The sequence below is a fragment of the Heteronotia binoei genome, chromosome 19 (assembly GCF_032191835.1).
Source record: "Heteronotia binoei isolate CCM8104 ecotype False Entrance Well chromosome 19, APGP_CSIRO_Hbin_v1, whole genome shotgun sequence".
NCBI classification, from domain to species: domain Eukaryota; kingdom Metazoa; phylum Chordata; class Lepidosauria; order Squamata; family Gekkonidae; genus Heteronotia; species Heteronotia binoei.
The window spans coordinates 34,033,903-34,175,248 of NC_083241.1; the positions used below are offsets into that span (position 1 = coordinate 34,033,903).

At 48.1% G+C, this 141,346-nt stretch overlaps 4 protein-coding genes across 5 annotated transcripts in view; 2 read left to right on the forward strand and 2 right to left on the reverse strand.

Annotated features, from left to right (window-relative positions):
- Window positions 1–5,918: 5,918 nt before the first annotated feature.
- On the reverse strand, window positions 5,919–67,658 carry LOC132587670 (zinc finger protein 135-like). Its single transcript, XM_060259987.1, has 13 exons — window positions 67,568–67,658; window positions 67,297–67,402; window positions 64,571–64,622; window positions 63,283–63,397; window positions 61,604–61,680; window positions 61,270–61,396; window positions 39,362–39,438; window positions 39,028–39,154; window positions 14,761–14,837; window positions 14,427–14,553; window positions 13,565–13,684; window positions 8,955–9,077; window positions 5,919–8,580 (listed from the first exon to the last, which is right to left on the reverse strand). Exons 1-13 carry the CDS (start codon window positions 67,656–67,658, stop codon window positions 7,013–7,015), a joined length of 2,787 nt encoding a protein of 928 aa, XP_060115970.1. The 3' UTR covers window positions 5,919–7,012.
- An 11,052-nt stretch (window positions 67,659–78,710) lies between these two features.
- FAM219B (family with sequence similarity 219 member B) lies at window positions 78,711–93,639 on the forward strand. The gene is made up of 6 exons (XM_060259889.1): window positions 78,711–78,851; window positions 83,942–84,032; window positions 84,422–84,512; window positions 86,945–87,022; window positions 88,631–88,679; window positions 90,650–93,639. Exons 1-6 carry the CDS (start codon window positions 78,780–78,782, stop codon window positions 90,803–90,805), a joined length of 537 nt encoding a protein of 178 aa, XP_060115872.1. The 5' UTR covers window positions 78,711–78,779; the 3' UTR covers window positions 90,806–93,639.
- Window positions 93,640–101,357: 7,718 nt separating this feature from the next.
- Window positions 101,358–119,724, reverse strand: MPI (mannose phosphate isomerase). The gene is made up of 9 exons (XM_060259826.1): window positions 119,478–119,724; window positions 118,461–118,612; window positions 114,468–114,595; window positions 110,382–110,582; window positions 108,201–108,342; window positions 106,785–106,967; window positions 105,639–105,812; window positions 104,111–104,319; window positions 101,358–101,599 (listed from the first exon to the last, which is right to left on the reverse strand). The coding sequence occupies exons 2-9, from the start codon at window positions 118,498–118,500 to the stop codon at window positions 101,381–101,383; spliced, it is 1,296 nt and encodes a 431-aa protein (XP_060115809.1). The 5' UTR covers window positions 118,501–118,612; window positions 119,478–119,724; the 3' UTR covers window positions 101,358–101,380.
- Window positions 119,725–119,750: 26 nt separating this feature from the next.
- The window catches only part of SCAMP2 (secretory carrier membrane protein 2), a 33,649-nt gene continuing 12,053 nt past the window's right edge, over window positions 119,751–141,346 (forward strand). Inside the window, exons 1-6 of one of the 2 annotated variants that reach the window (XM_060259827.1) lie at window positions 119,751–119,909; window positions 131,844–131,924; window positions 132,941–133,030; window positions 135,607–135,723; window positions 137,673–137,790; window positions 138,677–138,805. In XM_060259827.1, the coding sequence (XP_060115810.1) occupies window positions 119,853–119,909; window positions 131,844–131,924; window positions 132,941–133,030; window positions 135,607–135,723; window positions 137,673–137,790; window positions 138,677–138,805 (592 nt within the window). In that variant the 5' untranslated portion in view covers window positions 119,751–119,852. The remainder of the gene's footprint in view (window positions 119,910–131,843; window positions 131,925–132,940; window positions 133,031–135,606; window positions 135,724–137,672; window positions 137,791–138,676; window positions 138,806–141,346) is intronic. The other variant, XM_060259828.1, reaches the window with a different exon arrangement.

Consider the following 141,346-nt stretch of genomic DNA (forward strand, 5'->3'; position numbering starts at 1 on the left):
TAGCTGCCACCACCTCCTGTGGCAGTGAATTCCACATGTTAATCACCCTTTGGGTGAAGAAGTACCTCCTTTTATCCGTTCTAACCCGACTGCTCAGCAATTTCATTGAATGCCCACGAGTTCTTGTATTGTGAGAAAGGGAGAAAAGGACTTCTTTCTCTACCTTCTCCATCCCATGCATTATCTTGTAAACCTCTATCATGTCACCCCACAGTCGACGTTTCTCCAAGATAAAGAGCCCCAAGTGTTTTAACCTTTCTTCATAGGGAAAGTGTTCAAAACCTTTAATCATTCTAGTTGCCCTTTTCTGCACTTTTTCCAATGCTATAATATCCTTTTTGAGGTGCGGTGACCAGAATTGCACACAGTATTCCAAATGAGACTGCACCATTGATTTATACAGGGGCATTATGATACTGGCTAATTTGTTTTCAATTCCCTTCCTAATAATTCCCAGCATGGAATTTGGGCACAAGTAGATTTTTCTTGAAAAGAGGTGGAAATGAAGCTTCGGAGCTCAAATCTGATACTGCTGAGGGAATGATGCTTCATATTGCAGTAAGAGAGAAACAAATGCTAAGAGTAAAAGACTATTTGACTTTTGCAGTGGTATGATGAAGAGCTACTTCTAGAATATCCATATGACAAATCTTTATTTTGGTTAACAACAAAGCACCATTCTTTAAAACTCAGATTTCATGTTTTTTTTCTTTTTTCTGTGCACTGGCAAAACACAACATTGTAGGTTCTTTTAGAGTGCAGGAACCTGAGCCACCATCAACACTTGACTGTAGAGTAGGGTTGCCAATCCCCAGGTGGGGGCGGGGGATCCCCCAGTTTGGAGGCCTTCTCCCCGCTTCAGGGCCGTCAGAAAGCGGGGGAAGGGGAGGGAAATTTCTTCTGAGAACTGTATTATTCCCTAGGGAGAGTTATTCCCATAGAAAATCATGGAGAATTGATCCGTGGGTATCTGGGGCTCTGGGGGGCCCCTGTTTTTTGGGATAGAGGCATCAAATTTTCAGTATAGCATCTAGTGCCTCTCCCCAAAATACACCCCAAGTTTCAAAAAGATTGGACAAGGGGGTCCAATTCTATGAGCCCCAAAAGAAGGTGCCCCTATTCTTCATCATTTCCTATGGAAGGAATTGAAAAGGTGTGCCGTCCCTTTAAATGTGATGGCCAGAACTCCCTTTGGAGTTCAATTATGCTTGTCACAGCCTTGATCTTGGCTCCACCCCAATGTCTCCTGGCTCCACCCCCAAAGTCCCCAGATATTTCTTGAATTGGACTTGGCAACCCTAAGTCCAACCCTCTGTGTCACACAGTGGTCAAGAAAACCAGGTGCCATCAGGAGGTCCATCACTGGGACCAGGAAGAAGATGATTATGATGATATTGGATTTATATCCCACCCTCCACTCAGACTCTCAGAGCGGCTCACAATCTCCTTTACCTTCCTCCCCCACAACAGACACCCTGTGAGGTGGGTGGAGCTGGAGAGGGCTCTCACAGCAGCTGCCCTTTCAAGGACAACCTCTGCCAGAGCTATGGCTGACCCAAGGCCATGCCAGCAGCTGCAAGTGGAGGAGTGGGGAATCAAACCCGGTTCTCCCAGATAAGAGTCAGCGCACTTAACCAGTACACCGGGCTGGCTCTCTCTAAACTTCTAGGACACTAGAAGCTGTCAGGTGTGAGTCATTTCTTGGGTTCATGAATTTCTATAGAACATTTATAAGCAACTTTGCAGAAGTGGCCCTTCCCTTAACAGACCTCCGGACCAAGGGAAGGGTCCAGAAGTGAAGAAATCAGGGGTCCACCTAGAATGGTCCCCAAAGTGTCAGGCTACGTTTGATAACCCAAAAACTCTCTTCACCTCAGAATGCATCCTTATTCACCCAGGTGAAAATAAGAAATTTGTGGCGCAATGTGACGGAAGCGATGTGGTCAGGGCGGGCAATCTGTTACAAGAGGGGGAGGATGGTGTCAGAACTGGAACGAACTTCAGACGATTCCAATACTTGTTACAAAGTTAGGATCTTTATTGAAGAACTACAGTGCTAGAGCAACGAGATAACAGTAATGCCGAGTCCTGGCAGTTGGTTACATTTTATGCCATCAGTAAAGTACAGTAAAGCTATCATTCACATGGGTTACAGACAAGTGTCTCTCTTCCCAGGCTTCGTTATCAGAAGGGAGGATGCTTCCCTGTGGTGAAGGCCAAACGGCCTGTCTTCAAAAGGGCACCTGTGGATGTTGAACAGAGACTATCTGTCGCCCTTCTTGCGGCCCTAAATATTTGGAATAGCTAGGAGGGCAGGGTTAATTGCTCGGGCTATGGACTCTGTGTTAGTGTTAAGTTACAGCATGGAGTCGGTTTGGCCAAGGCAGATAGAGGAAAAGTTACAAGTTCTGACAGATGGCAAGTTACATCCCTGTGCTTACGTGTCAAAAAAAGTTCAATGCTACCGAGAGAAATTGGTCAGCTGGAGATAAAGAGGCCTCCACCATTAAACTGGCCCTAGAGACATGGCTGAAAAATATATGCATACCGGGTCAAAAAATTATATGCTGCCTTCATCGATTTGAAGGGTGCTTTTGATTCAATAGATAGAGCCCAACTATGGATCAAGCTAGGTTACCTGGGAATGGACCCTCGTTTGCGGTTTCTCTTGAGGAAACTTCATTCTAATACCTTTTGCCAAGTGAAATTTTCTTCTAGCGGTGACTTGACTAGTAAAATCCCAGTGTTAAAGGGGGTAAAACAAGGTTGTGTGCTGGCCCCACATCTTTTTAATTTATTTTTAACTGACCTGGCACAATTTTTGACCCCTATCAATGGTCATCTGCCTAAACTTGCAGGCCGAGCGGTCCCCTTATTACTTTATGCCGATGACACTACCATCCTCTCTTGTACAAGAGTGGGCCTGCAAAGGTATTTGAACGCCTTTTATGACTACTGTAATTGTAATTCACTTACTATCAATTATACCAAATCTAAAGTAGTTGTCTTTTCAAATTGTTGGGGCCCACAGAGATGGTTTATTGGCAATTCAACAATCGAGCAAACAAAAATTTTTAAATACTTGGGGATCACTTTTAACCACAAGTTAAGCTGGGTTTCACATCGTAACAACACCATCAACTTGGCTAAGTGTTCAGCTGCTCAAATTAAACAGTTTTTCTTTGCAAGGGGCAACCAATTAGTTCCAGCAGCTATTAAAGTATTCAAAGCCAAAACGCTTGCCCAAATCCTCTATGGTATCCCTATATGGATCTCAGCTTTTACCAGGAAAGTGGAGGGCATTCAAGCCTCATTCTTTAGACAAATTCTTGGTTTGCCAAAATGTGTGTCCTACTTTGCTCTCTGCTCTGAAGTGGGTCAGTCTTTGGTGGAGACAAAAGCCTGGATTGCAGTGTTTAAATTCTGGCTCAAAATTCATTTTAGAACAGATCCCAACAGCCTTCTTGATTGTATGAAAAGAGACCCATATATTTCGTCCTGGACAGCAGTGCTTCTGTCTAAACTCAATCAATTGGGGTTAGAGGTAGATGATTTTTCTACCTCTGAAGAGTCATATATCTTCAGATGTATTAAACTGAGACTGTGGGAATTGGAGGAAACGAAATTACGGCCAACTCTCCCTTATACTTGCTCTCCAGCTTCCTTAGGTCTTTATGCTTTTTGTGGCAAAATGCCCAATTATCTATCAGACCTAACCACTCCAAGTCATCGCAGGGCATTTATGTTGGCCAGACTAAACGCGTTTCCCTCCAAAGTTTTACAAGGGAGATATCAGCGAGTCCCTTTAGCCGACAGACTTTGCTCCTGTGGAGCAAATACCCCTGACTCAATCCAGCATATATTGCTTGATTGTTCTTTTTACCATAACCTCCGTAAAGATTTATTTGGCAAGCTTTCTTTTTCTCCAGATTTGTCTATTCTGCCACCCTGTTATTATTTATTGAGTGATACTGAGGGGGTGGTTAGTGAGGCTGTGGCAAAATTTCTGGCTGACATCCTTAAATTTAATTCTGACCATGTTTGAATGTATCTGTAAGCTCGGTTTTATTTTGATTTTATCTCCAATGTTTAAATTTTTATATTCTGTGTATTTTTATCTGAATCTATTATGCCATTAAAGGTTTGGTATGAATAGAAAAAAGAACCTGACATTAGGCAATGTAAATAAATCAAGTCCCATGCAGTTTTCTGTCTCTGCCCAAGTGGTCCACCATACAGAGACCCCAGGTTTTGAAAAACTTCGTTTCAATCATTCTTCCACAGGGGTGTGGGCTTCAAAAAACTCAATCCAGACATCTAAATATTTTTCATTCAACAAAGAATAGATCTTCTGATTCAAACGTGTAATTCTCTTCCAAGAGTTATATTTCTGTGTCGACTGATGTAATAACGTCAAATTTAATCAATTATTCTTATTGGAATCAAGCCAACCTCCCTTGTAACCTCCTTCAAACGCCTAGAGACATGGTGCCAGTTTTTAGAAGGTGCCGGGGTTCTGTTTGAAATTTGGACCAAATCACAAAAATTTGGAGGCAGTGGCTACTCGCAAACGGTCCACCAAACAAGTCCGATGGGCGGGGCTCTTTCACTTCATCCTCCTGCACATCCCTGGGAAACAAAACTTTCTTGTTGATGCCCCGTGGCACCTCCCCCAACATGAAAGCAAAAGGGAGGTCATTATTGACTCCCTCTTCACCCCTAACCAATTGGGAGCAATGGTGGCCGCTCGACGTCAGGCTCAGGAGGGCCCTCCCACTCCGCCTCTAGGGACGGACTTCCAATCCGCCCTCTGGGAGGAGCTAACACATCAACTGCCCAAGGGGGAGAATCTAGTTCAGGGGTGGCCACACACTTAAGGTAAGAGCCACATAGAATAAATGCCAGATGTTTGAGCCGCAAGACATGAACATCAGATGTTTGAGAGCCCTGAGGGAGGGAGGGAGGCAAATAGATGGTGGGAGGGAGAGGTGGAAAGAAAGCAACGTTAACTTTAAATGCATTCTCTAAGCTGCCAGCTAGCTTGGCTTGGAGAAGGGATTTAAAGAGACCAATGCCTTCTCCAAGCTGGCCAATGCGTCAGTGGGGGCTTTGAGAGCCACAGTTTGGCCTCCCCTGACCTAGTATGTCAGGAGGATGGGCTCTGGTACCGAGATGCCAAGTTATATATTCCCCCGCCTCTCTGCAAGATTGTGCTCGAGAGCACTCATGATGTTAATTTGAGGGGGGGGGGTGGAATTCAGTTTTGTAACGGCACCATGTTTTATACAAGGACAATTTTGGCGGCCAGGATTACACCGTGGTGTTTCTCGATATGTGATGAGCTACCCACTTGCATCACGGTGAAAAAAACAAACAAATGATAAAAAGCATGGAAAACTCTGGGCCTTTGAACCAGGTGATAAGGTCTACATTTCCACTGAGAACTTGCCCAACAGTCAGCCTTCCAAGAAACTGGGACTGAAATATTTGGGACCTTTCTCCGTAAAGCAAGTTATCAATAATGTGACTGTTGAGCTTCAATTGCCTAAAGCTCTAAAACATATTCGCCCCTGTTTTCATCGCAGCCTACTGAAACGCGATCCTGGGCCTGCACAGTGGAGGCCCCCAGCAGCGACACCTCCCCCAACCATAATTCGGGGTCAGATACAGTAAGAAACCTCAAGGGTAATATGCAATTAAAAGGTCAAACATTAAAAACAATGCAGGGCTTTTTTGAGCAGGAATGCAGTTCCAGTGGCTTGGCCTAATGAGGTGTGGCCTAATATGCAAATGAGCTCCTGCCAGGCCTTTTCTACAAAAAAGCCCTTGGTGAAACAATGGTGATATCAGGAGGTGTGGCCTAATATGCAAACAAGTTCCTGCCGGACTTTTTCTACAAGAAAAGTTCTGAAACAATGTATAATAAATCATAAGCAAACATACATGTATTTATTATAGAAAGTTAAAACCATCATTCAGCCATCATTAGCCTCTGTGCTTTGTACAATCATAAAACCACAATGGGAGCCCACTTCGCTTAACTTGACCTGACACGTTTCGACCTAGACGGGTCTTCTTCAGAGGTCAGAAAACGGAGTACACATATTGGCTCCTAATACAGAATACAACAAAACAATAGAACAATGCTGGACCACAAGGAAATGTAATAACGTGACAAAGGCGTAAAGATATTCTTGAGGCCTCTTATTCTATAGCCTTATATAGTATAACTGACTTAAGTTTCTCTGCCTGGTCTCTGAGACAGTCAAGGTCAGTCGACTGTCTTTTGATGATTATGTCTCCACCTGCAAACAGGGATGTGGGAACCGAACTTTGGCGGGAGGGTCAGTTTGCTTGGTGCCTTTGTGTTTCAAAAATATAACAGATCTTGTGGGTTATATTAGTAGGGCAATAGGCCCACCATAATAAGTTTTCGCAAGAACCATCTTGCCCTATGGAAGTCAGTGTTTCAATAAAGTCATTTATTACCAATGACCTGTGTTGTTAGCTGAACTGCTGGGGACTCGACAGAAGCCCTCCCCATTGGTTAGCTGATTAGCTTCCCAACCTCCACCTTTACCGCCTTGCTGCCAGAATACTTTCCTTGCCCTATGCTCCAGAGTGCCTGATGGAAGAATAAATCTTTGCTAGGTCTGCTGTGGATGGGCTTTTTTTGCATTGTCTTTTAACTGTTTTCTATGTCCTTCTAAATATATTTTTATTTATTATAACTGTATAGCTTATAGAACATAACCCAGATAAGCCTTAGTTATGTTGCCATGCTCTCAGGCCACTATCTTTACACCCTCTGTGGGTGGTCAGATGTTGCTGAAGTGTGTCACTCGACCTGAATCTTTTCTAACACTCTTGAGAATTCAAAGGTTTCTCCCCAGTGTGGGTTCTCAGATGCACTTGAAGTTGGCCATTCTGACCAAATCTCTTCCCACACACTGAGCATACAAAAGGTTTCTCCCCTGTGTGAGTTCTCTGATGCTTTTGAAGGATCCCCCTCTCACTGAATCTCTTTCCACAATCTGAGCATTCGAAAGGTTTCTCTCGTGTGGGTTCTCTGATGCACTTGAAGAGTCCACCTCTCACTGAATTTCTTTCCACACTCTGAGCATTCAAAAGGTTTTTCCCCTGTGTGAATTCTTTGATGCTTTTGAAGATTACCAGTCCGACTGAATCTCTTTCCACACTCTGAGCATTCAAAAGGTTTCTCCCCTGTGTGGGTTCTCTGATGCACTTGAAGGTGGGAATTCTGACCAAATCTCCTTCCACACACTGAGCATGCAAAAGGTTTCTCCCCTGTGTGCCTTCTCTGATGCTTTTGAAGATATCCCCCCTCACTGAATCTCTTTCCACAATCTGAGCATTCAAAAGGTTTCTCCCCTGTGTGGATTCTGAGATGCACTTGAAGAGTACCACTCAGACTGAATCTCTTCCCACACTCTAAGCATTCAAAAGGTTTCTCCCCTGTGTGCATTCTCTGATGCTTTTGAAGGATCCCCTTCTCACTGAATCTCTTTCCACAATCTGAGCATTCAAAAGGTTTCTCCCCAGTGTGGATTCTGTGATGCCTTTGAAGAACCCCCCTCTCACTGAATCTCTTTCCACACTCTGAGCATTCAAATGGTTTCTCCCCAGTGTGGTTTCTCTGATGCTTTTGAAGAGTCCCCCTCTCACTAAATCCCTTTCCACACTCTGAACATTCAAAAGGTTTCTCCCCAGTGTGGGTTCTCTGATGCACTTGAAGGTGGGGATTCTGACCAAATCTCTTTCCACAATCTGAGCATTCAAAAGGTTTCTCCCCGGTGTGGATTCTGTAATGCTTTTGAAGAACCCCCCTATCACTGAATCTCTTTCCACACTCCGAGCATTCAAAAGGTTTCTCCCCTGTGTGAATTCTCTGATGCCGACGAAGAGTCCCCATCTCACTAAATCCCTTTCCACACTCTGAACATTCAAAAGGTTTCTCCCCAGTGTGGGTTCTCTGATGCACTTGAAGGTGGACCTTCTGACCAAATCTCTTTCCACAATCTGAGCATTCAAAAGGTTTCTCCCCTGTGTGAGTTCTCTGATGCTTGTGAAGAGCCCCCCTCTCACTGAATTTCTTTCCGCACACTGAGCATACAAAAAGTTTCTCCCCTGTGTGCATTCTCTGATGCTTTTGAAGAACCCCCCTCTCACTGAATCTCATTCCACATTCTGAGCGTTCAAAAGGTTTCTCCCCAGTGTGGCTTCTCTGATGCTTTTGAAGAGTGCCACTCTGACCGCATTTGTCTTCACCCTCTGAGCATTCAAAGGGTTTCTCCCCTCTGTGCATTTTTTTGTGTACGAGGAGCTGTGATCTATTTCTAAAATATTTTCCACACAGAATGGATCTATTCAGCATCATTTTCATGAACTTTGGAAAATGTTCAGCACACTTTCTTCCATCTTGCTTCGCAACAATACAGTCGCTTTTCTTTCTCTTTGGTCTTCCTCGATTCCTGACATTTTCTTCCAGGTCTTCATGTTTAACTGTCTTCGGCAATTGCTGCTGAAATTCCTCACCCTCCGCATTCCTCTGATCATCCTCTGCTGGAATAAAGAGAGAGATCCTGTTAGCACCTGGGAGGGGTGGTGAGGTCCAAAGCCATCTATGGGACTGCAGTAGGAAAGGACTCACAACCCTCTGGAATCATACAGCTTGGCTGATCTTAACCTCCCCTCCACCTTTACCCACAATATCTAGTATTTAAGGATACTTCTGCCCCCCCCCCAATCAACAGATGATATCTTGCTGGGAATTTCTGAGCTTCCTGATTTCAGGCCCCCAGAAGGCCTCCCTCCCTCCTTACCCAGGGAGCAGTTTGATTGTTCCAAATGAAATATTGCTAAAATGTCGATCAGAAACCCCCCCATGACTGTTCCTTGCCTGTTCCCTTGATATAACTGTGAAGGATACTCACGCTCAGCCATCTCTTTTGGGAGGGAAATATGTTCTTGGGATCCTCTTGATGAACTCTCCAGCCATTCTTCGGATTCAAGGCTGTTGTCTGTCTCCGCCATAGTCTCTCTAACACTTCTGGATTCTTTCAGAGAGAGAGATAGAGAAAGTATTTAGTTATTTATGGTATGGCAGTGTGTAGTGTAGCCAGGAGATCCTAAGACTGTCTGGCAGCCAGTCGTTCCAGCTGTTTACCATTATAGAGCACGAGGTAGCAAGCTAGACAAGATCAGGCTATCCTGGGCTAACCAGCTTAGAGCAGAGAGAAAGTGACCATTCTGATACGGGGAAGAAAAGAAATTGAACTGTAAAAATTCTTCTGAAAGGACGGAACCATATTCAACATCCAACCCCACAATCCCAACCAGTATAAGGGGAATGGATCTGTGAAGCAAAACACCTGAGTTACCACAAGGGTTAACATGAGTATTAAGTGGCCCAGTCCATCTTGCACGTGTTCATGATTAGAGTGCCCCTGCAGCCAACGCCCTTATGTTTTTCAAGGCCAGACTCCAGAAAATGGTAATTGGTTAATTGTGGGAACATTTATCCAGCTGTGTAACTAGGAGAGAGGGGAGATTATTAGGGTGCTGACGCCCTCTGGAAAATTCCATCAAGGAGAACTCTTGTTCGACTCATTAGGACCACTTGACCCTAAAGACGTAGAAAATATAAGACAGGTATAGAACAGATGGAAGCTAAACTAATTTAATGCTCGTGCCATGCTCATAAAACTTGATGTTTTTTTGCTTTATGTAGAGTAACTTAAGGTACAAGTTGGAATACTTAGTCTGCAACAAGAGGTGCCTGTCAAGCATGGTAAAATTCCATTGATAATTGATTGTTTTAGAGTCCTCCATAACACTGGTCTGTGAAATATCTTGGAGGACAAAGGTCTGTTAGCTCTGTTATTCTTTCCCCCTCCCCCTTCCTGCTTTATTGCTTGCAAAGTAGAAGTAAAGAGAAACAAAACTAACTTGAGAAGAAGTAATCAGCATCTTCCCATACATTCCTGGTAGGGAGAGCGACACATCTGGGTAAAGCAAGGACAGAGTCCTGATAACGCTATGAGAATGTAGACATTAATGATAGTTTATGTGTGAGAGCTCTCCCTCGCCCCCACCTTTCGCAATCCTTTTGAAGTAAGCCTTAAAAGTATTGTATCAATGTATTTGCAGCATCACTCTCAAGAATCTGTTACACTGAAAGAATCGGTTTATCAATAAACGTAGTTTTGTATCAACTTCGACTCCTCATTGAAACCGCATGCTTGACAGGTGCCACCTGAAACCAAGTATTTCATGTATGCGATAGAACTGCTAGCTTTTCTTGTTTTTCTGTTGCTGAGATGCAGAAACGATGCTGTTCAGTGAAGTATTATTGTGAAATATTTTAAAGGGCTTTTCCTTTACTTGTGTGCAGTCTCCTCAGAAACACACTGAACTGGGTGCTGCTCAGGTATAAAGAGTGCTGACCCAGGAGGACCCAGGCTTTGGTTCTTGATAGATTCATTTCCAAATCACAGGCAGAGCAGAGGCTTGTAATCTTGGTTGGTCTCTCCCTTACCTGCCTCCGTGTCATGACCCTGGTATTTCTTGGAGGGCTTCCATTCAAATACTAGCCAGAGCCAGTCCTGCCTAGCTTCTGGGAAATTATGAGATCAGACCAGCCCGGGCTATTGATCCACCTCCAGATAATAGCTGATCCAAGGATTCCAAACCAACTGCAGTTTCTGAATTGATTTTGAGGGAAGGCCAACAGACAGTGCATTGCAGTAGTCTAGCCTAGATAGTAAAGAGTCCTGTAGCTGCACAGGGGTAGCCAACGGTAGCTCTCCAGATGGTTTTTGCCTACAACTCCCATCACCCCCAGCCAGCATGGCCAATGGCTGGGGCTGATGGGAGTTGTAGGCAAAAAGCATCTGGAGCATTACCGTTGGCCACCCCTGCTGTAGCACATTTAAGACTAACAAAATTTATTGTAGCATATGCTTTCAAGAAACATAGCTCTCTTCATCAGATGCATAGAGGGGACATAGAAACTGCCCAGAGTTATATAAGAGCTAAGGAGAGGAAGGAGCAGGTGCAGGTAGTGAATGCCATGTAAATGCAAAGCCATTGCAAAAGTCATGAAAAAGGTAGGAGGCACAATCCAGGCTGGGTGTGATCACTCTCCTTAGCTCCTATAGATCCCTGACCACTTTCTACATACTCTCCATGCATCTGATGAAGAGAGCTGTGTTTCTCGAAAGCTTAGTCTTAAAGGTGCTACTGGACTTTTGTACTATTGTGTAGACACAAGCTTTTTACAAGTGTTTACATAGTGTTAGTGCTTTAAATGGTCTGTTACAGTCTTTTATATGGTCTGTTACAGGTGTGAAATAAGAGCAAAAGCTCTATTCATTGGCTAAACAGTTAACATGGTTTCTCTTTGTGTGAGTTCTTACATGCTGTATAAGATTCCCATACTGAGTGAAGCTCCACACTGAGCATTCAAAAGGATTTCCCTCTGTGTGGGTTCTCTGTTGATGCTGAACACTGCTACTGTTACACAATGCGTTTTCACACTCTGAGCACTCAAAATGTTTCTTCCATGGGGGTTTTCAACCATCCTGCTGAAGAAAGCAACCCAAACTGAATCTCTTTCCATACTCTGAGCATTCAAAAGAGATTCCCTCTGTGGGTTCTCTGATGCCATTGAAGATCACCCTTGCTACTGAATCTCTTCCTGCACTCTGAGCATTCAAAAGGTTTCTCTGTGTGAGCTCTCTGATGGCGGTGAAGTGTGCCACTCTATATGAATCTCTTTTCACACTCTGAGCATTCAAAAGGTTTCTCCCCTGTGTGGCTTCTCTAATGATGTTGAAGATTGCCAAACTGACTGAAACTCTTTCCACACTCTAAGCATTTGAAAGGTTTCTTCCCTTATGTGTGTTCTTCGGTGTATTTTCAGTGAGTCTTTCTGACTGAATTTCTTTTCACACTGTGAGCATTCAAAACAATTCTCCCCTGAGTGGGTTCTGTGGTGCACTTGAAACTTGCCGCTCTGATTGAATCTCTCTCCAAATTCTGAGCATTCAAAAGGTTTCTCCCCTGTGTGAGATCCCTGATGTTGTTTAAGAGTGCCACTCTGATTCAATCTCTTCCCACACTCTGAACATTCAAAAGATTTCTCCCCTGTGTGGATTTTCAGATGCCTTTGAAGAGTCACACTGTGACCGTATCTCTTACCACACTCTGAGCATTCAAAAGGTTTCTCCCCTGTGTGGGTTCTTTCATGCAGTTGCAAATTCCCCCTCATACTGAATTTTTTCCCACATTCTGAGCATTCAAAACGTTTCTCCCCTGTGTGTGTTCTTTGGTGCAGTTGAAGAGTGCCACTCTGAATTTCTTCCCACACTCTGAGCACTCAAAAAGTTTCTCCCTTCTATGTATTCTTTGGTGCACAAGTAGCTGTGATCTATTTCTAAAATTCTTTCCACAATGAATGGATGTATTTGACTTAATTATCCTGTGCTTTAGAGAATGTACATTATGCTTTCTTGTGTCTCGCTTCTCAACCATACGGCTGCCTTTCTTTCTCTTAGGTCTGCCTTGATTCCTGACATTTTCTCTGTTCTTCATTTTTAACTCTGTCTGGCATTTGCTGATGAAGTTCCTCATTCTCTTTATTCCTCTGATCCTCCTCTGCTGGAATAGAGAGATCCTGTTAGCACCTGGGAGGGCTGGTAAGGTCCAAAAACATCTATGCGACTGCAGTAAAAAAAGGATTAATGTCCCTCTGGCCTCGTCCAGCTTGGTTGATCTTAACCCTTCTCCACCTTTCCCCAAAATATCTATCCTTTAAGGTTATCTCACTCTCTCAAGAGCCACAGTTTAGCTCTTCCCCTGAAAGAGTTTCTCCAGATTTTAAGTCCCCAGAAGGTCTTCCTCTCTCCATGCCAGGCCCGGCGCTAGGGTTTCTGGCGCTCCATGCCACACCCTATGCCAGCGCACCTTCTGGTTTTTTTGCATGCGTGAAACATGCGGGGCTCAATGACATCACCATGACTTCACCGGGCCGCATGTGCTTCGCATGAACACTGTCTGACTTTTTTTTTCCAATGCAGAGGAAAGGAGAAATAAGGCAACACAAGGTGGGGGGAGAGGAGGGGGTGGATAGAGAGGGAGGCAAGCAGCAAAACCGTCCTACTCACCTCTCTCAGCAGCAGTCCCTTCCTGGCTCCTTCTGAAGAGGGATAGGCTGAGCCACATTTGGGAGGAGTGGAGGCCCCCCCCAAGAGCAGCCAAAAATCCTGCTGCTGCCCAGCAATGGACGGGCTGAGCCGTGTTCGGGAGGGGCAGATTCCAGGGCCCTGGAGGTCACCTCCCTCCCCCGCAAGAGTGGCCGAAAGTCTTGCCACTGCTCAGCAACAGATGGCCGCCTACTTCACTGACTCCCACGAGCTGGCTCTGCTCCATACTCCGCAATCCATATGATGGTAGCAAACTAAATATTGCTTGGAAGTGAATCAGACATCCCCCATGACTATTCCATGTCTCTTCCCTTCACAGGACCATGAAGGATACTCACTGTCAGCCAGCTCCTCTGGGAAGGAAATTTGCTCTTGGGATCCTCTTGAGAAACTCTCCAGTTTTTCTTTGGATGCAAAGCCATTGTCTTTCTCCACCATAGTCTCTCTTATACTTCTGGCTTCATTTGCAAAGAGAGCTAGAGAAAGATAAGATAAAGTATTTATCAATCATATGGCAGTGTGTAGCATAGCCAAGAGATCATATATGTGTGTGTGTTTGTGTGTGTGTGTATATAAAGGTAAAGGTAGTTCCCTGTGCAAGCACCAGTCGTTTCCGACTCTGGCGTGACGTTGCTTTCACAACGTTTTCGTGGCAGACTTTTTACGGGATGGTTAGCCATTGCCTTCTTCAGTCATCTACACTTTACCCCCAGCAAGCTGGGTACTCATTTGACTGACCTTGGAAGGTTGGAAGGCTGAGTCAACCTAAGCCGGCTACCTGAACCAGCTTCCGCTGGGATCGAACTCAGGTCATGAGCAGAGAGTTCAGACCACAGTACTGCAGCTTTACCTTCACTGGCTTGAGCGATGGCCACGACACTGGCCTCAGTTGCCCCTGGGTGAGTACACACACAAGAAGCTGCCTGATACAGAATCAGACGCTTGGTCCGTCATAGTCAGCACTGTCTACTCAGAACAGCAGCAGCTCTCCAAGGTTTTAGGCAGAGATCTTCACATCACCTACGTGACCCTTTTAATCTGAGATGCTGTGGACTGACCTGGGGAGCTTCTGCATGCCAAAGCCTCCCACCCCAGTAGTGGGACAGTCCTCAAAATGGTGAATTGCTATTCAGTATTTTGATTCATGCCTCATCACCATGGCAGCAACTCACATCTTGGGCACCTATAAAAGATCCTTACCCAGAAAGGCCACATGGCCGTAGTTCTCCAGCATGACTTCCCTGTACAGAGCTCTTTGTCCCAGATCCAGCAGGGCCCATTCTGCCTCCGTGAAATAGACGGACACCTCCTCAAAGGAAAAGGGACACTGAAAGAAAAAGCAGATTCCCTCCTCAGAGATTAGGCCAGGCAGAGATTGCACCCTGGAAGGGTGTATTCTGGGAAGGCTTGATATGGGTAAAGGGAAAAGTGTTCAGAAGATCTCTTGTCCAGACACCTTGTAGAAACTGCAGGAGCAAAAGCCCTCCTAAGAAAGGAGGAGGGACCCAGGTTGTCCCCTGCTCATCTCTCCTACCTGGACTGGAGGGGCAGCAGCTGCTTCCACACCTCTGAAAAGATGACAGCTCAACAGCATCTCTTCACTGCCTGTGACTGAGACAAAGGAGGACAGAAAAGTGCCTGGTTGTTTGTTCCCTGCTTCACACACCACCTTCCCAGGATTGTAAAACTTTCCCGTGTGTACACTCAACAATTTTTTTAAACACTTTAAAACAAATTCTGGGAGAGGCAGAAGAGAAGCACCAGGTACCTAGGAGTCTCAGCGATTTAAAATGCTGCCAACATATTTCAGCCTTCTGTGAGACCTGCGTGTGGTCTGTTGGGAGGGAAAGAGGGAGGTGGAAATTCTGTTAAATGCCATGTCTCCATCCCATTCTGCCCAGACTTGAACACATCTGGAGACACGACAGTGATACGAATTAGTTTTCAGAGTTTCTCATGGCATGCTAACTCAACCACTTTAGGTTTACAGTCAGAGACAACATCAACTTGACACCACGTCTGCCCCAAGCCCCTCTCCAAACTCCTTGGCGATGCTTCCTACTAAAATTCCCTCTAAGCTAAGTTAGCGTGAGCTAGTTCACAGGTATTTTTTAGCCTCCAGCTCACACAATTTTCTCTCAGCGCAGGAAAAATGGCCCCAGAGCAAAGTAATTTATGCAGTAGCTCGTAACGTTAATGTCAGTAGATCACAAAGTAGATTTTTTTGCTCACAAGACTCCACAGCTTTGAGGGAGTGTCGCTTGCTACAACAGCATCCTGTTTCCCACGGCACCTTGCCAGATGTCCCTGTAAGTAATAACACAGAAGTCAACCTTTTCCATTATTACTGGGCCCTAGAAACTGGTTTTCAGAGATCTGCTGCCCCAGAAGGTGGAGGCTCTCTTTATTCACTCAGTTGAATAGCTCTGCTGAGGTTTGTCTACCATTTCTCTTCTGAGCCACAGGACTGGATTTACATGTTTTTTGAGGGAGGGGGGAATTAAAAAAATGACGCCCCCTTATGGGCCATTCTATCTTATCTGGGAGAACCGGGTTTGATTCCCCACTCCTCCACTTGCACCTGCTGAAATGGCCTTGGGTCCGCCATAGCTCTGGCAGAGTTGTCCTCGAAAGGGCAGCTGCCGTAATTCTCTCAGCCCCACCCACCACACAGGGTGTTTGTTGTGGGAGAGGAAGATAAAGGAGATTGTGAGCCGCTCTGAGACTCTGAGTGGAGGGCGGAATATAAATCCAATGTCGTCTTCTTCTTATGGCCCCATAGAATACAATTAACTCCATACCCTATTTGGCGCCCCCCCTGCATCGGCGCCTGGGGCAACACCCCCCTCTCCCCCCCCCCCCCAGATCCAGCCCTGCTGAGCCACCTTGAGTTCTTCTTACAGAAGGAAAGTTAAATATGGATATTTAAATTAAGGGGAGGAATGGCCCACAATGAATTTGTCTGATCTCCTTTTAGAGGTTCGAGTGCTATGAATTAACTCTTGTGTTGCGTGAAGAAGGATTTATCATTTTTCCCCCAGATCTCAACTCTCTACCCATCAAATTCACAGGGGGCCCGGTCACATCCAGGTACTTACCATAGGAAAGGACAACTTGGGGACGCTCCATGGCTTGTGCCCTTTGCCCTTCCTTGGAAGGAACTCCTTCCGCTTCAGAGATTGTAGCTTCTATCTTCATGGTCTCAGCACCTGAAACAGCAACAAGGGAGAGGGGTAAGAGGAGAGGGCATGGAAGAGAGCAAGTCCTGCCCCACTCCCAGATTCTGTATCCTTCTTTCAGTAGACCTGATGCGTTAACTGGAAGAATAAGAAGTTCTCTAGTATCAGAGGCTGCTGAAAGGGGCTGTTTCTTACACATCCAAGAGGAAAAGACCAACTTTTTGTTTGTTTGCAAATTAAGACCACAGGAACAGAATATCCGTTTTGTTCATTTGACTTTTCTTGAGCTGAAGGAAATTGATGATAGCACACACACACCTCTCACCAAGCTCTGCTTCCAGAGGGGTGCAAAACTGGTTCCTAAGACCGTTGTCAACCTCCAGGTGGGGCCTGAAGTTCTCCCGGAATCACAACCCCCCCCCCACACACACCCCCGCTGCAGACAGAGATCAGCTCCCCAGGAGAAAATGGCTGTACGGGGCAGGAGGGGGGGGATTCTTTCTCCTATCTGAGCTTCTCCCGTCCCCGAACTGGGACTTACCCAGAATTCACTCCCCCCCCCCCCGCCCTAAAAAAAAAATTCAGGAATTTGCCATCCGGGAGTTGCTAACCCGATGCAAACCACGGCAGAGAAGGATCTCAGCCTCCCACCCACGAAAGATCTCAAAGCTTATCATGCAAGCCCATACTTCCAAGTCCACCTTTCACGGATGCGGATGCAGGGCTTTTCCCAGCTGTTGCACATCTGCAGCCCTTCCCGCTCTCTGCCCCCAGGCAGAAGCAACTTCCCCCCTCCAAAAAACAAAGGAGCCTCTCCTCTTCTCCCCACCCCCCTTGCTCGGCCTCTCTAGCAAAGGGCTCTGTGGCTTTAACCCTTAAAGGTAAAGGTAGTGCAAGCACCAGTCGTTTCCGACTCTGGGGTGACGTTGCTTTCACAACGTTTTCACGGCAGACCTTTGACGGGGTGGTTTGCCATTGCCTTCCCCAGCCATCTACGCTTTCCCCCCAGCGAGCTGCGGACTCATTTGACCGACCTCGGAAGGATGGAAGGCTGAGTCAACCTGGAGCCGGCTACCTGAACCAGCTTCTGCTGGGATCGAACTCAGGTCGTGAGCAGAGGGCTCCGACTGCAGCACTGCAGCTTTACCACTCTGCGCCACGGGGCTCTTGGCTTTAACCCTCGCAGTGCTGCAGACATAGGGAAAAGGAGTCCTCTCCACGAAGAGCTCCAGCCAGGCCTTCCGCTGCTCAGTGGGGCTCCTCTAGAGTAACTCTGCCCGGGGTTGCGCTCCCAGAGAATCCCCAGCTGTTCAGCCATCTCAGAGAAAGGGAGGCTGAAGCTCCTCATTCCTCCATTGGTATAAGGAGGGCCGTGAAGCTCCACTAGGGGAAGGGGTTGGACATGGGTAGTTGAGGCTGTTGCTTGATTTCTATCTATTGCACCTTGGAGAGAAAAGGTCAAGGTAGCCAATCTCCTGTACAAACAGGACTTCAGACAGATAGACTTTATTTATGGCAAAAGCCAACATCTTAAACAAAAGGGATAACTATACATATCCAAAAGCAATCTGTAAAACACGATAAAAGTATTATAATATTATTAAAATTGAAAAATATGCAACAATGGCCATTAAAACGAATGTACTCTGGCATTTCAGGCTACTAGTAATTTTCTCATCCTAAAGGCAAACCAACCAATTGTAGCTATTTTAAGAGTAACTGCAAGATACTTGTCCTCCAAGGAAAGGAAAGGAAAGGTCCCCTGTGCAAGCACCAGTTTTTTCCGACTCTGGGGTGACGCTGCTTTCACAACGTTTTCACGGCAGACTTTTTACGGGGTGGTTTGCCATTGCCTTCCCCAGTCATCGACACTTCCCCCCGCCCCAGCAAGCTGGGGACTCATTTTACCGACTGGGGAAGGCAATGGCAAACCACCCCGTAAAATGTCTGCCGTGAAGACGCTATGAAAGCAACGTCACCCCAGAGTTGGAAACGACTGGTGCTTGCATAGGGGACCTTTCCATTTGTTAAGAGCCCTGTGGCGCAGAGTGGTATAGCAGCAGTACTGCAGTCCTAAGCTCTGCTCACGACCTGAGTTCGATTCTGGTAGAAGCTGGGTTCAGGTAGCCGGCTCCAGGTTGACTCAGCCTTCCATCTCCGAGGACGGTAAAATGAGTACCCAGCTTGCTGGGGGGAAAGTGTAGATGACTGGGGAAGGCAATGGCAAACCACCTCGTAAAAAAGTCTGCCGTGAAGACGTTGTGATGAGACGTCACCCCAGAGTCAGAAACGACTGGTGCTTGCACAGGCGACTACCTTTTTTTAGGCTTTTGAGAGCTGCCCAGGTATTCTTCTCAGGAGGACCTAGGAATGAAGTACAAAATCTCTGGCTGTCTCAGGAGGACCTAGGAATGAAGTACAAAATCTCTGGCTGTTGAATGACCAAAGCTCATCACTGTCAGGAGGCAGACTGCCACAGAAATTGAGGCCATTTAAAAAAAAATTATTTCCCTTCATTATATTCTGCCTTTTCCTCCCTAGGGCCCAAAGAAACTTGCATTGGTTTTCTTCTCTTCTTTTTATTTTTAAAAAATTATTCGTTAAGTCATTTTTACCCTGTGGCTTCCACCGTTCTCTCACTCTTCTGTTTTTATCCTCCCAGCAACCCTGCGGGGTAGGTCAGGGCGAGAGTGCGCTGGCCCCAGGTCACCCAGCGAGCTTCCATGGCAGAAGTGGGGCTTCGAATCCAGGTCTCCCAGATACTAGCCTGGCACTCTTAACCACTATACCACACTGGAAAACTCCCCCCCCCCTCATTTCCTTCCCAACAGAATGCATTAGATCAGGAGTGGCCAAACTGTGGCTCAGGAGCCACATGTGGCTCTTTCACGCATATTGTGTGGCTCTTGAAGCCCCCATCCCCCTGTCAGCTGGCTTGGAGAAGGTATTTCTCTCCTTAAATCACTCCTCCAAGCCAAGCCAGCTGGCGGAAAATACATTTAAAGTTAAAGTATCCTTCCTTCCTTCCTTCCTTCCTTCCTTCCTTCCTTCCTTCCTTCCTTCCTTCCTTCCTTCCTTCCTTCCTTCCTCCCTCCCTCTCTCTTAAACATCTGATGTTCCACCCATGCATTAGATGAAAACTGCAAAGCATCTCTGTTGGCTGAGGTGATGCTACGTGGGCTCTGTGCCCTTCGTTACTGCATCGTACTGCTGTAGAAATTGCAGGAGCGAATGTCCTGTTAATCTCTGCTTCTGCCTTTTAAAAAGTGCTAGTGAGATGTTGCGGAATGCTTGAGTGCTTCTCACCCTTTTTGAAACTTGAATGTCCTCTGAAGTTTATACAGCTCTATGCAGACATGCTTTTTTTAAAAAAAATCACACTTTTGATGCAGTTAGGGCTTTTTTGGAGCAGGAACACACAGGAATGTAGCTCTAGGGGTGCAGCCAAATAGGCAAATGAGTTCCTGCTGGGCTTTTTCTACCAAAAAAGCCCTGGATATAGAGTGGTTAGCTGCAGTACTGCAGTCCAAGCTCTGCTCACGACCTGAGTTTGATCCCAGCAGAAGCTGGTTCAGGTAGGACTCAGCCTTCCATCCTTCCGAGTCCCTAGCTTGCTAAGGGGGGGGGGGGGGTAAAGTGTAGATGACCGGGGAAGGCAACGGCAAACCACCCTGTAAAACCAAGAATACAGAGCATCATTATTCCAGAGTGTTCCATCTATACCTTGTGGCCAATAGCTACTGATGGACATAAGAACATCAGTGAAGCCATGCTGGATCAGGCCAACGGTCCATCCAGTGTCAACACTGTGTATCACACAGTGGCCAAAATCCAGGGGTCATCAGGAGGTCCACTAGTGGGGCCAGAACTCCAAAAGCCCTCCCACTGTTGCCCTCCAAGCACCAAGAAGACAGAGCATCACTGCCCCAGACAGAATGTTCCATCTGTAACTAGTGGCTGATAGCCAGTGAGAGACCTTTGCCCCATATGTTTATCCAGTCTCCTCTGGAAGCTATCCATACTTGGCCATCACCGTATCTTGTAGCAGGCTCGGATTAGAACGTCAGCCTTTTCCATCCAAAGATGGCATATTTGGACCACACCATTCTCCGAACTCCTTGCTCAGCTGCACCTTCCCGCTATTGCATTCTCGTCCTGCCCTCCCAGCCCCACCTAGCTGCTTCACGTTGACTTCTGCTTCTCTTCCTCCAGGTCGGTGAAGTTCAATAAGGGCTACGCTGCTCTCAGTCAGATCTCGGATGAAACCCTGGTGTCCTTGGAATCAGACAGGTGAGGACTGAGCTGGGACCTCCTGGGAGCACTGAGGTGGGAAAAGCCAAGAAGTTCCCATTTAGGGGTGTTCCCTGGTCCTCTAACTTATTGACAGATTGGGTAGCAGTGAGGTGAGGGGCCGTGGTTCAGCGGTAGAGCATCTGCTTGGCATGCAGAAGGTCCCAGGTTCAATCCCTGAATCTTCAGTTAAAAGGGACCGAGCAGGAGGGGATGTGGAAGTTCTTGATCTGGCTCAGCAGTAGAGCATCTGCTTGGCATGCAGAAGGTCCCAGGTTCAATCCCTGAATCTTCAGTTAAAAGGGACCGAGCAGGAGGGGATGTGGAAGTTCTTGATCTGGCTCAGCAGTAGAGCATCTGCTTGGCATGCAGAAGGTCCCAGGTTCAATCCCTGAATCTTCAGTTAAAAGGGACCGAGCAGGAGGGGATGTGGAAGTTCTTGATCTGGCTCAGCAGTAGAGCATCTGCTTGGCATGCAGAAGGTCCCAGGTTCAATCCCTGAATCTTCAGTTAAAAGGGACCGAGCAGGAGGGGATGTGGAAGTTCTTGATCTGGCTCAGCAGTAGAGCATCTGCTCGGCATGCAGAAATTCCCAAATTCAATCCCCGGCATTTCCAGTTAAAAGGGACCGGGCAGGAGGGGATGTGGAAGATCTCGATCTGGTAGAGCATCTGCTTGGCATGCAGAAGGTCCCAGGTTCAATCCCTGAATCTTCAGTTAAAAGGGACCGAGCAGGAGGGGATGTGGAAGTTCTTGATCTGGCTCAGCAGTAGAGCATCTGCTTGGCATGCAGAAGGTCCCAGGTTCAATCCCTGAATCTTCAGTTAAAAGGGACCGAGCAGGAGGGGATGTGGAAGTTCTTGATCTGGCTCAGCAGTAGAGCATCTGCTTGGCATGCAGAAGGTCCCAGGTTCAATCCCTGAATCTTCAGTTAAAAGGGACCGAGCAGGAGGGGATGTGGAAGTTCTTGATCTGGCTCAGCAGTAGAGCATCTGCTCGGCATGCAGAAATTCCCAAATTCAATCCCCGGCATTTCCAGTTTAAAAGACCCTGGAGAGCTAATGCCAGTCTGCAGAGACAATACTGACTTTGATGGGCCATTGACCTGTTTTGGTATAAGGCAGCCTCATGTGTTCCAAGATGCTAAGGGCCCTAAACTGGATGGGCTGTACCAGCCCAATCTCAGAAACTAAGCAGGGTCAGCCCTGGTCCATGTTTGGATGGGAGACCACCAAGGAAATCCAGGGTTACTACGCATAGGCAGGCAGTGGCAAACCACCTCTTCGTGTCTCCTGCCTTGAAAACCCTATGGAGTCATGGATATCAAGTTGGCTTCAGTCAGGGTCAGGGCCTTCTCTACCGTGGCCGCAGCGTGGTGGTACTCCACCGGGCCTTTTTTCACATCTTCCTGGCACCTTCTCGTGACTGAATGCCAGCACTGCGATCTTGCTTTTCAAATGTTTAGACATTGGGAATGGTTTAAATACTATGTTTTTATGGTTTTACCTCATTCTGTATTCTATTGGATCAAGAAGAAGAAGGTGATACTGGATTTATATATTTCAGAGTCTCAGAGCGGCTCGCAATCTCCTTTATCTTCCTCCCCCACAACAGACACCCTGTGAGGTGGGTGGGGCTGGAGAGGGCTCTCACAGCAGCTGCCCTTTCAAGGACAACCTCTGCCAGAGCTAAGGCTGACCCATAGATCTGAGATCTATTTGAGGGCTTCAAACATGACTAAAGCTCCTTCCATTTCTTTCTGGTTAGAATAAGATTTCTGTGCAGATTCACACTTTCTACAAGAGTTTATATAGTGCCTAATGCATGGTCTATCATGATCTTTTTTCTCTTCATGCGAGTTCTTAGAGGCTGCAGAAAATTTACTTGATGAGTGAAACTCCACACTCTGAGCATCCAAAAGGTTTTCCCTCTGTGTGGGTTCTTGAATGATGTTGAAGACTGCTGCTGTTCCTCAAGGTCATTCCGCACTCTGAGTGCACAAACTGTTTCTTCCATGTGGGGTTTAAGGTCCTGTTGAAGAAGGCGACTCGGTTTGAATCTTTTCCCACACTCTTAGAATTTCAAAGGTTTCTCACCTGTGTCAAGAGAGCTTCCAAAAATGGAGGGAAAACTCACCGCCCACAATCCTGATGTGCCAACATAAACTGTGGGATTTCTTCCTGAATGGTGAAATTGCAAGCCACTCTCTAATATCTAACCTAGATCATTATCAGAAATCATTTAAAGCTTTATGGTCACCTGTGGTAAATTATCTTGTAGATAAGAGTGTCAGACGTTGGAACTTACCTGTTTAAATGTGCTTTAAACTGTTCATGTCCCCTTGCCCTAACTAACTCCATTTTGAATGACTCTACTAACCCTGGGAATAAAGGTTTGCATTTCAAACCATTTTGCAACAGTTACTAACTCCCATGAGAATTCCTTGCATAGCACTAACAAATGTAGCAGGACTTTGAAGATAGTAAGCCTCAAGGTAACCAGCAGGGTTCCTTCCTTGGGAAAGAGATAAGGAGGTACGAGAACCGGCAGTTGCCTCCCGAAAGTGTGAGAATGGTTTTATTGTTTAGCTTTTGATGTTAGAGGTTAAAATGGTATGCTTTGCTTTGAATTGTATCAATCTCAACTCGTTCCTGACCCAGACGACTAGTCCTCAAATAAATGGATTAACTTTGCTACAAATGATGGTCCGTTTTACTTTGAAGTTCCAAGTCTGACAAAGAGATCTTACCCAAGAACCCTTATTACACCAATTTGATTTTCTTTTAACTTCAGCAGAAAGATATTGCTCTCTTTTTGCCCATATACAGTAGAGTAATATTTTAATACTGTTATTATGACTTTTACAACCTTGTTATACCATGCAAGTAAGCATTTGTTGGCTAAGGTGTCTGTAATGTAGTGTGTATAGCAAATTGCATATAGTATTCAAATGTGATATATGTGACAATGATTGTATTTTTCTTTTCTCATATTGTTGTTACAAACTATTGGTTACCAGTTGTTTGTTGTACTACATTTTTTCTTCTCAATAAAATATTTAAACTTTTAAAAAGAGAAAGCTTCCAGCTTGAAGGGAATCTCTCTGCTGGGTGTGTTAATTCCTGTGTTCACAGGTACTATCACTCCTACAAGTCTGTTTCTCTCCAAGGCTGTTTCCTTAGGCTAGTCTGATTAGCTGATATGTTGCAGTTGAGAAACGCAGAGTGGTCATTTGCCTGCATTTTGGGAAGACACCACAGAGATAGCCACATGAGTGGCTAAAGGGGTTCATAGGCTGAAGCTGGCTTTTCCCAATAAGAATAGTTAGGCAGAAGTCATAAGAACATAAGAGAAGCCATGTTGGATCAGGTCAATGGCCCATCCAGTCCAACCCTCTGTGTCACACAGTGGTCAAGAAAACCAGGTGCCATCAGGAGGTCCATCACTGGGACCAGGAAGAAGATGATTATGATGATATTGGATTTATATCCCACCCTCCACTCAGACTCTCAGAGCGGCTCACAATCTCCTTTACCTTCCTCCCCCACAACAGACACCCTGTGAGGTGGGTGGAGCTGGAGAGGGCTCTCACAGCAGCTGCCCTTTCAAGGACAACCTCTGCCAGAGCTATGGCTGACCCAAGGCCATGCCAGCAGCTGCAAGTGGAGGAGTGGGGAATCAAACCCGGTTCTCCCAGATAAGAGTCAGCGCACTTAACCAGTACACCAGGCTGGCTCTCTCTAAACTTCTAGGACACTAGAAGCTGTCAGGTGTGAGTCATTTCTTGGGTTCATGGATTTCTATAGAACATTTATAAGCAACTTTGCAGAAGTGGCCCTTCCCTTAACAGACCTCCGGACCAAGGGAAGGGTCCAGAAGTGAAGAAATCAGGGGTCCACCTAGAATGGTCCCCAAAGTGTCAGGCTACGTTTGATAACCCAAAAACTCTCTTCACCTCAGAATGCATCCTTATTCACCCAGGTGAAAATAAGAAATTTGTGGCGCAATGTGACGGAAGCGATGTGGTCAGGGCGGGCAATCTGTTACAAGAGGGGGAGGATGGCAAGTTACATCCCTGTGCTTACGTGTCAAAAAAAGTTCAATGCTACCGAGAGAAATTGGTCAGCTGGAGATAAAGAGGCCTCCACCATTAAACTGGCCCTAGAGACATGGCAGTAATAGAAAAAAGAACCTGACATTAGGCAATGTAAATAAATCAAGTCCCATGCAGTTTTCTGTCTCTGCCCAAGTGGTCCACCATACAAAGACCCCAGGTTTTGAAAAACTTCGTTTCAATCATTCTTCCACAGCGGTGTGGGCTTCAAAAAACTCAATCCAGACATCTAAATATTTTTCATTCAACAAAGAATAGATCTTCTGATTCAAACGTGTAATTCTCTTCCAAGAGTTATATTTCTGTGTCGACTGATGTAATAACGTCAAATTTAATCAATTATTCTTATTGGAATCAAGCCAACCTCCCTTGTAACCTCCTTCAAACGCCTAGAGACATGGTGCCAGTTTTTAGAAGGTGCCGGGGTTCTGTTTGAAATTTGGACCAAATCACAAAAATTTGGAGGCGGTGGCTACTCGCAAACGGTCCACCAAACAAGTCCGATGGGCGGGGCTCTTCTCTCAGTTTCACTTCATCCTCCTGCACATCCCTGGGAAACAAAACTTTCTTGTTGATGCCCCGTGGCACCTCCCCCAACATGAAAGCAAAAGGGAGGTCGTTATTGACTCCCTCTTCACCCCTAACCAATTGGGAGCAATGGTGGCCGCTCGACGTCAGGCTCAGGCGGGCCCTCCCACTCCGCCTCTAGGGACGGACTTCCAATCCGCCCTCTGGGAGGAGCTAACACATCAACTGCCCAAGGGGGAGAATCTAGTTCAGGGGTGGCCACACACTTAAGGTAAGAGCCACATAGAATAAATGCCAGATGTTTGAGAGCCGCAAGACATGAACATCAGATGTTTGAGAGCCCCCAGGGAGGGAGGGAGGCAAATAGATGGTGGGAGGGAGAGGTGGAAAGAAAGCAACGTTAACTTTAAATGCATTCTCTAAGCTGCCAGCTAGCTTGGCTTGGAGAAGGGATTTAAAGAGACCAATGCCTTCTCCAAGCTGGCCAATGGGGCGGTGGGGGCTTTGAGAGCCACACAATATGTGTGAAAGAGCCACAGTTTGGCCACCCCTGACCTAGTATGTCAGGAGGATGGGCTCTGGTACCAAGATGCCAAGTTATATATTCCCCCGCCTCTCTGCAAGATTGTGCTCGAGAGCTCTCATGATGCTAATTTGGGGTGGGGTGGGATGTGGAATTCAGTTTTGTAACAGCACCACGTTTTATACAAGGACAATTTTGGCGGCCAGGATTACACCGTGGTGTTTCTCAATATGTGATGGGCTACCCAGTTGCATCACGGTGAAAAAAACAAACAATATGATAAAAAGGATGGAAAACTCTGGGCCTTTAAACCAGGTGATAAGGTCTACATTTCCACTGAGAACTTGCCCAACAGTCAGCCTTCCAAGAAACTGGGACTGAAATATTTGGGACCTTTCTCCATAAAGCGAGTTATCAATAATGTGTCTGTTGAGCTTCAATTGCCTAAAGCTCTAAAACATATTTGCCCGTTTTCATCGCAGCCTACTGAAACGCGATCCTGGGCCTGCACAGTGGAGGCCCCCAGCAGCGACACCTCCCCCAACCATCGTTCGGGGTCAGATACAGTAAGAAACCTCAAGGGTAACATGCAATTAAAAGGTCAAACATTAAAAACAATGCAGGGCTTTTTTGAGCAGGAATGCAGTTCCAGTGGCTTGGCCTAATGAGGTGTGGCCTAATATGCAAATGAGCTCCTGCCAGGCCTTTTCTACAAAAAAGCCCTTGGTGAAACAATGGTGATATCAGGAGGTGTGGCCTAATATGCAAACAAGTTCCTGCCGGACTTTTTCTACAAGAAAAGTTCTGAAACAATGTATAATAAATCGTAAGCAAACATACATGTATTTATTATAGAAAGTTAAAACCATCATTCAGCCATCATTAGCCTCTGTGCTTTGTACAGTCATAAAACCACAATGGGAACCCACTTCGCTTAACTTGACCTGACACGTTTCGACCTAGACGGGTCTTCTTCAGAGGTCAGAAAACGGAGTACACATATTGGCTCCTAATACAGAATACAACAAAACAATAGAACAATACTGGACCACAAAGGCTTAAAGATATTCTCGAGGCCTCTTATTCTATAGCCTTATATCCTAATCAAGGGCATACATATCGCATCCAGTGTCTTATTGTATGCCTTGCCACATGGTCCAGAGTTGATCAAGGCAGGTGTAAGGTCACAGACTACGTGCCAGGAGTTATGTGTCGGGGTCAGATACACCATAAGGTGCAAGACATCTTGGATTTGAAATCAAAGAGGGAGGAACTCTACTACTTATTTCCCATTAGTGATGCAGGATGGGTCCAGAAGTCTGACATACGTGCCCCCAAACTCATTAAATCTTTCCATCAAAGCACCCATGACAAACCCGGGGTGAGGGGGTCTTTGGGGGGCCAGTATGTCAAGAGTACCTCTCGCCATTTGTTCTGTATTACAATCTGACCTGAAGTTACCTCTGCTTATGCTGTGCCTCTATCTCTTTGCGTAACTGACTTAAGTTTCTCTGCTTGGTCTCTGAGACAGTCAAGGTCAGTCGACTGTCTTTTGATGATTATGTCTCCACCTGCAAACAGGGATGTGGGAACCGAACTTTGGCGGGAGGGTCAGTTTGCTTGGTGCCTTTGTGTTTCAAAAATATAACAGATCTTGTGGGTTATATTAGTAGGGCAATAGGCCCACCATAATAAGTTTTTGCAAGAACCATCTTGCCCTATGGAAGTCAGTTTTTCAATAAAGTCATTTATTACCAATGACCTGTGTTGTTAGCTGAACTGCCGGGGACTCGACAGAAGCCCTCCCCATTGGTTAGCTGATTAGCTTCCCAACCTCCACCTTACCGCCTTGCTGCCAGAATACTTTCCTTGCCCTATGCTTCAGAGTGCCTGATGGAAGAATAAACCTTGGCTAGGTCTGCTGTGGATGGGCTTTTTTTGCATTTGTCTTTTAACTGTTTTCTATGTCCTTCTAAATATATTTTTATTTATTATAACTGTATAGCTTATAGAACATAACCCAGATAAGCCTTAGTTATGTTGCCATGCTCTCAGGCCACTATCTTTACACCCTCTGTGGGTGGTCAGATGTTGCTGAAGTGTGTCACTCGACCTGAATCTTTTCCAACACTCTTGAGAATTCAAAGGTTTCTCCCCAGTGTGGGTTTTCAGATGCACTTGAAGTTGGCCATTCTGACCAAATCTCTTCCCTCACACTGAACATACAAAAGGTTTCTCCCCTGTGTGAGTTCTCTGATGCTTTTGAAGGATCCCCTTCTCATTGAATCTCTTTCCACAATCTGAGCATTCGAAAGGTTTCTCCCGTGTGGGTTCTCTGATGCACTTGAAGAGTCCACCTCGCACTGAATTTCTTTCCACACTCTAAGCATTCAAAAGGTTTCTCCCCTGTGTGGGTTCTCTGATGCACTTGAAGGTGGGGATTCTGACCAAATCTCTTTCCACACACTGAGCATGCAAAAGGTTTCTCCCCTGTGTGCCATCTCTGATGCTTTTGAAGATATCCCCCCTCACTGAATCTCTTTCCACAATCTGAGCATTCAAAAGGTTTCTCCCCTGTGTGGGTTCTGAGATGCACTTGAAGTTGGCCATTCTGACCAAATCTCTTCCCACACTCTAAGCATTCAAAAGGTTTCTCCCCTGTGTGAATTCTCTGATGCTTTCGAAGACTCCCGCTCTCACTGAATTTCTTTCCGCACACAGAGCATACAAATGGTTTCTCCCCTGTGTGCATTCTCTGATGCTTTTGAAGGATCCCCTTCTCACTGAATCTCTTTCCACAATCTGAGCATTCAAAAGGTTTCTCCCCAGTGTGGATTCTGTGATGCCTTTGAAGAACCCCCTTCTCACTGAATCTCTTTCCACACTCTGAGCATTCAAATGGTTTCTCCCCAGTATGGCTTCTCTGATGCTTTCGAAGAGTCCCCCTCTCACTAAATCCCTTTCCACACTCTGAACATTCAAAAGGTTTCTCCCCAGTGTGGGTTCTCTGATGCACTTGAAGGTGGGGATTCTGACCAAATCTCTTTCCACAATCTGAGCATTCAAAGGGTTTCTCCCCGGTGTGGATTCTGTAATGCTGTTGAAGAACCCACCTCTCACTGAATCTCTTTCCACACTCTGAGCATTCAAAAGGTTTCTCCCCTGTGTGAATTCTCTGATGCCGACGAAGAGTCCCCATCTCACTAAATCCCTTTCCACACTCTGAACATTCAAAAGGTTTCTCCCCAGTGTGGGTTCTCTGATGCACTTGAAGGTGGACCTTCTGACCAAATCTCTTTCCACAATCTGAGCATTCAAAAGGTTTCTCCCCTGTGTGAGTTCTCTGATGCTTTTGAAGAGCCCCCCTCTCACTGAATTTCTTTCCGCACACTGAGCATACAAAAAGTTTCTCCCCTGTGTGCATTCTCTGATGCTTTTGAGGAACCCCCCTCTCACTGAATCTCATTCCACATTCTGAGCATTCAAAAGGTTTCTCCCCAGTGTGGCTTCTCTGATGCTTTTGAAGAGTGCCACTCTGACCGCATTTGTCTTCACCCTCTGAGCATTCAAAGGGTTTCTCCCCTCTGTGCATTTTTTTGTGTACGAGGAGCTGTGATCTATTTCTAAAATATTTTCCACACAGAATGGATCTATTCAGCATCATTTTCATGAGCTTTGGAAAATGTTCAGCACACTTTCTTCCATCTTGCTTCGCAACAATACAGTCGCTTTTCTTTCTCTTTGGTCTTCCTCGATTCCTGACATTTTCTTCCAGGTCTTCATGTTTAACTGTCTTCGGCAATTGCTGCTGAAATTCCTCACCCTCCGCATTCCTCTGATCATCCTCTGCTGGAATAAAGAGAGAGATCCTGTTAGCACGTGGGAGGGGTGGTGAGGTCCAAAGCCATCTATGGGACTGCAGTAGGAAAGGACTCACAACCCTCTGGAATCATACAGCTTGGCTGATCTTAACCTCCCCTCCACCTTTACCCACAATATCTAGTGTTTAAGGATACTTCTGCCCCCCAAAATCAACAGATGAGATCTTGCTGGGAATTTCTGAGCTTCCTGATTTCAGGCCCCCAGAAGGCCTCCCTCCCTCCTTACCCAGGGAGCAGTTTGATTGTTCCAAATGAAATATTGCTAAAACGTCGATCAGAAACCCCCCCATTGTCAGAACAACAACAAGCCAAGAAGTGGGGGAAGCTGAGTCCCAGCCCAACCAAGCCTGACGGAAAAAGGGCCCCTACGACCTCAACGCCCAGAGGATCCCCCGGGGGAAGGAAATGCTTCAGATGCGGCAACCCGGGGCACCTGGCATCTAACTGCCCCGAGAAACCAACACTCGCGACCCCGCCGCCCAACCGCCAGCCGCAACCCCGAAGAAGACTGGGGGGAGAGCAAGGGAGCCCAGTCGGGGCGCCGTCACCACATCCCTGGCGATTGACGAGGATGTTATAACAATCGAGGAGTCGAGCGAAGAATCCTGGGACCCCGAGCTGACGGGAAACGACAGCGACCTGCTTTAATGGGTGCCGCGAAGCAGGTCAGAGAATCGACGGCACCAATCACGGTGAGAGTAACTGGGGAACTATTATTTATGGCCGTGACTTTGTTAAACCCCAAACTAAAGCGGTTCATGCACGCCCGGGCCCTAACAGACTCGGGGTGCACGAGGGATATCATCACCCCCCGCCTAGTAGAGGCGCTAGGGCTAACTACGTCCCCCCTGCCCCACCCGATCCAATTTGAACAAATGGACGGGACGGTAATGAAAGGCGGGCCATGCACCGAAGAGACTCAGGCGGTGCCGGTGGGAACGAAGGAACACTGGGGGATGGAGTTGTTTGTGATAGCCCCATCGTCCTCTTTCGATGTGGTGGTGGGAACAGGGTGGCTAGCCAGACACCAGCCCGACATACAGTGGGAAGCCCAGATCGTCAACTTCCCTGACTGGGGGTGTGAGCACCACCACTGGCGGAGGGAGTGGGGCCCCAAACCCCCGCCGCAAAACGAGAGACTATGCCTGACCGTAGAGGAGGTCAAATCAATTCCCAGGGAGTATCAGGATTTGAAAAGGGCGTTCAGCGAGGAGGAAGCAGACGAGCTGCCCCCGCACCGCCCTACAGACTGTGCTATAGAACTAATACCGGGCCAGGAACTACCGAAAGCCAAGCTCTATTCGATGGGGTGGGCGGAGAAGGCGGAATTAAAGAAATTCATAGACAAAAATTTGAAGAGAGGGTTCATCCGCCCTGCCACCGCCCCGCATGCGGCCCCGGTCCTGTTCCGGAAGAAGAAGGACGGGAGCCTGAGGCTTTGCGCTGACTTTCGCGGGATAAATGGGATTTCTATGTCCAATGCCTACCCTATCCCACTGATAAAAGACCTCCTGAGCACGGTGGCGGAGGGTAAAGTGTTCACCAAGCTCGACCTCAGAGATGCATATTTCTGGGTGCGGATTAAGGAGGGGGATGAATGGAAAACGGCGTTTAACACCCCTATGGGACAGTTCGAGTACCTGGTGATGCCGTTTGGACTCCAAGGGGCACCGGGAGTGTTCATGAATTTTATCAATGAAGTACTGAGGGAATACTTGTATAAGGGGGTGGTGGTGTACCTGGATGACATCATTATTTATTCAAAAGACTTAGAATCCCACGTTCCCTTAGTCCGAAAGGTGCTGACCACGTTGTATCAGAACAAGCTATACGCTAAGCTAACCAAATGCGAGTTTCATCAAGCGGAACTCGACTACCTGGGGTTTCGGGTGTCCGGGGAAGGGCTGGCGATGGACCCCGCCAAAATTCAAGCGGTACTAGATTGGGAACCACCCCGAACCCGATGGCAGTTACAATCTTTCTTGGGGTTCGCAAATTTTTACCGCGGGTTCATAAAAGGGTTCGCCTGGGTAATGCTACCCCTCACTGAACTTCTCAAGACCAAGGGGAAGGGGGAGGAAGCGAAAAAGCCCGGAGCCCGCCTGAGTTGGACACCCCAATGCCAGCAAGCCTTTGATGAACTGAAAAGGCTGTTCACAAGCGAGCCTGTGCTCGCCCACCCCAACGAACTCAAACCCCGGGCTCCTCCAACCACTACCAACAGCCGCGAGGCCCTGGGCCGTGGTTTCGATGGACTTCATAGTAGAGCTACCACCTTCCCAAGGGAAGACAGTAATTTTAGTAGTGGTGGATACTTTCTCGAAGCAGGCCCACTTCATCCCCTGCAAGAAGTTACCCACAGCTAAGAAATTGGCCCACCTATTTTTCCATCACGTGGTCCACCTCCACTCATTCCCAGATAAGGTGATTAGCGACCGCGGGCCACAGTTCGTTGCCAACTTCTGGCGGGAGTTTTGCAAACTCACGGGCATGGAGCAGGGGCTCAGCTCCGCCTACCACCCCAGACGGACGGCCAGACGGAGAGGGTTAACGGGCTGCTAGAGCAATACCTCAGGTGCTATGTCAACTACCAGCAGTCCAACTGGGTGGAACTATTGCCCTTTGCAGAGTATGGGTACAATAACAGCTTACATAGCTCCACCAAAACCTCCCCTTTCCAGGTCGTCAATGGTTACGAGGGAAAACCCTTCCCCCTCCTTCCTACAGCCAAAGACACCCCTGAACCAACCTCCTGTCAACAGTGGTGGGAAGGGATCGGGAAGGGCTGGAAGGTGATACAAGAGAATCTGGAGAGTGCTAAGGAGGACTATAAAAAACATTTTGATCGAAAGCACTCCCGCCAGTGGGCGCTTAAGGAAGGGGATTCAGTGTTTCTCTCCACCAAGAACCTCCCCCTTGCACAAACATGTCGGAAACTGGCTTACAAATACTTGGGTCCCTTTAAGATAAAACGCGTGATCAACGAGGTCACAGTAGAACTGGAGCTACCCAAAATGTTTAGTAAGATTCACCCTGTTTTTCATTGCAGCCTTCTTCGCAAAGACCCTGGAGCTACGTCCTGGCACCCTCGCCCTCCGGAGCCACCTCCTACTCAAGTGAAGGGCCAGAGCCACCATGAGGTGCAGGAGATTCTGGACTCCAGGGTCCGATGTGGGGTGTTGTACTATCTGATAAGATGGAAGTACTTCCCCCCTAGTTGTGATGAGTGGGTCAAAGCCAGTGACGTGACCGCCCCGCAATTGCTTAAGAAATTCCACCTACTGTACCCACACAAGCCCGAGCGAAGGCTTAGGGGGGGCAGTATGTCAGAACTTGTATCTGTTATGTATGCTTAGTTAAACACTCTTACCTTAACCGACTCCATATTGTAACTGTTAGTAGAGAGCAAGCTTTGTAGCTAGCATTGTAACCAAATGCCTTGCATTTCAAACAAACTGTGATCACTGGAGGGTGACTGTGAATCCCAGGGAAACATCTGCAGGTGTCCTTTGAAGCCACTCTGCCAGGACATCTCCCCAGGACTCCTTCCTCCTCCGCAAAGATAAGGAGCCCTGGGAACAGACTAGTGTCTCCCAAAGTGTGAGAATCGGTTTTATTGTTGTAGTTAGGATTGCATAAAGAATGTAACCATTGCTGAGCTCGTTATCAGAATCAACTCGTCTTTCTCCTGAACACAGTTCTCAATAAACGCTTTAAACTTTGAAACAAAGTTATGAGCCTCGTTTGAAGTTCTTCAAGTTCTGACACCCATGACTGTTCCTTGCCTGTTCCCTTGATATAACTGTGAAGGATACTCACGCTCAGCCATCTTTTTTGGGAGGGAAATATGTTCTTGGGATCCTCTTGATGAACTCTCCAGCCATTCTTCGGATTCAAGGCTGTTGTCTGTCTCTGCCATAGTCTCTCTAACACTTCTGGATTCTTTCACAGAGAGAGATAGAGAAAGTATTTAGTTATTTATGGTATGGCAGTGTGTAGTGTAGCCAGGAGATCCTAAGATTGTCTGGCAGCCAGTCGTTCCAGCTGTTTACTATTACACAGCACTAGGTAGCAAGCTAGACAAGATCAGGCTATCCTGGGCTAACCAGGTTAGAGCAGAGAGAAAGTGACCATTCTGATACGGGGAAGAAATTGAACTGTAAAAATTCTTCTGAAAGGACGGAACCATATTCAACATCAAACCCCACAATCCCAACCAGTATAAGGGGAATGGATCTGTGAAGCAAAACACCTGAGTTACCACAAGGGTTAACATGAGTATTAAGTGGCCCAGTCCATCTTGCACGTGTTCATGATTAGAGTGCCCCTGCAGCCAACGCCCTTATGTTTTTCAAGGCCAGACTCCAGAAAATGGTAATTGGTTAATTGTGAGAACTTTTATCCAGCAGTGTAACTAGGAGAGAGGGGAGATTATTAGGGTGCTGACGCCCTCTGGAAAATTCCATCAAGGAGAACTCTTGTTCGACTCATTAGGACCACTTGACCCTAAAGACGTAGAAAATATAAGACAGGTATAGAACAGATGGAAGCTAAACTAATTTAATGCTCGTGCCATGCTCATAAAACTTGATGTTTTTTTGCTTTATGTCGAGTAACTTAAGCTACAAGTTGGAATACTTAGTCTGCAACAAGAGGTGCCTGTCAAGCATGGTAAAATTCCATTGATAATTGATTGTTTTAGAGTCCTCCATAACACTGGTCTGTGAAATATCTTGGAGGACAAAGGTCTGTTAGCTCTGTTATTCTTTCCCCCTCCCCCTTCCTGCTTTATTGCTTGCAAAGTAGAAGTAAAGAGAAACAAAACTAACTTGAGAAGAAGTAATCAGCATCTTCCCATACATTCCTGGTAGGGAGAGCGACACATCTGGGTAAAGCAAGGACAGAGTCCTGATAACGCTATGAGAATGTAGACATTAATGATAGTTTATGTGTGAGAGCTCTCCCTCGCCCCCACCTTTCGCAATCCTTTTGAAGTAAGCCTTAAAAGTATTGTATCAATGTATTTGCAGCATCACTCTCAAGAATCTGTTACACTGAAAGAATCGGTTTATCAATAAACGTAGTTTTGTATCAACTTCGACTCCTCATTGAAACCGCATGCTTGACAGGTGCCACCTGAAACCAAGTATTTCATGTATGCGATAGAACTGCTAGCTTTTCTTGTTTTTCTGTTGCTGAGATGCAGAAACGATGCTGTTCAGTGAAGTATTATTGTGAAATATTTTAAAGGGCTTTTCCTTTACTTGTGTGCAGTCTCCTCAGAAACACACTGAACTGGGTGCTGCTCAGGTATAAAGAGTGCTGACCCAGGAGGACCCAGGCTTTGGTTCTTGATAGATTCATTTCCAAATCACAGGCAGAGCAGAGGCTTGTAATCTTGGTTGGTCTCTCCCTTACCTGCCTCCGTGTCATGACCCTGGTATTTCTTGGAGGGCTTCCATTCAAATACTAGCCAGAGCCAGTCCTGCCTAGCTTCTGGGAAATTATGAGATCAGACCAGCCCGGGCTATTGATCCACCTCCAGATAATAGCTGATCCAAGGATTCCAAACCAACTGCAGTTTCTGAATTGATTTTGAGGGAAGGCCAACAGACAGTGCATTGCAGTAGTCTAGCCTAGATAGTAAAGAGTCCTGTAGCTGCACAGGGGTAGCCAACGGTAGCTCTCCAGATGGTTTTTGCCTACAACTCCCATCACCCCCAGCCAGCATGGCCAATGGCTGGGGCTGATGGGAGTTGTAGGCAAAAAGCATCTGGAGCATTACCGTTGGCCACCCCTGCTGTAGCACATTTAAGACTAACAAAATTTATTGTAGCATATGCTTTCAAGAAACATAGCTCTCTTCATCAGATGCATAGAGGGGACATAGAAACTGCCCAGAGTTATATAAGAGCTAAGGAGAGGAAGGAGCAGGTGCAGGTAGTGAATGCCATGTAAATGCAAAGCCATTGCAAAAGTCATGAAAAAGGTAGGAGGCACAATCCAGGCTGGGTGTGATCACTCTCCTTAGCTCCTATAGATCCCTGACCACTTTCTACATACTCTCCATGCATCTGATGAAGAGAGCTGTGTTTCTCGAAAGCTTAGTCTTAAAGGTGCTACTGGACTTTTGTACTATTGTGTAGACACAAGCTTTTTACAAGTGTTTACATAGTGTTAGTGCTTTAAATGGTCTGTTACAGTCTTTTATATGGTCTGTTACAGGTGTGAAATAAGAGCAAAAGCTCTATTCATTGGCTAAACAGTTAACATGGTTTCTCTTTGTGTGAGTTCTTACATGCTGTATAAGATTCCCATACTGAGTGAAGCTCCACACTGAGCATTCAAAAGGATTTCCCTCTGTGTGGGTTCTCTGTTGATGCTGAACACTGCTACTGTTACACAATGCGTTTTCACACTCTGAGCACTCAAAATGTTTCTTCCATGGGGGTTTTCAACCATCCTGCTGAAGAAAGCAACCCAAACTGAATCTCTTTCCATACTCTGAGCATTCAAAAGAGATTCCCTCTGTGGGTTCTCTGATGCCATTGAAGATCACCCTTGCTACTGAATCTCTTCCTGCACTCTGAGCATTCAAAAGGTTTCTCTGTGTGAGCTCTCTGATGGCGGTGAAGTGTGCCACTCTATATGAATCTCTTTTCACACTCTGAGCATTCAAAAGGTTTCTCCCCTGTGTGGCTTCTCTAATGATGTTGAAGATTGCCAAACTGACTGAAACTCTTTCCACACTCTAAGCATTTGAAAGGTTTCTTCCCTTATGTGTGTTCTTCGGTGTATTTTCAGTGAGTCTTTCTGACTGAATTTCTTTTCACACTGTGAGCATTCAAAACAATTCTCCCCTGAGTGGGTTCTGTGGTGCACTTGAAACTTGCCGCTCTGATTGAATCTCTCTCCAAATTCTGAGCATTCAAAAGGTTTCTCCCCTGTGTGAGATCCCTGATGTTGTTTAAGAGTGCCACTCTGATTCAATCTCTTCCCACACTCTGAACATTCAAAAGATTTCTCCCCTGTGTGGATTTTCAGATGCCTTTGAAGAGTCACACTGTGACCGTATCTCTTACCACACTCTGAGCATTCAAAAGGTTTCTCCCCTGTGTGGGTTCTTTCATGCAGTTGCAAATTCCCCCTCATACTGAATTTTTTCCCACATTCTGAGCATTCAAAACGTTTCTCCCCTGTGTGTGTTCTTTGGTGCAGTTGAAGAGTGCCACTCTGAATTTCTTCCCACACTCTGAGCACTCAAAAAGTTTCTCCCTTCTATGTATTCTTTGGTGCACAAGTAGCTGTGATCTATTTCTAAAATTCTTTCCACAATGAATGGATGTATTTGACTTAATTATCCTGTGCTTTAGAGAATGTACATTATGCTTTCTTGTGTCTCGCTTCTCAACCATACGGCTGCCTTTCTTTCTCTTAGGTCTGCCTTGATTCCTGACATTTTCTCTGTTCTTCATTTTTAACTCTGTCTGGCATTTGCTGATGAAGTTCCTCATTCTCTTTATTCCTCTGATCCTCCTCTGCTGGAATAGAGAGATCCTGTTAGCACCTGGGAGGGCTGGTAAGGTCCAAAAACATCTATGCGACTGCAGTAAAAAAAGGATTAATGTCCCTCTGGCCTCGTCCAGCTTGGTTGATCTTAACCCTTCTCCACCTTTCCCCAAAATATCTATCCTTTAAGGTTATCTCACTCTCTCAAGAGCCACAGTTTAGCTCTTCCCCTGAAAGAGTTTCTCCAGATTTTAAGTCCCCAGAAGGTCTTCCTCTCTCCATGCCAGGCCCGGCGCTAGGGTTTCTGGCGCTCCATGCCACACCCTATGCCAGCGCACCTTCTGGTTTTTTTGCATGCGTGAAACATGCGGGGCTCAATGACATCACCATGACTTCACCGGGCCGCATGTGCTTCGCATGAACACTGTCTGACTTTTTTTTTCCAATGCAGAGGAAAGGAGAAATAAGGCAACACAAGGTGGGGGGAGAGGAGGGGGTGGATAGAGAGGGAGGCAAGCAGCAAAACCGTCCTACTCACCTCTCTCAGCAGCAGTCCCTTCCTGGCTCCTTCTGAAGAGGGATAGGCTGAGCCACATTTGGGAGGAGTGGAGGCCCCCCCCAAGAGCAGCCAAAAATCCTGCTGCTGCCCAGCAATGGACGGGCTGAGCCGTGTTCGGGAGGGGCAGATTCCAGGGCCCTGGAGGTCACCTCCCTCCCCCGCAAGAGTGGCCGAAAGTCTTGCCACTGCTCAGCAACAGATGGCCGCCTACTTCACTGACTCCCACGAGCTGGCTCTGCTCCATACTCCGCAATCCATATGATGGTAGCAAACTAAATATTGCTTGGAAGTGAATCAGACATCCCCCATGACTATTCCATGTCTCTTCCCTTCACAGGACCATGAAGGATACTCACTGTCAGCCAGCTCCTCTGGGAAGGAAATTTGCTCTTGGGATCCTCTTGAGAAACTCTCCAGTTTTTCTTTGGATGCAAAGCCATTGTCTTTCTCCACCATAGTCTCTCTTATACTTCTGGCTTCATTTGCAAAGAGAGCTAGAGAAAGATAAGATAAAGTATTTATCAATCATATGGCAGTGTGTAGCATAGCCAAGAGATCATATATGTGTGTGTGTTTGTGTGTGTGTGTATATAAAGGTAAAGGTAGTTCCCTGTGCAAGCACCAGTCGTTTCCGACTCTGGCGTGACGTTGCTTTCACAACGTTTTCGTGGCAGACTTTTTACGGGATGGTTAGCCATTGCCTTCTTCAGTCATCTACACTTTACCCCCAGCAAGCTGGGTACTCATTTGACTGACCTTGGAAGGTTGGAAGGCTGAGTCAACCTAAGCCGGCTACCTGAACCAGCTTCCGCTGGGATCGAACTCAGGTCATGAGCAGAGAGTTCAGACCACAGTACTGCAGCTTTACCTTCACTGGCTTGAGCGATGGCCACGACACTGGCCTCAGTTGCCCCTGGGTGAGTACACACACAAGAAGCTGCCTGATACAGAATCAGACGCTTGGTCCGTCATAGTCAGCACTGTCTACTCAGAACAGCAGCAGCTCTCCAAGGTTTTAGGCAGAGATCTTCACATCACCTACGTGACCCTTTTAATCTGAGATGCTGTGGACTGACCTGGGGAGCTTCTGCATGCCAAAGCCTCCCACCCCAGTAGTGGGACAGTCCTCAAAATGGTGAATTGCTATTCAGTATTTTGATTCATGCCTCATCACCATGGCAGCAACTCACATCTTGGGCACCTATAAAAGATCCTTACCCAGAAAGGCCACATGGCCGTAGTTCTCCAGCATGACTTCCCTGTACAGAGCTCTTTGTCCCAGATCCAGCAGGGCCCATTCTGCCTCCGTGAAATAGACGGACACCTCCTCAAAGGAAAAGGGACACTGAAAGAAAAAGCAGATTCCCTCCTCAGAGATTAGGCCAGGCAGAGATTGCACCCTGGAAGGGTGTATTCTGGGAAGGCTTGATATGGGTAAAGGGAAAAGTGTTCAGAAGATCTCTTGTCCAGACACCTTGTAGAAACTGCAGGAGCAAAAGCCCTCCTAAGAAAGGAGGAGGGACCCAGGTTGTCCCCTGCTCATCTCTCCTACCTGGACTGGAGGGGCAGCAGCTGCTTCCACACCTCTGAAAAGATGACAGCTCAACAGCATCTCTTCACTGCCTGTGACTGAGACAAAGGAGGACAGAAAAGTGCCTGGTTGTTTGTTCCCTGCTTCACACACCACCTTCCCAGGATTGTAAAACTTTCCCTTGTGTACACTCAACAAATTTTTTAAACACTTTAAAACAAATTCTGGGAGAGGCAGAAGAGAAGCACCAGGCACCTAGGAGTCTCAGCGATTTAAAATGCTGCCAACGTATTTCAGCCTTCTGCGAGACCTGCGTGTGGTCTGTTGGGAGGGAAAGAGGGAGGTGGAAATTCTGTTAAATGCCATGTCTCCATCCCATTCTGCCCAGACTTGAACACATCTGGAGACACGACAGTGATGCGAATTAGTTTTCAGAGTGTCTCATGGCGTGCTCACTCAACCACTTTAGGTTTACAGTCAGAGACAACATCAACTTGACACCACGTCTGCCCCAAGCCCCTCGCCAAACTCCTTGGCGATGCTTCCTACTAATATTCCCTCTAAGCTAAGTTAGCGTGAGCTAGTTCACAGGTATTTTTTAGCCTCCAGCTCACACAATCTTGTCTCAGCGCAGGAAAAATGGCCCCAGAGCAAAGTAATTTATGCAGTAGCTCGTAACGTTAATGTCAGTAGATCACAAAGTAGATTTTTTTGCTCACAGGACTCCACAGCTTTGAGGGAGTATCGCTTGCTACAACAGCATCCTGTTTCCCACGGCACCTTGCCAGATGTCCCTGTAAGTAACAACACAGAAGTCAACCTTTTCCATTATTACTGGGCCCTAGAAACTGGTTTTCAGAGATCTGCTGCCCCAGAAGGTGGAGGCTCTCTTTATTCACTCAGTTGAATAGCTCTGCTGAGGTTTGTCTACCATTTCTCTTCTGAGCCACAGGACCGGATTTACATGTTTTTTGAGGGAGGGGGGAATTAAAAAATGACGCCCCCTTATGGGCCATTCTATCTTATCTGGGAGAACCGGGTTTGATTCCCCACTCCTCCACTTGCACCTGCTGAAATGGCCTTGGGTCCGCCATAGCTCTGGCAGAGTTGTCCTCGAAAGGGCAGCTGCTGTAAGAGTTCTCTCAGCCCCACCCACCTCACAGGGTGTTTGTTGTGGGAGAGGAAGATAAAGCAGATTGTGAGCCGCTCTGAGACTCTGAGTGGAGGGCGGAATATAAATCCAACGTCGTCTTCTTCTTATGGCCCCATAGAATACAATTAATTAATATATATAATTAACTCCATACCCAATTTGGCGCCCCCCTGCATCGGCGCCTGGGGCAACACCCCCCTCTCCCCCCCCCCCAGATCCAGCCCTGCTGAGCCACTTTGAGTTCTTCTTACAGAAGGAAAGTTAAATATGGATATTTAAATTAAGGGGAGGAATGGCCCACAATGAATTTGTCTGATCTCCTTTTAGAGGTTCGAGTGCTGTGAATTAACTCTTGTGTTGCGTGAAGAAGGATTTATCATTTTTTCCCCAGATCTGAACTCTCTACCGATCAAATTCACAGGGGGCCCAGTCACATCCAGGTACTTACCATAGGAAAGGACAACTTGGGGACTCTCCATGGCTTGTGCCCTTTGCCCTTCCTTGGAAGGAACTCCTTCTGCTTCAGAGATTGTAGCTTCTATCTTCATGGTCTCAGCACCTGAAACAGCAACAAGGGAGAGGGGTAAGAGGACAGGGCATGGAAGAGAGCAAGTCCTGCCCCACTCCCAGATTCTGTATCCTTCTTTCAGTAGACCTGATGAGTTAACTGGAAGAATAAGAAGTTCTCTAGTATCAGAGGTTGCTGAAAGGGGCTGTTTCTTACACATCCAAGAGGAAAAGACCAACTTTTTGTTTGTTTGCAAATTAAGACCACAGGAACAGAATATCCCGTTTGTTCATTTGACTTTTCTTGAGCTGAAGGAAATTGATTATTACACACACCCCTCACCAAACTCTGCTTCCAGAGGGGTGCAAAACTGGTGCCTAAGACGGTTGTCAACCTCCAGGTGGGGCCTGAAGTTCTTCCGGAATCACAACCCCCCCCTCCCCGCTGCAGACAGAGATCAGCTCCCCAGGTGAAAACGGCTGTACGGGGCAGGAGGGGGGGATTCTTTCTCCTATCTGAGCTTCTCCAGTCCCCAAACTGGGACTTACCCACAATTCACTACCCCCCCCCGCCGCCCTAAAAAAAAAAAAAAAAGTTCAGGAATTTGCCATCCGGGAGTTGCTAACCCGATGCAAACCACGGCAGAGAAGGATCTCAGCCTCCCACCCTCGAAAGATCTCAAAGGTTATCATGCAATCCCATACTTCCAAGTCCACCTTTCCCGGATGCGGCTGCAGGGCTTTTCCCAGCTGTTGCACATCTGCAGCCCTTCCCGCTCTCTGCCCCAGGCAGAAGCAACTTCCCCCCTCCAAAAAACAAAGGAGCCTCTCCTCTTCTCCCCACCCCCCTTGCTCGGCCTCTCTAGCAAAGGGCTCTGTGGCTTTAACCCTTAAAGGTAAAGGTAGTGCAAGCACCAGTCGTTCCCGACTCTGGGGTGACGTTGCTTTCACAACGTTTTCACGGCAGACCTTTGACGGGGTGGTTTGCCATTGCCTTCCCCAGCCATCTACGCTTTCCCCCCAGCAAGCTGGGGACTCATTTGACCGACCTCGGAAGGATGGAAGGCTGAGTCAACCTGGAGCCGGCTACCTGAACCAGCTTCTGCTGGGATCGAACTCAGGTCGTGAGCAGAGGGCTCCGACTGCAGCACTGCAGCTTTACCACTCTGCGCCACGGGGCTCTTGGGTTTAACCCTCGCAGTGCTGCAGACATAGGGAAAAGGAGTCCTCTCCACGAAGAGCTCCAGCCAGGCCTTCTGCTGCTCAGTGGGGCTCCTCTAGAGTAACTCTGCCCGGGGTTGAGCTCCCAGAGAATCCCCAGCTGTTCAGCCATCTCAGAGAAAGGGAGGCTGAAGCTCCTCATTCCTCCATTGGTATAAGGAGGGCCGTGAAGCTCCACTAGGGGAAGGGGTTGGACATGGGTAGTTGAGGCTGTTGCTTGATTTCTGTCTATTGCACTTTGGAGAGAAAAGGTCAAGGTAGCCAATCTCCTGTGCAAACAGGACTTCAGACAGATAGACTTTATTTATGGCAAAAGCCAACATCTTAAACAAAAGGGATAACTATACATATCCTTTAGCAATCTGTAAAACACGATAAAAGTATTATAATATTATTAAAATTGAAAAATATGCAACAATGGCCATTAAAACGAATGTACTCTGGCATTTTAGGCTACTAGTAATTTTCTCGTCCTAAAGGCGAACCAACCAAATGTAGCTATTTTAAGAGTAACTGCAAGATACTTGTCCTCCAAGGAAAGGAAAGGAAAGGTCCCCTGTGCAAGCACCAGTTTTTTCCGACTCTGGGGTGACGCTGCTTTCACAACGTTTTCACGGCAGACTTTTTACGGGGTGGTTTGCCGTTGCCTTCCCCGGTCATCGACACTTCCCCCCGCCCCAGCAAGCTGGGGACTCATTTTACCGACCTTGGAAGGATGGAAGGCTGAGTCAACCTCGAGCCGGTTACCTGAAAACCCAGCTTCCTGTTTGCCCTCCAACCAGGACTTCAAATGCGACCAGAAAGCTCCCATCTGGGAGTTTGTAGCCATTTCTGGGCAGAGTCAAGGAACAGAGCCCGGATTCCGGGAAAGGAGGCTGGATTTGGACCCTTCCCCACCCACCCAACCACCCACCACACACCCACACCTTCACCCATTCAAGTGCTTGCTTGTGCTGGGAGAAAATTCTCTCCCTGCAACCCCCAGAGACAGAAGGAGAAAGAGAGAGATGCCTGCCAGGCAGGAAAAACGGAAAAAGAGGAAGAGGCGAGAAGGAGGGGCAGGCCTCTCCTCCCCCCCAGGCGTCTAGGAACTGAACATGGCTGTCAAGTGGGAGTAGGCCATGTAGGTGGCTGCCTAGGGCGCTGCATGACCTATAAAACTGGCGGCTCAGAACAGGAGTTTCAGACCAAGCCTACAGCTTGGGAATCCGAGAAGAGACGAAACCCACAAGGTTCTCCAAGGAAACTGCAGGCCACGCTTCATCAGATGAGGAATCAGGTATAGTGAGCAGAGCTACGTATAGCTGGAAGGAAGTGATTTAGAATGCGAAATGGTACCAATGTTCCCTCTTCGCTGCAGAATCTTGTGAGCAAAAATTCTACTTTGTGAGCTACTGGCATTAAAGTGGTGAGTTCCTGCATCAATTATTGTCCTCTGGGGTCATCCTTCCTGAGCGAAGACCAATTCGGATATCGGTCTGGTTTCCCAGTCTCCGTGCCAAGGGAGCTGTGGCCAGTCAACTCTTTAAATAAAGATAAGCGTGACTTGCCCTACAGAGGACAGAGGTTGTTTATACAGAGCAGTTGGCCTTGCCAGGTCCGGGTTGGGAAATACCTGGAGATTTTGGGGGTGGAGCCCAAGGGGGGGCAGGGTCTGATCTCTGCAGTCTGCAGGTCAGTTGTAATAAGAGGGAGATTTCCAGGTGCTTCCTGGGGGTTGGCGACCCTAATAGCAGTTCTTCACATGTCATGCTGCTGTTTTGGGTTGCAGAGAAGCATCGGGAGATGGCGAAGGCGATGCTGCAGAGGAAAGGTGTGCTGGGGGGGGGACCATCCGGCAGCAACCCAAACTTGCAAGAGGTCCGAGTCATCCTTTCTCATTATGCTTTGAATGGGGGGGGGGGGGCGGGGTAGGCTTTTGAGAGGACTACTGCAGTCCTAAGCTCTGCTCATGACTTGAGTTCAATCCCCGGTAAAAGCTGGGTTTTCAGGTAGCCGCCTTGAGTTTGACTCAGCCTTCCATCCTTCCGAGGTCGGTAAAATGAGTACCCAGCCTGCTGGGGGGAAAGTGTAGATGACTGGGGAAGGCAATGGCAAACCACCCAGTAAAAAGTCTGCCGTGAAGACGCTATGAAAGCAACGTCACCCCAGAGTTGGAAACGACTGGTGCTTGCACAGGGGACCTTTCCTTCTGTTAAGAGCCCCGTGGCGCAGAGTGGTAAAGCAACAGTACTGCAGTCCTAAGCTCTGCTCACGACCTGAGTTCGATTCTGGAAGAAGCTGGGTTCAGGTAGCCGGCTCCAGGTTGACTCAGCCTTCCATCTCCGAGGACGGTAAAATGAGTACCCAGCTTGCTGGGGGGAAAGCGTAGATGGCTGGGGAAGGCAATGGCAAACCACCTCGTAAAAAAGTCTGCCGTGAAGACGTTGTGATGAGACGTCACCCCAGAGTCAGAAACGACTGGTGCTTGCACAGGCGACTACCTTTTTTTAGGCTTTTGAGAGCTGCCCAGGTATTCTTCTCAGGAGGACCTAGGAATGAAGTACAAAATCTCTGGCTGTTGAATGACCAAAGCTCATCACCATCAGGAGGCAGACTGCCACAGAAATTGATGCCATTTAAAAAAAAATTATTTCCCTTCATTATATTCTGCCTTTTCCTCCCTAGGGCCCAAAGAAACTTGCATTGGTTTTCTTCTCTTCTTTTTATTTTTTAAAAATTATTCGTTAAGTCATTTTTACCCTGCGGCTTCCACCGTTCTCTCACTCTTCTGTTTTTATCTTCCCAGCAACCCTGCGGGGTAGGTCAGGGCGAGAGTGCGCTGGCCCCGGGACACCCAGCGAGCTTCCATGGCAGAAGTGGGGCTTCGAATCCAGGTCTCCCAGATACTAGCCTGGCACTCTTAACCACTATACCACACTGGAAAATCCCCCCCCCCTCATTTCCTTCCCAACAGAATGCATTAGATCAGGAGTGGCCAAACTGTGGCTCAGGAGCCACATGTGGCTCTTTCACGCATATTGTGTGGCTCTTGAAGCCACCATCCCCCTGTCAGCTGGCTTGGAGAAGGTATTTCTCTCCTTAAATCACTCCTCCAAGCCAAGCCAGCTGGCAGCTTGGAAAACACAACTAAAGTTAAAGTATCCTTCCTTCCTTCCTTCCTTCCTTCCTTCCTTCCTTCCTTCCTTCCTTCCTTCCTTCCTTCCTTCCTTCCTTCCTTCCTCCCTCCCTCCCTCCCTCCTAAACATCTGATGTTCCACCCCTGCATTAGATGAAAACTGCAAAGCATCTCTGTTGGCTGAGGTGATGCTACGTGGGCTCTGTGCCCTTCGTTACCGCATCGTACTGCTGTAGAAATTGCAGGAGCGAATGTCCTGTTAATCTCTGCTTCTGCCTTTTAAAAAGTGCTAGTGAGATGGTCCGGAATCCATGAGTGCTTCTCACCCTTTTTGAAACTTGAATGTCCTCTGAAGTTTATACAGCTCTATGCAGACATGCTTTTTAAAAAAAAAAATCACACTTTTGATACAGTTAGGGCTTTTTTGGAGCAGGAACACACAGGAATGTAGCTCCAGGGGTGCAGCCAAATAGGCAAATGAGTTCCTGCTGGGCTTTTTCCACCAAAAAAGCTCTGGATATAGAGTGGTAAGCTGCAGTATTGCAGTCCAAGCTCTGCTCACGACCTGAGTTTGATCGCAGCAGAAGCTGGTTCAGGTAGCCAGCTCAAGGTTGACTCAGCCTTCCATCCTTCCGAGTCCCTAGCTTGCTGGGGGGAGGGGGTAAAGTGTAGATGACCGGGGAAGGCAACGGCAAACCACCCTGTAAAACCAAGAATACAGAGCATCATTGTTCCAGACAGAGTGGTCCATCTATACCTTGTGGCCAATAGCTACTGATGGACAAAAGAACATCAGTGAAGCCATGCTGGATCAGGCCAACGGTCCATCCAGTGTCAACACTGTGTATCACACAGTGGCCAAAATCCAGGGGTCATCAGGAGGTCCACCAGTGGGGCCAGAACTCCAAAAGCCCTCCCGCTGTTGCCCTCCAAGCACCAAGAAGACAGAGCATCACTGCCTCAGACAGAATGTTCCATCTGTAACTAGTGGCTGATAGCCAGTGAGGAAACTTTGCCCCATATGTTTCTCCAGTCTCCTCTGGAACTATCCATACTTGGCCATCACCGTATCTTGTAGCAGGCTCGGATTAGAACGTCAGCCTTTTCCATCCAAAGATGGCATATTTGGACCACACCATTCTCCGAACTCCTTGCTCAGCTGCACCTTCCCGCTATTGCATTCTCGTCCTGCCCTCCCAGCCCCACCTGGCTGCTTCACGTTGACTTCTGCTTCTCTTCCTCCAGGTCGGCGAAGTTCAATAAGGGCTACGCTGCTCTCAGTCAGATCTCGGATGAAACCCTGGTGTCCTTGGAGTCAGACAGGTGAGGACTGAGCTGGGACCTCCTGGGAGCACTGAGGTGGGAAAAGCCAAGAAGTTCCCATTTAGGGGTGTTCCCTGGTCCTCTAACTTATTGACAGATTGGGTAGCAGTGAGGTGAGGGGCCGTGGTTCAGCGGTAGAGCATCTGCTTGGCATGCAGAAGGTCCCAGGTTCAATCCCTGAATCTTCAGTTAAAAGGGACCGAGCAGGAGGGGATGTGGAAGTTCTTGATCTGGCTCAGCAGTAGAGCATCTGCTTGGCATGCAGAAGGTCCCAGGTTCAATCCCTGAATCTTTAGTTAAAAGGGACCGAGCAGGAGGGGATGTGGAAGTTCTTGATCTGGCTCAGCAGTAGAGCATCTGCTTGGCATGCAGAAGGTCCCAGGTTCAATCCCTGAATCTTCAGTTAAAAGGGACCAATCAGGAGGGGATGTGGAAGTTCTTGATCTGGCTCAGCAGTAGAGCATCTGCTTGGCATGCAGAAGATCCCAGGTTCAATCCCCGGCATTTCCAGTTTAAAAGACCCTGGAGAGCTAATGCCAGTCTGCAGAGACAATAGTGACTTTGATGGGCCATTGACCTGTTTTGGTATAAGGCAGCCTCATGTGTTCCAAGATGCTAAGGGCCCTAAACCGGATGGGCTGTACCAGCCCAATCTCAGAAACTAAGCAGGGTCAGCCCTGGTCCATGTTTGGATGGGAGACCACCAAGGAAATCCAGGGTTACTACGCATAGGCAGGCAGTGGCAAACCACCTCTTCGTGTCTCCTGCCTTGAAAACCCTATGGAGTCATGGATATCAAGCTGGCCACAGCCAGGGTCAGGGCCTTCTCTACCGTGGCCCCAGCGTGGTGGTACTCCACCGGGCCTTTTTTCACATCTTCCTGGCACCTTCTCGTGACTGAACGCCAGCACTGCGATCTTGTTTTTCAAATGTTTAGACATTGGGAATGGTTTAAATACTATGTTTTTATGGTTTTACCTCATTCTGTATTCTATTGGATCAAGAAGAAGAAGGTGATACTGGATTTATATATTTCAGAGTCTCAGAGCGGCTCGCAATCTCCTTTATCTTCCTCCCCCACAACAGACACCCTGTGAGGTGGGTGGGGCTGGAGAGGGCTGTCACAGCAGCTGCCCTTTCAAGGACAACCTCTGCCAGAGCTATGGCTGACCCATAGATCTGAGATCTATTCGAGGGCTTCAAACATGACTAAAGCTCCTTCCATTTCTTTCTGGTTAGAATAAGATTTCTGTGCAGATTCACACTTTCTACAAGAGTTTATATAGTGCCTAACGCATGGTCTTTTTTCTCTTCATGCGAGTTCTTAGAGGCTGCAGAAAATTTACTTGATGAGTGAAACTCCACACTCTGAGCATCCAAAAGGTTTTCACTCTGTGTGGGTTCTTGAATGATGTTGAAGACTGCTGCTGTTCCTCAAGGTCATTCCGCACTCTGAGTGCACAAACTGTTTCTTCCATGTGGGGTTTAAGGTCCTGTTGAAGAAGGCGACTCGGTTTGAATCTTTTCCCACACTCTTAGAATTTCAAAGGTTTCTCACCTGTGTCAAGAGAGCTTCCAAAAATGGAGGGAAAACTCACCGCCCACAATCCTGATGTGCCAACATAAACTGTGGGATTTCTTCCTGAATGGTGAAATTGCAAGCCACTCTCTAATATCTAACCTAGATCATTATCAGAAATCATTTAAAGCTTTATGGTCACCTGTGGTAAATTATCTTGTAGACAAGAGTGTCAGACGTTGGAACTTACCTGTTTAAATGTGCTTTAAACTGTTCATGTCCCCTTGCCCTAACTAACTCCATTTTGAATGACTCTACTAACCCTGTGAATAAAGGTTTGCATTTCAAACCATTTTGCACTAACTCCCATGAGAATTCCTTGCATAGCACTAACAAATGTAGCAGGACTTTGAAGATAGTAAGCCTCAAGGTAACCAGCAGGGTTCCTTCCTTGGGAAAGAGATAAGGAGGCACGAGAACCGGCAATTGCCTCCCGAAAGTGTGAGAATGGTTTTATTGTTTAGCTTTTGATGTTAGAGGTTAAAATGGTATGCTTTGCTTTGAATTGTATCAATCTCAACTCGTTCCTGACCCAGACGACTAGTCCTCAAATAAATGGATTAACTTTGCTACAAATGATGGTCCGTTTTACTTTGAAGTTCCAAGTCTGACAAAGAGATCTTACCCAAGAACCCTTATTACACCAATTTGATTTTCTTTTAACTTCAGCAGAAAGATATTGCTCTCTTTTTGCCCATATACAGTAGAGTAATATTTTAATACTGTTATTATGACTTTTACAACCTTGTTATACCATGCAAGTAAGCATTTGTTGGCTAAGGTGTCTGTAATGTAGTGTGTATAGCAAATTGCATATAGTATTCAAATGTGATATATGTGACAATTATTGTATTTTTCTTTTCTCATATTGTTGTTACAAACTATTGGTTACCAGTTGTTTGTTGTACTACATTTTTTCTTCTCAATAAAATATTTAAACTTTTAAAGAGAGAGAGCTTCCAGCTTGAAGGGAATCTCTCTGCTGGGTGTGTTAATTCCTGTGTTCACAGGTACTATCACTCCTACAAGTCTGTTTCTCTCCAAGGCTGTTTCCTTAGGCTAGTCTGATTAGCTGATATGTTGCAGTTGAGAAACGCAGAGTGGTCATTTGCCTGCATTTTGGGAAGACACCACAGAGATAGCCACATGAGTGGCTAAAGGGGTTCATAGGCTGAAGCTGGCTTTTCCCAATAAGAATAGTTAGGCAGAAGTCATAAGAACATAAGAGAAGCCATGTTGGATCAGGTCAATGGCCCATCCAGTCCAACCCTGTGTCACACAGTGGTCAAGAAAACCAGGTGCCATCAGGAGGTCCATCACTGGGACCAGGAAGAAGATGATTATGATGATATTGGATTTATATCCCACCCTCCACTCAGACTCTCCGAGCGGCTCACAATCTCCTTTACCTTCCTCCCCCACAACAGACACCCTGTGAGGTGGGTGGGGCTGAGAGGGCTCTCACAGCAGCTGCCCTTTCAAGGAGAACCTCTGCCAGAGCTATGGCTGACCCAAGGCCATTCCAGCAGCTGCAAGTGGAGGAGTGGGGAATCAAACCCGGTTCTCCCAGATAAGAGTCAAGGGAAGGGTCCAGAAGTGAAGAAATCAGGGGTCCACCTAGAATGGTCCCCAAAGTGTCAGGCTACGTTTGATAACCCAAAAACTCTCTTCACCTCAGAATGCATCCTTATTCACCCAGGTGAAAATAAGAAATTTGTGGCGCAATGTGACGGAAGCGATGTGGTCAGGGCGGGCAATCTGTTACAAGAGGGGGAGGATGGCAAGTTACATCCCTGTGCTTACGTGTCAAAAAAAGTTCAATGCTACCGAGAGAAATTGGTCAGCTGGAGATAAAGAGGCCTCCACCATTAAACTGGCCCTAGAGACATGGCAGTAATAGAAAAAAGAACCTGACATTAGGCAATGTAAATAAATCAAGTCCCATGCAGTTTTCTGTCTCTGCCCAAGTGGTCCACCATACAAAGACCCCAGGTTTTGAAAAACTTCGTTTCAATCATTCTTCCACAGCGATGTGGGCTTCAAAAAACTCAATCCAGACATCTAAATATTTTTCATTCAACAAAGAATAGATCTTCTGATTCAAACGTGTAATTCTCTTCCAAGAGTTATATTTCTGTGTCGACTGATGTAATAACGTCAAATTTAATCAATTATTCTTATTGGAATCAAGCCAACCTCCCTTATAACCTCCTTCAAACGCCTAGAGACATGGTGCCAGTTTTTAGAAAGTGCCGGGGTTCTGTTTGAAATTTGGACCAAATCACAAAAATTTGGAGGCGGTGGCTACTCGCAAACGGTCCACCAAACAAGTCCGATGGGCGGGGCTCTTCTCTCAGTTTCACTTCATCCTCCTGTACATCCCTGGGAAACAAAACTTTCTTGTTGATGCCCCGTGGCACCTCCCCCAACATGAAAGCAAAAGGGAGGTCGTTATTGACTCCCTCTTCACCCCTAACCAATTGGGAGCAATGGTGGCCGCTCGACGTCAGGCTCAGGAGGGCCCTCCCACTCCGCCTCTAGGGACGGACTTCCAATCCGCCCTCTGGGAGGAGCTAACACATCAACTGCCCAAGGGGGAGAATCTAGTGCAGGGGTGGCCACACACTTAAGGTAAGAGCCACATAGAATAAATGCCAGATGTTTGAGAGCCGCAAGACATGAACATCAGATGTTTGAGAGCCCCGAGGGAGGGAGGGAGGCAAATAGATGGTGGGAGGGAGAGGTGGAAAGAAAGCAACGTTGACTTTAAATGCATTCTCTAAGCTGCCAGCTAGCTTGGCTTGGAGAAGGGATTTAAAGAGACCAATGCCTTCTCCAAGCTGGCCAATGGGGCGGTGGGGGCTTTGACAGCCACACAATATGTGTGAAAGAGCTACATGTGGCTCCCGAGCCAGTTTGGCCACCCCTGACCTAGTATGTCAGGAGGATGGGCTCTGGTACCGAGATGCCAAGTTATATATTCCCCCGCCTGTCTGCAAGATTGTGCTCGAGAGCTCTCATGATGCTAATTTGGGGTGGGGTGGGGGGTGGAATTCAGTTTTGTAACAGCACCACGTTTTATACAAGGACAATTTTGGCGGCCAGGATTACACCGTGGTGTTTCTCAATATGTGATGAGCTACCCACTTGCATATGGTGAAAAAAACAAACAATATGATAAAAAGCATGGGAAACTCTGGGCCTTTAAACCAGGTGATAAGGTCTACATTTCCACCGAGAACTTGCCCAACAGTCAGCCTTCCAAGAAACTGGGACAGAAATATTTGGGACCTTTCTCCATAAAGCGAGTTATCAATAACGTGACTGTTGAGCTTCAATTGCCTAAAGCTCTAAAGCATATTCGCCCCTGTTTTCATCGCAGCCTACTGAAACGCGATCCTGGGCCTGCACAGTGGAGGCCCCCAGCAGCGACACCTCCCCCAACCATAGTTCGGGGTCAGATACAGTAAGAAACCTCAAAGGGTAATATGCAATTAAAAGGTCAAACATTAAAAACAATGCAGGGCTTTTTTGATCAGGAACGCAGTTCCAGCTGGCTTGGCCTAATGAGGTGTGGCCTAATATGCAAATGAGCTCCTGCCAGGCCTTTTCTACAAAAAAGCCCTTGGTGAAACAATGGTGATATCAGGAGGTGTGGCCTAATATGCAAACAAGTTCCTGCCGGACTTTTTCTACAAGAAAAGTTCTGAAACAATGTATAATAAATCATAAGCAAACATACATGTATTTATTATAGAAAGTTAAAACCATCATTCAGCCATCATTAGCCTCTGTGCTTTGTACAGTCATAAAACCACAATGGGAACCCACTTCGCTTAACTTGACCTGACACGTTTCGACCTAGACGGGTCTTCTTCAGAGGTCAGAAAACGGAGTACACATATTGGCTCCTAATACAGAATACAACAAAACAATAGAACAATACTGGACCACAAAGGCTTAAAGATATTCTCGAGGCCTCTTATTCTATAGCCTTATATCCCAATCAAGGGCATACATTCGCATCCAGTGTCTTATTGTATGCCTTGCCACATGGTCCAGAATTGATCAAGGCAGGTGTAAGGTCACAGACTACGTGCCAGGAGTTATGTGTCGGGGTCAGATACACCATAAGGTGCAAGACATCTTGGATTTGAAATCAAAGAGGGAGGAACTCTACTACTTATTTCCCATTAGTGAGGCAGGATGGGTCCAGAAGTCTGACATACGTGCCCCCAAACTCATTAAATCTTTCCATCAAAGCACCCATGACAAACCCGGGGTGAGGGGATCTTTGGGGGGCCAGTATGTCAAGAGTACCTCTCGCCATTTGTTCTGTATTACAATCTGACCTGGAGTTACCTCTGCTTATGCTGTGCCTCTATCTCTTTGTGTAACTGACTTAAGTTTCTCTGCCTGGTCTCTGAGACAGTCAAGGTCAGTCGACTGTCTTTTGATGATTATGTCTCCACCTGCAAACAGGGATGTGGGAACCGAACTTTGGCGGGAGGGTCAGTTTGCTTGGTGCCTTTGTGTTTCAAAAATATAACGGATCTTGTGGGTTATATTAGTAGGGCAATAGGCCCACCATAATAAGTTTTCGCAAGAACCATCTTGCCCTATGGAAGTCAGTTTTTCAATAAAGTCATTTATTACCAATGACCTGTGTTGTTAGCTGAACTGCCGGGGACTCGACAGAAGCCCTCCCCATTGGTTAGCTGATTAGCTTCCCAACCTCCACCTTACCGCCTTGCTGCCAGAATACTTTCCTTGCCCTATGCTTCAGAGTGCCTGATGGAAGAATAAACCTTGGCTAGGTCTGCTGTGGATGGGCTTTTTTTGCATTTGTCTTTTAACTGTTTTCTATGTCCTTCTAAATATATTTTTATTTATTATAACTGTATAGCTTATAGAACATAACCCAGATAAGCCTTAGTTATGTTGCCATGCTCTCAGGCCACTATCTTTACACCCTCTGTGGGTGGTCAGATGTTGCTGAAGTGTGTCACTCGACCTGAATCTTTTCCAACACTCTTGAGAATTCAAAGGTTTCTCCCCAGTGTGGGTTTTCAGATGCACTTGAAGTTGGCCATTCTGACCAAATCTCTTCGCACACACTGAACATACAAAAGGTTTCTCCCCTGTGTGAGTTCTCTGATGCTTTTGAAGGATCCCCTTCTCATTGAATCTCTTTCCACAATCTGAGCATTCGAAAGGTTTCTCCCGTGTGGGTTCTCTGATGCACTTGAAGAGTCCACCTCGCACTGAATTTCTTTCCACACTCTAAGCATTCAAAAGGTTTCTCCCCTGTGTGGGTTCTCTGATGCACTTGCAGGTGGGGATTCTGACCAAATCTCTTTCCACACACTGAGCATGCAAAAGGTTTCTCCCCTGTGTGCCATCTCTGATGCTTTTGAAGATATCCCCCCTCACTGAATCTCTTTCCACAATCTGAGCATTCAAAAGGTTTCTCCCCTGTGTGGGTTCTCAGATGCACTTGAAGTTGGCCATTCTGACCAAATCTCTTCCCACACTCTAAGCATTCAAAAGGTTTCTCCCCTGTGTGAATTCTCTGATGCTTTCGAAGACTCCCGCTCTCACTGAATTTCTTTCCGCACACAGAGCATACAAAAGGTTTCTCCCCTGTGTGCATTCTCTGATGCTTTTGAAGGATCCCCTTCTCACTGAATCTCTTTCCACAATCTGAGCATTCAAAAGGTTTCTCCCCAGTGTGGATTCTGTGATGCCTTTGAAGAACCCCCTTCTCACTGAATCTCTTTCCACACTCTGAGCATTCAAATGGTTTCTCCCCAGTATGGCTTCTCTGATGCTTTCGAAGAGTCCCCCTCTCACTAAATCCCTTTCCACACTCTGAACATTCAAAAGGTTTCTCCCCAGTGTGGGTTCTCTGATGCACTTGAAGGTGGGGATTCTGACCAAATCTCTTTCCACAATCTGAGCATTCAAAAGGTTTCTCCCCGGTGTGGATTCTGTAATGCTGTTGAAGAACCCCCCTCTCACTGAATCTCTTTCCACACTCTGAGCATTCAAAAGGTTTCTCCCCTGTGTGAATTCTCTGATGCCGACGAAGAGTCCCCATCTCACTAAATCCCTTTCCACACTCTGAACATTCAAAAGGTTTCTCCCCAGTGTGGGTTCTCTGATGCACTTGAAGGTGGACCTTCTGACCAAATCTCTTTCCACAATCTGAGCATTCAAAAGGTTTCTCCCCTGTGTGAGTTCTCTGATGCTTTTGAAGAGCCCCCCTCTCACTGAATTTCTTTCCGCACACTGAGCATACAAAAAGTTTCTCCCCTGTGTGCATTCTCTGATGCTTTTGAGGAACCCCCCTCTCACTGAATCTCATTCCACATTCTGAGCATTCAAAAGGTTTCTCCCCAGTGTGGCTTCTCTGATGCTTTTGAAGAGTGCCACTCTGACCGCATTTGTCTTCACCCTCTGAGCATTCAAAGGGTTTCTCCCCTCTGTGCATTTTTTTGTGTACGAGGAGCTGTGATCTATTTCTAAAATATTTTCCACACAGAATGGATCTATTCAGCATCATTTTCATGAGCTTTGGAAAATGTTCAGCACACTTTCTTCCATCTTGCTTCGCAACAATACAGTCGCTTTTCTTTCTCTTTGGTCTTCCTCGATTCCTGACATTTTCTTCCAGGTCTTCATGTTTAACTGTCTTCGGCAATTGCTGCTGAAATTCCTCACCCTCCGCATTCCTCTGATCATCCTCTGCTGGAATAAAGAGAGAGATCCTGTTAGCACGTGGGAGGGGTGGTGAGGTCCAAAGCCATCTATGGGACTGCAATAGGAAAGGACTCACAACCCTCTGGAATCCTACAGCTTGGCTGATCTTAACCTCCCCTCCACCTTTACCCACAATATCTAGTGTTTAAGGATACTTCTGCCCCCCAAAATCAACAGATGAGATCTTGCTGGGAATTTCTGAGCTTCCTGATTTCAGGCCCCCAGAAGGCCTCCCTCCCTCCTTACCCAGGGAGCAGTTTGATTGTTCCAAATGAAATATTGCTAAAACGTCGATCAGAAACCCCCCCATTGTCAGAACTTGTATCTGTTATGTATGCTTAGTTAAACACTCTTAGCTTAACCGACTCCATATTGTAACTGTTAGTAGAGAGCAAGCTTTGTAGCTAGCATTGTAACCAAATGCCTTGCATTTCAAACAAACTGTGATCACTGGAGGGTGACTGTGAATCCCAGGGAAACATCTGCAGGTGTCCTTTGAAGCCACTCTGCCAGGACATCTCCCCAGGACTCCTTCCTCCTCCGCAAAGATAAGGAGCCCTGGGAACAGACTAGTGTCTCCCAAAGTGTGAGAATCGGTTTTATTGTTGTAGTTAGGATTGCATAAAGAATGTAACCATTGCTGAGCTCGTTATCAGAATCAACTCGTCTTTCTCCTGAACACAGTTCTCAATAAACGCTTTAAACTTTGAAAGAAAGTTATGAGCCTCGTTTGAAGTTCTTCAAGTTCTGACACCCATGACTGTTCCTTGCCTGTTCCCTTGATATAACTGTGAAGGATACTCACGCTCAGCCATCTTTTTTGGGAGGGAAATATGTTCTTGGGATCCTCTTGATGAACTCTCCAGCCATTCTTCGGATTCAAGGCTGTTGTCTGTCTCTGCCATAGTCTCTCTAACACTTCTGGATTCTTTCACAGAGAGAGATAGAGAAAGTATTTAGTTATTTATGGTATGGCAGTGTGTAGTGTAGCCAGGAGATGCTAAGATTGTCTGGCAGCCAGTCGTTCCAGCTGTTTACTATTACACAGCACTAGGTAGCAAGCTAGACAAGATCAGGCTATCCTGGGCTAACCAGCTTAGAGCAGAGAGAAAGTGACCATTCTGATACAGGGAAGAAAAGAAATTGAACTGTAAAAATTCTTCTGAAAGGACGGAACCATATTCAACATCAAACTCCACAATCCCAACCAGTATAAGGGGAATGGATCTGTGAAGCAAAACACCTGAGTTACCACAAGGGTTAACATGAGTATTAAGTGGCCCAGTCCATCTTGCACGTGTTCATGATTAGAGTGCCCCTGCAGCCAACGCCCTTATGTTTTTCAAGGCCAGACTCCAGAAAATGGTAATTGGTTAATTGTGAGAACATTTATCCAGCTGTGTAACTAGGAGAGAGGGGAGATTATTAGGGTGCTGACGCCCTCTGGAAAATTCCATCAAGGAGAACTCTTGTTCGGCTCATTAGGACCACTTGACCCTAAAGACGTAGAAAATATAAGACAGGTATAGAACAGATGGAAGCTAAACTAATTTAATGCTCGTGCCATGCTCATAAAACTTGCTTTATGTAGAGTAACTTAAGCTACAAGTTGGAATACTTAGTCTGCAACAAGAGGTGCCTGTCAAGCATGGTAAAATTCCATTGATAATTGATTGTTTTAGAGTCCTCCATAACACTGGTCTGTGAAATATCTTGGAGGACAAAGGTCTGTTAGCTCTGTTATTCTTTTCCCCTCCCCCTTCCTGCTTTATTGCTTGCAAAGTAGAAGTAAAGAGAAACAAAACTAACTTGAGAAGAAGTAATCAGCATCTTCCCATACATTCCCGGTAGGGAGTGCGACACATCTGGGGAAAGCAAGGATAGAGTCCTGATAACGCTATGAGAATGTAGACATTTATGATAGTTTATGTGTGAGAGCTCTCCCTCGCCCCCACCTTTTGCAATCCTTTTGAAGTAAGCCTTAAAGGTATTGTATCAATGTATTTGCAGCATCACTCTCAAGAATCTGTTACACTGAAAGAATCGGTTTATCAATAAACGTAGTTTTGTATCAACTTCGACTCCTCATTGAAACCGCATGCTTGACAGGTGCCACCTGAAACCAAGTATTTCATGTAGGCGATAGAACTGCTAGCTTTTCTTGTTTTTCTGTTGCTGAGATGCAGAAACGATGCTGTTCAGTGAAGTATTATTGTAAAATATTTTAAAGGGCTTTTCCTTTACTTGTGTGCAGTCTCCTCATAAACACACTGAACTGGGTGCTGCTCAGGTATAAAAAGTGCTGACCCAGGAGGACCCAGGCTTTGGTTCTTGATAGGTTCATTTCCAAATCACAGGCAGAGCAGAGGCTTGTAATCTTGGTTGGTCTCTCCCTTACCTGCCTCTGTGTCATGACCCTGGTATTTCTTGGAGGGCTTCCATTCAAATACTAGCCAGAGCCAGTCCTGCCTAGCTTCTGGGAAATTATGAGATCAGACCAGCCCGAGCTATTGATCCACCTCCAGATAATAGCTGAGCCAAGGATTCCAAACCAACTACAGTTTCTGAATTGATTTTGAGGGAAGGCCAACAGACAGCGCATTGCAGTAGTCTAGCCTAGATAGTAAAGAGTCCTGTAGATTCACAGGGGTGGCCAACGGTAGCTCTCCAGATGGTTTTTGCCTACAACTCCCATCACCCCCAGCCAGCATGGCCAATGGCTGGAGCTGATGGGAGTTGTAGGCAAAAAGCATCTGGAGCATTACCGTTGGCCACCCCTGCTGTAGCACATTTAAGACTAACAAAATTTATTGTAGCATATGCTTTCAAGAAACATAGCTCTCTTCATCAGATGCATAGAGGGGACATAGAAACTGCCCAGAGTTATATAAGAGCTAAGGAGAGGAAGGAGCAGGTGCAGGTAGTGAACGCCATGTAAATGCAAAGCCATTGCAAAAGTCATGAAAAAGGTAGGAGGCACAATCCAGGCTGGGTGTGATCACTCTCCTTAGCTCCTATAGATCCCTGACCACTTTCTACATACTCTCCATGCATCTGATGAAGAGAGCTGTGTTTCTCGAAAGCTTAGTCTTAAAGGTGCTACTGGACTTTTTTACTATGGTGTAGACACAAGCTTTCTACAAGTGTTTACATAGTATCAGTGCTTTAAATGGTCTGTTACAGTCTTTTATATGGTCTGTTACAGGTGTGAAATAAGAGCAAAAGCTCTATTCATTGGCTAAACAGTTAACATGGTTTCTCTTTGTGTGAGTTCTTACATGCTGTATAAGATTCCCATACTGAGTGAAGCTCCACACTGAGCATTCAAAAGGATTTCCCTCTGTGTGGGTTCTCTGTTGATGCTGAACACTGCTACTGTTACACAATGCGTTTTCACACTCTGAGCACTCAAAATGTTTCTTCCATGGGGGTTTTCAACCATCCTGCTGAAGAAAGCAACCCAAACTGAATCTCTTTCCATACTCTGAGCATTCAAAAGAGATTCCCTCTGTGGGTTCTCTGATGCCATTGAAGATCACCCTTGCTACTGAATCTCTTCCTGCACTCTGAGCATTCAAAAGGTTTCTCTGTGTGAGCTCTCTGATGGCGGTGAAGTGTGCCACTCTATATGAATCTCTTTTCACACTCTGAGCATTCAAAAGGTTTCTCCCCTGTGTGGCTTCTCTAATGATGTTGAAGATTGCCAAACTGACTGAAACTCTTTCCACACTCTAAGCATTTGAAAGGTTTCTTCCCTTATGTGTGTTCTTCGGTGTATTTTCAGTGAGTCTTTCTGACTGAATTTCTTTTCACACTGTGAGCATTCAAAACAATTCTCCCCTGAGTGGATTCTGTGGTGCACTTGAAACTTGCCGCTCTGATTGAATCTCTCTCCAAATTCTGAGCATTCAAAAGGTTTCTACCCTGTGTGAGATCCCTGATGTTGTTTAAGAGTGCCACTCTGATTCAATCTCTTCCCACACTCTGAACATTCAAAAGATTTCTCCCCTATGTGGATTTTCAGATGCCTTTGAAGAGTCACACTGTGACCGTATCTCTTACCACACTCTGAGCATTCAAAAGGTTTCTCCCCTGTGCGGGTTCTTTCATGCAGTTGCAAATTCCCCCTCATACTGAATTTCTTCCCACATTCTGAGCATTCAAAACGTTTCTCCCCTGTGTGTGTTCTTTGGTGCAGTTGAAGAGTGCCACTCTGACTGAATTTCTTCCCACACTCTGAGCACTCAAAAAGTTTCTCCCTTCTATGTATTCTTTGGTGCACAAGTAGCTGTGATCTATTTCTAAAATTCTTTCCACGATGAATGGATGTATTTGACTTAATTATACTGTGCTTTAGAGAATGTACATTATGCTTTCTTGTGTCTCGCTTCTCAACCATACGGCTGCCTTTCTTTCTCTTAGGTCTGCCTTGATTCCTGACATTTTCTCTCAGTTCTTCATTTTTAACTCTGTCTGGCATTTGCTGATGAAGTTCCTCATTCTCTTTATTCCTCTGATCCTCCTCTGCTCGAATAGAGAGATCCTGTTAGCACCTGGGAGGGCTGGTAAGGTCCAAAAACATCTATGCGACTGCAGTAAAAAAAGGATTAATGTCCCTCTGGCCTCGTCCAGCTTGGTTGATCACCTTTCCCCAAAATATCTATCCTTTAAGGTTATCTCACTCTCTCAAGAGCCACAGTTTAGCTCTTCCCCTGAAAGAGTTTCTCCACATTTTAAGTCCCCAGAAGGTCTTCCTCTCTCCATGCCAGGCCCGGCGCTAGGGTTTCTGGCGCTCCATGCCACACCCTATGCCAGCGCCCCTTCTGGTTTTTTTGCATGCGTAAAACATGCGGGGCTCAATGACATCACCATGACGTCACTGGGCCGCATGTGCATCACATGAACACTGTCTGATTTTTTTTTTCCAATGCAGAGGAAAGGAGAAATAAGGCAACACAAGGTGGAGGGAGAGGAGGGGGGTGAATAGAGAATGTGGCAAGCAGCAAAACCATCCTACTCACCACTCTCAGCAGCAGTCCCTTCCTGGCTCCTTCTGAAGAGGGAGAGGGATAGGCTGAGCCACATTTGGGAGGAGTGGAGGCCCCCCCCAAGAGCAGCCAAAAATCCTGCTGCTGCCCAGCAATGGACGGGCTGAGCCGTGTTCGGGAGGGGCAGATTCCAGGGCCCTGGAGGTCACCTCCCTCCCCCGCAAGAGTGGCCGAAAGTCTTGCCACTGCTCAGCAACAGATGGCCGCCTACTTCACTGACTCCCACGAGCTGGCTCTGCTCCATACTCCGCAATCCATATGATGGTAGCAAACTAAATATTGCTTGGAAGTGAATCAGAAATCCCCCATGACTATTCCATGTCTCTTCCCTTCACAGGACCATGAAGGATACTCACTGTCAGCCAGCTCCTCTGGGAAGGAAATTTGCTCTTGGGATCCTCTTGAGAAACTCTCCAGTTTTTCTTTGGATGCAAAGCCATTGTCTTTCTCCACCATAGTCTCTCTTATACTTCTGGCTTCATTTGCAAAGAGAGCTAGAGAAAGATAAGATAAAGTATTTATCAATCATATGGCAGTGTGTAGCATAGCCAAGAGATCATATATGTGTGTGTGTTTGTGTGTGTGTGTGTATAAAGGTAAAGGTAGTTCCCTGTGCAAGCACCAGTCGTTTCCGACTCTGGGGTGACGTTGCTTTCACAACGTTTTCGTGGCAGACTTTTTACGGGATGGTTAGCCATTGCCTTCTTCAGTCATCTACACTTTACCCCCAGCAAGCTGGGTACTCATTTGACTGACCTTGGAAGGTTGGAAGGCTGAGTCAACCTGAGCCGGCTACCTGAACCAGCTTCCGCTGGGATTGAACTCAGGTCATGAGCAGAGAGTTCAGACCACAGTACTGCAGCTTTACCTTCACTGGCTTGAGCGATGGCCACGACACTGGCCTCAGTTGCCCCTGGGTGAGTACACACACAAGAAGCTGCCTGATACAGAATCAGACGCTTGCTCCGTCACAGTCAGCACTGTCTACTCAGACCAGCAGCAGCTCTCCAAGGTTTTAGGCAGAGATCTTCACATCACCTACGTGACCCTTTTAATCTGAGATGCTGTGGACTGACCTGGGGAGCTTCTGCATGCCAAAGCCTCCCACCCCAGTAGTGGGACAGTCCTCAAAATGGTGAATTGCTATTCAGTATTTTGATTCATGCCTCATCACCATGGCAGCAACTCACATCTTGGGCACCTATAAAAGATCCTTACCCAGAAAGGCCACATTCTCATAGTTCTCCAGCATGACTTCCCTGTACAGAGCTCTTTGTCCCAGATCCAGCAGGGCCCATTCTGCCTCTGTGAAATAGACGGACACCTCCTCAAAGGAAAAGGGACACTGAAAGAAAAAGCAGATTCCCTCCTCAGAGATTAGGCCAGGCAGAGATTGCACCCTGGAAGGGTGTATTCTGGGAAGGCTTGATATGGGTAAAGGGAAAAGTGTTCAGAAGATCTCTTGTCCAGACACCTTGTAGAAACTGCAGGAGCAAAAGCCCTCCTAAGAAAGGAGGAGGGACCCAGGTTGTCCCCTGCTCATCTCTCCTACCTGGACTGGAGGGGCAGCAGCTGCTTCCACACCTCTGAAAAGATGACGGCTCAACAGCATCTCTTCACTGCCTGTGACTGAGACAAAGGAGGACAGAAAAGTGCCTGGTTGTTTGTTCCCTGCTTCACACACCACCTTCCCAGGATTGTAAAACTTCCCCTTCTGTACACTCAACAAATTTTTAAACACTTTAAAACAAATTCTGGGAGAGGCAGAAGAGAAGCACCAGGAACCTAGGAGTCTCAGCGATTTAAAATGCTGCCAACGTATTTCAGCCTTCTGCGAGACCTGTGTGTGGACTGTTGGGAGGGAAAGAGGGAGGTGGAAATTCTGTTAAATGCCATGTCTCTATCCCATTCTGCCCAGACTTGAACGCATCTGGAGACACGACAGTGATGCGAATTAGTTTTCAGAGTTTCTCATGGCATGCTCACTCAACCACTTTAGGTTTACAGTCAGAGACAACATCAACTTGACACCACGTCTGCCCCAAGCCCCTCGCCAAACTCCTTGGCGATGCTTCCTACTAATATTCCCTCTAAGCTAAGTTAGCGTGAGCTAGTTCACAGGTATTTTTTAGCCTCCAGCTCACACAATTTTGTCTCAGCGCAGGAAAAATGGCCCCAGAGCAAAGTAATTTATGCAGTAGCTCGTAACGTTAATGTCAGTAGATCACAAAGTAGATTTTTTTTGCTCACAAGACTCCACAGCTTTGAGGGAGTATCGCTTGCTACAACAGCATCCTGTTTCCCACGGCACCTTGCCAGATGTCCCAGTAAGTAATAACACAGAAGTCAACCTTTTCCGTTATTACTGGGCCCTAGAAACTGGTTTTCAGAGATCTGCTGCCCCAGAAGGTGGAGGCTCTCTTTATTCACTCAGTTGAATAGCTCTGCTGAGGTTTGTCTACCATTTCTCTTCTGAGCCACAGGATTGGATTTACATGTTTTTTGAGGGAGGGGGGAATTAAAAAATGACGCCCCCTTATGGGCCATTCTATCTTATCTGGGAGAACCGGGTTTGATTCCCCACTCCTCCACTTGCACCTGCTGAAATGGCCTTGGGTCCGCCATAGCTCTGGCAGAGTTGTCCTCGAAAGGGCAGCTGCCGTAATTCTCTCAGCCCCACCCACCACACAGGGTGTTTGTTGTGGGAGAGGAAGATAAAGGAGATTGTGAGCCGCTCTGAGACTCTTTGGAGTGGAGGGCGGGATATAAATCCAATATCTTTATCTACCTCACAGGGTGTCTGTTGTGAGGGAGGAAGGTAAAGGAGATTGTGAGCCGCTCTGAGACTCTTCGGAGTGGAGGGCGAGATATAAATCCAATATCTTCATCTACCTCACAGGGTGTCTGTTGTAGGGGAGGAATACAATTAACTCCATACCCTATTTGGCGCCCCCCCTGCATCGGCGCCTGGGGCAACACCCCCCTCTCCCCCCCCCAGATGCAGCCCTGCTGAGCCACTTTGAGTTCTTCTTACAGAAGGAAAGTTAAATATGGATATTTAAATTAAGGGGAGGAATGGCCCACAATGAATTTGTCTGATCTCCTTTTAGAGGTTCGAGTGCTGTGAATTAACTCTTGTGTTGTGTGAAGAAGGATTTATCATTTTTTCCCCAGATCTCAACTCTCTACCCATCAAATTCACAGGGGGCGCAGTCACATCCAGGAACTTACCATAGGAAAGGACAACTTGGGGACGCTCCATGGCTTGTGCCCTTTGCCCTTCCTTGGAAGGAACTCCTTCCGCTTCAGAGATTGTAGCTTCTATCTTCAAGCATGGTCTCAGCACCTGAAACAGCAACAAGGGAGAGGGGTAAGAGATGGCATGGAAGAGAGCAAGTTCTGCCCCACTCCCAGATTCTGTATCCTTCTTTCAGTAGACCTGATGAGTTATCTGGAAGAATAATAAGTTCTCTAGTATCAGAGGCTGCTGAAAGGGGCTGTTTCTTACACATCCAAGAGGAAAAGACCAACTTTTTGTTTTGTTTGCAAATTAAGACCACAGGAACAGAATATCCGTTTTGTTCATTTGACTTTTCTTGAGCTGAAGGAAATTGATGATTGCACACACACACCCCTCACCAAACTCTGCTTCCAGAGGGGTGCAAAACTGGAGCCTAATACGGTTGTCAACCTCCAGGTGGGGCCTGAAGTTCTCCCGGAATCACAACTCCCCCCCCCCCCCCCTGCAGACAGAGATCAGCTCCCCAGGAGAAAATGGCTGTACGGGGCAGGAGGGGGGGATTCTTTCTCCTATCTGAGCTTCTCCAGTCCCCAAACTGGGACTTACCCAGAATTCACTCCCCCCCCCCCGCCCTAAAAAAAAAAAGTTCAGGAATTTGCCATCCGGGAGTTGCTAACCCGATGCAAACCAGGGCAGAGAAGGATCTCAGCCTCCCACCCTCGAAAGATCTCAAAGCTTATCATGCAAGCCCATACTTCCAAGTCCACCTTTCCCGGATGCGGCTACAGGGCTTTTCCCAGCTGTTGCACATCTGCGGCCCTTCCCGCTCTCTGTCCCCATGCAGAAGCAACTTCCCCCCTCCAAAAAACAAAGGAGCCTCTCCTCTTCTCCCCACCCCCCTTGCTCGGCCTCTCTAGCAAAGGGCTCTGTGGCTTTAACCCTTAAAGGTAAAGGCACCAGTCGTTTCCGACTCTGGGGTGACGTTGCTTTCACAACGTTTTCACGGCAGACCTTTGACGGGGTGGTTTGCCATTGCCTTCCCCAGCCATCTACGCTTTTCCCCCAGCAAGCTGGGGACTCATTTTACTGACCTTGGAAGGATGGAAGGCTGAGTCAACCTCGAGCCGGTTACCTGAAAACCCAGCTTCCTGTTTGCCCTCCAAATGTGACCAGAAAGCTCCCATCTGGGAGTTTGTAGCCATTTCTGGGCAGAGTCAAGGAACAGAGCCCGGATTCCGGGAAAGGAGGCTGGATCTGGACCCTTCCCCACCCACCCACCCACACCTTCACCCATTCAAGTGCTTGCTTGTGCTGGGAGAAAATTCTCTGCCTGCAACCCCCAGAGACAGAAGGAGAAAGAGAGAGATGCCTGCCAGGCAGGAAAAACGGAAAAAGAGGAAGAGGCGAGAATGAGGGGCAGGCCTCTCCTCCCCCCCAGGCGTCTAGGAACTGAACATGGCTGTCAAGTGGGAGTAGGCCATGTAGGTGGCTGCCTAGAGTGCTGCATGACCTATAAAACTGGCGGCTCAGAACAGGAGATTCAGACCAAGCATACAGCTTGGGAATCCGAGAAGAGACGAAACCCACAAGGTTCTCCAAGGAAACTGCAGGCCACGCTTCATCAGATGAGGAATCAGGTATAGTGAGCAGAGCTACATATAGCTGGAAGGAAGTGATTTAGAATGCGAAATGGTACCAATGTTCCCTCTTCGCTGCAGAATCTTGTGAGCAAAAATTCTACTTCATGAGCTACTGGCATTAAAGTGGTGAGCTCCTGCATCAATTATTGTCCTCTGGGGTCATCCTTCCTGAGCGAAGACCAAAATGTGTGAGCTGGAGGCTCAAAATCTGTGAGCTAGCTCACACTCACTCAGCTTAGAGGGAACACTGGTCCCCACCCTTTTTGATTCTGCAGGCACCTTTGGACATGTGGCACAGCGTGTTTGGTGCCAGCCACAAGATGTGGCCTGGGATATCTCTGTGGCCCCACTGGGAGGTTGAAAATTCTCCATGAGACGCCCCCCCCCCCCCCCGCCCCTTCAAGCATCGCAGCCCTTTCCTTAGCTGCTTTGCAGCTACCTTGCACACATCCAGGGCTTTTGTTGTTGTTGTTGGAAAAGCCCAGCAGGAACTCATTTGTTTTTTAGGCCACACCCCCTGATAGCACCATTGTTTCACACAGGGCTTTTGGGGGGGAGCCTGGCAGGAACTTATTTGCATATCAGGCCACACCCTCTCACACCAAGCCAGCCGGAATTGCGTTCCTATTCAAAAAAAGTCCTGCCCACCAATTAATGTAAATTAAGAAATACAGATGGAAACTTGGGAACACTTATGGAAGAATTCTATGAAGCTTTCAACGTGTCATAGTATTAAAGAGAACTGTTTCAAAATGATGTATAGATGGTATATGACTCCTAAAAAATTGGCAAAGATGAACAATAAGATGCCAGATAGATGTTGGAAATGTAAAAAACATGAAGGTTCTTTCTACCATATGTGGTGGACTTGTGAAAGGGCAAAAAAGTATTGGCAGATGATTCAGCAAGAAATTTCTAAGATCTTGGGATATGAATTTAAGAAAGTTGCAGAGACTTTTCTGTTGGGATTACAAATGGAAAAATTTCCAAAAGAAGATAGAACTGTAATTTGGTACTTGCTTTCAGCTGCTAGGACATTATATGCGCAGTTGTGGAAGCAAGAAAAAATACCAGAGAAATGGGATTGGATTATAAAAGTTATGACATGGAGTGAAATGGACAAATTAACAAGAATATTAAGAGACTATGATTTAGAAGTTTTTAAGACGGAGTGGAAAAAGTTTAGAAGATACGTAGAAAAAGAGTGGAAAATAAAAGGACATTGGACAATTTTTGATAATGATAAAGTTTTAGAAAGAAGAAGAATATAAGTTTTTTGTTTTAATAGTTAAGGGTACCTTTAAATATTAGCATTTTAAGTAAATAACACCGGAGGGGGTCAAGTAAGGGAGGGGAGGGGTGGGTAGAAAGTAATAAATGGGGTAGATAAAAGACGTTATTAAGATGTAAGAAATAGATTTGTTACCAACTGAAAAAAAAAAGTCCTGCCCACATCCCCCCTCCCAGCCCCACCAAAGAACACGCTGCTGTTCCAGATCCAGCCTCCTTTCTCCGAATGTGGACTCTGTGCCTTCCCTCCCAGAAGTATTTAAAAAGTTACAGATCACATTTGAAAGTCCTCCGTTTTATCTCCACGGAGCAATAGGAAGTCAGCAATGTGGATTCCTCTGTTTAAAGAATCGCATCATCTAACCAGATAGATCCAGGCGGGCAGCCATGTTGGTCTGAAGTGGTAGAACAAGGCAGGAGTCAAGTGGCACCTTTAAGACCAACCAAGTTTTATTAAGAATGGAAGCTTTCGTGTGCTCTAAAGCACACTTCACCAGATGAGGAATGAGGTGCAGTGAGCAGAGCTACGTATAGCTGGTAGGCAGTGATTTAGAATGCGAAATGGTACAGATTTAAGATCCAATGACAGAATAGTAAAATTAACAACTTAAGCAAACCTTTGATCTGGGTAACATGAGTGTGAGAAACCAATAAACCAGTAACATGTCAAAACGCGAGAAGGTCTGTTAATCACTCTATTGTTATAAGCCTGGGCATTTTTCTTTTCAGAAGTTTTCCCCATCCAACTAATTTACCTTTTAACACATACATATAGTTTGCTAGTAGAAGAAAAATACATTAAAGTATAGCAGGAAATGGGTTTAGTATATGTAATGAGATAAACAGCCAATATCCCTACCTGAGTATGTCAATACAGCTAAAAGAAACATACATTGGATAGTGATGTCCACCTAATTTACTTTTTAACATGTAAACTTCTAACCATGTTTGAGCCCCTCCCCCAACTGAGTTTTATACTAGATGGAGGAATAAGGAGCTGAGACTCAGCTTCAAGCTTCCTTTTCCTGAACAGCATGGGATTCTCTGGGACTGTGCAACCCTGTGCACACTTACTCCAGAGGAGATCCATTGAGCAGTAGAAGGACTCGCTGAGGGCAGCGTGGCCGGATCGCCTCCTGGAGAGGACTGGACAAGACGCCTTTTCCCTTTTCCTGCAGCCCTGAAAGGGTTAAAGGGACAGAGCTGTTTGCTAGAGAGGCCAACCTAAGAGGGGGGCAGAGAAGAGGAGGATGAGGGTTTGCTTCTGAATGGGGAGAGAACAGGAAGGGCTGCAGATGTGCAACAGCTGGGGAAAACCCTGCAACTGCATCCAGGGAAGGTTTACCTGGAAGTAAGGCATTACATGATAAACTTTTAGATCTTCCAAGGAGGGATGGATTAGGCTCCTGCTCTGAGCTGGGATCATTCTCAGCCATGGTTTTGGGTGTGGAGGGTGGATTCTTGGAAAGGTCCAGTTTGGGGACTGGAGAGACTCAGATGGGAGCAAGACCATAGAGCCCTCCCACCCACCCCCTACCCCCCAGTACAATCATTTTCTCCAGGGGACCTGATGTCAGCTAGTGTCAGGTCGGCTGGCTGTAATTCCAGGAGAACTTCAGGCCCCACCTGGAGGTTGACAACCCTGTTAGGCACCAGTTTTGCACCCCTCTGGAAGCAGAGCTTAGTTTCAGGGGGAGGGGCTGATAATGTCTTTCGGTACAAAGAAGTCTGAATGAACAAAAGGATGTTGTTTTGCAGGTCATTTTAATCCCCAAACAAAGCTGGTCTTTTCTCCTTGGATGAGAAGGAAAGGGCTTGGTGGGGGAGGGGAAAGAGAGAACACGCCCGTCTTGGAATCAACTGCAGCCCTATGCTAAGACCCTGATGCCCTCCACTGTGGGGCCGGGGCTGCCAGCTGGTGTCCAAGGCCTACCAGAATCGAACTCAGGTCGTGAGCAGAGCTTAGGACTGCAGTACTGCAGCTTTAACATTCTGCGCCACGGGGCTCTTAAGAACCAAAGAGGCCTATCTAAAATAGCTTGGTATGTAATCCAAAAATGATATTAAAGTGTTCTACAAACTGCAAGAAGTACTTTTGTTCTGATCCACTAGGGCAGTTCTCACTTGTCTCCTGAGCATATGAAGGTTTGTGATGTTCAGTGGTGTGTCTCCGTTCTTTTTTATTTTCCTTTTGTCACGTTGCTGTCTGTATCTCTCTGCCCTTCCCAGGAAGAAGCCTCTCTTCCTATCCAAGTTAATACAGGCATCTTTTCACAATATGAGGTGACACAAGAGAAGGAGATAAAAGAAGAGGGCCCAGGAGGACCTGGGACTGGCAAGACAGCAAGCAAAGGCTCCCATTCCATCCAGGCTGGGAGTGCTGTTGAATTCTGGGGAAACCCTGTGCCCAGTAGGGTTGCCAAGTCCGATTCAAGAAATATCTGGGGACTTTGGGGGTGGAGCCAGGAGACATTGGGGGGTGGAGCCAGGAGCAAGGTTGTGACAAGCATAAGTGAACTCCAAAGGGAGTTCTGGCCATCACATTGAAAGGGACCGCACACCTTTTAAATGCCTTCCTTCCATGGGAAATAATAGATAGGGGCACCTTCTTTTGGGGCACAGAGAATTGGACCCCCTGGTCCAATCTTTTTGAAACTTGGAGGGTATTTTGGGGAGAGGCACCAGATGCTACGCTGCAAATTTGGGGCCTTTACCTCAAACAACAGCCTCCTCAGAGCCCCAGATACCCATGGATCCATTCTCCATTATTTCCTATGGGAATACATCTCCATACGGAATAATAAAGTTCGCAGCTGACATTTCCCTCCCCCCGCTTACTGATGACCCTGAAGTGGGGAGAGGGCCTCCAAACCAGGGGTTCCCCTGCCCCCACCTGGGGATTGGCAACCCTATGTGCCAGTGATCCCCCATCAGGTCACAGTGATCTCAGATTTCCAATGCTTCTGGCTGTTCCGCAACCAAGAGGTTGATGGGCTCCGAGAGGTTTGCAGCCAGCTGCATCGACTTTGCAACCAGTGGCTGAAGCCAGAGAGGCGCACCAAGAAGCAAATGGCGGACCTGGTGATCCTGGAGCCGTTCCTGATTCTCCTGCCCCAGGAAATGCAGCGCTGGGTCAGAGGATGTGGGCCGGAGAGCAGTTCCCAGGCAGTGGCCTTGGCAGAAGATTTCCTCCTGAGTCAGGCAGAACAGGTGTGGGGATTTCCTCCAGGCGTGTCCGATTCAAGCAACGCTATCTGGCCTTATCCTAAACAGTTTCCCTGCCAGACTTCTGTCCCAGTGTCAATCACCCAAACGAGAGATTTTAACAGCTTCCTTCAGCAGCCTCTTCTACAAGAAAATTTCCTATCCCGCCAGATATTTTGATAGAAGGGTGCAGAGCTGGGAGCAGGGCAGGACCCATCGCTTCGAGTCATGATCCTAGGCCTAGTGCGACCTACAGGCCTGGAGAAGCCTATGTAGGAGTGGTTAGGGGGGCCTACATTCCCCAGCATCCCTCCTCTTCCTCTGATTGGGTGAAAGCAGTTTTGGAGGGAAAACTTGCCCAGTGGGGGGTGGGATGTGGGGGATGCATAAAAGGCCAAGCCACAGACAGGGTGTATTCTCTCTGGAAAAGGCCACAGGATAGAAGGCAGCTAGAGAGGGATCCCGTATCCAAGGAGGGTGAGTGACTCTCTTGAGGTTACAGGGCCAGCCTTGGGCTGTCTGGCACCCTCCCCCATGCACTGATAACGTCATCGAGTCACATGGGGGGCACCCAGTCAGTCTCCCAGAAGGCTGGTGCCTGGGCTATTTCCTAGTGGGAGGGCAGGCCCTATTAGGGTTGCCAAGTCCAATTCAAGAAATATCTGGGGACTTTGGGGGTGGAGCCAGGAGCAAGGTTGAGACAAGCACAATTGAACTCTAAAGGGAGTTCTGGCCATCGCACTGAAAGGGACCACGCACTTTTGAAATGCCTTCCTTCCGTAGGAAATCATGAAGGATAGGGGCACCTTCTTTGGTGGCTCATAGAATTGGACCCTCTGGTCCAATCTTTTTGAAACTTGGCGGGTACTTTGGGGAGAGGCACTAGATGCTATACTGAAAATCTGGTGCCTCTACCTCAAAAAACAGCTCTCCCAGAGCCCCAGATACCCGTGGATCAATTCTCTATTATTCTCTATGGGAATAAATCTCCATAGGGAATAATGGGGTTCCCAGCAGACATTTCCCTCCCCTCCCCCCGCTTTCTGATGACCCTGAAGCGGGAGGAGGGCCTCCAAACCGGGGGATCCCCTGCCCCCACCTGGGGGTTGGCAACCCTAGGCCCTATGAGGTTAGAAGGGAACGTCTAGTTGGTTGCATCAGGGCCGTTTATTTCTTTGCACCGGCGTTTACTGCTTCTTTATTCACTGCTGCGCTAAATGTTTTCATACCCACTTGTCGTTCTAGAGCACTTATATACTCAAGACGTTTTTTGTAAAAAAAACACAAGCCCAGCATATTAGGCCACACCCCGTGACGTCACCGTTGTTTCACACAGGGCAGAAAAAGCCCAGCAGGAATTCATTTGCATATTAGGCCACACCCCTTGATGCCAAGCCGGCCAGAACTGTGTCCCTGTGCATTCCTGCTAAAAAAAAAAAGAAAAGAAAAAGCTTTGCTTACAATAAACCTGTCGTTGTACTGCTTGGGTCCTCACATCTCTTTGGTCACAGATAAAAAGTTTTGTTAAGAAGGAGGACACAAGGGTTGGGGTGGTCTCTGGAGCCTCCCGGACAGACCCTTGCCAGAGTGGTGGCAGCCAGGAGAAGGCCTTTCGTGATCCCCTGCTGTGTGACACTTGGTCTCTCTTCCATCCCATCTCTTCTCCTCTTCCTTGCTGCTATTTCAGATGTCAGGACCATCCATGAAGACAGAAGATACAATCCAGGAGGCAGAGGAGCTCCTTCCGAGGAAGGGCAAAGGACACAGGCAGGGCCGGCTCACCTACTAGGCAAACTAGGCGGCTGCCTAGGGCGCCGGGAGGGAGGGTGCGCCAAATTCGGCTTCCCCCCCTTGCGGTGCCCAAGAGAACAGCCTAATTTGCCTCTACCGCCCCCACCGCTGCAGCCAGCGCCTGCCCACCCGAGCTCGTCCTGCCGCAGCCACCAGTTCCCCCCCGCTCGCCCTGCCACAGCTGCTGCCGACTCCTGCTCGCCCTCCCCGCCAGCTCGTGCTGCCGCCAGATCCCACTCGCCCTCCCCCATTTGCCCTGCTGCCGCCAGCTGCCGCCACCCCCTCGCCCTGCCGCCGCCAGCTCCCGCCTCCTACTCGCCTCCCCCTGCACTCGCCCTGCCACTGCCAGATCCTGGCTGCTCGCCCTTCCCCCCCAGCCACCCTACCATCTCCCACCTCCGGCTCGCCCTTCCACCTTGCCCTGCCGCCACCGCCAGATCCCACTTGCCCTTCTCCCCGCCCCCTGCTCACCCTGCCACTGCTGCCAAATCCCGTTCACCATCCCCCTTACTTGCGGGGCTACTTGCGAGTAGGCGACAGGCACGAGAGCGGAGCTGTGCTGCCCTGCCTAGGGCGCGAGAAAGGCTTGGGCCGGCCCTGGCCACAGGCTGTAGATTGTACCCAAGATGGTCTCTCCTGTGGTAAGGACTCGTTGTGCCTGGACACGATTGGGGCACCCTGTGAATTTGATGGGAACTGATGGGAACAGGTTAGGAACAAAATTAAATACTTCTTCTCACAATGCAGAGCTAATTTGTGGCACCCAGCATCCACTAACTTCGATGCCTCTCAAAGGAGATTAGAGAAATTAGTGGAGGACAATCCCTTCCATTAATTTAAACATTCCTATCCCACCTTCCAAAAGAGGAACTGAAGGTGGCTCAAAAGAGAAAAGGTAGACAAATCTCAACAAAGCTATTCAGCCTGGCACATAAAGGGAGCCTCCACCGTCTGAGGCAGCAGAGCTCAAAAAACCATTTCCTAGATCGTGAAAAAATTTGCCTTCTGTGCCCATGCTTAAAAGGGGCATCTGGTGGGTTGTGGTGGGAAATGTGGCCTAATATGCAAAGGAGTTCTTGCTACAAAAAAAAAAAAAAATCCCTGGGCAAATTACAAATGCTAGGATTTCAGTGTGAAATAGGCAACAAGATAAAGAACCACCGAATGTCGAAGTGCAAATAAACCTCCGTGTCAATTTTAAGCATGCAAAAGCGTTTCAAATCTTAAGTATGTGTCTATTATTTACTGCGACGCCAAAATATTTAACAGGTATTACAAATCACATTTCAAACATACATGCCCCTGCTGAACAATGCAGAAGAAATCACAGCATTACAGTTCCTTTCACCAAAGTAGGGTTTTGAGGACACAGTCTCTCTTGCCCCCACGGTGACTTGTTTCTTGTACTCAGTTGGTCCCGTAGGTACCAAAAATGACAAGGGCACTTCTTTAAAGCCAAAGGAAGTTAGGAGACTGCAGTAACAACAAGAAATTGGCCCATTTTCCAGTACAGGTGGTTTCATTATTTTTTTAGTGTTTGCTTAGAATTCTTATGGGGAGCTATAAGAAGAGATTCCGCTTAGATCAACATTTCCTTTTCTACTTGTAAGTTTCCATTCTCAAGTCCCGTTTGTTGTTATTGTCATTTCTGTATTGTTCTGTATTGTGAAATGTGATATGTAATACTTGCTAAATATTTTGGTATTACAGTAAATAGTTGACACATTCTTAACATTTAAAATGCTTTTGTGTGCTTAAAACTGACATGGAGGCTTATTTGCTCTCCGACATTCAGTGTGTGGCAAGAGCTTGAGGCACAGATCCGATTTGCGTGTTCTTAAGAGAATCCATACGAAGGTGAGAGATTCCTATAGCTGGTTCTGATGAGGGTCTTCTTCAGACACCCAGGTATTGGAGGTTCAGAATGGGTCAGAAAGTAGTTATACAAAGGAGGGCCTTTTTAGTGGTTGCCCTCCTCTGTGAAACACACTATTTCAGGTTATCTGCCAATCTAACTCTTCCTAACTTCTACAAAGCTGGCAAAAACATTTCCTTTCCCAAATCCTGAGAAGAAATAGATAAGTTGAGGATAACCGATATCTACTCTGCTACTCTGCTACTGTCATAAATATGGCGTGACCAGCCGTCATCCTTAGTTCACATATGTTGTTATCTGACAAGCCGTTCTACAGAGGGATTACTCAACCCTAATCTCTCCCCTGTCCAGCCTGCTGTGATCTTTTTGGGGGGAGCTTTTCTTGAGAGGTGTCACCACCCTGAAGCCCAAAGAGTTCTGGCAATAGAATTTATTTGGGTTGAAAGGAAAAACTTATGCCCCCCAAAACTTCAACTCAGTAAGTTTTAAGGGGTCAGAGCCTCCAATAACCAGTACTGTGAAAACGGACTGGCATCCGTGGAGCTGGCAGGTGAACTTTCTGGGACAAAATTCTGCCATTTCATTTGTCTTCCCCACCCACCCCCAGATTCTCCCAGAGAGAACCAGGAAAGAGAAGTAAGATTCCCTCCTCCTGCTCTGACCACCACCACCCCACTCCATGAGCCAGAAATAACCTGGAGTAATACCCAGTTTGCTCCTTTTGAATTCCCCCTTGGAGACTGTGCCTTTATGTAGCAGGCTGAGAAATTTCATTTCACTTCTATAATTTGGAAAGGTATCTGCCTGAAGAGAAGAGGCTTATTGTATTGAAATGGGCGCCTGAAGAGATAAATAGCACCCCATAATGCCTCTGAAAGGGAGAGAACACTTTTTTCCATCCAAGCAGTTGGCACCCCTAGATTAAGTATTCCTTTATGAAACAAAACAAAACTCATTTTATGAAGGTTCATAGCTCATTAAAGAGATTATTATTTGTATTGGGTAAATCAGAATTTGTGTTTTCTGTGCGTTGCAGGGGTTTTTTTTTTTTAATGAACATAACATAAGAGAAGCCATGTTGGATTAGGCCAATGGCCCATCCAGTCCAACACTTTGTGTCACATAAGAACATAAGAGAAGCCATGTTGGATCAGGCCAGTGGCCCATCCAGTCCAACACTCTGAGTCACATAAGAATATAAGAGAAGCCATGTTGGATCAGGCCAATGGCCCATCCAGTCCAACACTCTGTGTCACACAGTGACCAATATATGTGTATGTGTGTATATACACACACACACACATATACACACACACACATATATATATACTGTGGCTAATAGCCACTGATGGACCTCTGCTCCATATTTTTATCCGATCCCCTCTTAAAGCTGGCTATGCTTGTAGCCGCCACCACCACCTCCTGTGGCAGTGAATTCCACATGTTAATCACCCTTTGGGTGAAGAAGTACTTCCTTTTATCCGTTTTAACCTGACTGCTCAGCAATTTCATTGAATGCCCACGAGTTCTTGTATTGTGAGAAAGGGAGAAAAGTACTTCTTTCTCTACTTTCTCCATCCCATGCAGAATCTTGTAAACCTCTATCATGTCACCCCGCAGTCGAAGTTTCTCCAAGCTAAAGAGCCCCAAGCGTTTTAACCTTTCTTCATAGGGAAGAATGAGTTGGGCATTTGTCAAAGCTTAGTGTGGCACATCTTTTCAATTGTGTATACAGTTCTAAATGAGAAATCCTCTTGCAAACGCTTGAGACTTGCACCTGGAACCATGACTGATTCCCCAGGAATTAACCTGATGTGGGTCTGTTAAGCTGAAGAGCCAGAGGGTTGATTTATGATTAGGTGGATCTGGGTTCAAATTCACAGTAGGCTTGGAAGATCTTTGGATGCCTTTTTTCTGTCACATTTTCAAGCTAACAGAACTAACAAAGTGGTTGTTGTAAGAATGAAATATTTTTGTTGTGGGGGGATGACTTCTTCAAAGATTTTATTTATTTAATAATAATAATAATAATAATAATAATAATATTTTATTTATATCCCGCCCTCCCCGCCGCAGCAGGCTCAGGGCAGCTCACATAAAACATAAAACAGATGCATAATTACAATATAAAACATATCAATACAATTCATAATATATAATTCATAATAGTTGCTATTTAAAACCATTGTAATTAAAACCATCAAAGTTAAAAAAATAACATTTACAGGTGCTATGTTCTAGATGTTCTCCTCTTGTAATTTATGATGGCCGTATGTAAAATCCACATTAAGAGAAGGCCAGTCGGAAAAGGGTAGTCTTGCAGGCCCTACGGAATTGAACAAGACTCCGCAGGACCCGTACTTCATCCGGTAGTTGGTCCCACCAGTGTGGAGCTGCGATCGAAAAAGCCCTTTCTCTCGTAGTCTTCAATTTGGCCTCCTTCGGCCCGGGGATTGTCGAAAGATTCTGTGCACCTGATCTCAGCACTCTCTGGGGCACATATGGGAAGAGACGGTCCCTAAGGTAGGCAGGTCCTCGGCCATATAGGGTTTTAAAGGTAATGACCAGCACTTTGTAACCAATCCGGTATACAATTGGCAGCCAGTGCAGTTCGCGCAGCCCCGGTTGTATGTGCTCCCACCTCGGGAGCCCTAGTAACAGCCTGGCTGCCGCAACAATCAAACTTATATCCCGCCCTCTCCTAATGGACTCAAGGCAGCTCACAACAGTTAAAACAACATAAAATTTAAAAACAAGATATAGAATGAAATCATTTCCATACATTTTAAAATCATTCCGTTCAAGATGTACATTGATATTCTAATTATCCCAATTTTTTTGGGTTCAGTTTTTACAGTTCAGTGAGATTGCCAGTGCTGTGGCATATAGCCACCTCCCCTTAACTGCTGAAGGCAAGTTTAAACAATTCGGTCTTACAGGCCCTGCGGAACTGTGGCAGGTCCCTGATGTTTTCGGGGAGGGCATTCCACAGAGCGCAGCTATTACTGAGAATGCTCTGGCTCTGGTGATGGGTAATCAAACTTCTCTTGGTCCAGCGATCTTAAGAAGATTTTGGGACCCCGAATGTAGTGCTCTCTGGGGTACGTATGGGGAGAGGTGGTCCCAAAGATAGACAGGTCCCAGGCCATATAGGGCTTTATATAGGCACCTTGAAAGGAATCTGGAACGCCACAGGCAGCCAGGGTAACGTTTCCAGCACAGGTTGAATGTGCTCCCGTATAGCGAGCTCCATTAACAACCTGGCTGACATATTTTGCACTAGCTGCAGCCTCCAAATCTGAGTCAGGGGCAGCCCCATGTAGAGGGCGTCGGAGTAGTCTATTCTCGAGGTGACCGTCGCATGGATCACTGCTTCTAAGTCACTGCGCTGCAGGTATGCAACCAACTGCCTTATCCGCCTGAGATGCTAAAATGAGGATTTGGCAGTGGCTGCTACCGGGGCCTTCATTGTCAGCAAAGGCTCCAGGAGCACCCCATAGCTCTTAACCTTTGAAGCTGGAGCTAATGGCATCCTATCAAAGGCCGGCAGAGGGATCTCCCTACCCAGCTGCTGCGACTTAGGAACAGGACCTCTGTCTTCACTGGATTCAGTTTCAGTCGACTCTGAGCCACTTCACTACGGCTTGCAATGCCAGGTCCAGATCTTCCAGGGCGCAGTTGGACTGACCCTCCCATCAATAGATAGAGCTGGGTGTCATCTGCATACTGGCGACAACCCAGCCCATATCTCTGGACAATCTGGGCAAGAGGGTGAACGTGGATGTTAACATCGGGGAGAGAACCGCCCCCTGAGGCACACCACCTACAAGTGTGTGCCTCTGTGACGATTGCTCCCCTATGGCCACTCTTTGTCCCCGACCTTGGAGAAAAGAGGTAAGTCACTGAAGGGCAGGCCCCTGAATCCCCACGCCGGCATGTGTTTGATAGGTGCTGAAATCTCAAGAGTGCTGTATTTCGAAGTGAGAACCGGCAAGGACTTGTGGGATGTATCTCATTTCCCTCTTCCCCACTATATCATTTCCTTTTCCTGAAAGTCCCCATAGCACCTCTTGTTTTCATGCTTCCTTCTCTCCTTCCAACCCTGCAACCAATCTATATATTTTTTCAAAGATTTCAGGTTTTTACGGCTGGTAACATCATTAGGGTTTGTAGAATCTTTCGGGATCAAGTGCCGTGTTCTACTGGAGAAAGTTTTCCTTCCAGACGTTTCGTTCTCAGCTGCAAATGCACAGCAGCCAAGAAGGTCAGAGCGCCTTCTCCGGCAGCAACGCCACTGAGGATGTTCTCCGCAGCTGAGAACGAAACGTCTGGAAGGAAAACTTTCTCCAGGAGAACACGGCACTTGAGCCCGAAAGATTCTACAAACCCTAATATATATTTTTTGTCCGTCTGTCTTCAGATTTCCCTCTCTCCCCCTCCTAGGAAAACTACAGCCCAGTTCTGTGATGCCAGGCACTGAGCCAAGCTAACTTGCATAGTACGGAGTCCTGAACGACTTTTCCCTCAGCCCCCCTCCACAACTATTTCCTCTTTCCCTCCTGTTGGCAACCCCCAAACCTTCTCCCCTTTCTGCACCTCATTCTTTCCTCAGCCATTATCAACCCACCTACCTTTTATCCGCTTTCATCGTCAGCAATATTTATTGTTCATTTATTTATACCCTGGCTTACTTCACATTGGGGACCAAAGGAATCATTCTCTGGTCCTTTTTAGTCTCACGCCAACCCTGTGAACAAAAAACCTCAGCTTGAGACCCTGGAGAGCCGCTGCCAGTCTGAGTAGACAATACTGACCTTGATATTGGAGGGACGGTGGCTCAGTGGCAGAGCATCTGCTTGGTAAGATGAAGGTCCCAGGTTCAATCGGCGGCATCTCCATCTAAAATGGGTCCAGGCAAGTAGGCGTGAAAAACCTCAGCTTGAGACTCTGGAGAGCCGCTGCCATTCTGAGTAGGCAAGACTGACTTTGATAGACTGAAGGTCTGATTCAGAATAAGGTAGCTTCATATGTCCATATGATCTTTAAGGGGAGGGATGGTGGCTCAGTGGTAGAGCATCTGCTTGGTAAGCAGAAGGTCCCAAGTTCAACCCCCGGCATCTCCAACTCAAAAGGGTCCAGGCAAATAGGTGTGAAAAACCTCAGCTTGAGATCTTGGAGAGCTGCTGCCAGTCTGAGTAGACAATACTGGCTTTGATGGACTGAGGGTCTGATTCAGTATAAGGCAGCTTCATATGTTCAAGATCACAACATTATTTCCTTATCAATCTGAGATCCAGCCGGCTTTATTGCCTTCCTAAGACGCCCTAAGACTGCCAGTTTTCACTGATTGACAGCCCAGCTGTGAGGGGAGGGGAGGGGAGGACAGAAACGCCGGGCGAAGCTCGGCCAAAGAACGAGCGAGAGACTGGCAAAAGCCTAGAAGGGCCGTTTCCTGGCAAGACCTCATCCCTTCCCCGTTTCCATAGGAAGAAGAGGGACTGGTTAGGTGCCTCAGATGGGGAGGGAACCACGAATCAAGCAGCCAATAGGCGCAGCCAATTGAGCATCGAAGGCGGGACTCGGATGGCTTGAGCGATCGCCTGAAGCTTCGGGCCTCGATTGTGATTGGTGGGCTGGGCAGTGAAGCTCAAGAGAGAGGCGTGGCGTGGCGGGCAGCGGAGGGAGGATGGCGGAGGGCGAGGAGGGGCCGTCGAGGCGGAGGGAGGCCGGGGCTCCGCCTGGGCCCAGCGGCGACACGGTGAGGGGCGAGGCCTCCTGGTCCCCCCAGAGGGGAAGGGGTCAGTGTGGGTTGGGGGCTGGCCTGGTGGGGAGGAAGGGGGTGGTGATGTGGGGAGGGGTTCTCTGTGGGGTGCGCCAGAAGGATCCCAGCAGGGGGGCAACAGGAAGCCTCCCCAGGCAGGAATTCAGAGCAGGAGTCGTTCCCCGTGGCAACAGGTAGACTGCCTCTGGATATAGAGGCTCCACTAACCTGCCCTGGTTAATGGCCTGTATCAGGGGTAGGCAAACGTGCTTAATGCAAGAGCAAAATAGAATAAACGTCTGACGTTTGAGAGCCACAAGGAAGAAAGGAAGGAAATAGGGGGGAGGAGGTGGAAAGAACGCAACTTTAAATGCATCCCCCAAGCCAGCTAACGGGGCATTGGGAGCTTTGAGAGCAACACAATATGTGTGAAAGAGCCACACGCGGCTCCTGAGCTGCAGTTTGGCCACCCGTGTCCTAGCATATGTGGCGACAGGCAGGCTGTCGTGGGTAATGGCATGTATCAGGGGTGGCCAAACCTGCCTAATGTAAGAGCGACGTAGAATAATCGTCAGATGTTTGAGAGCTACAATACAGGAAGGAGGGAAGGCAACTCATGGGGTGGATGGAGAGGTGGAAAGAAAGCAACTTTAACTTTAAATGCATTCTCCAAGCCAGCTGTTGGGGCTGGGGGAGCTTCGAGAGCCACGTGAGGCTCCTGAGCTGCAGTTTGGCCACCCCTGCCCTAGCGCGCGCGTGTGTGTGTTGCTGTCAAGCCACAGCCAAGTTGTGTGACCCCTCATGGGGTTTTCAAGTCCCCTTTCCACTCAGCCCACTGCCCTGTTTCCAGCATTCACAGTTCGATGGTGTGAGCAGTGGGCTGATGGTATCTGTTGCCCCAGTCTTTTGCCATTGTAGTATTTTGGATGCAGTACCTTGGGTTATGGCGGATTCACTGAGCAATCGGGGCAAATAGCAAATTGTACTGCCTTTAACCACATAGATTCAGAGTCCTGATTCTCATAATTAACAGCTGGGTGACAGAAGTTTCTCTAACTCTTTATGATAAAATCAGAGCTGCCCTGCTGGATTGGATTTAGGATTTATATCGCACCCTATACTCTGAATCTCAGAGTGGTCACACCCTCCTTTACCTCCCCTGCCCCCCCACAACAGACACCCTGTGAGGTAGGTGGGGCTGAAAGAGCTCTGACAGAAGCTACCCTTTTAAGGACAGCTCTGCGAGAGCTATGGTTGACCCAAGGCCATTCCAACAGCTGTAAGTGGAGGAGTGGGGAATCAAACTCGGTTCTCCCAGATAAGAGCCCGCACTACAACATACAGGCTCAGAGCCAATGTCCATTTAACCCAGCATCCTGTTTCCAATGGACGTCAGCTTACTGCTTCTGCAAATTGGCATGGACCATGACAGCCAGGCAGGGGAGTGATCCTAAGAGCAGAAGACAGGCTCTTTCTTCCACTGTCCTTCAGCAAATACCTTCCCTGTTTGCACCTCCCAACTGGTACATGGCAGCACACTGCTTCTGAACATGGAGATTCCATTCAGACATCATAGCTGATAGCTTTGGGGAGACCTGTTAGCTGGATGAGTGAAAAGAGTCGGTGAATATCTGGCAGTGAGAGTGGAGGACCCATGTTTTGTAGCTTTCGAGGACTGCTGTGATAGAAGGGTTTTGGATGGGGGTGGGTGCTGAAGTCTAGGTGTTGTAGGTCAGGGATCCTCAACCTTTTTGAGCCTCTGGACACCTTTGCATTTCAGATATTTTATTGACGTTTCAGAAATGAAGTTAGGGAGAAGAGAAAGGGACAAAGGGTAAAATAGCATCAACGAAATATTTTTTCTAGGGCCCGTTGTATTTCTTCCTACAACAGGCTTTACTGCTAGTCTGACATAAAACACATAATAGTCAAGTCCACGGATTTTCTTTGTAGCAGGAACTCATTTACATATTAGGCCACACACTCCTGATGTAGTCAATCCTCTTGGAACTTTCACTAGACCCTGACCTAAGAGCCCTGTAAGCTCTTGGCTCCATCAAGGGTGTGTGTCCTAATATGCAAAGGAGCCCCTGCTAGAATTCTATCTCTGGACTCTGTACTAAGCTCTTGGAGGGTTGGCTCCATCAGGGGTGTGTGGCCTAATATGCAAAGGAGCCCCTGCTAGAATTCTATCTTGCCTGCTTCGGCGGGGAGGGCGGGATACAAATAAAATTTGTTGTTGTTGTTGTATCTCTGGACCCTGTACTAAGAGCCCTGTAAGCTCTTGGAGGACTGGCTCCATCAAGGGTGTGTGTCCTAATATGCAAAGGAGTTCCTGTTACAAAAAAAGCTCTGATCATCCATACACAAAGAAAAATGTTTCTCTATAAGCATTAAAATACATTGATATTATTAACATGCCAGAATAGCTCATATAAAGCTTTGAGTTTCATTCCCCTACAGAATTTTTAAATATCCCATGTGAGATTTAAAAAACTGAATTCTGGCACAGGGTGTCGGGCACAGCCAGAAAATGGCTGCTGTGGGAGTTGGTGCCGCACACCCAGAGGAAGTCCAAGTCTGAGAGAGAAAAGAGGTAATTGAAAATATGCTGGGAAAACAGGGCTGGAGAAAATGAAACAAACCCTGTGAGGTCAGCTGTAATTTGAATCTGTAGCTCATCAGAACGTGTGGGGGGGGGGGATCATAAATCCTGCATGAGAGCCTCATCTGGCCCCACCCAATTTCTAAAAACAGCTGTGGGCATAAAGAAAGGTATTGGCGGGTGCTATGTTGCCCACTGGCACCACCTTGGGAACCTCTGGCCATTAAGAATGACAGGGCAGTCAAACTGTGTCCGACAGAAGTGCTCAGAAGTAAAATGTCAGGCAGAAGGCTGGCTCGCCCTGCTGCTACAGCCTGTCTGGCAACTCCTCTTCCTTCCTAGGTTGCTGCACTCTCACCTCCAAGCATGCGGAACGCATTCAGGACACTCAATTTAAATCGCTCACACCCACTTAGAAACAGCTCAGTGGCACGATCAATATGCACACTTGAAATTCCTCTTTCTTCTTATAGTTTCAGAGGGTAACTGTAAAATCATAGAATCCTAGAGTCTGATGGGACCTCCAGGTTCATCTAGCCCAGGGGTAGGGAACGTTGGCTCTTCAGATGTTTTTTTGCCTACAACTCCCATCAGCCCCAGCCAGCATGGCCAATGGCGGGGGTTGATGGGAGTTGTAGGCAAAAAAACATCTGGAGAGCCAACGTTCCCTACCCCTGGCCTAGCCCAACCCCCTGCACGATGCAGGAAACTCACAAATACCTCCCCCTAAATGCACAGGATCCTCATTGCTGTTAGATGGCCATCCAGCCTCTGTTTAAAAACTTCCAAGGAAGGAGAGCCCACCACCTCCCGAGGAAACCGGTTCCACTGGGGAACCGCTCTAACGGTCAGGAAGTTCTTCCTAATACTCAGCCAGAAACTCTTTTTGATTTAATTTCAACCCATTGGCTCTCAAAACATGTTCGTCTGTGTTGGTCTGCAGTAGAACAGTGAAATTTGAGTCCAGTAGGACTTTTGAGTCCGACAAGAGTTTCAGGGTAGAAGTTTTTGAGAACCAAAGCTCCCTTCATTGGGCACAAGTACACGTGAAGCTGCCTTCTCCAGAACCGGACCCGTGGCCCATCAGAGTCAGAACTGTCTACTCAGACTGGCAGCAGCTATCAAGGGTCTCAAGAATGTTGTGTGCGTTAAACAGAGATGAAAGGAAACAGCCATGTTTGTCTTTGCAGCAAAGATGAAGTAGGATCTCGTGTTAGTGTGTGTGTGTGTGTCTGTATCCTGATGCTGAAATATAATTTTATTAGCCTTTAAACTCTAGTAAACTCTAGTCAGAAGTATCTAGAGAGGCCCTCAGAAGGCAGATTTTGTACATAAGTGGGTTTTTTTTTCAAAAAACCAAACCTGAACCACATAGTTTAAAGGACCATGCCATTGCGAGCAAGCACAAGGCGAGATGTGATTAGGTAACGCTCAAATGCAATTGAGAAAAGTGGAGACGCCATTAACAATAGCAATAAATGGGGATAGAGGCTATATCCCTAGTGTTACTAGGTCAGTTGATGCACGCAGTGACTGAGAAAAGTGGACTCTTTGTTGAGTCCACCGGAGATGTTATCAAACTTCCTCTTGAATTTTTAATTCAGCGTCACACTGGAGTGTCCCTTGACCGTTCCTTTGCTGGAAAATGAGGCCAACAGAGGGCATATCCTGGGATGCTGGAATGTTCTGCTGGCTCCCAGTATGGCCATTGAGAACCAGCTTGATGTACTGGTTAAGTGTGTTGGACTGGTAGCTGGAAGACCCAGGTTCAAATCCCCACTCGTGCCATGGAAGCTTGCTGGGTGACCTTGAGACAGTCACATTTCTTTCAGACCTAACCTCCCTTGCAGGGTTGTTGTGAGGACAAACTGGAAGAGAGGAGAACCCTGCAAGCAGCTTCAATCGGGAGAAAAGCAGGGGATATAATGAATAAATAAAACAGAAAAAAATGGTGTTATTTTTGTGTCTGTATTTTAGTCCTGGAACTACTTGAAAAAAAATATGCAGAAGTGGGTTAGTTGCAGCTGGTTCTGTGGCTAGAGTAAGGATGGCCAAAGTGCAGCTTGGAAATCACACGTGGCTCTTTCACACATAGTGTGTGGCTCACAAAGCCCCCACTGCCATGTTGGCTGGCTTAGAGAAGGCGCTTGTCTCTTTAAATCACTTAACCAAGCCAGCTTGGGGACTGCATTTAAAGTAGTTTTCTTTCTACCTCTCCCTCCCCATCTATTTCCTTCCTTCCTTCCCCTCCCCTCCAACTTCTATGTGACTCTTACATCAAGCAAGTTTGGCCACCCCTGGACTAAAGCATGCAAAGGGATAAGGAGTAAGCTTTTGGAGGACTGGCTTCATCAGGGGGTTGTGGCGTAATGTGCAAAGGAATCCCTGCTACACAAACAAACACACAAGCCCTGATCTCAGTATTCTCTTAAGGGGTCTTCAGCTGGAGTTTCCATTGAACTTGTAACTTCCTTCCTCGCAGGGGCAGAGGGACAAGAAGAGAAGCAGGGAAGCCTCGCTGGAGAAACGGCCGTACATCATGAGCAAAACGCCATCCATTCAAGACAAGCTACGTAAGTCAGGGTGCGCACGTTGTCTCAGCCTCAGCTGGGACCTTGTCCGGGTGGGACGCCTTCAGCTTTGTGAGCTGGTAAGGGAACGGAATTTTTCGGATATCGGTCTGGTTCCCCAGTCTCCGTGCCAAGGGAGCTGTGGCCAGTCGACTCTTTAAATAAAGATAAGCGTGACTTGCCCTACAGAGGACAGAGGTTGTTTATACAGAGCAGCTGGCCTTGCCAGGTCTGGGGTGGGAAATACCTGGAGATTTTGGGGGTGGAGCCCAAGGGGGGCGGGGTCTGATCTCTGCAGTCTGCAGGTCAGTTGTAATAAGAGGGAGATTTCCTGGGGGTTGGCGACCCTAATAGCAGTTCTTCACACGTCGTGCTGCTGTTTTGGGTTGCAGAGAAGCATCGGGAGATGGCGAAGGCGATGCTGCGGAGGAAAGGTGTGCTCGGGGGGACCATCCGGCAGCAACCCAAACTTGCAGGCAAGAGGTCCGAGTCATCCTTTCTCGTTATGCTTTGAATGGGAGGGCAGGGTTGGCTTTTGAGAGGAGCCCCGTGGCACAGAGGGGTAAAGCTGCACTACTGCAGCCCTAAGCTCTGCTCATGACTTGAGTTCAATCCCCGGTAAAAGCTGGGCTTTCAGGTAGCCGCCTCGAGGTTGACTCAGCCTTCTATCCTTCCAAGATTGGTAAAATGAGTCCCCAGCCTGCTGGGGAGGGGGAGGGAGAGGAGATGACTGGGGAAGGCAATGGCAAACCACCCCGTAAAAAGTCTGCCGTGAAGACGCTGTGAAAGCGATGTCACCCCAGAGTCGGAAACAACTGGTGCTTGCACAGGGGACTACCTTTTTTTAGGCTTTTGAGAGCTGCCCAGGTATTCTTCTCAGGAGGACCTAGGAATGAAGTACAAAATCTCTGGCTGTCGAATGACCAAAGCTCATCACCGTCAGGAGGCAGACTGCCACAGAAATTGATGCCATTTAAAAATATTTATTTCCCTTCATTATATTCTGCCTTTTCCTCCCTAGGGCCCAAAGAAACTTGCATTGGTTTTCTTTTCTTTTTCTTTTTTAAAAATTATTCGTTTATTCATTTTTATGCTGCGGCTTCCACCGTTCTCTCACTCCGTTTTTATCCTCCCAGCAACCCTGCGGGGTAGGTCAGGGCGAGAGAGCGTGACTGGCCCCAGGTCACCCAGCGAGCCCCAGGTCACCCAGCGAAGTGGGGATTCGAATCCGGGTCTCTCAGATACTAGCCTGGCACTCTTAACCACTATACCACACTGGAAAACTCCCCCCCCCCTCATTTCCTTCCCAACAGAATGCAGGAGCCACATGTGGCTCTTTCACACATATTGTGTGGCTCTTGAAGCCCCCATCCCCCTGTCAGCTGGCTTGGAGAAGGCTTTTCTCTCCTTAAATCACTCCTCCAAGCCAAGCCAGCTGGCAGTTTGGAAAACACATTTAAAGTTAAAGTTTCCTCCCTTCCCTTCCCTTCCCTTCCCTCTTAAACATCTGATGTTCCACCCCTGCATTAGATGAAAACTGCAAAGCATCTCTGTTGGTTGAGGTGATGCTACGTGGGCTTTGTGCCCTTCGTTACCGCATCGTACTGCTGTAGAAATTGCAGGAGCGAATGTCCTGTTAATCTCTGCTTCTGCCTTTTAAAAAGTGCTAGTGAGATGGTGCGGAATGCGTGAGTGCTTCTCACCCTTTTTGAAACTTGAATGCTCTCTGAAGTTTATACAGCTCTACGCAGACATGCTTTTTTTTAAAAAAAAATCACACTTTTGATACAGTCAGGGCTTTTTGGGAGCAGGAACACACAGGAATGTAGCTCCAGGGGTGCGGCCAAATAGGCAAACGAGTTCCTGCTGGGCTTTTTCGACCAAAAAAGCCCTGGATATAGAGTGGTAAGCTGCAGTATTGCAGTGCAAGCTCTGCTCACGACCTGAGTTTGATCCCAGCAGAAGCTGGTTCAGGTAGCCGGCTCAAGGTTGACTCAGCCTTCCATCCTTCTGAGGTTGGTAAAAGTGAGTCCCTAGCTTGCTGGGGGGAAAGCAATGGCAAACCACCCCGTAAAAAGTCTGCCGTGAAAACGTCTTGATGTGACGTCACCCCAGAGTCGTTAATGACTGGTGCTTGCACAGGGGGACTACCTTTACCTTTTTATCGTGTTCTGCAGTTCTTATCATGTGATATCCCAAGGCCTTTGCGGTATATTACACAGTTGCTTGATTTGTCTTGCAATAAGCTAAGCGAAAGAGAAGCCATGTTTGATTTCTTTGTGTCACACAGTGACCAAAACCCAGGTGCTGTCAGGAGGTCCACCAGTAGGGCCAGAATTCCAGAAGTCCTCCCACTGTTGTTCCCCCCACCCCCAAGCACCAAGAATACAGAGCATCATTGTTGCAGACACAGTGTTCCATCTATACCTTATGGCCAATAGCTACTGATGGACATAAGAACATCAGTGAAGCCATGCTGGATCAGGCCAATGGTCCATCCAGTGTCACCACTGTGCATCACACAGTAGCCAAAATCCAGGGGTCATCAGGAGGTCCATCAGTGGGGCCAGAACTCCAAAAGCCCTCCCACTGTTGCCCTCCAAGCACCAAGAAGACAGAGCATCACTGCCCCAGACAGAATGTTCCATCTGTAACTAGTGGCTGATAGCCAGTGAAGAACTTTTGCCCCATATGTTTCTCCAGTCTCCTCTGGAACTATCCATACTTGGCCATCACCGTATCTTGTAGCAGGCTCGGATTAGAACGTCAGCCTTTTCCATCCAAAGATGGCATATTTGGACCACACCATTCTCCGAACTCCTTGCTCAGCTGCACCTTCCCGCTATTGCATTCTCTTCCTGCCCTCCCAGCCCCACCTGGCTGCTTCACGTTGACTTCTGCTTCTCTTCCTCCAGGTCGGTGAAGTTCAATAAGGGCTACGCTGCTCTCAGTCAGATCTCGGATGAAACCCTGGTGTCCTTGGAGTCAGACAGGTGAGGACTGAGCTGGGACCTCCTGGGAGCACTGAGGTGGGAAAAGCCAAGAAGTTCCCATTTAGGGGTGTTCCCTGGTCCTCTAACTTATTGACAGATTGGGTAGCAGTGAGGTGAGGGGCCGTGGTTCAGTGGTAGAGCATCTGCTTGGTATGGAGAAGGTCCCAGGTTCAATCCCTGAATCTTCAGTTAAAAGGGACCGAGCAGGAGGGGATGTGGAAGATCTCGATCTGGTAGAGCATCTGCTTGGCATGCAGAAGGTCCCAGGTTCAATCCCTGAATCTTCAGTTAAAAGGGACCGGGCAGGAGGGGATGTGGAAGTTCTTCATCTGGCTCAGCAGTAGAGCATCTGCTTGGCATGCAGAAGGTCCCAGGTTCAATCCCCAGCATCTCCAGTTAAAAGGGACTGGGCAGGAGGGGATGTGGAAGATCTCGATCCGGTAGAGCATCTGCTTGGCATGCAGAAGGTCCCAAATTCAATCCCCTGCATCTCCAGTTAAAAGGGACCGAGCAGGAGGGGATGTGGAAGTTCTTGATCTGGCTCAGCAGTAGAGCATCTGCTCGGCATGCAGAAATTCCCAAATTCAATCCCCGGCATTTCCAGTTTAAAAGACCCTGGAGAGCTAATGCCAGTCTGCACAGACAATACTGACTTTGATGGGCCATTGACCTGTTTTGGTATAAGGCAGCCTCATGTGTTCCAAGATGCTAAGGGCCCTAAACCGGATGGGCTGTACCAGCCCAATCTCAGAAACTAAGCAGGGTCAGCCCTGGTCCATGTTTGGATGGGAGACCACCAAGGAAATCCAGGGTTACTACGCATAGGCAGGCAGTGGCAAACCACCTCTTCGTGTCTCCTGCCTTGAAAACCCTATGGAGTCATGGATATCAAGCTGGCCACAGCCAGGGTCAGGGCCTTCTCTACCGTGGCCCCAGCGTGGTGGTACTCTCTGCCGAGTGACATCCATGCCCTGGCTGATCCGCTAAAGTTTTGCAGGGCATGTAAGGCAGAGATGTTCCACCGGGCCTTTTTTTCACATCTTCCTGGCACCTTCTCGTGACTGAATGCCAGCACTGCCATCTTGTTTTTCAAATGTTTAGATATTGGGAATGGTTTAAATACTATGTTTTTATGGTTTTACCTCATCCTGTATTCTATTGGATCAAGAAGAAGAAGATGATGATACTGGATTTATATATTTCAGAGTCTCAGAGCGGCTCGCAATCTCCTTTATCTTCCTCCCCCACAACAGACACCCTGTGAGGTGGGTGGGGCTGAGAGGGCTCTCACAGCAGCTGCCCTTTCAAGGACAGCTGCAATAGCTATGGTTAACCCAAGGCCGTTCCAGCAGGTGCAAGTGGAGGAGCGGGGAATCAAACCCGGTTCTTCCAGATAAGAGTCCACACACTTAACCACTACACCAAACTGGCTCTCAAATCGTTGTGAACTGTCCTGAACGCTGCGTAAGCAAGGAAAGGGCGGTAAAAGTTTTGTTTCTAATTTAACAAACAAGTAATAAAATAAGTCAGCTGCCACTTGGTGGCATTTTCCATTACTACTGAGATACAAGAAATGTCTCGTGGCTCTGACTCTCACTCTCCTTCTAGTGACGGGGAGCTGGAATCCCGATGTTCTTCTGGCTACTGCTCTGCAGAGGTAAGCCTGAAGCTTTTTTTGTCGGTTGGCTGGGAAAACTTCCCAGTTCATATTTAAATGTTACTGCCGTTTAAATGCTGTTAGCTAAGGAAGGGAAATCCGCCACGGGGTTTGTCCGTGCTTCAGATCCTTCGTCAGGGGTGGCCAAACTGCGGTTCGGGAGCCACCTGCGGCTCTTTCACACATATTGTGTGGCTCTTGAAGCCCCCACTGCCTCTTGGCTGGCGTGGTGAAGGCATTTCTCTCTTTAAATCGTTTTGCCAAGCTAGCTGGCGGCTTGGAGAATGCATTTACAGTTGCTTTCTTTCCACCTCTCCCTCTCCGTCTATTTACCTGCCTGTCCTCCTTCCTTTCTTGATTAGCAAACAGGTTGAGGGCATCTGAGCGTGAAGCATATCACTCAGCCCAATCAATGACAGAATTCCTGTCGCATATGGGCTTTTTTTAAAAAAAGGGGAAGCCGCTTTGAGAATCCCTTGGAGCCGAAGGACGGCCTACGCAAATCTGAACGCATCGAGGCAAAATGAAGCAGCATCCTGTTGAAAGCCCCTCAACGCAAACACGCACTCATTCTTGAGCAGTATTTTGCAGGCTGCTGAATTTCACATCAGATTGTAGAATCCGTGGAAGGTGCGGAATGTGCTCTGTCCTGCCCAGCTGCGATGGACCGGCTGTTGCCAGTCGCTTTGTGTTTTCATCAGAAGATTCTGGGTCATGGTTCAAACTCTGTGAGAAGCGGTCAGGCCATTTCAAGAAATGCTTGCCTGCATTTGGATTTGGAACTATGTGGGGAGGGGAGAGATGGTTTGATGCTGAATGTGGGAACTACCTCCTCTTGGAGACAGGGAAGTGGGGAGACGCGGGGGTCTCAGCAGTGGGAAGGTAGAATCAGTGGCAGTTGCTCCCCCCCTCCAAACTCTGATGTCCTCAGTTTTAGGAATGTGGTTGGATACCCTAGGTCAGGGGTGGCCAAACTTGCTTAATGTAAGAGCCACATACAATAAATGTCAGATGTTTGAGAGCTGCGAGACGTGAACATCAGATGTTTGAGAGCTGCAAAAGAAGGAAGGTAGGTAGAAAGATAGATGGGGAGAGAGAGAGCTGTAAAGAAAGCAACTTTAAATGCATTTTCCAAGCTGCCAGCTGGCTTGGCTTGGAGAAGTGATTTAAAGAGAGCAATGATTTAAAGTGATTGAAAGCAGTGATTGAAAGAGAGCAATGGCCAGTTTGGTGTAGTGGTTGAGTGTGCGGACTCTTATCTGAGAGAACCGGATTGATTCCCCACTTCTCCACTTGCACCTGCCGGAATGGCTTTGGGTCAGCCATAGCTCTGGCAGAGGTTGTCCTTGAAAGGGCAGCTGCTGTGAGAGCCCTCTCAGCCCCCCCCCACCTCACAGGGTGTCTGTTGTGGGGGCAGAAGATATAGGCGATTGTGAGCCGCTCTGACTCTCTGATTCAGAGAGAAGGGTGGGGTATAAATCTGCAGTTGTCGTCATTGTCTTCTTCTTCAATCCAGCCTTTTCTAGATTATTTTGCGTGTGGTGTTTTTGGACAGGGCACATCTCATTCTAGTTTATTGGTTTGGCGTTAAAATGTACCAGTTATTTCTATATCTTACATTACCGTGCAACGATCTATTTGTAAACTGTCAATTTTGGCTTTGTATAGTTGTTATCTTGTATATTGGGGTGGCCAACGGTAGCTCTCCAGATGTTTTTTGCCTACAACTCCCATTGGCTATGCTGGCTGGGGCTGATGGGAGTTGTAGGCAAAAAACATCAGGAGAGCTACCGTTGGCCACCCCTGTTGTATATGATTTCTGGAATAAAATTATTCTGAACTTTAAAAAATAAATAAAGAGGCATTTAAAAAAAAAAGCTGTCGGGCAGATCCAGGTACAGCCCGGTCTGCCACAAACAGCGAATTTTTGTTGCCAGCAGATGGCCTTCACCTTTCCTTCCGTTTCCCAGGTGAACCAGGACCTCAGCCGCCAGCTGCTGCAGGACGGATATCACCTGGACGAAGTCCCGGACGATGAGGACCTCGACCTGATTCCTCCCAAGCCCGTCTCGTCCTCGCCTTGCTCCTGTTGCTTCGGGGAATCCGCCTCTTGCTCCATCCAGTGAAGGGCAGTCCGGAAGGGCGACGTGGCACAGGGTCAAGACACCAGCACTTTTTTATTTGGGGGAAGAGTGGGGGGGGGGGCCTGTGGATCCCCGACAGAAGTAGCTGAGCCCGCCGTCGAAACACGGGTCAAAGCAATTGAGCGGGCCGGTGGAACAGGGCACTCTGTCACATCCTCTGGGTCTTCTTGGAAACGCCGAGCATTTTCTCCCAAAAACGATTTCTGCAGCGCACACTCGGGACGGCTGGGGAAAACAGCTTGCCGGTTATCTTGCCGAGGCGCGTGTCTCGGTGGGAAGGAGCCGCGCGGCCGGCGGGAGAAACGATCCGGGTCCGATCTTTCGGAGGCAAGCTGCTGAACTCTCATTTTGCGAAAGGAGATACGAAGTGAAGGCAGCCTGGGACTCTCTTTGATTTATAAATCTTTGGAGTTGTGAGAAAGACCGTGGAGGATCCGAGTAAGCAGTTTTTTCCCTTTCCCTTTGCACTTTCAAACCTTACAAGGGAACGATACAGGTGCTGAAGTAATTGCAAGGCAATGTGTCTTCATAGGGTGGGGCAGGACGGGAGCAGAGGAGACTCTGCAAATGGAACTTGGACAGCTCACCGGTGAACCAGATTCTGGAGCCTCACCTCTTAATCTGGTGGCTTTCCTGGTTTTTGTTTTTACCCCCACCCTCTTCCTCATCCAGAGGTATTTGAGGGGGCCAGGAGCACAGTCTCGAGCATAAGTATCAGGCCTTGTAAGAGACTTCCCCCCGACCTCTGGAGGTTGTATGGGTTTTGTTTGGGAAAGGGGCTTTGGTTTACACTTCCAAGGCTGATCTTTTCAGACAGGCCCAGAAGATGGTGTCAAGAGTCTGGCCTGGAGCCCCTTAGTTTGTAGCTGTTACTTTTGCATGCTTTGGTAGCAGGCTGAGCAGGTTCAAGACAAGCCGGTCTCCTTCCCCCTTCAGAAGCAAAAAGGAATTCCCAGAATCTTGGGGATCAAGTCCTTCCGCACATTTGCACTAGACTGAATCATCTGCTGTCTAGCCTGGCAGGATCTCCATAGGGCCCGCTTGGCTGGAGGGGACGTTAACCAGCTCACTTCACAACTCAGTCGCAGCTCACCCCCACCTTCCTGCATGGGGGCCAATCGTAAAAAGGCCATTTCTCGTTTTCATATTAACTCCAGGAAGCTTTATGCAAGGGTAACTATTTCATGTGAAGTTAGTGATCCTTGAGGTCAAAATAGCCTAGATTTGCTTTTAACCCCTCCCCCCCCCTGGTTTGTCTAGGTTGCTTTTACATAGCAATTATAGAAGGATGTTACCAGCATGACAGACCGGTTCTTTCCTAATTGATGAAGGATTGTGTTTTGGAGCGAGCTTTGCTAGCCACTGAGGCCGCTGGCTCTCTCCCCTTTTCGTAGTGACTTGCCGTGTGTAAAACTTGGGCGGTCTTATACTGGGCGGGTTGGGGGCGGAGATAGAAAAAAGGGAACGAACGCTTCAAAAGGTCATTGAACAAAGTTTGAGCCCAGCGGCACTTCCATCAGATACACACGAAAGCTGACGAGCAGAATTACTTAGTTGGTCTTCAAGGTACCACTGGTCTCAAAAGTTTTTTCTGTCGCTTCAGATCAACCCAACTGAACGTAACCTAAAAGTTCATGTTTACTTGCCCGCCGTTCAGGTTGCAGTGCTGGATATCGCCTCTGCAGTTGACACTACAGCGTCCGTATTTGCTAGAAACGCTTTCTTTTTTTTCTATTTTCACTAACGTGGATTCTCCAAATCCCTCCTCAATGCTGGTTTCTCCAAGCATTCCAAAATAACCTTTTTCTGCCCCGGGCCATCTCCATTAGATGTATCTTGCCGAAAGCTGCTGTGAGATCAACCCACCTGAATGTAACTTAAAAGTTCATGTTTACTTGCCCGCCGTTCAGGTTGCACTGCTGGATATCGCCTCTGCAAATGACACTACAGCTTCCATATTTGCTAGAAACACTTTCTTTTTTTTTTTCAATTTTTAATAACATGTGGATTCTCCAAACGCCCCCCTGTATGCTGTGTTTCTCAAAGCATTCCAAAAGAACCTTCTTCTGCCCCAGGCCATCCCCATTAGCCGTATCTTGCCGAAAGAAAAGCCTGCCCCTTTTCTGGTTGTGAGATCCCCAAAAGGACATCCTTGCCCGGGCCAGCTCTGCAAGAGGATTCCTGGTGGGACGCTGAAGATTCCCTTTGGGGTGCTGCGCTCCTACTTAACCAAAGGTCAGAACGTACCCTGGGGGCTGCCCCACAGACGTATCCTTGCTTCGTTGCTCTGCTGGGAAATAAAGTCGCGAGCGAGTGAAGGACAGGGAGAAACTGCCTTTGCAACCCGTAAAGGCATGGCATATTTTGCAGGGCAGGTCCCTGGTGGAGCCGGCTTCCTTATGAAGGCAGCTTTCTTTACTGACCTTTGGTTTTCTTATTTGGGTGCTGGGTGCAGTGTTTTCTCCTGGTGGCGAAAGGCAGAAGACGTGCAGCTGGCCTTTTGGAAGCTTCGGTGTAATAAGCTTTTAACGGATCCGGATTTGGGGGGGGGGGGGGCGGAAGTACATAGCAGGTGGGTAGAGACAACAAGCCCCCTCCCCCTCCACAAGCTCAGCAGGTGAAGGTGGAAATCCCAAGGTGGAGACGGTCGACTCTCCGTCCCTTCCAGGAGGGACTGCGAAAGCTGCCTTAAATATACTGACATGCACAGAGGACAATCTTACTGAATATTTAATAGTATTATATATTAGAGGATTATCAGTTTTGTAGATGGCGATCAAGGGAAGTATAGCAATAAAACTCCGCCTTGTACCGCACCGCCTCCTGTCTTCCCTGTTGTCCTGAAGAGTCATTGGATTGGGGTGAACCGAGTCAAAACGGAAGGGTTTCAAACGATTTGAGGCCGTTGTGTTCTATCTGCCCCCCCCCCCCAAAGCATCTTTCCTGATCTTTGAGAACTGCCACATCTGTGCCCATTCTTTACGGGTCACCATAAAAGTCAGCTGTGACTTGAAAGCACTTGATGCACACACAGAGAGAGCTCTTATTTCCAACGAGCACATTTTCCTCCACGGCCCGTCCTGTTATCTTTTGCCCTCTGCTTCGAACCCTGAATTAAGAACATAAGAGAAGCCATGTTGGATCAGGCCAATGGCCCATCCAGTCCAACACTCTGTATCACACAGTGGCCAAAATATATATTCCACATGTGAATTCCACATGTTAATCACCCTTTGGGTGAAGAAGTACTTCCTTTTATCCATTTTAATCCGACTGCTCAGCAATTTCATTGAATGCCCACGAGTTCTTGTATTGTGAGAAAGGGAGAAAAGTACTTCTTTCTCTACTTTCTCCATCCCATGTAGAATCTTGTAAACCTCTATCATGTCACCCTGCAGTCAATGTTTCTCCAAGCTAAAGAGCCCCAAGCGTTTTAACCTTGCTTCATAGGGAAAGTGTTCCAACCCTTTAATCATTCTAGTTGCCCTTTTCTGGACTTTTTCCAATGCTATAATATCCTTTTTGAGGTGCAGTGACCAGAATTGCGCACACTACTCCAAATGAGGCCAGACCATCGATTTATACAGGGGCATTATGATACTGGCTGATTTGTTTTCAATTCCCTTCCTAATAATTCCCAGCATGGCGTTGGCCTTTTTTATTGTACTAATTATCTGTACTAAGCCCACTCTAGAAGTTGGGTAACCCATGTAACCCTATAGGGTCCCTTTTCTGAAACTGCGAAAGTTCAAGACGACACACCAGACATGTGGTTCGAAGGGCGGCAAATCCTTTTTATTGAATCATGTTTCACTCCTCCCGACAGCTGTACTCTAGGGAGAGGATTTGGGTTATTTTCCTTCCCATTTCTGCTTCCTAGAGAATATATAAGCCCTCAGTAAGGACTTTTTTTTTGGGGGGGGGGGGACACTGGGAATTGCCATGTGACCACTTGGGTCCAAAATGAAGAGGTTTTCCCATACAAGTATACTACTAGGTTCTGTTTCCTGTTTCTGTTTGATTAAAGGTGCTGAACGGATGTAGTTTGGAAGGTTGCCCCGCAACTAAAGTCTGGCACCTGATCACACTCTTGTGCCAAAAGCTGTGGCCCCCTCTGTTTCTGAAGCTGGAAAACTGAAACACTTTCTGAACTCAGGGTAGCTGTTCGTCCGTCCATCGCAGTAGAGTAAAGCAAGAGTCCAATAGCGCCTTGAAGACTTAACAAAATTTGTGGCAGGCTGTGAGATTTTGTGAGCCATTACTTCGTCAGGTACAGCTAGAATGTGGGTCCCTCTGTCCTTATATCTTGGAGAGAGGAGCGATTTCAGATACCAAATGACAATTGCAGGTGTGACTGGATTAGATGCGATCTGCCAGTGTTCCCTCTAAGCTGTGGAGTCTTGTGAGCAAAAATGCTACTTTGTGAGCTCCTGGCCTTAAAGTTGTGAGTTCCTGCATCAATTAGTGTGCTCTAGGGCAGGGGTGGCCCACGGTAGCTCTCCAGATGTTTTTTGCCTACAACTCCCATCAGCCCCACCCCTGCTCTAGGGCCTTCCTTCCTGAGCAGACTGAGCTAAAACAAAAACGTATGAGCCAGAGGCTAAAAAACTGAGCTCACATGAACTCAGCTTAGAGGGAATACTGATGCCGGCTACCCCTCTGCTTATCACACCTGTGATTGTCATTTGGCATCTGGAATCACTCCAGTCTCCAAGATATAAGGATAGAGAGCCAGTTTGGTATAGTGATTAAGCGAGTGGACTCTTATCTGGGAGAAGCGAGTTTGATTCTCCACTCCTCCACTTGCACCTGCTGGAATGGCCTTGGGTCAGCCATAGCTCTTGCAGAGTTGTCCTTGAAAGGGCAGCTGCTGTGAGAGCCCTCTCCAGCCCCACCCACCTCACAGGGTGTCTGTTGTGGGGGAGGGAGATTGTGAGCCGCTCTGAGACTCTTGAGTGGAGGGCGGAATATAAATCCAATGTCGTCTTCTAGGTGCATCTGAAAAAGTGAACTCATAAGAGCTCACACCTTGCTGTAAATTTAATTTTGTTAGTCTTCAAAGTGCAATAGGACTCTTGCTCTTTTCTGAACTTAAATCTTGGTGCTGGGCCTCTAAACGGCTGTACGTCTCTTGCCCACATCCCTTCAAGTCTGGTTCTGCAACCTTGCAGCCTGACGATGGAATATTTTCCCTTCAAACACAAAACCGGCAACATTCAGCTATTGCGTTCATGCCTGAACCCTCTCCTCGGAGACCGTCTTTTTCCTACGTGAGCACGGAACATATCAACGGAACTTCTTCTGCCAATCAAATGAATGCAACATGCCTGACAGCATGAAGTGGGAACTTGGGTGTGAAATCAAACCAGCCATTTGTTCAGCTCTGGTCCCTTTTGAAGAGGTACAGGACCCCTACAGATTTTAACTTGTTGACGGAAGGTGCAGTGTGGCTCCTTCCCCCCCGAAACCTAAGCATGGAGCAGATTCTAGGATGACTGAGGGGTGACATGATCGAAGTTTACAAGATTATGCATGGGATAGAGAAGGTAGAGAAAGAAGTCCTTTTCTCTTTTTCACAATATGTGGACATTCAATGAGGTTACTGAGCAGTCGAGTTAGAATGGATAAAAGGAAGTACTTCGTCAACGAAAGGGTGATTAACATGTGGAACTCTGCCACAGGAGGTGGTGGCAGCTACATGCATAGACAGCTTCAAGAGGGGGTTAGATAAAAATATGGAGCAGAGGTCCATCAGTGGCTATTAGCCACAGCGTATTTGTTGGAACTCTGGCACAGTGATGCTCTATATTCTTGGTGCTGGGGGACGGGGGAGCACAGTGGGAAGGCTTCTAGTGTCGTGGCCCCCACTGGTGGACCTCCTGATGGCACCTGGGGTTTTTCTGGCCACTGTGTGACAAAGAGTTTTGGACTGGATGGGCCACTGGCCTGATCTAACATGGCTTCTCTTATGAACTGATATTCCTTTGATCTTTGCAGGAAATCTGTTGCTGCAAATTTATAATGTGGCTACAGAAAGGGATAGAATGTTCACCTTTTGAGAAAGTATGCTTGCGAGAGAGATACAAACAACATATGAAGAGCCCTGCTGGCTGAGGCCTGTGGTCCATCTAGTCCAGCATCCTCTCGCACAGTGGCCAACCAGTTCCTCTGGAAGGCCAGCAACAGGGTGCATGGAGGCTGAGGCCTTCCCGATAAGAACATCAGAAGAGCCCTGCTGGATCAAACAAATAGTCCACCTAGTCCAGCATCTTGCCTCACTCAGTGGCCGACCAGTTCCTCTGGAGGGCCACCTACAAGGCAGAGAGGCCGAGGCCTTCATAGGAACATCAGAAGAGCCCTGTTGGATCAAACCAATAGTCTACCTAGACAAGCATCCTGCCTCACACACAGTGGCCATCCAGTTCCTCTGGAGGGTCAACAACAGAGCAGAGAGGCTGAGGCCTTCATAGGAACATCAGAAGAGCCCTGCTGGATCAGACCAGTGGTCCATATAGTCAAGCATCCTGTCTCACACAGTAGCTAACCAGGATCTCTGGATGGCCAACAACAGGGCATGGAGGCTGAGGCCTTCATAAGAACATCAGAAGAGCCCTGCCAGATCAAACCAGTGGTCCATCTAGTCCAGCATCCTGTCTCACACAGTAGCCAACCCGTTCCTCTGGAGGGTCAACAACAGGCAGAGGCTGAGGCCTTCATAAGAACATCAGAAGAGCCCTGCTGGATCAGACCAGTGGTCCATCTAGTCCAGCATCCTATCTCACACAGGGGCCAATCAGTTCCTCTGGAGGGCCAACAGCAGGGCACAGAGGCCGAGGCCTTCATAAGAACATCAGAAGAGCCCTGCTGGAGGAGACCAGTGGTCCATCTAGTCCAGCACCCTGTCTCACACAGTGGCCAAGGCCATCTCCTGATGTTGCCTCATGGCACTGGGATTCACAGGATGACTAGGATTCACTGATAGATCTCATCGCCGTGAATCTCCCTAATCCCCTTTTAAAGCCATTGATGCCTGTGGCCATCACCACATCCATTGGCAATAAATTCCGCGTTTTAATCACTTGTTGCATAAAGAATTTCCTCTTGTCCGTCCTGAATCTATTGCCCATCAGCTTCCCTCAACACCCTGATTTTTCTACTCTTTGGGGAGAGGGGGAAAAAAGTTCCCCTTGTCAGCTCTCTCCACCCTGTGCATATTGTTATAAACGGGTCGTTTAGTAGAAAAATAGGTGGAGCTCATTAGCATAACTCATTAGCATATGTCGCCAGCCCCCCACCAGCCAAAATCAACCAAATGCAAGAAAGGAGAGCCCCGGCCGAGCGAGGCCTGCTTGGGCTGGCTAGAGATCCAGCCAGCCCAAGCAGGTCTCGCTCACCTGGGGCTCTCCTTGGCCATTACCCCTCCAATAGTCAAAAGGCCAGCAAGCCACCCGCTGTCCAAAATCACATAAGAAGTGGAGAAAGGGTGGTGCGGGCTTCTCCAGGGGTCAATGAGGGCTGCTGGGGGCATGGCAAAGCCCCTGGTGGCTGGCTGGCTGCTCTCCTAATCCAGGGAATGTTATACAGCTGCACCTACTAGTCAATGGACAAGGTAGGTGGGGGAGGAGGAGGAGGAACCCTCATAAAGGTTCAGGAGCTGTGCTCCTGGGAGCTCCTGCTGAATCTAAGGCCTGTTTATAAACAGAAGCGGGCAGTTTTTCAGATGATTACTTTTCCAAGCCAGTGTTGGCCAAACTTTAGAACTTGGAAACTTGTGTCTAAATACGATCCCCAACCATTAAACACGTACACGCGCACTCTGAAGGAACAATACTCTGTGTTGGTGTAATAGGATATCCAAGCACTAAATTTTACTCCGAGCTTATGCTACACCCACCGTAGCTGGGGTAAGGGCCGAGATGTAGACTGCAGGGCAGGACGTGGCAGAGCGGAGCAGACAATGAGATAACACAAGCCAACTTGCTTTCCTGGCCTGGTAAGAGCAACAAGGAGAGGATGAGCACTGGCCTCTCTCCACAGGTCCCCCAAAATATCACCCGCAGCTCGGCACTGTTTTAGCAGCTTGGCTTAGAAAGGTATTCCTGTTAACCAGCGAGTTTCTTCATTGTTGGCAGGTATGGGCTTCAACGGAAGGACACCCACTAGACCAGGGGCGGCCAAATTGTGCCTCAGCAGCCACATGCGGCTCTTTCACCCCGCCACCCCAGGAGAAGGCTTTTGTCTCTTTAAACCACTTCTCCAAGCCAAGCCAGTGGCTTGGAGAATGAATTTGAAATTAAAGTTGCTTTCTTTACACCTTTCTCTCCCTCCTCCGTCTATTTTCCTTCCCTCCTTGTGGCTTTCAAGCATTTGATGTTTAGTCTATGTGGCTCTTTCATTAAGCAAGTTTGGCCACCCCTGCACTAAACAGAAATCTTTGGCCTGTTTCAGCAGGAACAGCTTATGTCAAATCCAACCCAAAGACACTAGAGGCCTGTAAGAAGAGTGGTCTCAGCCTAAGTGGCAGTCTATAGTGGGGGTCTCGTTGTTGTAAATGGGTCCCCGCCCCCCAAGTGGATCAGGAGGTGCTTCCTGTGTTACAGCTGTGAAGCTACCGTAACACTATAGCACTCTGGACGGTGATTAATGACCTGAGCAGGCTGAAGATGCTACGACAGCAGGCCCGTGTAGCTCCTATGAGGTAGCACTAGGAGAACGGAGCGACACAGTACTGTTTTTGGCCAATCCCAAGGGCAGGCAGCAGAGGGCGACAAAGCAGCAGAGGGCGAAAGAGCAGCGGTCTTTAGCCTTTCTGGCTCCAGGACCCCATCATGTGACAGGAAGAGGTGGGGCAAAATTTATGACCTCACTATTTAAAAGGCCAGGACCATGAATAGAGAGAGACGGGGATGGAAACACAAACTGAGCACCAGGAGGTAGAATGGAGTACATATGAACATATGAAGCTGCCTTATACTGAATCAGACACTTGGTCCATCAAAGTCGGTATTGTCTTCTCAGACTGGCAGCGGCTCTCCAGGGTCTCAAGCTGAGGTTTTTCACACCTGTTTGCCTGGACCCTTTTTTGGAGATGCCCGGGATTGAACCTCGGACCTTCTGTTTACCAAGCAGATGCTCTACCACTGAGCCACCATCCCTCCCTTTTTGAGTAAGGTAATGACCAGGGACCACTGTCCTGTTATCCCACTGGGGCTGTCAAGAGAGCAGGGGGCACCCTGGCTCCCCACGCATGCACTCTAGCTGCCATTCTTTCCCAAAACGAGGGGCTCTGATGCCCTCCTGAGGGTCCCAACCCAGCTGAGGAAGACTCTGGGGCCCAGCTAGTCCCCTGCTGGAGGGTTGCTAGCGACGGGGACGTAATGCAAAACAGCCTTTTGATTTTCACGCCTCGGAGGGCCTTTCGGAGACAGCCAGGAAGGACTGGCGCAGGCACTGAGCTGAACGGCACCAGGGGTTTGGTCTGAACCTTCCATCCCTCTCGCGGGTGAGTCGTAGAAGGCAGGAGTCGCCTAACCCCTCGGCATGCTAGTTTCCAAAACGGAAGTCGTAGGGCAGATCTCCCCCTTACAAAGCACCAGGAAGAAAACATGAAGAGGATAAAACCTATCCTAAAGCTGAAACTTTGGCATTCTACAAGCCAGGAAGAATACTCAGCTATGAAGGGGGGGGGGGAATTAAGTCTCTTTCCACTTAAGAAGGAGATTCTATCATCTTAAAATCGCGCAGCTGTCGCAATGAACAAACCTGGCCTGCTTGGGAATCAGAAGGTAGGGAAACAGCCGTTGGTCAAGGAAGAGCCAGCTTAGAAGAAGACTGCAGATTTATACCCCGCCCTTCTCTCTGAATCAGAGACTCAAGAGCGGCTTACAATCTCCTCTACCTTCCCCCCACCCCCACACACAACAGACACCCTGTGAGGTAGGTGAGACTAAGAGAGCTTTTTACAGCAGCTGCCTTTTCAAGGACAACTCCTGTGAAAGCTCTGGCTGACCCAAGGCCATTCCAGCAGGTGCAAGTGGAGGAGTGGGGAATCAAACCCAGTTCTCCCAGATAAGAATCTGCGCACTTAACCACTACACCAAACTGGCTCTCTTAATGAGCTTAATGCTCAGAGTTTTGGATGTGGCAAGCAGAGAAGAAGAAGAAGAAGATGATATTGGATTTATATCCTGCCCTCCACTCCGAAGAGTCTCAGAGCGGCTCACAATCTCCTTTCCCTTCCTCCTCCACAACAGACACCCTGTGAGGTGGGTGGGCTGAGAGGGCTCTCACAGCAGCTGCCCTTTCAAGGACAACCTCTGCCAGAGCTATGGCTGGCCCAAGGTCATTCCAGCAGGTGCAAGTGGAGGAGTGGGGAATCAAACCCGGTTCTCCCAGATAATAGTCCACGCACTTAACCACTACACCAAACTAGCTAGAGGGACAGGAAGCCTCAGAGGAGGCAGGTAGAAGGGCAGAAAGCCTCGAGAAGAGGCAGGCGGTTTCTCTATCGGTTCTAAAATCGAGTCACACCAGGTCAGAGGGTTAAAGCATCCCATGTTATACAAGGCAACAGGCTCGGAACATCAGCATCCCGTCTGACGCAGAGAGCCGCAAGGAGATGCTCTCGTTAGCGGAGATGAAGAGCACGATGCCCGGGCGGAGGGCCATCTCTGAGGGGGTGGCAGTGGAGGTGCCCACAGCCGTTCCCTTGATCACCAGCAGGATGCTGGCGGAGTCGATGGCCGAAACGAGGTACAGCTTGACAGGGGAAGGTATCTGCAAGGGGAGGGGAGAGATGGTGTCAGGAGAGGTAATGGGGAACTTTGCTTCCAGCTCAAGGATTCTGGCCCACCCTCCCCCTGGCTACCAGAAAGTAAAACCAAAAGACTTAAACATACAGAGTAAAAAAAAATAAAGAAACAGATATGGCAATCTGGTTCCCCATAATGGAATATTTATGAAAACATAATGATATTCCCAATTTGATTGATACACAGTGTTTATAGTAAACTTACTGGATTTTAAATTCCTTAGACTAGAAGATGATGATGGTATTGGATTTATATCCCGCCCTCCACTATGTGTCTCAGTGGCTCACAATCTCCTTTACCTTCCCCCCTCCCCCTGTGAGGTGGGTGAGGCTGAGAGAGCTCTCCCAGAAGCTGCCCTTTCAAGGATGGCTCTGCAAGAGCTATGGCTGGCCCAAGGCCATTCCAGCAGCTGCAAGTGGAGGAATGGGGAATCAAACCCGGTTCTCCCAGATAAGAGTCCACGCACTTCACCACTATACCATACTGGCTCTCTATAGACTCTGTATTCAGAGAAAGTGTTTGAAACGACTAAATATTGAAAATTTCCAGTATACGTTTAAAACAGACATATGTTTCTTAAAATGCTGTATTTTTATTAATATCTGACTACAGCCATTGTACTGTACTATATTATTTTGTCACATTTATATTTTGAAAATACAATGAATTGCTAATTAAAAAAAATAGTGAGGATGTGCTAAGCAACGTTCCCGCTAAGCAGTGGAGTCTTGTATGCAAAAATCCTACTTTGTGAGCTCCCGGCACTAAAGTTGTGAGCTACTGCAGAAATTAGTTTGCTCTGGGGCCATTTTTCCTGAGCTGAGACAAAAATGTGTGAGCTGGAGGCTAAAAACTTGTGAGCTAGCTCACGCTAGCTCAGCTTAGAGGGAACATTGGTTCTGACGCTCTAGGAGTTCACTGCCATAGGAAGTGGTGGCATCGACGAGCAGAGGTAGCTTCAAGAGGGGACTGGAGAAACATGGAGCAGAGGCACATCAGTGGCTATTAGCCACACGGCATAGATGGAACACAGTTTCACATGTGCTAAAATGATGTGTGTAAAAGTTTCCATCCACTTCAATGACCGTTTGCTGGTGGATTCTGCCATTTGACAAAGCAGAATCCAATTGCAAAGTGAATTGAAAGTGTGCTATTCAGTGTGTGTGAATCGCCCTGTCTGGGGTAGTGACGTCTGCATTCTTAGTGCTTGGAGGGCCAACCGTGGGGGGATTCTGGAGTTCTGGGCCCATTAGTGGACCTCCTGATGATACCTGGATTTTGGCTACCGTGTAACAGACAGTGTTGGGCTGCATGGGCCATTGGCCTGATCCAACATGGTTTCTCTCATGTTCTTACTAAATCTAGAGATTCAGGAAATCCCTAGAACAGGGGTGGCCAATGGTAGCTCTCCAGATGTTTTTTGCCTACAACTCTCAATCAGCCCCAGCCAACATGGCCAATGGCTGGGGCTGATGGGAGTTGTAGGCAAAAAAAACATCTGAAGAGCTACCGTTGGCCACCCCTGCCCTAGAATGTTGCTGCAACATCACTTGCAGTGATGTCACTTCCTGCCTGGCCCCTAAAAGCTCACAGGGGTGGCCAGCAGATGACCGGCAACCCTAAAAAGGAGAAGTGAGTGCAAAAAGCTCCAACCCTCCTGCACTTTCCTTGCCCCTTGTGGCGGACCGGTCCTGCGTCTGTCAGCTGGTCCCGATCCTGCCCAGCCCTTCCTGGTATACTGACCTGAAAGGGCTGTTCCACTTTGCTGCCTCAGCTGCCACCACTGTCCCTCTCTGGGCTCTGGTTAGGCGGGACGGCCTCCTAACCTCCCTCTGGACTCACTAGGAACTCTGTTCAGGGTTTCCCATGGAACTTTGGGGCTCCCCTGGAGAGTTGGCAACCAGCTATTCCACTTCTCTCCTCCTTAGGGATTCCCCAACCCACTCCTAGCATTCCAAGCGGTTGGGGGAACTATGTGGTACACAAACGTAACATTTATTTAAAGTATACAACTATTTACAGGCATTTTTTAAAAAGTGAACAGAAGAAACAAATGGAAGTAGGGAAAAAAATGCTCCTTCTCTCCCTGTTATAATACTTGCCCTAAACGGATGTCATGCAGGGCAGGCACCTCACTTATATTGTTGCAAGCCTGACCATACCTTCTGAACTAACTGAACTCCAGGATTAAACTGCCTGCTTCCTGCCCAAAATCTCCAATATAAATTGCAATTCACGCCCAGGAATTGGTTTGCCTCTCTTGCAGCATTTTGGGAGACAGGCCTCAAGGACTTCCTGTCTCTAGGAGGTCCCCCCCCCCCGAATTGCTGGTTCCAGGCAGGAGGGGAGGGGGCAGGAGGAAGAGACTAGGCCAAAGCCTGACTCGAGTTTGATGGCCTCTTCCTGCCAACTTCCAGATAACCATAGCCTAAAATGGCGTTTCTCCACACCCCTCTTCAAAGACGTCCACACTTACCTCTATTTTCATGACGGCAAAATCTGGGACTGGAGGATCGTAGATGGAGACGCAAGGGTCCAAGCGGCTCTGGGTGGGCGTCAGCACCTTGGAACTGCTCGGGGCTGGAGTGTAATTCAGCATCTCGCACAGGGTGTGGACGTCGATGAACTTGGGCGTGAGGCCCGCCCGCACCGTGTTGTCCGAACAGGCCATGCACTCAATGCAGTCTGCAGGATTGAAAGCCAAGGGGGGAGGGAACCAATGGTCAGTGTGTGCACAACCCTTCCTGGTCCCATTCAGCATTCCCTCTAAGCTGCAGAGTCTTGTGAGCAAAAATTCTACTATGTGAGCTACTGGCATTAAAGTTGGGAACTACTGCATTAATTAGTTTGCCATGGGGTCATCCTTCCTGAAATAAGACAAAAATGTGTGAGCTGGAGGCTAAAAATCTGTGAGCTAGCTCACACTAACTCAGCTTAGAGCTGGGGTGGCCAAACTTGCTTAACGTAAGAGCCACAGAGTAAATGTCAGATGTTTGAGAGCCGTAAGACAAGGAAGGAAGGAAGGAAGGAAGGAAGGAAGGAAGGAAGGAAGGAAGGAAGGAAGGAAGGAAGGAAGGAAGGAAGGAAGGAAGGAAGGAAGGAAGGAAGGAAGGAAGGAAGGAAGGAAGGAAGGAAGGAAGGAAGGAGAGGTGGAAAGAAAGCAGCTTTAACTTTAAATGCACTCTCCAGGGCACAGACAAACACAATTAAAAACTTAAACATGGTTAAAAGATTAGCATTCTTGCAGTATTTTGTTAATTTAACAGTTTCTGATAACTGACACCTCTTGCTCTGAATTATTGCATCAAAATCTGGAGACGTCTGTGTGGCAGCAATCTTGAGTATGCTGTTCAGGAGTTGTTCCTGGGTCAATCAATGCTTTGAACCTAAGACCTTGGGGAAAATATGAAATGATTGGGCATTGCAAGCTTTTGTACAGAAGCTGCTTCATGTGCTGGTCAGCCAATATAGAAAATACAGGTTTTGCTCTGTAGCTCCTCTGCGATTGAGCAAGCCTAGCAAAGCAAGCTATGATGCAGAAGGAAGCAAGAGAGAGAGAAGGAAGCAGATGACAGTGAGTTGCTTGTGGGCCTGATAGCAGCTCTCCAGGGGCCTGATTTGGCCCTCAGGCTGCGTGTCTGACATCCCTTAACTATGCAGATTAAAATAACATTTCAACAGCAGCTACCGCTGCAGCATTTCTTTTATTCTCTCTTGCTCTTCTTCCCCAGCGCATTTTTAAAAATCACCTCTCTTCTCCCTGGAACTTGGCCTTCCTTTGTGTGTGTGGCTCCGCCTCCTGCAGCAGCCATTTTTATTGGCTCCACCTCCTGAGGCTGCCATTTTATGGTTGCACTCACCACCCTGTGTCGGGATTCTAAAGGTGCCCACAGGCTCCAAAAGGTTGGGGACCCCTGGAGCAGAGTGATAAGTGAATAGATCTCCCCAGTCCTGACGGGACACAGCAGCTGCTATGTCACACGATGCTCAGTGCGGACACTCACCTCCGTAGAGATAGGCGTGCGGCTCATTGGCTCCAAGGAACATGGACTCTCCCGGCTTCATTCTCACCAGGTTCAGGAAATAGATGGCGAAGCAGCCGATGTCTCCAGGGAACTGCGAGTGAAGCTGGAGAAGAAGGGCCCCGAGGCTGGCTGAAGTGTCTTCCCCTAAAGCAGCTGAGGAAAGAGAGGCACAGAAACCCCTGAAGAGCGAGCAGCAGAGGCCTCTCCATAGGGTCCATCACCTTAGAGCCAGTTTGGTGTAGTGCTTAAGTGCATGGACTTTTATCTGGGAGAACCAGGTTTGATTCCCCACTCCTCCACTTACAGCTGCTGGAATGGGCTTAGGTCAGCCATAGCTGTTATAGGAGTTGTCCTTGAAAGGGCAGTTGCTGTGGGAGCCCTCTCAGCCCCACCCACCTCACAGGGTGTCTGTTGTGGGGGGAGGAAGATATAGGACCGTGGTGGCCAACGGTAGCTCTCCAGATGTTTTTTTTTTGCCTACAACTCCCATCAGCCCCAGCCATTGGCCATGCTGGCCAGGGCTGATGGGAGTTGTAGGCAAAAAAAAAAAACATTTGGAGAGCTACCGTTGGCCACCCCTGATATAGGAGATTGTGAGCCGCTCTGAGTGTCTGATTCAGAGAGAAGGAGGGGTATAAATCTTCAGTCGTCTTCTTCTTAGCAAGGCTCCGTTCCAGAGATCAGCAGCCTTTTGTAATGAAAGAGCCCAATGACATCAAAACTCAAGAGATTGACGAGACTCAAGAAGAGCATGGTGGGAAACTATACATCTTCACAACAAAGTCTGAGTCCAGTGGCCCCTTTAAGACCCAACAGGGCTGGCCTTAGACTGTCTGGCACCCTAGGCTAACTTCTGGCGTCCCCCCCCCCTCCGCACTGATAATGTCACCAAGTCACAATTAAAAGCTCCCAGAAGTCTGGGTGCCCTAGGCAACTGCCTAGTTTGCCTAGCGGCAGGGCCAGATGTGAGACCCAAGCTAAAGAGCCCCAATAAAGTTTGATGTCAATGCTTGGGCTGTTGTCTGGCTACGGCGGGAAATGGCCCCAAGGTACAGTCAATTGCTCCATCGAGCTCATGCTAAAAGGTCACAAAGGTGCTTTACGAAACCGTCCCCCCCCGCTCACCTTTCTCGGTCATCCGCTTCACCAACAGGCTGAGCTGCTCCGTGTAGACTTTCTTCTCACTCTTCATCATCCTGGTGAAGCAGACGCGCAGCGCGGCCGACACTCCCCGGGGGTCGTCCCTCACGCTGCGCTCCAGCTGCTCGGCGGCCACATTCCCAATCAGGGCTCGGAATTCAGGAATCTCTGTGGGGAAAAACAGATGCACGCACTGTCAACAAGGACCGCAACGCACCCGCAGGTCCAATGCAGTGAGAGGGGAATCCGCTGAATCACTGGCAATGTCTTGGGAAGAGAAGAAGAAATTGGATATTGAGATATAAGAGAAGAAGAAATTGGAGAGCCAATTTGGTGTAGTGGTTAAGTGTGCGGACTCTTATCTGGGAGAACCGGGTTTGATTCCCCACTCCTCCTCTTGCACCTGCTGGAATGGCCTTGGGTCAGCCATAGCTCTGGCAGAGGTTGTCCTTGAAAGGGCAGCTGCTGTGAGAGTCCTCTCCAGCCCCACCCACCTCACAGGATGTCTGTTGTGGGGGAGGAAGGTAAAGGAGATTGTGAGCCGCTCTGAGACTCTTCGGAATGGAGGGCGGGATATAAATCCAATATCTTCTTCATCCCGCCCTATACTCTGAATCTCAGAGCGGTCACAATCTCCTTTACCTCCCCTCCACCCACAACAGACATCCTGTGAGGTGAATGGGGCTGAGAGGGCTCTTACAGCAGCTGCCCTTTCAAGGACAACTCCTACAAAAGCATGGCTGACCCACTCCTCCACTATTCCAGCAGCTGCTAGTGGAGGAGTGGGGAATCAAACCTGGTTCTCCCAGGTAAGAGTTCGCCCACTTAACCACAACACCAAACTGTCAACCCCCAACTCTCCCAAACCTTAATCCCACTCTCTAAATGCTATTTGCATGGATTTTTCTTTTTTGGTATTTGTTTATATCCCACTGGTCTTCCCATAGTTGGGACTGACGCTCCTTCTAAGCTGTGAGCGTCTTGTGAGCAAAAATTCTGCTTTCTGAGCTACTGGCATTCAAGTTGAGAAAGTCTGCATAAACACGTTTGCCCTGGGGCCATTTTTCTTGGGCGAAGACCAAAACGTGTGGATTGGAGGCTAAAAAGCTGTGAGCTAGCTCATACTAACTCAGCTCAGAGGGAAGAAGAAGAAGAAGAAGAAGATGATATTAGATTTATATCCCGCCCTATACTCTGAATCTCAGAGTCTCAGAGCGGTCACAATCTCCTCCACCTTCCCTCCCCCCTCCACCCCCCCACAACAGACACCCTGTAAGAGTTTTTCGCCCTGGCCTTTGGCAACCAGCAATTAGAGGTAGACTGCCTCTGCTCACGGAGGTTCCATTCAGGCCTCTGCTGCTTCCCCCCCTCCTTGTTTTAAAGGCCCCGCCATTCACTTACTTTGAAGAAAGGTCACAATCTCTTCAACAGGACGGAAGCCGCATAGACCGTCAAAGGTGGACAGGGCGATGGCCATCTCTGGCTTGTGGTTGGCGTCGGGGTAGTTCTCTGGGTGCTTGGCGTGAAGCTTCATCGCCAGTTCCTGGCAAAAGAGCAGGGACAGAGTTCAGAGGTGGCCCTCACCTACGGCAGCAACAAGGGACCTTTTCAAAGATTCCTCTAAACTGCGGAGTCTTGTGAGCAAAAATTTGACTTTGTGAGTTACTGGCATTAAAGTCGTGAGCTGCTGCGTAAATCAGTTTGCTCTGGGGTCATTTTTCCTAAGCTAAGACAAAAATTAGCTGGAGGCTAAAATCTGTGAGCTAGCTCACACTAACTCAGCTTAGAGGGAACACAGGCCTTGACCCTTAGATCTTTATTATGTAGTCCATTTAGTCCCTTTCTTCTCTCTTTTGTTTTACCCCCACAGCAACCCTGGGAGGTAGGAGAGAGTGTGACAGGCCAAGTGTCACCCAGCGAGCTTCAGTGACAAAGCAAGGATTTTAACTCGGGTCTCCCTGATCCTAGTCTGACACTCTTACCCACTACGCCACCATGGCTCCATTAGGAAATGACAGGTCATAGCTTATGAAGCTATGAAGGAAGGTTAAAATGCTTGGGGCTCTTTAGCTTGGAGAAACGTCGACTGCGGGATGACACGACAGCAGTCTACAAGATTATGCATGGGATAGAGAAGGTAGAGAAAGTAGGACTTTTCTCCCTTTCTCACAATACAAGAACTCGTGGGCAATGAAACTGCTGAGCAGTCAAGTTAGAACGGATAAAAGGAAGTACTTCTTCACCCAAAGGGGGATTAACACTTGGAATTCACTGCCACAGGAGGTGGTGGCAGCTACAAGCATAGCCAGCTTCAAGAGGGGATTGGATAAGCATATGGAGCAGAGGTCCATCAGTGGCTATTAGCCACAGGGTATTGTTGGAACCTTCTGTCTGGGGCAGTGATGCTCTGTATTCTGTGTGCTTGGAGGGGCAGCACAATGGGATGGCTTCTAGCGTTCTGGCCCCACTGGTGGACCTCCTGATGGCACTTGAGTTTTTTTGGCCACTGTGTGACACAGAGTGTTGGACTGGATGGGCCATTGTTCTGATTCAACATGGCTTCTCTGTTCTTATGTTCTTCAACAGGCCGCCGATGAGGGTCTGCATGATGCAAGCATGGAGGGAAGCAGGGTGGATGGATCTCAAGTGATCCATTAACCAAAAATGTTATTAAATATTACAAAAGCCAAAAGTTGTATAAAGGTTAGAGTCTGAGACTAGGAGCTGGGAGACCCAGGTTCACTCTGACATCGAAGTTCACTCGGTGACCTGGGGACGGTCATCCTCTCAGGCTGATTTACCTCAAGGGGCTGTTGTGAGGATAAACTGGAAAACAGGAGAAGCTACTGGGGGGGGGGGACAGTGAGATACACAGTAATGAAAACAAACAAATTGAAAACTGTGGAGTCTACAGTGAAACTTAATAAATATTCAACCCGATTCATTGTGAACGAAGTGGTTATTATTAGAAATCTTATAATATTAGGAAAGGTCACAACCGTTACACAGAAACAGCGCTGTGAACAAAAGCGAACCACTCTTCTGAGACAGAGATCAATCCAGAAAGCTTTTGTGAAACAAAGAACCAACAGAATGTTAATTGGTATGTTCAGGGTCACAATGAAGTCGAGAAGACCAAAATTCTTCATTTCAAGCGGACAATAGATAGAAAGATGATCCAGTGACGCTGACCCCGGCCTCTAACGGGCAAGCCAGCTGAGAAGGGCTGCGTTTCAAGAGAACCTTTATCAAAGTGGGAACTGATCTGCCACCCTAGGTAACCATCTCACCTTTGGGTTCTAGGATGAAACCCACTCCCCCCCCCCCCCACTGATTCCTTGTTTAAAGGCCCCACTGTTCACTCACTCTGAAGAAAGGTCACAATTCTCTTTGTGCACAGAGGTCTAAAACCACGAAATCTGCAACTGGAGGACAGGATCAGTCTTCCCAAAGAACAAGCCCGCTGCTGAACGGACAGTCCTGAGAGAGGAGGCCATGAGAAGGCTGCTCGAATGGCACAGGTCGCATTTGAGAGCAGGTAGTGAGACGCCGTTTGCTTTGCCTGCACCAAGAAAGTCTCACCTTGTTAGGATGCGCCTGGATGGACAAGGCCGTGTTGACCGAGAGCACCTTGAACAGGAAGGGCAGCTGCCCGTGAAACATCTCTTTGACCTTTGAACCCAAACACCCAGGATTCTCCGCAATCCACTGCCCTAAGGTCTTCTGGGGGATGCGGTTGTCCAGAATGGGGGAGTCGCCTTTGGGATGCGTGCCCATCCAGAGCTAGGCCAGGAGAGGGGAGAGAAGGAAGGGGGGGGAGAGAGGTTAGACATACAGTAAGTTCACATGGATTTGTAAGAAGAGTTGGATTTATACCCTGGCCTTCACTTGGAGGCTCAGAGCAGCTTACTATCCCCTTCCCTTCCCCTCCCCACAACAGGCACCCTGTGAGGCAGGTGGGGCTAAGAGAGAACTGCTCTTGAAAGAACAGCTCTGAGAGAAGTATGACTGAACCAGGGTCACCCAGCTGGCTGTACGTTGAAGAGTGGGGATCAAACCTGGTTCTCCAGATTAGAGTCCACTGCTCTTAACCACCACACCAAACTGGTTCTCAGGAAAACAGTTGCCTAGGAAGATGTAAAAAGAAATCTAAAAGCCAGTTTGGTGTAGTGGTTAAGTGTGTAGACTCTTACCTGGGAAAACCGGGTTTGATTCCCCACTCCTCCACTTGCAGCTGCTGGAATGGCCTTGGGTCAGCCATAGCTCTGGCAGAGGTTGTCCTTGAAAGGGCAGCTTCTGGGAGAGCTCTCTCAGCCCCACCCACCTCACAAGGTGTTTGTTGTGGGGGGAGAAGATACAGGAGACTGTAAGCCTTTCTGAGTCTCTGATTCAGAGAGAAGGGTGGGGTATAAATCTGCAGTCATCGTCTTCTTCTTCTTAAAAATGCCACACTGCATTTCCCTCTTCCAGATAGGGTGTCACTAGCAGTCTAGTGTGGGTTGGACTAAAATCCTGCACAGTTGCTTTCCACACTGGTACAATGGTGGGAAATGGTGGACGGGAGACCTGACTTCAAATCCTCATACTACAATGCAGCTTATTTGAAAGAGAGAGAGAAAGACTGAAGACACCCCAGTAAACTTTGGAACACTGTGGGGACTTGAACCTGTATCTCAGCCCTCATGCCAAACCACTCTTACAATGGTCTTTAGCATCTGTCACATTTTCATCCCAGGTTGTGCACACATCTCTCTCCTCCACGTTGTCTTCACGTTATCTTCACAACAACCGTGGGAAAGAGTTACCAGTGAGAGGGAATTTGAACCCAGATCCTAGTCAGTCCCTCTGTCCTGCACACTACACTGGCACTCAGATGTCATAAGGTAGTGAAGTCCACCACTGTTAAATGGTGAACTCCACCGCTCTTGACCACTACACCACGTTGGCAATCAACAAAGGTCCTTCCCAGATGCCAAGAATCAAATCCAGAACCTTTTGCATGCCAGACACCCTGTGAAGTAGGTGGGGCTGAGAGAGCTTTTACAGCAGCTGCCCTTTCAAGGACAACTCCTGCAAGAGCTCTGGCTGACCCAAGGCCATTCCAGCAGCTGCAAGTGGAGGAGAAGGGAATCAAACCCGGTTCTCCCAGATAAGAGTCCGTGCACTTAACCGCTACACCAAACCGGCTCTCAAAGTACCAAAAATCTCAGAAAACCCAAGGGCTCTCCAAAGAATGCAGGGGTGACCAAAGGTTTTATTCCTTTTGCGACATAAGCAAATTATTCAAGACATACATTACTGGATAATCAGAGAACGATTCTACATGACTTGGCATCATTCCATTGGAGCATCCCAATTTTGGGATGGAGCTCAATAAATTAGCAGCTGTTTACATTTCAAAGAACGCATCACTGCAAGCTGGTACCTCTTGGCAACAGTAAAACAATTCTTCTCCCAGAGATGTATCCATTTCAAGGCCATTTCTGTTTTTCTTAGGCTTGTTGTGTTATCAGGACATTCAAAATAACAGGCCTCTCTTGTAAATCAACCTCCCTGCAACTGTATCAGTCTATGGGCCTTCAAAGAGATGCTAACTTTGCCCTCCTCTCCACGTTGGGCCTCCTTCCGGAGCTAAATTACCCCTCTGCCCACGGATGGGAGGCCAAATGTTGCTGCTTAGATGGGTCATTAAGGGCAAGCTGCTAGATTGGAATGTGCTTTCGGTTTTGCGGCCAAGTCAAGCCTCCACAGAAATGCAGACTGAAATGTACTTTTTAAAATAAATTCCTTTCCGAATTTGTTAATTTTACTGTTCTGCTATTGGATTTTAACTTTGTACCACTTTGCATCCTAAACCTCACCAACTATATGCAGCTCTGCTTACTGTGCCTTATTCCTCGTCTGAAGAAGTCTGCATGCACACGAAAGCTTACGTTCTGAATAAAAGTTTGTCGGTCTTAAAGGCGCTACTGGGCTCCTGCTTTGTTCTACTGCTTCAGACTGACACGGCTGCCCACCGGGATCTTTTTAAAATCAGTCTCTACACGCGACTATTTTATTATATTTCTAGAGTTTGCTCCCCACGTTATTTGGGCCTCTTTTTCACACAAGATTCTATGGCTCAGTCTTTTTCTAACCCAATAAGTCCTTTAGATTGCAGAGCCTTTATGCTAGCCAGACGTAACCTTTTCCCTTCAGCTGTCTTGAAAGACAGATAAGGCTAATCCTTATAAGGAATTTTGCCATTGCATTCTAACTTTATACTACTTTGCATTAACCGCTGCCCACCACTATATGTAGCTCTGCTCACTGTACCCCATTCCATTGTCTGAACACGAAAGCTTACATTCTGAATAAAACTTTGTTGGTCTTAAAGGCGCTACTGGACTCCTACTTTAGTTCTATTGCTCCAGATCAACACGGTCGCCCACCTGGATCTATTCTTCTCTGCGCTGCTGCTAGATTCGCCCACGTCTCCCTTCTGTAAAACCTATGACCAATAATGATTGAGCCTTTCTGTTATCTGTCAAATCCCTCGAAATCACTGCATCTGTGGCTGAGTTTCTGCCACGTTTATGGAAGTTAAGGACTAGAGAATATGATACATAGATCCAAAAGTGGAATTCTAGCAGGAGCTCCTTTGCATATTAGGCCACACCCCGCGGATGTAGCCAATCCTCTAAGAGCTTACAAGGCTCTTTTTTGTAAGCTCTTGGAGGATTGGCTACATCAGTGGGGTGTGGCCTAATATGCAAAGGCGCTCCTGCTAGAATTCCACCCCTGTATAGATCTATTCTGTCTGCCTGTTTTGCCTTTTTAATTTCAGTGGGTTCTGGTTCTGGCAACCAATACTCCCTCTAAGTTTTGAAGTCTTGTGAGCAAAAATTCTACTAAGTTAGCTACTGGCATTAAAGTTGTGAGCTCCTGCATAAATTAGTTTGCTCTGGGGCCATCCTTCCTAAAACAAAAATGTGTGAGCCAGAGGCTAAAAAACTGTGAACCAGCTCACACCAACTCAGCTTAGAAGGAACACTGGTGGCAACCTTCTTTCATATTTTTAGGCATCTAGTTTTTGTACTGTTTACTCCTGTTTTATTGTATTATCATGCCATCAAAGGTTTGTTTGATTGTATTGTCCAATTTTGGAATAAAAGATTGCTAGAGAAAATACTAAAATGTGCCGTGTGTATCACAATGCAGAGGGCTCTTCTGATGTTCCTATGTTCTTCCCTACCATCAGAGATCCAGTTTGGTGTACTGGTGAAGTGTGCGGGACGCTTATCTGGGAGAACTGGGTTTGATTCCCCACTCCTCCACTTGCAGCTGCTGGAATGGCCTTGGGTCAGCCGTAGCTCTCGCAGGAGTTGTCCTTGAAATGGCAGCTGCTGCAAGAGCTCTCTCAGTCCCACCCAGCTCACAGGGTGTCTGTTGTGGGTGGGGGGTGGAAGGTTAAGGAGATTGTGACTGCTCTGAGATTCAGAGTATAGGGCGGGATATAAATCCAGTATCATCTTCTTCTTCCTTTAAGTGGAACTGCATCCAGGACCTTCTGCAAGCTAAACAGGATTCCCCCCACCAGCCCCTTCCCCAGTGTCTGGATGCAGGAGAGGTCCAAGAAGGGGAAGACTGACAGGGGGGCAGCCCCTAGGGAATAGGACGAACACTTACTTCCGCGTAGGGCTTCTCCAACTCAATCCGCATAATGGGTTCGCTGCTGGCCAAGAGTCGTGCCACTTCGCTGTCCCGGCCAGACTTGCCCCAGGCGTAGTTCTGGATCACGCAGGCCAGGGGAAAGACTGAAGTAGCAAGGAAGAAGAGGGGGGGGAAAGCCTTTATGGAAGGACACCCCCGGAGCGAGCTAGCCCTGGCCTCAAGCATCAGCCTGACACGCTTCACAATCTGCAGTGCGTTTGAGTCTCCTGAATGATAACCAGTGTTTCCGTTCTCTTTGCAAACCCCATTGCTGCCTCTTCGTTTGGCAACCCAGGGCACGATCCAAAAGCCCTGCCGAAGTGAAGCTGGGCAGTCTCTGACCAGGCCCTGGGTGAGGAGCAAAAATTTTGTACTGAATGCACTCAATAAATTTAGCAAAAATATAAAGTGTGCTGTGTCTTGTTATTCATGCCCTTGGCAATTTGCCGATGGAACCTTTGTTCTGGAACTTCAGAACGCTCAGAAGGCAGTCCACCTAGTTTGGACTTGCAAGGACTCCGATTTGTAATTCCTCAATTGTGTTTACTATCTGTGTTTGTCGAAGGACACGCTATTACGAAGAAGCTGATAATACCACGTCTTGTATATTGCATAGTACTATGATTTTGAACGGTTTGAATACGTAACCATTCTTTTTGTTGGTAACAGGAGCTTCATTTTGTTGGTTTAATCTTTAAAAAGTTTTTTTGGAATAAGAAGGCACAACACACTTTGTAATTTTGTTAATTGTGTACTCAGTCCAGAATCATTTGCAAATAAAACATATCCCAGGCAATCCCCAAAGTATGGATATTTTTAGCATCAAAGAGAAAACTTTTGACAGAAGGCACGGGGTGGGGTGGGGGGACAGAATTTAGCAGTTGAACCCTCCAGAGAAGCTCTTGATTTCAAAGCAAAAATTTCCCCAGGGGTTATTTTTCTTTGTGTTTTTATGTTGTTTTGTCCTCATCATGATCTGCTTTGTGTTGCAGTGACCGGGGAGAAAGGCTGGATACATATTGCCAAGATTTCCTTCCCAAGTGAAAACGGCTTGCTCAAAAAGGATCCCCTGTGAAGATCTAGCCCAGTCTCATTAGATCCCAGAAGCTAAGCAGGGTCAGCCCTGGCATTTAGATGGGAGACCTCCAAAAGAATACCAGGGTTGTGATGAAGAGGCAGGCAACTGCAAACCACCTCTGAACGCCTCTTGCCTTGAAAACCCTACAGCAGGGGTGGGCAAACTTGCTTAACGTAAGAGCCGCACAGAATAAATGCCAGATGTTTGAGAGCTGCAAAAGAAGGAAGGAAGGAAAATAGATGGGGGATGGAGAGGTGGAAAGAAAGCAACTTTAATTAAATGCCTTCTCCAAGCTGCCAGCTGGCTTGGCGAAGCGATTTAAAGAGACCAAGGCCTTCTCCAAGCTAGCCGATGGGGTGAACTTTGTGAGCTACACACTATGTGTGAAAGAGCCACATGTGGCTCCTGAGCTGTAGTTTGGCTACCGCTGCCCCACAGGGTGACCATAACTCAGCTGTGACTTGATGGCTCTTTTCACCACCACGCTGAGATCCTCAGATTCTGAAGGCCGGGCTTGGACGAGCAATTTGAAAATAATGAACAATTTTACATTCTATAAGGCAGTATATATACATACACATATATACATACATATATTCAGGGGTGCATAAGGCTTTCATGCCCACATCCCATCCTAAAAAAGAATCCAATGGTACCTTAAGGGTGACCCTTATGTCGACCAGGGAACAGTGTATCAAACAGAAGGCAAAAACAAGCCAAAGGGGGTTTTTATCCCTGGATCAGTGAACTGTACAATGAGACCCCTCAAGCCGTTGTTCATATTCTAGCGGGAGGTGGGGGAGAACGATGAGAGATTATTTTAGCGAGGCTCCCGCAGGCTGAAGGCACTTTGGCCCCTATAAATAGCCACAGCACTTTGAAAAGCTATCGTCACGTGCCTGAGACGGGCTGTGTGTCTAACTTGAGACCGTCAAGAAGAGTTTGAGCAGGCCGCTGTACCCTGGGAGGCATCATCCAGACCCTGCTGGCATTACAAATAACCTTTCCGCATCTCTTGGCTTTGGTTAACGCACTGTCCACAGCAGTTCCGAGTTCTGCAATTGGCACTGGCTGCATCTATAAATATGCATTTGTGCCACTTTGCATCGGTTATCGAGAGGGCAATTCTCCACCCGTCTAGCCACCTCCTGCTGCAGCTCAGTTTGGGTCTAAGGTCACAGTAAATTCTGACACATTCAGTCTCTCATAAGAACATCAGAACAAATACTGCTGGATGAAGCCAGTGTTCCATCCAGTCCAGCCTCCTGTCTCACACAGGGGCCAACCAGCTCTTCTGTAGGGCTAAAAACAGGGCATAGAGACTGAGGTCTTCATAAGCATATAAGAAGAGCCCTGCTGGATCAGACCAGTGGTCCTTCTAGTCCAGCCTCCTGTCTCACACAGTGGCCCCAACCAGTTCCTCTGGAGGGCCAACAGCAGGGCATAGAGGCTGAGGCCTTCATAAGAACTTCAGAAGAGCCCTGCTGGATCAAACCAGTGTCCGTCTAGTCCAGCCTCCTGTCTCACACAGTGGTCAACCAGTTCCTCTGAAGGGCTAACAAAAGGGCATGGAGGCTGAGGCTTTCCCTTGACATGAACATCAGAAGAGCCCTGCTGGATCAGACCAGTGTTCCATCCAGACCAGCCTCCTGTCTCAAACAGTGGCCAACCAGCTCCTCTGGAGGGCGAGCAGCAGGGCAGAGAGACTGGGGCTATCGCAGGAGCCTTGCTGGATCAGACCAGTGAGGGCCCATCTAGTCCAGCATCCTGTCTCACACAGTGGCCAACAGGTTCCTCTGAAGGGCCAGCAACAGGGCACAGAGGTCGTGGCCTTCCTGATGTTGCCTCCTGACTCCAGGATTCAGAGGTTGCCTGCCTACCTGCTTTTGAACACAGAGGCTCTCTTTAGAGGTTGACTACCTCTGAACATGGAGGTTCTGTCTAGTAGCCACTAGCAGATTTCCCCTCCATGAACCTGTCTAATCCCCTTTCAAAGTCCTCTACGCCTCCGGCCATCCCTACAGTCCTCCCACAATTGAATTGCTCTCTGCCTCAAGAAGGGTTTCCCTTTTTGCCCCTCCTGAACCGACTTGCCATCTGCTTCAGCTTTTAAAATAAGGCCCATCTCGCTTCAAGCCGTCCTTGTTGTTGCAGACCTAACCCAGTGCCGTTTCCAGCAGGGGTCGGCTGCGTGCCTCCAGGACAGTGGCGGACTGGCCAGGGCGTCAGCTTGCCCAATGGCAAATGGACCCCCTTAAACATTAGGCAATATGTTCAAAATGTTAATGACCTTTTAGTAGCTTGAAAATATAACAGAAGTTCTAGTGTTATTACTGTAATGCAACTAACATTTACATTGTATTTCAGGTTGCCAGCCTCCAGGTGGGGCCTGGGGATCTCCCACTTTTACAACTGATCTCCAGGTGGCAGAGATGGACTCCCCTGGAAAAAATGCAATCTGACTTTGCATTTAGTATCTACCGTATACTGCCAGGGATAAGTAAAATGTATGCACACTGTAATTGCTAAGATGCATATATTTATTTTGCAAAAGTTTCAGTTGTACCTTTTCCCCACTTATGTGTTTTTTTGAACATTTTATTTATTTCGTACAAAAATTAAATGATAGCCTTAGAGTTGTGGGCGGGCCCCCTATGTCTCTCCTGGCAACCAATATTTTTAGACCCAGTGCGCCACTGCTCCAGGAAGTAGCCAGCCAGAGAAAGAAAAGGCATCTCCATCTCCTGGTGCATTGCTCCCAAAGCTATGGGGCTGAAGCCCTCCAAGGCATGGCGGCCCCGGAGGATCGTGCCTCCGCCCTGGACTTACTCCCGAGGAGACCCGGGCCCGCCCCCTTTTTCCCACGCAGCGCAGGGCTTTGAATCACTCACCTCTCACCTCTGCCATCGCTCCGAAGCTGCCCGGCCTCATTTCCCAGCCGGCCAAAGGAGGCGAGAAGCGCCGCCTCTTCCAGGAGTCGGGGGGCCGTGCACGCCGGGAAAGGTAGTTTCCCCGCTTCGGATTCTCAACCCGTGGCAGGAGGCTGCAAAATGTTGGATTGTGCAAAAGGGAGTTAGATCCAGAGCAGTTCTCGAGCCCCAGAGCCGTATTCAGGCGCCGGTCCTTTGGGTTTGCGGAGCAGGGCTGTTGGGGCGGGGGCAGGCAGGGATTCAACCGGCGCAGCAGGTGGGTGGAAGGGGCGAGGCTGCACCTGTGGAATGTGGGCGGATGCTTTTGCACCAGAAAGCCTTGAAGGCAGGAAAGGAAAGGTCCCCTGTGCAAGCACCAGTCATTCCGACTCTGGGGTTTGCCATTGCCTTCCCCAGTCATCTACACTTTCTCCCCAGCAAGCTGGGTACTCATTTGACCGACCTCGGAAGGATGGAAGGCTGAGTCAACCTCGAGCTGGCTACCTGAAAACCCAGCTTCCGCCGGGGATCGAACTCAGGTCGTGAGCAGAGTTTAGGACTGCAATACTGCAGCTCTAACACTGCGCCACGGGGCTCTTCTCGGAGGTAGACCGGGATACAAAAAGGGGAGGCGAGCGCCCCTTTGAAACGGCAGCCTTTTTTGGCATCGGGTTTCCCCAAAAGCGTTTGCAAAAAAGATTCTAGTGAAGTTTAATCCAAATCTGCAACGCTGTTGTTTGGCATCGGGACAGATGATTAGGAATTAGTATTGTTTAAGAAGCAACATTTCGTAAGCTTGCATAGACGCCCAGCAGAGTAAGTTATTAACCTGCATTATTGATTCTGTTCATTTTCTAAAAAAAATGGTTTTTAAACAGTTAAAATGGACAATTATTAAACAAGTATTAAATAATTAACCGGAATTAATAATTATTAAGTAATTAACCGGAAGCAGCAATTAAAAAGCCAATTAACCACTAATACAATTCATGAATTCACCTCTGCTAACTGCAAGCGGGTAGAATGAATACACTGTAGCCGAGCCAGTCCTTAGTGCGCATGCTCAGAAAGCATCGGTCCCTGTCGAGCGCCCTGCCAGGGCCGAAAGAACCGAGCCAGAAAGGCTTTTCCCTGTTGCGCATGCGCCCTCCGTATCGCTCCTTTTCCCCTCCCCTGCTCGCTGAAGTCACAAGCTCTGCTTTATCACGTGGCACCGAACGCTCGGCAGCTGGCGGAGCAACGCGCATGCGCATCGGAGGCGGAGCCGTCCTGCCGGAAGTGGCTCTCTTGTCTGGTTTCTAGGGAGCAGGAAGCGGACCGGATTGAGAGCAGGTGCGGTGGCAGGAGGTGGCCTGACCGAGCCCGGAACCGGCCATGTCGGCCTTCGACACGAACCCTTTCGCGGACCCGGTGGACGTGAATCCCTTCCAGGTGAGGGGGCTGCAGCGAAACGGTCGTCCTTTCCCCGGTCTACTACGCTTGGGGTTGGGAAGGGGGGATTGTTTAGAGTTGAGAGGGGGCTGCGCGCGCAGCCTCCCCCTGTGGTTGGGAGGGGCGAAGCCACGCCCTAAATAAGGGGAGGAGACTGAAGACTCCTTGCCACGCTCCCTGATTGACTGTGGCGCTTGAAGGGGGTTGGGAAGAAGGATAAAGGTGCCTTCTGTCAACCATAGGTAGATAAGAAGGGCTGATTTGCTATATAAAAGTCTAGCTCTGGAGCAGTTGGTGAGTCTAAGCTGAGTTGGTGTGAGCTAGCTCACAGTTTTTAAGCCTCTGCTTTTGTCATAGCTCAGAGAAAATGGACCCAGAGCAAACTAATTTATGCAGGAGCTCACAACTTTCATGTCAGCAGCTCACAAAGTAGAATTTTTGCACACAAGATTCCACAGCTTAGAGGGAGTATTGCACCTGGAGGTGACTGATTCGGGATAAAGGTTTATCTTGAACTGATCCTTTCATTGCCTTAAACAAGATGCATATTGGCATGCCTGACCCTGGACCCCACCTTTACAGCCCTGCTTCCCAGGAATCTTAGTTAAGACCTAGATGTCATCATATCTTGTGATCTGCTTGGTGATTGATTGCAAAGGTTGTTTCTCATGCTTGTAATCTGCCTACGGTCCAGGTGAGAAATGCAGGCTGCAAGTGATGATACAGCTCTAGTATCTTGTGCGTGAGGAGGAAGCAAATAGAAGAGAAGGTTTGTGCTAGGCGCAGAGTTTCTCTTTCCTTATGGGAAATCCAGCAGGTAGTTTTCTACCCTCGCTTTACCCTGTGTGGCAACCTGCACTTTGTAATCTTAGGTGGGTCTGAAGCAACAGAACAAAGTTTGAGTCCAGGGTCACCTTTAAGACCAACACACTTTTATCCAAGGTATGAGCTTTTGTGTGTGTGTCTGAAGAAGTGAGTGCATATGAAAGCTCATACCTAGAATTAAACTTTGTGGGCCTTAAAGGTGCCACTGGACTCAAACTTTCTTCTGTACTTTATAGTTTCAGAGGGTAACCATGATGGTCTGCAGTAGAACAGCTAAATTTGAGTCTGGTGTCACCATAAAACAAGATTTTGGGATATAAGCTTTAGAGCAGGGGTGTCAAACTCATTTGTTATGAGGGCTGGATCTGACATAAATGAGACCTTGTCAGGCCGGGCCATGTGTGTCATAAAATGTAATGCCAGGCAGCGGAGGGCGGGATATAAATCCAATATCATCTTCTTCTTCTACATCTGGAATGGTGGCGGCGGCAGAGCCTTCAGGGCAGAGGCTGCCGCTTCTAAGAAGTATCATTCCTTACTGCAACTGAACAGCAATGTGAAAAAAACATGGGAATTCGGCCTTCAGAGAAGAAAGCAACATTCTGCAATTTGCAAGCAGCAAGCTCTTTTGAGCTGCTCTCACGGGTAGGGAACAGTGGCTCTCTGGATGTTTTTTGCCTACAACTCCCATCAGCCCCAGCCAGCATGGCCAACTTCTGGAGAGCCACTGTTCCCTAGCCCTGTGCTAGAGACTTTCTGTCTTCTTGCAAAGAGAACGAAGAAAAGTAGCGGGACGACAATCGCTGTAAATGTGCGGGGAGCTGCTCTCTCAAACAGCGTTCTGTCTTCGGCAGCCTCTATGCCAGGGATAGCCAAACTTGCTTGACATAAGAGCCACATAGAATAAACATCAGATGCTTGAGAGCCGCAAGACATGAACGGCAGATGTTTCAGAGCTGCAAGACTGGAAGGAAGGGAGGAAGAGAGGGAGAGGTGGGGGGAGGGAGAGGTGGAAAGAAAGCAACTTTAAATGCATTCTCCAAGCTGCTGGCTGGCTTGGCTTGGAGAATGCATTTAATGAGACAAATGCCTCCTCCAAGCCGGCCAACAGGGCAGTGGGGGCTTCGAGAGCCACACAATTTGTGTGAAAGAGCCACATGTGGCTCCCGAGCCACAGTTTGGCCACCCCTGCTCTCTGCAATCACATTCCCGCAAAGCTTCTGCCCTGCTGGCGACATGTGAATCCATTCGGAGAAAGGCACTCTTTCCAAATAATTCTTGCGGGTACGCACGTGACTTCTGTTTTTGCTACGGTGGGTTCAGAGGAAGTGGCTGAAATTGCCAAAGGGGTGACATCGCTGTGGCAACTGCACAAAGGCAATGAGCACATCTGATGCAAAACACCTTGCATTTGCCGGTTTCAACAGTTTTAACTCTGATGTGGTGCCTGCATTCTTCGACTATCATAACTTCTCTCTGCTGTGACAGTTTGGATACAGTGTTCAGGAGGTGTGGGCATTGTCCTTTCTTGGCAGCTGGGAGGGGAATGAAGCGTTCTGGGATCTTGCCTGTTCTCGGCGTAAGGCTTTGCCGTTTGAGTCAGCTGCCTTGGCAGCTCCGTGCATCTTTGAAACATGCCATTGTTTACCGAGGGAGTTAGCCGGCAGCTCCCAAACCAGCCTCATAATCTTGATGGCCTGAGTCAGGCACTGATGGGCGTCTGTCATGGTGCAGTGCAGGAGTGGCCAGACAGTGGCTCTTGAAGCCCCCACAGCCCTGTCAGCCAGCTTGGAGAGGGCATTTCTCTCTCTAAATCACTTCACCAAGCCAGCCGGCGACTTTGAGAATGCATGCAAAGTTAAAGTTTCCTTCCCTTCCTCCCTCCGGCTCTCAAACATCTAACTTTGAACATATGAAGAACATATGAAGCTGCCTTATACTGAATCAGACCCTCGGTCCATCAAAGTCGGTCTTGTCTACTCAGACTGGCAGCTGCTCTCCAGGGTCTTTAGCTGAGGGTTTTTTCACGCCTACTTGCCTGGACCCTTTTTAGTTGGAGATGCCAGGGATTGAACTTGGGACCTTCTGTTTACCAAGCAGATGCTCTACCACTGAGCCACTGTCCCCCCTCCTCCTCCTCCTCCTCTTCTTCTTACATATGAACATATGAAGCTGCCTTCTACTGAATCAGACCCTCAGTCCATCAAAGACAGTCTTGTCTACTCAGACTGGCAGCGGCTCTCCAGGGTCTCAAGCTGAGGTTTTTTTCACGCCTACTTGTCTGGACCCTTTTTAGTTGGAGATGCCAGGGGATTGAACTTGGGACCTTCTGCTTACCAAGCGGATGCTCTACCACTGAGCCACTGTCTCTCCCCTGAACATTCATGTCTTGCAGCTCTCAAACATCTGATGTTTTTTCTATGTGGCTCTTACACTAAGCAAGTTTGGCCAGCCCTGGTGCAGGAGCACCACGGAGAACTGCTCTGTGGGGTGCAGCTGTCCGTTCCAATCCTAGTTCCTCATGTAGAACTCAGGTTTAAATCTCTCTTCAGTGTAAACTGATGGTGTAATTTGTGACCAGGGTTCCCTTTAGTGTGAGCACGTGAGCAGATAGGCACAGATTTTCACTGGTCTGCTCACAGAGATTCAGTCTAAACGCACGGATGCTTCCTCTAGGCTAGGTTTACATGATAGTCAAATGTAGGCTTGCTCTCAACTTTAATGCTAGCTGCTCACACGGTAGAATTTTTGCCCACAAGAATCCCCAGCTTGGAGAGAACATTGAACCAAGGATTTCCAGGCACATGCAAATCCAGAATGCTTTCCTGTTCTAACTCTCTAAAGGAGGTGTTCAGAGATCTTCTAAAGATGGTGTTAAGAACATCAAAAGAGCCCTGCTGGATCAGACCAATAGTCCATCAAGTCCAGCATCCTGTCTCACACGGTGGCCAACCAGTTCCCCTGAAGTTCCAGCAACAGGACATAGAGGCCAAGACTTTCCCCTGATAAGAACATCAGAAGAGCACTTCTGGATCAGATGAGTGGTCCATCTAGTCGAGCACCCTGTCTCACACAGCGGCCTACCAGCAACTGGGCAGAGAGGTCGAGGCCTTCACAAGAACCTCAGAAGAGCCCTGCTGGATCATAGCAGTGGTCCGTCTAGTCCAGCATCCTGTCTCACATGGTGGCCAACCAGTTCCTCTGGAGGGTCAACAACAGGGCATAGGGGCCAAGGCCTTCCCCTGATGTTGCCTCCTGGTTCTAGGAGTCAGAGGATTAGTGTCTCTCAATGTGGAGGTTCCCCTCAGTCACCATGGCTAGTAGCCATTTAACTTTTTTTAAATGGCTGTTTTTAAATGGCTAGTAGCCATTTAAACTATTTTTTAACTTGTTATTTGAATTTGTATGTTGGGAATGTTGTCCCCTGCCCTGAGCCTTGTTGCACAGAGGAGGGCGGGTTATGAATCAGTCAGATAAATAGACTTATCCTTCATGAATCTATCCAATTGCCTTTTAGAGCTGTTCGTTCCTGTGGCCATCGCTACATCCTCTGACAGCAGATTCCACACTTGAATCCCTCTCTGAGCAAAGAAGTATTTCCTTTCGACAGTTCTGAACCTCCTGCCCATCAGCTTCAGAGCCAGAGAGCCAGTTTGGTGTAGTGGTTAAGTGTGTGGACTTTTATCTGGAAGAACCGGGTTTGATTCCCCACTCCTCCACTTGCACCTGCTGGATTGGCCTTGGGTTCACCATTAGCTCTGGCAGAGGTTGTCCTTGAAAGGGCAGCTGCTGTGAGAGCCCTCTCAGCCCCATCCACCTCACAGGATGTCTGTTGTGGGGGGAGAAGATACAGGAGATTGTAAGCCGCTCTGAGTCTTTGATTCAGAGAGAAGGGCGGGGTATAAATCTGCAATTCTTCTTCTTCTTCATTGGAGGCCCTGGAGTTCTGGTCTTGGGAGGGGGAGAAAAAAGTTCTCTTTGTCAGTTCTCTCTACTCCTTTCATGATGTTATAAACCTCCATCTTGTCCCCTCTTAGTCTTCTTTTTTAAAGCCTCTTCTCCTAGGGAAGGTGCTCCAACCCCCTTATCATTTGGCGTTAAGGCTGCCTTCAGTTACAGATGCTCTGTCAGCTCTTTCTCCTGCTTACAATAGAAATCCATCTGCTGTTTGCAGACCTGCTGACACTTGGAACTGAAATGTAATGCAAGCTTTAACCTCATTTGGCCCACTTTTTCAGCCCTAGTAAGGAGCCTAATGTGTTTTAAACTTTCGAGGTTGATTCATCCTTTCTCACAGGGCTCAGATCCTTAGTTGTCTGTCTAGTGCAGGGATCATCAGATTGTGGCTCGGTAGCTGCATGTGGCTCTTCCACGCAATATTGTATGGCTCTCAAAGCCCCCACCACCCCGTCAGCTGGCTTGGAGGAGAAGGCAGTTCTCTCTTTAAATGACTTCTCCAAGCTAAGCCAGCTGGCAGCTTGGAGAATGCTTCTAAAGTTAAAGTAGCTTTCTTTCCACCTCTCCCTCCCCCCCAATCTATTTGCCTCCCTCCCTCCAACATCTGACGTTTATCCTATGTGGCTCTTACATTAAGCAAGGTTGACCAGCTGCGATCTAGTAGAAGTCAAATTGTTCCATTGCATGTTTTAAAAAAGCAGGACCTGCAGTTTATCGGTGGTGTTGGCATGAACTCTCTGCATCTACTTTTGGCAGAAAGTAGATACCCAGTGTGTTGTCCTGAAAGCAAATCAAGGAGGGGGAGGGAAACCCTTACCTTTGCTTAAACAGAACAAAATCAACCCTACTTTAGAATCCTTCGATGTCGAAGATTAACCTGCAGTCCCAGCCATGATCGTCTGCCCAAATGAGTCTTCTGCTTTTATGTTTGGGACCGTAAGGGTGTGTGGCGTTGCATCCCAAAAAAGTTTGCTTGCTTCCCTTTTCCAGACTTGCAGAAAAATCCTGGGAAGATACTTAGGGGCTTTTGCCATAATCCTGATTGAGCTCTCTCTATAACAAATGTCTGTGGCCTTTTCTGCTCTGACCTGTAGCGGCTCTCGAGGCTCATAGACCAAAGTCCTTCACATCACCTACTACCTGGTCCTTTCAACAGGAGATGCTGGGGACTGAACCTCGGACCTCCTGAATGCCAAGAAGAAGAAGATATCAGATTTATATCTCGCCCTATACTCTGAATCTCAGAGCAGTCACAATCTCCTTTACCTCCCCCCCCCCCCCACGACAGACACCCTGTGAGGTAGGTGGGGCTGAGAGAGCTCTTGCAGCAGCTGCCCTTTTGAGCACAACTCCTACGAGAGCTATGGCTGACCCAAGGCCATTCCAGCAGGTGCAAGTGGAGGAGTGGGGAATCAAACCCGGTTCTCCCAGATAAGAGAGCTATGGCTGACCCAAGGCCATTCCAGCAGGTGCAGGTGGAGGAGTGGGGAATCAAACCCGGTTCTCCCAGATAAGAGTCCGCACACTTAACCACTACACCAAACTGGCTCTCCCACCCAGCCGCAGCCCCTCCCATTGATGTCTGGTATTTGGGTCCTTAAAGGACTCATGTCCATAACAGGGTTCCTGGCCCCCAAGTCCTCCCAAGTTTCGGGGATTTCTCTCCACTGCAGGACCAGCCGGTTGGTGGGAGAACCCCCTCCCCTAAACAGGGGCATTGTGCGGGGAACACTCGGGTTTTTGGGCAAGCTCTATGATTTAAGCCCAATTTAACCACAGTTTGCCCAAAAAACAGAGCATCCCTCATGTAACATCTCTGCCCGCCCTCCCCCCCCGAATGCCTCCCGAATCCCCCTGCTGCACGGGCGAGGGGACTTGACAACCCTAGGCCATAAACACATTTAGCCTGCTTTACGTAATGTTATTGCAATCAGGCCTCAGATTCAGCAGGAGCTCACGTGAGCGCAGCTCCTGAACCTTTCTGACAGTTCCCCTCCTTCTTCCCCACTTACCTTGTTCATTGAATAGTACGTGCAGCTGCATAACAATCCCTGGATTAGGAGAACAGGCAGCCAGCCAGCCACTAGGAGCTTTGCCACACCCAGCAGCCCTCATTAACCCTTGGAGAAGCCCGTGCCACCATTTCTCCTCTTCTTATGTGATTTTGGGAAGTGGGTGGTTTGCTGGCCTTTTGACTGGGGCGGAGACCAGGAAAGCCCCAGGCGAGCGAGGCCTGCTTGGGCTGGCTGGATCTCTAGCCAGCCCAAGCAGGTCTCGCTTGCCTGGGGCTCTCCTTTCTTGCATCGGGTTGCTTTTGGCTTGGGGGGGGGGTAGCATCTGCTAATGAGTTACGCTAATGAGCTCCGCCACCTATTTTTCTACAAACGATCCCCGAGTACAATTAGTTAATATTTTAACTTTTCCCCCCATCATCATCTTCTGCAGCTGCTCACAGGAGGCACCCAAACATTGGCATCAGTGGTCACAGAAGGTCTTTGTCCTCTTTTTAAAACTAAACTTGTTCTTTCTCCACTGTTGACTTTTCTGCAAGCTGTAATTAGTCTAGCACGAAACGCAGGTCTGCAATACGAACTTGGTGACATCTGTCATATGAACTTGGTGACATCTGAGTAAACTTTGGGGGAAATTGCCGCTGGGGCCCCCCCCCCATTTCTTAAAAATGGATTGCTTCACAAAAGCTTGTGTTGTAATGAATGGATACCATGAGCAATGTTCCCTCTAAGCTGCAGAGTCTTGTGAGCAAGAATTCTACTTTACGAGCTACCGGTATTAAAGTTGGGAGCTGCTGCATAAAAGATTGTGTCCTGGGGCCATATTTCCTGAGCTAAGGCAGAGGCTAAAAATCTGTGAGCTAGCTCACACGAACTCAGCTTAGAGGGAACACTGGCCACGAGCAGTCAATTTGAGGAGTTTGATTTTGACTCAGCATTGGGACGGGGGTGCGAGAGACAGCGCAGCCCTATGCCAGTCGATGCTTGTTGAAATCTGTAATTTATTTATTTTATTTATTTAGCGAATGTATATTCCGCCCTTTCCCCTAACAGGCTCAGGGTGGAACGCAGCGTAGATTAGACAATTAAAAAAACCCAACAAGTCGAATTTAAAGGGCACCAGCAGAAAGGGCACATTTCACAAAGTGCAGTTTTTGGCCCAAGAAGAAGTGACGGTGTTAAAAGATCAGATTCAGCACCTCAGTGAGGCTATAAAGCGTGATGTCACAACACGGGATGGTTGGTGGGATAGGACGCCCCGCTGCCTCAACCAAAAGCCCGGCGGAACAGCTCCGTTTTACAAGCCCTACTGGATTGAGAAGGAAGTAACTCGACATAGGATTGCCCTATAAAGCCCTCTGGTCCTGCAATGTGCACAAACCGCCTTTACCAAGCTGAGTACTTGCGACTGCAGCAAGGCGGTCGCTTATTGCCTCTTTCATTGCCTTTTGCAACCGGGGGCGAATGCTATTTCCCTTTGCGGCAAAGCCTAGGTTTTTCACTGTCTCGTGTCACATTGGACTTCTGCCACCAGTCCTGACCCTGAGGCTGTTGTGCCGGGGATCAGTCCGGTTCGCTTTATGTGGGCGGGGGAACCTTTGCAAGGAGACGCCCTCCCCTCTCTCGCTCTTTACATTCCTGGCCACCTCCGGCAAGACTGCCAAGAACCCGGTCAGTTCCTTAATTCGTTTCCAAGCACATCCATTTGCCCCACCGCCTTAATTCTACAAGGTATAAAGGAGTCTTTTTTCCTCCCCAGCTTCTTTTACTTGCTTCCTGGTTCACCGACTCATGCTGATGGGAGCAGGGAGTGTCGGAATTCAGCCTGTTTGGCCAAAGTTATTCATTAAATGGGAGCTTGGTCACATGTGCCAAGACATGAAAGCGGAGATGACACTCCCCCAGCCCCCTCCAGGGTGGATCCTGCTCCTAGAATTAAAGCCATAGCTCTTCTCCCTCGCCCAGCCCCGTCAGGTTTTGTTTGCTGGGTGCAGGGCCATAGCCAGCGGGGGGGGGGGGGGGGCGCACAGGGGCGGTACTCCCCATAGCAAACTTGCTTAACGCAAGAGCCACGTAGAATAAACGTCAGATGTTTGAGAGCCACAAGACACGAGCGTCGGATGTTTGAGAGCTGCAAGACGAGGGAGGGAGCAAATAGACGGAGGGGAGGGAGAGAGGAGGGAGAGGTGGAAAGAAAGCAACTTTAACTTGGCTTGGAGAAGTGATCTAAAGAGAGCAACGCTTTCTCCAAGCTTGTTAGTATTGGGATATTCCACACACATATATTCGCCACTGTGTGACACAGAGTGTTGGACTGGAGGGGCCATTGGTCTGATCCAACATGGCTTCTCTTATGTTCATATGTTCAAGCTGGCCAACCAAGCAGTGGGGGCTTTGAGAGACACACAATATGTGTCAAAGAGCCACATGTGGCTCCCGAGCCACAGTTTGGCCACCCCTGCCCTATAGAATTTGCAGCACCCCCAACCAGCCTTCCCCAATCTTTCCTTTCACTGACTTGTTGGGGGTGCTGCAGATTCTATATGGGGCACTTGCCCCCCCGTGGGCCCCCCCAGCTACGGCCCTGGCTGGACGGAAAGGCCAAGGACCTTGGGTGCGTTTGGGTTTCCTCGGCAGGGTGTGGAACATGCAGAAATAAAGAGCTTTCTCTTATAAAGGTGAGGGTGGGGGCTGTCTTCAGCCTGTCCCCTGCCAGATAACCTAAAGATGGCCATTTGTGATAGGGGAAAATGCTCTTTCGATTAGGCTGCTTTCTCTCCTTTTAACTGCGACCTGAACGTGAGCTGGATCTACTTTTGAATAAATGTCCTTTTTTTTACAATATACTCCTTGGGAAACTTATTTACTGCAGTCAGAGAATCCCGCCTCTGTGATTGGGCTGAACTCTGCTGCGTTAACTGAATATCACAATACTAACAAAGCACTGTATTCATTCCAGGCTGCGTGTCACAGCCTCTCAGCCCCAGGCATGGACTCAGCCCAGGGCGTGGACTTCCTTATCTCCCTGGGCTTGGTAGCCGCTGCCTTTGGCCCCACAGAGAGCAAGCCCCGCCCTTTCTTTAAAACCAAAGTCAGCTGAGTCTCTTCCTGAAAGCCGATCCGTTGGGTGGTCAGCCCCATCCTTGCGACCTCCTTTTTCTGACAGCGCTCTGTACACGCGTTGTCCGTGTTTCACATAGTTTCAGCCAGGGTTTCCTCCGAGCTGAGTTAGTGTGAGCTAGTTCAGTTTTTTAGCCTCCGGCTCACACATTTTTTGCCTTAACTCGGGAAGAATGACCCCAGGGCACACTAACTGATGCTGTAGCTCGCGGCTTCAATGCTAGTAGCTCGCGAAGTAGAATTTTTGCTCACAAGACTCCACAGCTTATTATTTATTTATTTAATGTATATCCCGCCCTCCCCACCAAAGTCAGGCTCAGTATGGCTCACAAACCAAGGGTCGACACATAAGAGAAGGCATGTTGGATCAGGCCAACGGCCTATCCAGTCCAACACTCTGTATCACACAGTGGCCAATAATTTATATACACACACACACACGCACACACACATATATATACACACTGTGGCTAATAGCCACTGATGGACCTCTGCTCCATATTGTTATCTAACCCCCTCTTGAAGCTGGCTATGCCTGTAGCCGCCACCACCTCCTGTGGCAGTGAATTCCACAAGTTAATCACCCTTTGGGTGAAGAAGTACCTCCTTTTATCCATTCTGACCCGACTGCTCAGCAATTTCATCAAATGTCCACGAGTTCTTGTATTGTGAGAAAGGGAGAAAAGTACTTCTTTCTCTACTTTCTCCATCCCATGCATAATCTTGTAAACTTCTATCATGTCACCCCGCAGTCGACGTTTCTCCAAGCTAAAGAGGCCCAAGCGTTTTAACCTTTCTTCATAGGGAAAGTGTTCCAAACCTTTAATCATTCTAGTTGCCCTTTTCTGCACAATGACACAAACACATTAGTGTGACTGATACAATAAACAACAATAAAAACGTAAGCATAAAAACAATTTAAAACATTTGCATGTGCTACTTCCATAATTTCAGGCAGCGATTTCAATTCTGGGGGTTAGCTGTTCTCCAGAGGTCTCAAGATCACTGTAGTGAAGTGCAGTAGGCCATCGGTGGTGGTCTTATGGGCCTGTCCCGTTGCTGCAGATGCTACCATCATGTAAATACCTGTTGGAAGAGTGCCGTTTTGCAGGCCCTTTCGGAACTGTAAGACCTCTCGCAGGGCCCTAACCTCCTCCGGCAACTCATTCCACCAGCTAGGGGCAGCAGTGGAAAAGGCCCTGGCTGTCATTGTTTTGAGCTTTGCTTCTCTGATGCTGGGAACTGTCAACAGATTTTGAGACCCGGACCTAAGTGCTCGCTGGGGCATGTGCAGGGAAAGGCGGTCCCTCAGGTATGCAGGACCTTGGCCATATAGGGCTTTAAAGGTAATGACCAGCACCTTGAGACGAATCTGGTACCCTATCGGTAGCCAGCACAGGCCGGATGTGTTGCCGTAAAGGAACTCCCATTAACAGCTTAGAGCAAGGGTGACCAAACTTGCTTCACATGAGAGCCATATAGAATCAGATGTTTGAGAGCTGGGAGGGAGGGAGGATGGATGGATGGATGGATGGATGGATAGATAGATAGGGCAGGAAGAGGGAGAGAAGCATGGAAAGAAAGCAACTTTAAATACATTCTCCAAGCTGCTGGATGGTTTGGCTTGGAGAAGCGATTTAAAGACTGAAATGCCTTTTCCAAGCCAGCCAACAGGGTGGTGGGGGCTTCAAGAGCCAGTTAACGTGTGTGAAAGAGCCAGGTGTGGTTCCCGAGCCACAGTTTGGCTACCCCTGGCTTAGAGGGAGCCCTGGTCTCAACCAAACATCAGAGAGCCCCATGTGGAGGAAATGAGGGGTTGATGATGCGAGTCGGGTAATTTCCCCCTTCTGCTTCAGACTCTAGCGAACCTCTGCCTTTCTAGTGCTGGAGAGGGCAGGGTTTCTGTCAGGGGAAAGGAAATGCATCTTTCTATACCTGGCCTACCTGCACGTGCAGCCAAGTCTACGTTCTTCTTAGTAGGTGTCATCTCTGTATCTCCCCCCCCCCCTTTCTCTTTCAGGATCCTTCAGTCACCCAACTGACGAACGCTAACCAGGGAGGCCTGGATGAATTCAACCCCTTCACCGAGAGCTCTCGGCTGGTAAGTGCAGCCTCAGACCGGGTTCCCAGGGCGGCTGGGGCCGGCAGGTGCCCGGGAAGGGTCTGCTTGAGAGATCAGGAAGCGGCAACGTTGAACTGTCCGGAAGCAAAAACCCTCTGGTGCTAAACACCACTGTTCTTGAAAAACGGCATTGTTTCAACAGTGTTCAAGGGCAGACCGGTAGAGCCGGTGGGGGTTTTCAGCCTCTTCCCCTTATTGTTGCACCCGTGACATGGTCGGGGCAGGGGTGGAATTCTAGCAGGAGCTCCTTTGCATATGAGGCCACACACCTTTGATGTCGCCAATCCTCCAAGAGCTTACAAAAAAGAACCCTGTAAGCTCGTGGAGGATTGGCTCCATCAGGTGTGTGTGGCCTAATATGCAAAGGAGCTCCTGCTAGAATTCCACCCCTGATAAGGGGCATTGCATGGTTGGGACAGGCAGGGGTGTGTGGGGGAAAAGGCACCCAAGTGGTTAGAACGAGAGATCCTCACGTGCCCTGTCCGCTGCTCTTCCCGGCCATCCAGACAGCTGGGGTGGCACCTTGGAGGTGCCCCGAAATAAGGTACCGCTTTGTAAGTGGTACTGCAATACTCTATTGCAGCTCTATTGCAGGTCGGGATGGTTTGACAGCAGGAGCGGAATGGCAGGCAGATGTGTGCATTTGGATGTGCTTTTTTATCTGCTCGCCTGCCGTCCCTAGGGCGGCTTAAACCGCCCGTCTGGCACTAGCCATAGATTGTACGACCGGATGGGCCGTTGGCCTGCTCCAACATGGCTTCTCTGATGTTCTTAAGGCTCCGAGTCAGCATAGGCCAACTTCCTGTGTTCGTGTGGTCCATGTCCATAAGGGCGTCTGCTAGGATTGCTTGGAGGGGTGTGTGTGTCAGTGCCGTGGGTCTTGGGCCTCGCTCGGGAGACTTGCCAGGGGATGTGATACCGGTTGCAGGACCGAGAGGCGCACAGACGCTGCCGTCATCCCCTTCTGACCTTTTCCCTCTCACTCTCTCTCATAGACAAATGTGGCTCAGACTACTCCGGCGACACAGCCCGTGGGGCCTTCGCAGCCAGCCGTGCTGCAGCCGTCCGTGGAACCCACCCCCCAGGTATTGCTCTCCCCTCCTGCGGCTCAGCTGCGTCTCTAGAGAAAGGACTTTGTCGGTCGCTTCTGCACTGCCTGCTGGTCGTGCTTAGCGCTGGGCTTCGGGGCTTTCCCCTTTCCTGGTTGCCAGGGAGAGCGTTTGGACTCTTCCTCCAGCTTTACAGCTCACGTGCAAAGAAGCAAGGAAGGGAAGCTTTGCAAACGCAACCAAGGCTGGCACGGGGGAGTCGGTGGGGCAGGCAGCGGTCTAGGGCTCTGCCTTGCCTGGCAGGACCGGATCGGCATGTTTTTTGAGGGGGGGGGGCAAAATTTAAAAACGGCACCCCCTTATGGCCGTTCTGTCTTATGGTCCCATAGAATACAATGGACTGGTGTCGCCCCCTCCGTTGGCGCCCAGGGCAAGCACCCCCCTCTGCCCCCTCCTAGATCCGGCTCTGCCGCCTGGGGGCGCCACTAGGCGCAACCCTTACCCAAGCAGAGCGCTTCTCCGAGCCTGCCTTGAAGGCGGGATCGGAGGAGCACTGCACAGTGCATGAAGCTCTTCTGTTTCACGTTTTGGAACTTTTATGTTTTTCTCTAAGCTGTTTGAGTTTATAACAAAAGACAAAAATATTTATTGGGGGGGGTGGGAAAGGAAGCCTCTGAAGAGCACACTGTTTTAGCGGCACCGGTCGCCTTTGGGTTGAAAGCAGCTGAGCGATGCTAGAACAGTGCGCTAGGACAGAGCGTAGCGCAGGGGGAAAGCGGTGGCGCAACAGCACTCTTGTGCACCGCCCATCGCTCTCTCCTCCCCCGCTCGCCGCCCTGCATGATGACGTCACTACTGTTGAGCTCCATAAATGAGCTCCGAAAAGGGAGCTTGCAGGGGTGGGGAGGGGTCTGCCTTGAGCGGCAGAGCCCCTAGCACCGGCCCTGAATGCGACACCTGAGATCCGCAAGGCGGCTAGCTGAAATTTACCTGGGATGTTCAGCTCCCATGCTTCCCTCTTTCTGGGCCATGTTCTCACAGCCTGTATGCCCCAGCTTATCTGTTCGTTCCTCCAACGCAGCCTTGTCCGTCCTGTTGCTAGACCATGTACGTGTGGGGATTTACCTAGCCCCGCTTTCTCTGCCCCCAGCCTCTTGTGAACTTCTGCGTCCCCTGCAGTCACACCTCCCACAGACCACTGCCCCATTGTGAGCCATATCGCCTGGGCTTTCCCACTCTTTTAGCAGCCTCGCACTTTCCCAACTTCTGTGCCAGTAGTACAGAGCTCTCCCCCCTCTAAGGAGCTCCCTTTTCCAATTTGACCTTTCACTGCCTTCTCGTAAAACAACTGCTTGTTGACATTCTGGCGCTGGCACCCGATATATGACAAAAGAAAAACCGAGAGGGGAAAGAAGCCTAACCCCAAACACTGACATCAAGAACCTCAAGGTTAATATACAAGGGGACCAAAATTAAAAAGCAGATATTAAAATAAAATCATAACCAAAAATACATGTCAGGTGAAGAAGATATTGGATTTATATCCCGCCCTATATACTCTGAATCTCAGTCTCAGAGCGGCTCACAATCTCCTTTACCTTAACCCCCCCCCCCCCCACAGCAGACACCCTGTGAAGTAGGTGGGGCTGAGAGGGCTCTCCCAGAAGCTGCCCTTTCAAGGACAACTCCTATGAGAGCTATGGCTGACCCAAGGCCATTCCAGCAGGTGCAAGTGGAGGAGTGGGGGGGGGGGGGGAAACCCGGTTCTCCCAGATAAAAGTCCGCGCACTTAACCACTACACCAAACTGGCTCTCCAGGCTGTGAGCCTGACTGAGTAGCATACATTGTTTCTTCCCCTATTTCCCCCTTCACAACAGCTCTGTGAGGTAGTTTAGGCTGCATAAGTGAGTGGCCCAATGACTGTTTGTGGCAGGATCGGAACTTGACTCCAGATCTCTTCGAGAACCTAGTTCAGCATGGTGTAGTGGTTAAGAGTGGTGGCCTCTAATCCGGAGAACCGGGTTTGATTCCCCACTCCTCCTCCGCATGCAACCAGCTGGGTGACCTTGGGTCAGTCCCAGTTCTCTCAGAGCTCTCTCATCCCTACCTACCCCCACTTTCTTAACCACTACACCAAACGCTTAACCTCTACACCAGACTGGCTCTCTTTCTGTATTTATTACAGAAAGTTGTTATTATATGATTTAACTAAGTGAGGAGGCCAATGATGGGCCCCAAAAGGCTTTTAACTTTCTTTAATAAATACCTGTATTTTTGGTTATGATTTTATTTTGATTTCTGTTTTTAATTTTTGACTCTTGTAGTATATTAAGCTTTAGGTTCCTGACTCCAATTTTTGGGTTAGGTTTCTTTCCTCTCTGTTTTGCTTCTAGCGGCGCTTTGCTTACAACTTGTTTTAATGCAAAAGATTGCTTTTAGTAAACTTTTAGAAGTTCAAATGCTTTTTTTTTTAAAGTAAACCTTTCTCACTTCCTCCCATGTGTGTGTCACGCCCTTGACCTGTTAACGATGTGAGTAACTTAGTTTCGCCTAGTGACCAGACAGTCCTCGTCCCGTGAGCCTAGACACAAAGTGCAGTTGTGTGTTGCAGTTGCTGCTTAAACAGGTCAGCAAATACCTGACTCCTAAGTTCATCTCAGCAAGTCCAGAAGGTTCAGAGAGGCAGAGGTTGCTAGGAGACGACGCCAGCTCTTGGAATAAGCGCCAGGTACAGAGGGTAGGGAAAGGGTAAAAAAAAACTAGCAAGAAGGTAATGGCTCCCCCCTCCCCCCGGTATTGTAACAGCTATCAAGTGGACTTTTCTCCCTCTTAGCCAAATAGGGCTTGGGGGGAGATTCCCCTATTGGAAGCTCTAAAGGAGGGGTCCTCAATGTGGTGCCCATGGGTACCATAATGCCCCACTGACACCTTTCCTGGATCCCCCCAAGGGTTTTTAGAAAGTGGGCAGAACCAGGGGGTCTTTTGCCTCACAAGGCTTCCGATGGGCCACTGGAGATTTGAAGAAGACTGCAGATTTATACCCCGCCCTTCTCTCTGAATTAGTCTCAGAGCGGCTCACAATCTCCTTTCCCTTCCTCCCCCACAACAGACACCCTGTGAGGTGGCAGGGGCTGAGAGAGCTCTCCCAGAAGCTGCCTTTTCAAGGACAGCTCTGCGAGAGCTACTGCCGGCCCAAGGCCATGCCAGCAGCTGCAAGTGGAGGAATGCGGGGAATCAAACCCGGTTCTCCCAGAGAAGAGTCCGCGCACGTAACCGCTGCACAAAACCGACTCTTGATGAGTTGTGCAGATTTTTAAAAACGTTGCGTTGGCAGCAGCTGCCACTGCAGTGCAAGGATCTTTGCTGTGCGGTTGCGGGTAAGCGGCGGCAGCCATTTTGCACCTGGTTCTGCCTCCTGGGGCAGCCGTTTCGGGGCAGGTGTTTTGTGGCCGCACCCACCACGCTGGGTCTGAATTCCAAAAAGGTCGGGGGGCCCCGGAATAGATCATGAAGCTCTTCTTCAAACGTCAAGGCATTCCTGAGAGATACTTCAGTTCCACTGAGCTGTGGAAATTGGATGTGTGAAGAAGGGTACACGGATCTTCGCTGGGTTACGGAGGGGCAGGCAGGGGAAGCCATTTGGCGGGTGCTTCTGCCGCACCAGGTCAGAGTTGTCGAGGCGGCTGCAGGCTCGGCAGCAGGGCTGTAGCCGGGATTTAAAGGTTGAGAGGAGGGGGGCTTTTCAAAAAGTCAGGGGGCCCCCTTTCCCATCCACTGCAGAGTAGGGGCGAAAGCTGGAGGCTCTGAAAGTGGCCACGGCAGACAAGCCTAAAACTTTGGAATCAAGAAGGGGCTTGAACGTTGCCTGCAAACGAGGGTTTCCTTCTGTCTCCCTTCCCCCCCCCATCCCAGCACCTTGCAGCTAGCAGCTCTGTCCACCCACCTATTCCACGCAGCTTCCTCCACCTCCTGCTCCTTCGCCTCCCTCCCTCCCTCACCATCTGCTGCTTTTGCTGCTGCAATGCACTGCGCTCTCCCAGCTCCAGACAGGGGGCAGCGCCCCACAGGCCCCTCTGTGGCTACAGGCCTGCTCAGCCTTTTCAAGTTCTAAAGTGTTCACTCACGGTATAATTGACACGGCCGCAGTTTTGCGACAAGTCGTGAAGCGCAGCCCTAAAGGAAACTCCTGATAGCTGTCATAAGATCCGGAGATCTTAGGCCTGTAAAACGCAAGTTTCTGGATCTCGTGATTTATAGGAGCAGGGCTTCTTGGGTAGAAAAAGCCCAGCAGGAACTCATTTGCATTTTAAGCCACACCCCCTGATGGCACCCTTGTTTCGCATAGGGCTTTTGTGTAGGAAAAGCCCAGCAGAAGTTAATTTGCATATTAAGCCACACCCCCTGATACCAAGCCAGCTGGAACTGCGTTCCTGCTCAAAAAAAGCTCTGTAGAGGAACAACTGAAAAACCTGCTCATGTGGCCTTACGAACTATTAGGATTCTAAAGGATACCCAGGTGGTGCTTTTGGTGGTCATTCGCTCAGTTAAGAACCGTTCTCTCTCTTCTAGCGGCCACTGCTCAGAATCCTAGGTTTTCCTTTTCATCTTAGAGAAACGCCCTTTGCTCTGCTCTGCTCTTTTTGACGGATCTCTTTTTTCCCCTACCCGCCCGCATAGGCGGTGGCCTCAGCTGCGCAGGCCGGCCTCCTTCAGCAGCAGGAGGAGCTGGAAAGGAAGGCCGCGGAGTTGGAGAGAAAGGAACGCGAACTGCAGAACAGCTCGGCGGGCTTCAACCGTGAGTAGCGCCCATCATGGCCTCGAGGCCCAGGCCAATATTGTCACATGTCGCGTTAGGAGCAAGGGATAGTGATCGCTTGCAATCCGACCTACCTGGGGAAGCCCTTCCAGACGGTGAGCGGTTTGCCCACAGTGGCTCACCAGATGGAGCCAGCCCCCTCCGTAAGTTGCCAAAGAATGGTCTATGGCAGGGGTAGCCAAACTTGCTTAATGTAAGAGCCACATAGAATAAACATCAGAAGTTTGAGAGCCGCAAGACATGAATGTCGGAGGTTTGAGAGCTGCAAGACAGGGAGGAAGGAAGGAAGGGAGGGAGGGAGGGAGGGAGGGAGGGAGGGAGGAGGGAAGGAAGGGAGGAGGGAGGGAGGGATAGGTAAAGTAAGTAAAGTAAAGTAAATTTATTTTTATATCCCACCCTCCCCCACCAAGGCGGGCTCAGGGTGGTTCACAGACATGGAATGCCATGATTTACATAAAATACAATACAATACAATACAAATACAATCTAGACAAGCAATTTAAAATATAATTAAATTACATAGGTTGGTTAAAATAAATAAAACAACTGTTATAGAATTAAAATTAATTAAGGTGCTATAGATCACAATCGTACATAAGATGGCTAGGTAGTTATAATTCAATTTAGTCAGGTTCTGTCTTAAAGGCTAGCTGAAAAAGGTAGAGGGAAAGCAACTTTACATGCGTTCTCCGAGGTCACGTATTTTTCATCAAAGTGACAGTGCATACAGTTTCACCAATAACCAAAACGTGTACAAATATAAAGGGCGGGGGGAATGTGTGGTTTTTGGCCTCCTGGCCGCAGTGCAATGAGGAAATATCAGTGCACCTTTCTCGAGGCTTTTCTCCTTCCTCTCTCCCCACAGCCAAACAAAACAATTGGCCTCCCCTCCCGAAGTTTTGTCCCGTGAAGCCCTGCTTCTACCAGGACTTCTCTGCAGACATCCCCGCCGACTACCAGAGAATCTGCAAGATGCTATATTACCTGTGGATGTGTAAGTCGAACCTGCTGACCAAGGGGAAGCTTGGGAACTCTCATCAGGACCTAGGGCTTGAAATGCAGGCGTAGGGCAGGGCTGCAGGGCACCCACATTGCATTCAGAAGGTCCCAAGTTCAGTCCTCAGCATCTGCCTTTAAGAAGGATTGAGGGTCTCGCGTTAGGTCAGGGGCGGCCAAACTTGCTTAACGTAAGAGCCCCATGAAATAAATGTCAGATGTTTGAGTGCTGCAAGATGTGAGCAAATATTACACACATGTCTTTATTAAAACTGCTAATACTTTCTTTGCACAGAAAGATAAACTATACATGCATAGTTTTAAAAAGATGTATAGTTTAAAAAGGTGGGAATAACAGTCCCCATAAGACCAGCATAGGGAAAGGGTAAGAAATTATTTTTGGCACCAGTGGGGAAGGAAATACACATGTACCATCAAAATCACTGGCCATCATTGGCATCATTATGTATCTCTCATTGCCTTGATGCCAAGGATAGTAAGTAAGCTCTTACAAGAGCTATGAAACTAAGGGGGAACTCTGCGCCACCCTTTTTAATTCCGTCCCTCCTTCCAGCAGCTCCCTTGGCTCTAGAGCTCTCTTTCCGCACTCTAGGTCTCTGGGTGAGTTCTGTAGTGGAGGAGAAGAGCTTGCAAGCCTGCCAGTTTCCCCCTCCTTCCCCACTTCACACACATCGGAAATAGTCACCTACCTATGGGTCAGCACTCAGGTGCTGACTGAGGTACCGATGCTAAACACGCTTACTTGAGAGGAAGCTTACTTGGAGAGCCAGTTTGGTGTAGTGTACAGATTCTTATCTGGGAGAACTGGGTTTGATTCCCCACTCCTCCACTTGCACCTGCTGGAATGGCTTTTGGTTAGCCATAGCTCTCACAGAGCTGTCCTTGGAAGGGCAGCTTCTGGGAGAGCTCTTTCAGCCCCACCCACCTCCCAGGTTTTGATTCCCCACTCCTCCACTTGCAGCTGCTGGAATGGCCTTGGGTCAGCCATAGCTCTGGCAGAGGTTGTCCTTGAAAGGGCAGCTGCTGTGAGAGCTCTCTCAGCCCCAGGGAGGGAGATAAATGAGATTGTGAGCTGCTCTGAGACTCTTGAGTGGAGGGCGGAATATAAATCCAATGTCGTCTTCTAGGCGCCACTGCTGACTTCTTCAGACACAGCTAGTATGTGGGTCCATCTGTCCTTCTAGCTAGGAGAGCGGAGTGCTTTCAGATGCCAAATGACAATAGTAGGTGCAATCAGATTTGGTGTGATATTGCATCCCTTCTGCATGTCACGCCTGCTGTCGTCATTCACCTGCTTGCTATCATTTGGCATCTGAATTCACTCCGCTCTCCAAGATCTAAGGACACTTCTTCAGACATGCAGCTGCATTCTTCGGTCTAAAGACGCGAGCAGTGACTCCTGAAAGCTCCCACCCAGCCACTAATTTTGCTACTTTTTAAGGCGCTCCTGGACTCTTGGCTCTTTTCCGCTTCCTCCTCTTTTCTTGCTGGGAAGAGCTCTGCTCTCCAAGCTGGCGTTTACTCTCGCGGGAGGCAAAAATAGGGGTTGCGGGCAATGTTCCCTCTAAGCTGCAGATTCTTACGAGCAAAAATTCTACTTTGTGAGCTACTGGCATTAAAGCTGAGAACTGCACAAATGAGTATGCTCTGGGGGCATCCTTCCTGAGCTAAGACAAAAACGTGTGAGCTGGAGGCGAACGATCTGTGAGCTAGCTCACGCTAACTCAGCTAGGGGGAACACTGGTTGCAGGTGGTCTACACACAGAGTTCCTCCATTCTCCATCCCCAAGTTTTATCACTTTCTAAAAATTTTTACACTGAGTAAGTCTCGACTCAAGAGCCATGGAGGGAGCAAGTATAAACTTTTAAGGCTGTATCCCATTGCTTTGACAAACAGGGTGATCTAGTTCCTTACTCTATTCATTCCTGAGACTGTGTGTATCACATTTACGAAACAAAATCCAGTGCTGAACAACAGATATTGCAGGCTCCCTTTTTTGCCGTTGATCCAAGCAGAGCTTCCAGAAGGAAAGGGGGCCCTGAGACACGGAACGCTGCAGGGCCCTATCGACACCAACAAACGTCACCTTCTGTAGAATGGCAGTATTTACAATTGCAGCAAGTCATATCTGGACTTCAAGCTGCGAAAATGACAAGTTTTAGCCTCATTGCAAACCTGAATGGAAGATTAGGCTGAGAACATATGAAGCTGCCTTCTACTGAATCAGACCCTCGGTCCATCAAAGTCAGTATTGTCTACTCAGACTGGCAGCGGCTCTCCAGAGTCTCCAGCTGAGGTTTTTCACGCCTACTTGCCTGGACCCTTTTGAGTTGGAGATGCTGGGGATTGAACCTGGGGACCTTCTGCTTACCAAGCAGATGCTCTTCCACTGAGCCACCATCCCTCCCCAATATGAAGCTGCCTTCTACTGAATCAGACCCTGGGTCCATCAAAGTCAGTATTGTCTGCTCAGACTGGCATCGGCTCTCCAGGGTCTCAAGCTGAGGTTTTTCACAC

What these genes read in the sequence shown, in the direction of transcription:
- MPI (XM_060259826.1), bottom strand. Translation starts at nt 118,500, where the DNA reads ATGAGGCCGGGCAGCTTCGGAGCGATGGCAGAGGTGAGAG. An exon ending in TGGAGAAGCCCTACGCGGAA is followed by an intron (nt 110,583 to 114,467) that starts GTAAGTGTTCGT and finishes CTCCTGGCCTAG; the next exon opens with CTCTGGATGGGCACGCATCC. An exon ending in GAAGCGGATGACCGAGAAAG is followed by an intron (nt 105,813 to 106,784) that starts GTGAGCGGGGGG and finishes CTCTTTCCTCAG; the next exon opens with CTGCTTTAGGGGAAGACACT.
- LOC132587670 (XM_060259987.1), bottom strand. Translation starts at nt 67,658, where the DNA reads ATGGCTGAGAATGATCCCAGCTCAGAGCAGGAGCCTAATCCATCCCTC. An exon ending in CTGCTGCCCCTCCAGTCCAG is followed by an intron (nt 39,155 to 39,361) that starts GTAGGAGAGATG and finishes TTTTTCTTTCAG; the next exon opens with TGTCCCTTTTCCTTTGAGGA. An exon ending in CGGCCATGTGGCCTTTCTGG is followed by an intron (nt 13,685 to 14,426) that starts GTAAGGATCTTT and finishes TTGCAAATGAAG; the next exon opens with CCAGAAGTATAAGAGAGACT.
- FAM219B (XM_060259889.1), top strand. Translation starts at nt 78,780, where the DNA reads ATGGCGGAGGGCGAGGAGGGGCCGTCGAGGCGGAGGGAGGCCGGGGCT. An exon ending in ATCCATTCAAGACAAGCTAC is followed by an intron (nt 84,033 to 84,421) that starts GTAAGTCAGGGT and finishes TTTGGGTTGCAG; the next exon opens with AGAAGCATCGGGAGATGGCG. An exon ending in CCCAAACTTGCAGGCAAGAG is followed by an intron (nt 84,513 to 86,944) that starts GTCCGAGTCATC and finishes CTCTTCCTCCAG; the next exon opens with GTCGGTGAAGTTCAATAAGG.